The sequence below is a fragment of the Vanessa cardui genome, chromosome 16 (genome assembly GCF_905220365.1).
Source record: "Vanessa cardui chromosome 16, ilVanCard2.1, whole genome shotgun sequence".
NCBI classification, from domain to species: Eukaryota; Metazoa; Arthropoda; class Insecta; order Lepidoptera; family Nymphalidae; genus Vanessa; species Vanessa cardui.
The window spans coordinates 7,141,509-7,251,905 of NC_061138.1; the positions used below are offsets into that span (position 1 = coordinate 7,141,509).

The 110,397-nt window shown below is 31.3% G+C and overlaps 11 protein-coding genes across 12 annotated transcripts; 4 read left to right on the forward strand and 7 right to left on the reverse strand.

The window, feature by feature from the left end:
* Positions 1 to 32,534: 32,534 nt before the first annotated feature.
* Positions 32,535 to 39,935, reverse strand: LOC124536057 (gamma-glutamyl hydrolase A-like). 2 transcript variants are annotated; one of them, XM_047112476.1, is made up of 8 exons: positions 39,713 to 39,935; positions 39,412 to 39,483; positions 38,957 to 39,233; positions 38,093 to 38,143; positions 36,281 to 36,513; positions 34,888 to 34,994; positions 34,257 to 34,354; positions 32,535 to 33,175 (listed from the first exon to the last, which is right to left on the reverse strand). In XM_047112476.1, exons 2-8 carry the CDS (start codon positions 39,422 to 39,424, stop codon positions 32,896 to 32,898), a joined length of 1,059 nt encoding a protein of 352 aa, XP_046968432.1. In that variant the 5' UTR covers positions 39,425 to 39,483; positions 39,713 to 39,935; the 3' UTR covers positions 32,535 to 32,895. The 2 variants fall into 2 exon arrangements, with proteins under 2 accessions (XP_046968432.1, XP_046968433.1); XM_047112477.1 differs by lacking the exon at positions 39,713 to 39,935 and having other exon boundaries at positions 39,330 to 39,483.
* Positions 39,936 to 40,327: 392 nt separating this feature from the next.
* LOC124536056 (COP9 signalosome complex subunit 1) lies at positions 40,328 to 43,406 on the forward strand. The gene is made up of 4 exons (XM_047112474.1): positions 40,328 to 40,436; positions 40,565 to 40,643; positions 40,745 to 42,091; positions 42,892 to 43,406. The coding sequence occupies exons 2-4, from the start codon at positions 40,632 to 40,634 to the stop codon at positions 42,982 to 42,984; spliced, it is 1,452 nt and encodes a 483-aa protein (XP_046968430.1). The 5' UTR covers positions 40,328 to 40,436; positions 40,565 to 40,631; the 3' UTR covers positions 42,985 to 43,406.
* A 119-nt stretch (positions 43,407 to 43,525) lies between these two features.
* On the reverse strand, positions 43,526 to 45,607 carry LOC124536058 (E3 ubiquitin-protein ligase FANCL). The gene is made up of 4 exons (XM_047112478.1): positions 44,933 to 45,607; positions 44,703 to 44,861; positions 44,094 to 44,278; positions 43,526 to 43,694 (listed from the first exon to the last, which is right to left on the reverse strand). Exons 1-4 carry the CDS (start codon positions 45,381 to 45,383, stop codon positions 43,596 to 43,598), a joined length of 894 nt encoding a protein of 297 aa, XP_046968434.1. The 5' UTR covers positions 45,384 to 45,607; the 3' UTR covers positions 43,526 to 43,595.
* Positions 45,608 to 53,102: 7,495 nt separating this feature from the next.
* On the reverse strand, positions 53,103 to 57,586 carry LOC124536355 (DIS3-like exonuclease 2). The gene is made up of 3 exons (XM_047112884.1): positions 54,889 to 57,586; positions 54,543 to 54,801; positions 53,103 to 54,460 (listed from the first exon to the last, which is right to left on the reverse strand). The coding sequence occupies exons 1-3, from the start codon at positions 57,432 to 57,434 to the stop codon at positions 54,266 to 54,268; spliced, it is 3,000 nt and encodes a 999-aa protein (XP_046968840.1). The 5' UTR covers positions 57,435 to 57,586; the 3' UTR covers positions 53,103 to 54,265.
* Positions 57,587 to 57,935: 349 nt separating this feature from the next.
* Positions 57,936 to 58,833, forward strand: LOC124536357 (multifunctional methyltransferase subunit TRM112-like protein). Its single transcript, XM_047112886.1, has one exon. The coding sequence runs from the start codon at positions 58,089 to 58,091 to the stop codon at positions 58,464 to 58,466; it is 378 nt and encodes a 125-aa protein (XP_046968842.1). The 5' UTR covers positions 57,936 to 58,088; the 3' UTR covers positions 58,467 to 58,833.
* Positions 58,834 to 59,763: 930 nt separating this feature from the next.
* LOC124536356 (cytochrome b-c1 complex subunit 2, mitochondrial) lies at positions 59,764 to 68,233 on the reverse strand. The gene is made up of 10 exons (XM_047112885.1): positions 68,073 to 68,233; positions 67,778 to 67,911; positions 67,391 to 67,565; positions 67,131 to 67,262; positions 66,669 to 66,839; positions 61,290 to 61,381; positions 61,075 to 61,172; positions 60,788 to 60,951; positions 60,398 to 60,619; positions 59,764 to 59,989 (listed from the first exon to the last, which is right to left on the reverse strand). The coding sequence occupies exons 1-10, from the start codon at positions 68,115 to 68,117 to the stop codon at positions 59,906 to 59,908; spliced, it is 1,317 nt and encodes a 438-aa protein (XP_046968841.1). The 5' UTR covers positions 68,118 to 68,233; the 3' UTR covers positions 59,764 to 59,905.
* A 378-nt stretch (positions 68,234 to 68,611) lies between these two features.
* On the forward strand, positions 68,612 to 73,496 carry LOC124536185 (MATH and LRR domain-containing protein PFE0570w-like). The gene is made up of 3 exons (XM_047112665.1): positions 68,612 to 68,986; positions 69,084 to 72,671; positions 73,220 to 73,496. Exons 2-3 carry the CDS (start codon positions 69,091 to 69,093, stop codon positions 73,461 to 73,463), a joined length of 3,825 nt encoding a protein of 1,274 aa, XP_046968621.1. The 5' UTR covers positions 68,612 to 68,986; positions 69,084 to 69,090; the 3' UTR covers positions 73,464 to 73,496.
* Positions 73,497 to 74,784: 1,288 nt separating this feature from the next.
* On the reverse strand, positions 74,785 to 76,666 carry LOC124536334 (RNA exonuclease 4-like). The gene is made up of 2 exons (XM_047112862.1): positions 76,269 to 76,666; positions 74,785 to 74,993 (listed from the first exon to the last, which is right to left on the reverse strand). The coding sequence occupies exons 1-2, from the start codon at positions 76,602 to 76,604 to the stop codon at positions 74,841 to 74,843; spliced, it is 489 nt and encodes a 162-aa protein (XP_046968818.1). The 5' UTR covers positions 76,605 to 76,666; the 3' UTR covers positions 74,785 to 74,840.
* Positions 76,667 to 82,303: 5,637 nt separating this feature from the next.
* Positions 82,304 to 85,202, reverse strand: LOC124536490 (E3 SUMO-protein ligase ZBED1-like). The gene is made up of 5 exons (XM_047113044.1): positions 84,487 to 85,202; positions 84,190 to 84,277; positions 83,955 to 84,103; positions 83,659 to 83,874; positions 82,304 to 83,553 (listed from the first exon to the last, which is right to left on the reverse strand). Exons 1-5 carry the CDS (start codon positions 84,799 to 84,801, stop codon positions 82,324 to 82,326), a joined length of 1,998 nt encoding a protein of 665 aa, XP_046969000.1. The 5' UTR covers positions 84,802 to 85,202; the 3' UTR covers positions 82,304 to 82,323.
* Positions 85,203 to 85,275: 73 nt separating this feature from the next.
* LOC124536491 (RNA exonuclease 4-like) lies at positions 85,276 to 87,169 on the forward strand. The gene is made up of 2 exons (XM_047113045.1): positions 85,276 to 85,696; positions 86,971 to 87,169. The coding sequence occupies exons 1-2, from the start codon at positions 85,361 to 85,363 to the stop codon at positions 87,121 to 87,123; spliced, it is 489 nt and encodes a 162-aa protein (XP_046969001.1). The 5' UTR covers positions 85,276 to 85,360; the 3' UTR covers positions 87,124 to 87,169.
* A 1,298-nt stretch (positions 87,170 to 88,467) lies between these two features.
* On the reverse strand, positions 88,468 to 103,147 carry LOC124536382 (ATPase family AAA domain-containing protein 5-like). The gene is made up of 3 exons (XM_047112913.1): positions 103,083 to 103,147; positions 89,292 to 92,078; positions 88,468 to 88,744 (listed from the first exon to the last, which is right to left on the reverse strand). Exons 1-3 carry the CDS (start codon positions 103,145 to 103,147, stop codon positions 88,501 to 88,503), a joined length of 3,096 nt encoding a protein of 1,031 aa, XP_046968869.1. The 3' UTR covers positions 88,468 to 88,500.
* Positions 103,148 to 110,397: the final 7,250 nt, after the last annotated feature.

The window sequence follows — 110,397 nt, forward strand, 5'->3', positions numbered from 1 at the left end:
ATATAGGAGATGACGAATGTCAGGCAACAAAGGATTAAAATTCGATGATTCAATGGAGTTACACGCCTTGGAGGCTGAATAAAACTGTACTGTAACAGTAAATGTATGTAATAAATTTGTTATATGCTCAGTAGTATAACTAACAGGTTGTTGTATAAATTATTTGTTAAATCAAGCAAATATATCTCGTCGTCCATGGAACTTAATCATATACTGCAAAAACACTCATACCAGTCTTTCTAAGTCTCAACATCTCAATTCGTGACGATCAAATATGTCAATTAAAAATAAAAAACAAACAAGCTACGTCACACTCTTTCTAATATGGATTTAGTTCCGTTAAAACTTTACTGACAAGAACCAGACGGCAATATTAAATTTTACAATTTAACAGTCAAGGTCAAAAAATATTTTCTCCATCTTGTAGAAATCATAATTTTTAATAAGTGATAGAAGACCTTGAATGGCAGAAGGTTGCTAGAGAGTCTGCAAAGACATATAAATACAACACATACAGCTGTAACAACAAGCTTCACCGTAGGAATATCCATTGAAAACTCAAAACTCACTACACCCAAAGTTTTGCCTTCGTGTCCTTGTAGCACAAGGCTGAAGAGGAAGAGCTGTCCGTGAGGTTGTACATCTGCCTACGTCACTGTATTCCGTTTTGGGTTAGTAGGTCAGAAGAGGGGATGCAGCGGGGTTATGATTTTTAAACCTCAGTGACGTCATCCTGTAAGCCTTGGACCCCTTCCCGCTCTGCATGATGAATGAAAAGGTCGATAGATGCTAACTAACGTTAAGTGGGTCACACTGCAATATTAACAAGGAAATTGCAACACAGGCCTAACAGCCTTCATAATGATAGTATAAGTATATGATATTCAATGTTGACTTTTTAAAAGCCTTACATCTTGATATGATTTGTAAAAAAGTTTGCAAAATAATATTTAAGCTTGTGTATTAAACTAATAGTAACTATTACCGAAATTCTATATACATAGGTATTAGGTACTTAACGCTAAGCACTTTTTACAGACTTTTATTTAACTTGTAATGTTTGTTTGTTTAGGTCAAATCTTTGCAAGCTGACTTAGGCCTTTTCTTCTGATATTATGGAGTTGAAATTTTTCATATTAGTTTAGTTCCGACAATAATGTATTGTTATAGTGACCTTGATCTTTTCAAACACCCAGCTTCGGCTTAATATAATGGAACTTCTAAACAATAAATATCATAGACCTAAAATGTTGTACATCAGAGTATGATTCTAATAGTAATTATTTATTGAAATCAAGCATACGATATAATAATACTTACAGTTTCATGAAGCATGAAATAATAATGTTTACAGTTAATTTTTGATCAATCAAGTGAAGTGAAGGGTCAGGCTGTTAATTTTTGTTTGTTTAAATATCATGTAATAACTTAGGAAGTAATTGTTCGGGTGCTAAGTGTAAACGGTAAGGGTTTTCTCAACGTTTACATTGTCATATTAAAAATTAAAATAATCTGAAATTATCTCGCTACTGTGCTTCGGTCTCTGATTGAGGATGCGGTTCGAAGCTTATTCCACCGCGTTAATCCAATTATATCTCCGAAAATATGCAGCAGACATTCAATTTAATTACATCAATTAGTTGGTACTCATAACATTTATATGTCATATACGTCTTTTCAGAGTTTTAAACATTTTAACATGTCACATGAAGATTTTTGCTTCAACTTATACACGATTGACATTCGACACAAATTAGTATTTATTTTTTACTAATATAAACAAACTTTTTCATTGGTTCTCGAGCGGACTATTTATTATTGTATTTTTTTTTATGGTATAGATTGGCGGACGACCATATGGGCCACCTGATGGTAAGTGGTCACCATCACCCATGGACAATGACGCTGTAAGAAATATTAACTATTCCTTACATTGTCAATGTGTCACCAACCTTGGGAACTAAGATGTTACGTCCCTTGTGCCTGTAGTTACACTGGCTCGCTCACCCTTCAAACCGGAACACAACAATACTGAGTACTGTTATTTGGCGGTAGAATAACTGATGAGTGGGTGGTACCTACCCAGACGGGCTTGCACAAAGCCCTACCACCAAGAAACAAAGCCCTACCACCAAGGCAAAGCCCTACAACCAAGACAAAGCCCTACCACCAAGACAAAGCCCTACCACCAAGGAAATTGTAAAGATAAATCTGATAATATGCATTGCACGTAGTCTAAATATATTGACACTAATTACGAATGAAGTCTATGTGTGTCAAATGTCCTTATCGCACCTCTCTTCTTAAGGTTCCTCTGTTCTTATAAGGCTACAGCCTTAGTACGATTTATCATTTCACAAACCTTTTTCTTAACTTACAAACTCTTAAACTTTTTTAGTCAATGAATAAATTGGTGAAATAAAAATAAATGCGTATAATAAGCAAATAGTATCACATAAATCTGATAATATGCGTTGAACACAGTCTAAATATATTGACACTATAAGCTTAATTCGTTCTAATAATAGTTATCACGTATTGATGTATTTATTCTTTTTACCTATAATGCATAACCCACCATGGTATTAAGTTAACGTGTCCTTGTGCCTATCAGCTAATTAGGGCACACTTCTTTGAAATTTTAACAGAAATTCACAGTATTGTTGTTTGGTGGTAAGACAACTTTAAAGTTCCAAGTTTTAATAAATTTTCAATAAACTTTTATCATAAAATATTATAACAAACAAGTTAATTACTTCTGCACTACGTCAATTGTATCACGTTGCTTACAACGACATTTACAAATTGGAAATTTTTAGTCTAAGCAAATTGGTCGCATTTGTAAAACACGTTTTATTTCTTTTTATATCAATAAATGAATACTGTCTAAGATTGGAAAACATAAATGTAGTTCATAATTTTTAGAAAGGTCGAAACTTTTAGAACAAAGATAGTTTATCTAATAAATTAATCAAATAAAAGCATTGAATAACCATTCTTAAATTTGCCATTCACAGTCCTTTTAAAGGTACTTCCAAAGTGCACCAAACCTCCCTGTCCTCCGCCTTCGGCCGCCCTCGTGAGGTCATCGGTCTACATCTACAGGTACACTGCACTTGCGTTTGCCGATCCACTCAAGGACTAATCTGCTTTAGCAACCATTGATTCTTCGAAACATTTGCTTTGCCTCAATTAGTGCCGCAGTTAGTAATCTCGCGGATTTTATTATAAATAATATTATGTATTCTATTATTGGCCATACTTATTTTATGAGCATTTCTATTTTAAAATTTCAGTATTAATAAATTGAAAAACTTTTAAAGAAGGCCTAGTTCATAATTTAACAAATCATAAATAAAATATCGCATTTTATGCATAAATTATTTTATTATTTAACATATTATGTATTGCCAATGATAGATGATAACTGCACATAAATGGTTATGGTATTATTTTGAAGAAATCCAGCCGTAAATTTGGAGAAAAATAAAGAGGATTCTTGATTGTAATTTAAGAAATTGTTACAATTTAATAAAGAATTATTTTTAGAGAACGAAAAAAGTTACCGGCCTATTATAAAAAACTAATTTATTATTGTAACTAAAAAATATTGTTTTAATAACTTTCAGCTTTCAATGAAATGAAATCAAAACAAAGTCTGTAATAGGATTTGAAATAGCTCAAAAAACTTTTGAATAAAAGCAAAGTTTCGACTCACTAGTTTTTTTTATTTAATTATGATAAATTATTATGAGAAGTTGACTACTTCCGGAGACTCGTTAGCAACTTTCTTTCCATGACTGGGTCTTGCCAATAACTGACTTATGCAATAATAGTTATGTAGAAGGGACAATTAAGAAAAACTCATAATACAATCCGACAGTCCTTAATCGCATAATCTCGGCGGCCGTTTGACGTCACTGTGACGTGAAATAATGCGACCTCTGAACTTTTCATGCAAAACATTTAACGCGTGTGATATGTGTCGTGTTGCGCAGTCCGCTGTAACCACAAGACTCCCCATCGTTCGTCATCATTCTCCATTCTGTGCCAAAAATACCAAATAGACTAAATTAAGCTTTCACTCTCGGCTCAAGCATACATTTCCCGATCTCTATTGATTTTATAATATAAATTAAATAATGTATGGACAGTTTTATCAGCATGATTCACGAACAATAAAAAATATAAATAAACTGGAGTTTCTTGATTTTTCTATAATATTTATTACCTTCTAATTATTTTACAAGTGTCCCTTTCATCATATATGTGTTATATGCAGGTACGACCTACTTCTCAAAAAAACCCAATTTTGAAAAATGTATACCTAATGTGATCACAGCAAATTATATAAAGATGTAACCTTTTATTTAGTTTTAAAAAAATATTCCAATTTTGTATTTCCATGTGATTTAAGATATGGTTGGCTTGGCCCAAGCCGGCAGATACACGAGAATATGGAGTCCTGTTAGAAAGAAAAAACTGGCCTAATATAAGTCGAACTCATACTTTCAATAGTGGCGTGGTTAGGTGGATAAGCCTAAAGTAGCGTTGTATTGAGAAAAAAAATTAAGACACTGTTTATAATATATCAATGTTTTAATCTGATAATGAACTAATGTATCAAATTCTCGTTGCTTGGTAAACAACAAAATACCAAAAAATTGTATTTTTTTAATGTCTTTCTCAAAACATCACATACAGTGGCGCTATCATCTCGAGATATATAGCAATCAATTGTATTGATCAGTTTACTACCGCGACAGATTGACAATGCCAAAAGACTATCTTTTCCAATCTAAAATAGAAAAAAAATATGATGTAAACGAATATATTGAGGTATCGAGGCAGTCAGAATGGATTCCCGGGCCGGTAGAAGGTCAATTAAAGAATTCTAGAAGATAAACAAAAGCCGTAACGGCTTTGTTGATACAAGTATTATACTACTCGTAAAATACTGGGAGTGAGTGTACTCTGGCGTTGCCACAGTGAGTGTGTAAACAAAGTCCTTATAAAGGCTTATATCATCCTCCTTACGTATGTTATGATTTTACGTAACATTGTCCTTTAAGTTAGTTATTTCATTATAAAAAATCATTATCATATTCTTAGTAAAATTGTAAAATTACTAAAATCAAACTTTATCTATGTTATAAATATTATCTTAACTACTATATAATTTGAATGAATTTCAATGTAATCTAAATTATACAGACTCGTATAATACAACGTTAATTTTGTTTATTTGTCTACTTTCAACCGTATAGATTATCAAAAGACAACTTTGTGGTATTCTTCGCTTAAATATAATATGATACACGCCCTGCTGTGTTCGCGACCTACACAACACCAAGGTGATTGGAGCAAAAATATTACCTGAACTAGACTGATACCATGAATATGCTTTATTTAAATATTTACTCTATAAAATAAAACTAACACATTCACAACTAAAAATATTAATATTAAAAGTAAAGCCCATAAATAATATTGCATGATTATCGAAATATTTACTTATACATTTTATATTGCCTTAATTAATTTATAAAATTATACCTGTTGCACACTAACCCACAACCCCTCGGGATATGAATGAAAAAATAAGACATCATTTGCCTTTTTTAGAATACTATTTAAAGGCTATTTCACGTCGCACCAATCTTCCAAATTCCACTACAGATAGTAAACGGTGAAATTTTAATACAATTTCTGCCTTAATATAAGATTGCAACAAACACTCTCACGTATTTTTTTCTAAGGCCAGAAACGCACAAGTCGTGCCCTTAATCAATATATGTCATCTACCATTTTGTTTATGACCTATAAAAAACGTAAACTTTTTTTGGTAGAAAACCATATTATGCGGCCTTTTCAAACAAAAGATTAAACGCACAACATATATATTAAAAAAATAAAAAGCCATACGTATACAACATAAAACGTATACAACGTTCAATCACCCCTTATTTGTTATTATAATTCTGTTTATGTTCGCTTATATAAATAAAATCAAATATTCCAATAACCCTTGTGACTGACTAATCTGTATATTTTGATTAATTTATTTATTTAAATAGCAATTACTTGTTTAATCTTACAAAAGGTCTTGTTAGTCTTATTACTCCATATTCAGAAAAAAGTTTTTTTTATAATTATTCATGAATAACTGATAGATATTAATTTAAAATAAATTTGTCAAATTTGTAACATTGTGTAATATGACAAACCTTATCTACTTAATTATTAGTATTTTTTTATATTATAGTTCCTCTGATTCAATGGATATCATCCTGACCGATTTTACGGCCACGGCGAACAATCTTAAGGGTAAACAATCAGTCAACTACGTAGAACATAATTATTATATAACCCAAGTGTACTCTCCATTATTTCACTGTCATAATCTGAAGGGCAGACAAAACCAACACTATTTGAGAGAGTTCAGGGGCAGGAACAACGGGTGTACGTACTTTCCGTGGCATGGGACTGCATAGACATACAAGTATCTCCAGACTTTACTGAGAATTTTTCAATGGAACATCATTTGTCGCATTATATCAAGTCACTAAGTCAACATTACCAGTAAATTTCCTACTGCTGGTCTAAGGCCTCTTCTCCCTTTGAAGAAAAGGATACACATGTGACTAAATTTCGTTGAAAAAATAAAAAAATAAATTATTATAAACTACTTTGAATAGCCTTTGCTTGTTTTTTAAATGGTAGTTATTTATTTCGAATATAATATCTTTGTTCCCAGAAGGAAATGTAAATAGAGAAACAGACTAAAAGTCACATGGTAAACTGCACAACTGTACAACTGGTCCTATAATTATATTTGTAAGCCTAGGTTTATTTAATGGTTGTGCTAGAGTTACCATTAAATAAATAATAATACATCCAAAGTTGGACTTTGGTTTAGAAAAAATGTAAAGTATTCTAAGTATTTAAAAAAACGACCAAGTATATTTTAAAATTGCTCAATTATTACGCAACGTCTCAAATTAATCCTTCATTAGTAACGAGCACGTCAAAAGATCAAAGTTACAAATTATGCAAAGCAATTTTATACAAAATTAAACAGTGTAATTTGTAGTCGCAAATCTTCCTTAATAAGTTTGTTTACAACTTCGTAGCAAGACTACGCCGTAGTTGGTATCTGCGTAGAAGGTACGTGTAGGCGAGATCTTAAATTACGTTAGGCGTAGATGTTCATTGAAAGATTACAATAAGTATTTTGTTACATTATGCAATAAGTATCATATAATAAAAACTTTACTAACTAAGCTTGTAAACTAATTACATCTAACACAAAACAAATCATGGTACATAAACTTAAACAGTGTTAATATTACATTACTACTTTATACACAAACAAAACATTTTTTAATAATCACCTATTTTTTATTTTATTTATGAAAGCACGTTATTTATATTACGATCTACCTTTATTATTATATTATTACATTATATTTCCATTTACATAATAATTTATTAGAGCGTGAAAACGTGATTACCTCTTTCAGTTTAATTTATCCTGTGATTCTACCAAAATAAGTGGACTAATATCTTGGCTTATGAACCAATTATATCTTATAAAGCTTCATTATCTCATTAAGTACTACAAAAACCTTTGATATCGTCGCTAAACGAACCTAATTTAGATAAATGGTTGATATAAGAATGCGATGAATAATATGTTTTTAAATATATGTATAACGTATATTGAAGGTTAATTAATTAACTTATAAGAGCATTCTCTAATGAATGATATAACATACAGTATCATTTTTATTGATTGATTCAAATTTATATTTTAATTATGTTCATTTTTATGATTCTTAATAACATGAATATTATAAATGTGACATGATCTGGATCTGCCTGTCAAAACAAACAAATATATATGTTATTACCAGCTATAAAACAATTATAACTAAACTAGCATCGCACCTCGGCTTCGCACGGATGTAACAACAACAGCCTGTAAATTCCCACTGCTGGGCTAAAGGTCTTTCAACGCTGAGCACGAGATGAATTATAAAGACAAATTTAGCACATGAATCAGCGGTGCTTGCCTGGGTTTGAACCCGCAATCATTGGTTAAGATGCACGCGTTCTAACCACTGGGCCATCTCAGCTCGTACGGACGTCCGCGTGCATCTTAACGGATGTAATGTTGGTACTTAATATACTATAGAATATCTTTATACACAATGTTAACAGAATTTTGACAATACAAGTCGCATGTCCTGCGTTTGGAATCTAAAATATGTTAAATATTCATTTAAATTGCATGCTAAAAATCATGCATATCATATTGATCTACGTATATTAAAAGCACAATGTGTTTAAGGTATTTTATTGGATAAGTATTAATGCTGTATTGCTTAAAATCATTTCAGACACTAGAGTTCAGCCAGCATTTGCAATGTAAGAACAAAAAAAGTGTTTATCTTTGACAACTTATTAACTAACTATTAACTTATTAAATTAATAACTTATTAAACTTCTAAATTTCACCTCTTGAATCAATCTACTATTAAAAAAACGCATCAAAATCGATTTACGCAGTCGATTTTGATGCGTTTTTTTAAAAGTATCTTAAATATCTAAGCATACATAAAGACAGACAGATAGATAGCGGGACGCGACTTTGTTTTATACTGTGATTGATGCAGTATTTTTTTAATTACGATACTAACTTAAAATGAAAGTTGAGTAGTTTCCCAATTAAAAATACAACATCTGATACGTTTGGTATTGTGTCTGATAGGTTGTATATTTTTCCGAAACGTGCATTGTAAATATTTTCAATCAGTTCTCAGATTGCATGTTCAGTGAAGCAGGGAGACGGACGCCCGGTTATTTATAACAATGAGCCACGAGAGACTCAACGTGACATTCACATCCTTGCAGATACTAGTGTCTTTCCTCGTGCATATTTTACAATTATACCAATTTTAAGATAAAAAAGCCTATGGAATAATTTTCTATTAAAAGATACTTTAAAATCATTTTGTATTATTATATATATAGTAAAAAAGTAAAAAGTAAGAGTAAAATTTCCCACTGCTGGGCTAAAGCCTCCTCTTCCATTAAGGAGAGGGTTCGGAACATATTCCACTACGCTATCCAATGCGGGTTGTTGGAATGCACATGTGGCAGAATTTCGATGAAATTAGACACGTGCAGGTTTCCTCACGATGTTTTCTTTCACCGCCGAATACGAGATGAATTATAAACACAAATTAAACTCATACTTATATATATATATATATATATATATATATATATATATATATATATATATATATATATAGTGGTGCTTAAATGCCCGAAATCATCGGTTAAGATGCACGCGTTCTAACCATTGGACCACTCCGCTCTTATATATATATATATATATATATATATATATATAATTCAAAATGATTTTAAATTTCGGAAAAACCATTGCATTCAAATAATTTTCCGCCACATACAGCAATGGCCAAAAATACACTATTCTCAAAGCTCAATATTTAGGCAGTTTTTTTTATAATTTTATTCTTAAATACCTCTTTGGTTATAAAATACTTCAAAATTATAAAATGTTCAATTTATTTCATTTGGCGGTAACAACATGCAAGCCAGACCAGCAAATAAAATAGTTATACGAAAAAAATGCATTGGACATTTTTAACAGAAATTATTATTCTCTATTTGAATTTCTTTATTTAAACAATTATATAAGTTGTCCATGATAAGCGAGGACGCATCCTAAGCCTTAGCTTAGATATTCTTGAAGGTTTCACTAGTTTTACATAACTGTTAGCTTAAAAATAATATTCACTTCCAATCATCTATCTATTTTAAAATAATCCTCGATTCGTTAACCAATTTGCGTATTCATTTTTATTCACAATTTCTTAACCTACCTAATTAACAAGGTTAAAAACAAAACAACGAAAATATTCATAAAATACATTTATCAATCGATTTTTTAGAGACATTTTGTATCAGACACATACGAATATACGTAGGTATATGTATATTTCACTCAGCATCCAATGAGTAAAACGCTACACTAAGTATGTTGCAGAAATAGTGACTTCACGTCACCTCCAAAACAACTAGAACTAGGTCATGTCATAGCCTTACATGCTTTTAAATTAAATTATCAGACATTGAAGTCCATATGACCTAAAAACATATTTCACGATTCATAAAGATATCAGTTTCACTATACATGGAATAATTACAATATCATTGATAGTCCAGTAAGGAAGAAAGAAAAGAACTATTGTTTGTCATAAACACGTTGTAAATGGGATGATAACACTTTTCAAAATGATAATATGTTAAAATAACCAAAACGAAAGATGCGAGGAACATAGCTGGTTTAAAAATGAAGATATGTATTTTTTTAAATGAATATATAGCATATATATTCGCAACATATATACATGCACCTATTCAATCTTAAACAAAACTTCTATTTCATCAGGAAGTCTCAGACATATTGCTCGCTGTAAGACATATTTATAAATACTTAAAGACGTCAGACCTTGGGAAATAAGACATTAGGTCCCTTGTGCCTTAAGCTGTCCTGGCTAACGTACAATCCGGAACACAACAGTTACATGTTGCTATTTGGTGACCCACACGGGTTAGCACAAAATCCTACCATCATATAAAAATATTTTTATATATATATATATATATATATATATATATAATTCAAAATGATTTTAAATTTCGGAAAAACCATTGCATTCAAATAATTTTCCGCCACATACAGCAATGGCCAAAAATACACTATTCTCAAAGCTCAATATTTAGGCAGTTTTTTTTATAATTTTATTCTTAAATACCTCTTTGGTTATAAAATACTTCAAAATTATAAAATGTTCAGTTTATTTCATTTGGCGGTAACAACATGCAAGCCAGACCAGCAAATAAAATATTTATACGAAAAAAATGCATTGGACATTTTTAACAGAAATTATTATTCTCTATTTGAATTTCTTTATTTAAACAATTATATAAGTTGTCCATGATAAGCGAGGACGCATCCTAAGCCTTAGCTTAGATATTCTTGAAGGTTTCACTAGTTTTACATAACTGTTAGCTTAAAAATAATATTCACTTCCAATCATCTATCTATTTTAAAATAATCCTCGATTCGTTAACCAATTTGCGTATTCATTTTTATTCACAATTTCTTAACCTACCTAATTAACAAGGTTAAAAACAAAACAACGAAAATATTCATAAAATACATTTATCAATCGATTTTTTAGAGACATTTTGTATCAGACACATACGAATATACGTAGGTATATGTATATTTCACTCAGCATCCAATGAGTAAAACGCTACACTAAGTATGTTGCAGAAATAGTGACTTCATGTCACCTCCAAAACAACTAGAACTAGGTCATGTCATAGCCTTACATGCTTTTAAATTAAATTATCAGACATTGAAGTCCATATGACCTAAAAACATATTTCACGATTCATAAAGATATCAGTTTCACTATACATGGAATAATTACAATATCATTGATAGTCCAGTAAGGAAGAAAGAAAAGAACTATTGTTTGTCATAAACACGTTGTAAATGGGATGATTATTTTAGTAGATAACACTTTTCAAAATGATAATATGTTAAAATAACCAAAACGAAAGATGTGAGGAACATAGCTGGTTTAAAAATGAAGATATGTATTTTTTTAAATGAATATATAGCATATATATTCGCAACATACATGTTCGCTTATATACATGCACCTATTCAATCTTAAACAAAACTTCTATTTCATCAGGAAGTCTCAGACATATTGCTCGCTGTAAGACATATTTATAAATACTTAAAGACGTCAGACCTTGGGAAATAAGACATTAGGTCCCTTGTGCCTTAAGCTGTCCTGGCTAACGTACAATCCGGAACACAACAGTTACATGTTGCTATTTGGTGACCCACACGGGTTAGCACAAAATCCTACCATCATATAAAAATATTTTTATATATATATATATATATATATATATATATATATAATTCAAAATGATTTTAAATTTCGGAAAAACCATTGCATTCAAATAATTTTCCGCCACATACAGCAATGGCCAAAAATACACTATTCTCAAAGCTCAATATTTAGGCAGTTTTTTTTATAATTTTATTCTTAAATACCTCTTTGGTTATAAAATACTTCAAAATTATAAAATGTTCAGTTTATTTCATTTGGCGGTAACAACATGCAAGCCAGACCAGCAAATAAAATATTTATACGAAAAAAATGCATTGGACATTTTTAACAGAAATTATTATTCTCTATTTGAATTTCTTTATTTAAACAATTATATAAGTTGTCCATGATAAGCGAGGACGCATCCTAAGCCTTAGCTTAGATATTCTTGAAGGTTTCACTAGTTTTACATAACTGTTAGCTTAAAAATAATATTCACTTCCAATCATCTATCTATTTTAAAATAATCCTCGATTCGTTAACCAATTTGCGTATTCATTTTTATTCACAATTTCTTAACCTACCTAATTAACAAGGTTAAAAACAAAACAACGAAAATATTCATAAAATACATTTATCAATCGATTTTTTAGAGACATTTTGTATCAGACACATACGAATATACGTAGGTATATGTATATTTCACTCAGCATCCAATGAGTAAAACGCTACACTAAGTATGTTGCAGAAATAGTGACTTCATGTCACCTCCAAAACAACTAGAACTAGGTCATGTCATAGCCTTACATGCTTTTAAATTAAATTATCAGACATTGAAGTCCATATGACCTAAAAACATATTTCACGATTCATAAAGATATCAGTTTCACTATACATGGAATAATTACAATATCATTGATAGTCCAGTAAGGAAGAAAGAAAAGAACTATTGTTTGTCATAAACACGTTGTAAATGGGATGATTATTTTAGTAGATAACACTTTTCAAAATGATAATATGTTAAAATAACCAAAACGAAAGATGTGAGGAACATAGCTGGTTTAAAAATGAAGATATGTATTTTTTTAAATGAATATATAGCATATATATTCGCAACATACATGTTCGCTTATATACATGCACCTATTCAATCTTAAACAAAACTTCTATTTCATCAGGTAGTCTCAGACATATTGCTCGCTGTAAGAAATGTTTATAAATACGTAAAGACGTCAGACCTTGGGAAATAAGACATTAGGTCCCTTGTGCCTTAAGCTGTCCTGGCTAACGTACAAACCGGAACAGAACAGTTACATGTTGCTATTTGGTGACCCACACGGGTTAGCACAAAATCCTACCATCATATAAACATCTTTAAAATATCTTAGCCTAAAATTAGTATACAACAACAGCCTGTAAATTCCCAGTGCTGGGCTAAAGGCCTCCTCTCCCTTTGAGGAGAATGTTTGGAACATATTCCACCACGCTGTTCCAATGCGGGTTGGTGGAATACACATGTGCCAGAATTTCTATGAAATTTGTCACATGCAGGTTTCCTCACGATGTTTTCCTTCACCGCATAGTACGAGATGAATTATAAAGACATATTAAGCACATGAATCAGCGGTGCTTGCCTGGGTTTGAACCCGCAATCATCGGTTAAGGTGCACGCGTTCTAACCACTGGGCCATCTCGACTCCTTTCTTGAAAATTAGTATGATTACAATGAATTTTAATCATTCTTGTTACGTATTTTATTCACGTATTTCGTCATAAAAGGATATATTGCATGAATACGGTACCGTTTTATTCCGATATACACTTTTAATGTCATGTAAATGTCATGCATGCTTCAAAGGTGGATACGATTTAAACTTTATCGGGTGGGAGGGTATTATTCAATTTCTTTATCTAATGTAAGAATTTTCTCCATTGTAAGTGTTCTATTTACGATACAGTTAATATATCTTATTTATTTTTATTGACTGTAAAAAAAACTTTATTTAATTATTCAATGCAATTCATTATTAAAAAAATAAATTATCTACACATATAATAAAATTCGAGTGTCTGTTTGTAAAATTACAATAACTAGATTTTAGTAATTGCATAAATCCGCAAACTGAACAGTAACTTTTTTAAATTCAAACGCGCACGAAGATGCCGGTGCAGCCAGTATATAGTACAAAATAAAACAGTTAAAAAATAATCAATACTTAAACACCTTAAAAGTGATTCATATTATGAAGGTTTGTAAGTATCAATATTATTTAATGTAATGAAAATTAAAATAATTTTATTGGTAGTAGAAGCTTCTTTAATATATTTATAGTTGTGAAGGAGTAATTTTGTGTCCATTGCGGTTGTAAATACCTTTTAAAATGTTCTTTGTATAGAACCGTTAACGCTCCAGCCTCACATCACACTAAAGGTCATAACCCCGGCACTGTATTTGTGTCAAGGATGGACCTCAAATAGAAATTTTGTATTCGCTGCGAAATTATTTCACCCTCCAGTTAATACGGAAATTATTTTTGGCGTATTGTCGTTTAATACTTTATAGATTGTTTGACTTTACGGTTATGACGAAGTATTGGAAGTTAAACTATCAATTAACGTAACGGAAATTCGGATTAGTACTAGAAATTAACTGTCGCTATTTTAATCCATTTTGAAATTCAATTATTTTTTATTTATTTATTACAATGCTATTAAATATAACTTAGACTTTAAAACACTAACGCCGTTGATTGCGTCTTAGATTTTGTGTATACATTTATTTGTCGAATTTTAAAATTATTTTAATTCCATGGTAAAGTATATTCTTATTAGAATCATCCTATAATAACCTAGATACTCAATGTTTACCAACATTAAAAATATGAATTATAAATATTCAAAGGAATTGTAATGAATATAAATGTTTCAATATAAAAATTAATTAAAATATAATACAAACAATATTTATAGATTAATAATATAATAATAAAATTAGTAATAAAATATATTAAAGAAACTTATCTGTATTTTTAGATCTCAATATAAATAACATTAAAAACAAAATAAAACCTACTTGGCACGTTACATGCAATACAATAACATTACAATTTTTATTATGATCAGGAAGTTTGTGTAAAGTGACGAAAACCTATCGATATTTTGAATAAAATTTTGAAAATGTTAATTTCCTGTTACCTTTCGCAGTATAAATAGAGAAACGACCTCAAAACTATATTTATGTTTCTGCGACCTCGTGAAGTTACAGGTGAGGTATATGAGGGGTTGGTCCAGTTTTGAATGGAGAAGAGGAGGCTCGGCGTGACGTCATGGGGGCGTAGCTGTGACGTCAACGCTGAAAACTAGGTCGCACGGTCAACGATCTCTGCTGCGCTACAGAAGCGCATCTTTGTGTCCCTGAGCAGCCAGTACAATAGAACATATTTACAAAAATATTATATTATGAAATTTAAATCTAGGACTTTACTTTTTATCATGCTCATTTCCAAATTGTTATTGAAAAAAAAAGGTTATATATATAATTTTTGATAGATGTTATTAATATTTTTTTTATATTTTTAAATATGGAATGAGAAGATATTTCAACATAAAAAAAAAACAAATAAAATATATTGAAAATTTCATGAAACTACGGTTGCCTACGTTTGACTACAGATGAGACTACCTCATTTCATTGAACATGAGAATTGGGTCAAAGCTTGGTGCAGAGGGTCCCCGATCAATGAAGCCGCGTCAATGGGTACCAACTGTACCTTTCCCAGTAGCGAAATATAGCCTGACTATAAATAGATGGCCTATCGCTATTGTACTCAAGCTCAAAATATACTTTATTGAAACAGAATTTTACAAGTACTTTTGAAGTTAACACCGTTTCGGAATGAAGATTCCGCTGATAAAAATCGGTAAGAAACTCTTTTGCAACTTTTAAAATAAAAAGTTATGTAAATACAACACATATAATATTTTAATTCTTCTCATTCATCTATATAATCCTATGTTGAATAATATGGTTATAAAAACATACAAAACAATCAACAAAAAACATTAATACCTTCAATGATATCATGCAATAAATTACCAAAATGTTTTACATTAAACAAATGAATAATAGACGAACTTTTAATCCAAGTCTTTATCCAAGTCTTTATATAGAAAAGATAAAAGTATAATAATTAGATATTATAAATATATGCATATGGTCCCTTGTGTAAAGCATATGATTTTAAGCTTTTTTAAGCCAAACTGAGATGCATTGGTCTTTTACCAATCCTTTGATCCCTCAAAATTATTACGTAGGTACATCATTATAATGTTTTTAATTATTAGATTTCGACACCTTTTATTTATGTCTACTAAAACCACTTTGCAGATTCATGAAGTAAGCTTGAGGTCTTATCATATTAACTAGCGACCCGCCCCGGCTTCGCACGTGTGTAATACTAATACTAAATATACTACAGAATTTGTTTATTTACGACATCAACATTTCTTTACTATATTGCACATGTATTACATACAAAAACCTTCCTTTCAAATCACTCTATCTATTAAAAAAACCGCATCAAAATCCGTTGCGTAATTTTAAAGATCTATGCATACATAGGGACAGACAACGAAAAAAGACTTTGTTTTATGCTTTATTATAGTTCTGGTAGACACGTTTTCAAACACTGAAAAATGTTAAAAAATTAATCTTTCTTTTTTTTAGGTTGTTTTCTTCACCACCAATTACGAAATAATTCATATAATGCATATACATATAATTCATAACGACCTCTGTGGTCGAATACTCTGTACACCAGTTTCTCTGAGGTTCCGGGTTTAATTCCCGACCGATGTAGAAAAAGTTCATTAGTTTTCTATGTTGTCTTGGGTCTGGGTTTTTGTGGTACAGTTAATTCAAATTTTTCATAACATCACTTTAGCACTCTGATCTTAATTTAAGTCACATTGGGATCAATCAGATATATGGTGTTGTCGAATATTAATAAAATTAAAAAAAATAAAAATTAATAACATAAAAAATCAGTAATGAAACCACAATCTTCGGTTAAGAGTGAAGATATTTATTATCAAGGTCAATTTTTTACGTCCATAATGTGATTATTTTTATTTTTGTGTACTCGAGGGTAAAAATCCTCACGAAAACACCTTTATAAATTAGAATGTAGTTCAATGAACTTTACATTGAAAAAAAATTTCAATACTAAAGACTCATCTTTAGTCTTGAAAGATTTTCTTTAACTTCCCTTTAGAAACCCTTTCCTCAAAAGTCAATGACCGAAATATTCGATATCGAAAATAATGAAAAAACAAAATTGCCTATCAAATAGGATTTCCAATAATAAAACGTTATGTGTGCCTCGTGCTTACGATTGATGAATTCAAAACTCACAAAAGATTAAAGGACGTGTATACATTATTTAACAAACATAAATAAAAAATCACACATAAAAAACGTCCTTATTTTTGTCCCAAAATACCTACTATTTTTCTTTTATTTGCTGTCCAATATTTTTTTTAATATAATATAAACTTTTAGGATAAAAATATTACATAAGTTTGAACAGATTTTTTTTTTAATTATCTAATCTTTAAAATTAAAAAAAAAAATACTAAATATTGAAACATTTTTCTTAAGATAACTACTAATAACTTATTTAAATTTATATTATATATATTTTTCCTTTTAGTTAGTTAACCTCTTACTTTTTAATGATCTATGGATCCAAATAAAATTAACGACAAAATAACTAATCCATTATGATCGATGTCGTTGATTTACACTAATAGCAATCATTTCCTACTTGTACTATATACTTTGTATATCTGATTATGTACATTATATAGTTCTCATATCAACCAATAACCCATACGAACTGATTATAATGTCTTTATACATATTTACATACTTAATAAAATAAAGAAACATTTATGATATTAAATTGACATAAAACGTTTAGTCAAAACCGGCGAGTCTAACAAGATAATAGTTTTACATAGGAATTCCTTATGAAACTTAGTATTTGGAAGTATGTATAGATGTTCTACATTTTTGAAGTTAATAAGTACGAAAGTCAGTGTTTAGGCTCCCGTGTAAAAGTTAAAGACAAGTCGATATAGTGTTTTTGACGAGATATTGAATGGAAGTTTGTCTTTTTTGAAGTTCTTAAAAGAACTGACTTATATGTTGTTGTGGGTGTATAAATAAAAAATTAAATTAAAAATTTCAGAAACCCCAACCTTTAAAAAGTAAAAAATAATAAAAGAAAATTAATCCTAAAGTACCTATATGTATAGGTATGTATTAATATTAAAAAAAAAACTTCGCGTTGGGGGACCGAGCGCTATTGTACACTAAATTAATTGTAACATTTATATACGAACATCAAAGTCAAATAATGCAAACAAATGTTACGAACACAAAAATCGCTGAAAGAAAATGAAAAGAACATCGCCAGGCAGAAAATAATAATACGTACTATGAAAATATGACCTCAAACTGTAAAGACATTCAGTAGTTACACGCTCAATAATAGATGTGTCAGTTATACATGTGATCGCCAATAATTATTATTATCGTTAGAAATAATGTCAGTAATATTTTAATTTCAAATTTCCGCACATCTTGATTACTTTGCAATTATGTACAGTAATTATGTATATACTAGTAGTAGTCCGCGGCTACGCTTGCATTTTAGGAAATTGCCTGTCATGTGGTAAAATGTAGTCTATGTCCATTGTCGGAGTTCAAGTTTCCTTTGTACCAAATTTCATCAAATTCGGTGCAGCGGTTTGGTCGTGAAAGTTTGACATACAGACAGAAAGAGTTACTTTCACATTTATAATATAATTATGGGTACAATAATTTAAAAAAAACCCTGTTCTATACTAATTTTATTAACTCATGACAAGTATATAAATAAAATTTTAACAAAAAGAAAAACCGACTTCAAACAAAACACTATATTAAAACAAATGAATATGCACGAAAAAGTAATAAAAATAATTGCGTATTCAACATATTTTTTAGAGTCTTCCTAAGTTAAATGAAATGAAAAATATTAGACTACTTAAAAGTCGATTAACGATTATATCATGTAGTTATAGTTATTGGTATATTTGGAGCCGGTGTCAGCCACGGTGCCCTTGCCCCAACAATCAAAAGAAAGAAGCGATACGAGCCCCTTGATTGATCCAGTATATTATTGTGTAAAAGGTAATTTGTAAAAAACATATTTGTTAAAGTATTCTCGTATTGTTTTTTGATAGATATACTGTAGGGTTTTATTGGCTGACACCGACTCCAAATATAACAATAATTATAACTACATGATATAATCGTTAATCGACTTTTAAGTAGTCTAATATTTTTCATTTCATTTAACTTAGGAAGACTCTAAAAAATATGTTGAATACGCAATTATTTTTATTACTTTTTCGTGCATATTCATTTGTTTTAATATAGTGTTTTGTTTGAAGTCGGTTTTTCTTTTTGTTAAAATTTTATTTATTTTTTGATTTTAAGTGAAGCTGATGTTGACTAACTAATTTTTTTTAATATGGATAGATTAAGCGTTCCGTTTATATGAGTCAGAAACTACTTCGAGGACAATTTCAAAGGAAACTTGCGAATAAAGCAAAAATAGACTTTCGAAAATGCGGATTTAATACGTCACGCGGCGTAAACTACAAGGATCCCTCGAAAGAGCTGTAATCGAACTCAGCAAAAAAACTTTGAAAAAGACCAACTATATTTCGTACATCATATGACATCACATCACATACACAAAATTTGATTAAAGATAGTAAGAAATTCTGCCCCATATCGCACCCTAACTGCGAGCCGTATAGGAGTTCCATCACTACATAGTATAAAACAAAGTCGCTTTCTCTGTCCCTATATCTTTAAATCTTCGCAACGGATTTTGATGCGGTTTTTTTTAAAAGATAGAGTGATTCAAGGGGAAAGTTTGTGTATATAATACATGAACAATATAGTAAAGAAACACTGATAATTTTAGAAGTTTGCGATGTGATGTCGTATATAAACAAATTCTGTAGTATATTTAGTACCAGTATTGCACCCGTGCGAAGCCGGGGTGGGTAGCTAGTTGATTATAATATTCGACTATGATAATTACATAAACATAACCACATTACGGAAGGTGACTCAAATATCCAAATAACCTATAAATAAAAGATTCGACCGAGTATCGCTAACGTGCTCCTCAGAATTGTTCCGTTCCCTTCCGTTCCGTTACTTTGTCATGGATCCTGTGCTCAGAACCTCACCAAACTTTCACCAAATTACCCTTGAAGTATATATTTTATAATAAAAAAAGAATTATCAAAATAGGTTAACGTGATTTTCAGTTATTCAACTATTTGTCGCGCATATACATAATGCAAATTTAAGACTTATGTCGTTTTCACATGGATACCATCATCGGAAAAAAAAATAAAAAAAATGGGACCCCACGGGAAGCACTACCTTTCAAACAAAAAAAAATTATCAAAATCGGTCCACCCAGTGAAAAGTTATGAGGTAACAAACATAAAAAAAAAAAAAAAAAAAAAAAAAAAAAAAAAAAAAAATACAGACGAATTGATAACCTCCTCCTTTTGGAAGTCGGTTGAAAAAACAGAACCAGCGTAACCATCTCATTTATATACCTACAAAATACGAAATTTTAAATATTTTCAAAATACCAATATATTCATATTCATATTAATGCTCAGAGTATTCCTGCACACTATCCTGATATATTATCATCATTCGATTGCAATAAAATACATGCTATCCTCGTATCTGAGTCCTGGCTTAAACCCTGCTTACCTTCTACTTCCTACTCTCTTCCTGGATTTCATTTGATCCGTAACGACCGTGTAGGTCGGGCAGGTGGTGGAGTGGCGATCTATCTCCGTTCTCACATTCCATTTTCAATCATAAGTCAATCGACACCTCTGTCCGTTGAAGGAGCTGAACACCTTTTTATTGAGGTTATCTTTGGTCATATTAAGATGTTATTAGGTGTTTACTATAGTCCTAACCTCACGGTCGATTACTTTTCATCATTTGAAATCCTTCTAGAGCGATTTAAACCGTTGTATGCCCATACAATTCTTATGGGAGATTTTAATACATGTCTATTAAAAAATGACCATCGCTCTAATCTGTTAAAATCTGTACTGAATAGTGCAGATTTACAAATCCTACCCCTATCTGCTACTCATTCCTTCCCTAACTCTATCCCTTCTCTTCTCGACTTAATTTTGGTCTCTTCCGTTGATCATGTTGAAAAGCATGGGCAGTGCTCCGCCCTTGCTTTTTCATATCATGATCTTCTTTATCTCTCCTATAAAATCAAACTACCCAAAGCAAAATCGAGAATTCTTCTGCAGCGTAATTTTGGTGGAATGGATTTGAATAGTCTGCGGGAGGATGCTGCCAACATTGATTGGAGTGTTATTTTAAATGTTCATACAGTTAATGAGCAAGTTACAGTTTTTAATTCCTTATTAACTCAACTGTATGATTTACATGCACCAATTCGTCCTGTCCGGCTAAAACACCTTCCTGCACCTTGGCTCACCCCAGAAATAAAGAAGCTCCAAGTAAGAAAGAATGTTGCTAAGGCTAAGTACAGATGTAATCCAACTGACACAAATCGCGACAAGTATCTGAAGGTTCGCAATCGCTGCAACAGGCTATGTAGAGATAGTCAACGACGCCATATCCATAAATCTATAGCTGAGGAAGAGGAATCAGCAAGAGTCTGGAAATTTCTCAAGTCCTTAGGAGTTGGAAAATCGTCTAAAACAATAAATACTCATAATATTAATTTAAATGAATTAAATAATCATTTTTCGTCCTCTCAAACTTTCGACACTGCTGTGAAGTCTAATACTTTAAAAGAAATTTCTGCTAAATCAACTCCTGAAAATTCTCCTTTTTTCTTTAGTCAATTCACTGATAGTGATGTTAAGAAGAACATTTTAGCAATAAATTCTGATGCCATTGGTTCGGATTGCATTAGTCGTAAGATGATCCTCCCAATCCTAGATATCATAATTCCTGTAGTCACACATATTTTAAACCAATCCATTATCCTTTGTGAATTCCCTGAATCCTGGAAAGACGCACAAGTCATCCCCCTCCCCAAAAAAACAAATCCTTCATCTTACACTGATTATCGTCCTATATCCATTCTCCCTTTCCTGTCTAAAGTACTCGAGCGCCTTATCCACAATCAATTAAACCAATACCTTTCAAAAAATGTCCTATTGAATCCTTTACAATCTGGCTTTCGTCCTGGTCATAGTACGACTACGGCCCTGATCAAAATAACTGATGACATTAGATTAGGAATGGATAATCAACAGGTTACTGTGTTGACATTATTAGATTTTAGTAATGCTTTCAACACTGTAGACTTTGATATTCTTCTTGCTATTTTGTGTTCTCTCAACATATCTCCTAAAGTAATTGACTGGTTTCATTCTTACTTGTATGGGCGCCGGCAACGGATAAGAGTTCAAGATTCTTTCTCAGAATGGGCTCCTATAACTGCTGGCGTTCCACAAGGTGGCGTGTTGTCTCCCCTCTTGTTTTCGGTCTTTATAAGTACCATCACTTCTCATATATCTTCTCTCTATCACCTGTATGCAGATGATCTTCAGATCTATTCACAAAGTAAAATTGCGAACCTTCATGAAACTATACACTTAGTTAATAATGATTTATTAAATATTTCTAAGTGGTCTACTGCATTTGGATTACGAATAAACCCAAATAAAACATAGGTGCTGATTATTGGTAGTTCAAAATTAATTTCTCGTATATCTTTTTCGGATCTCCCGGTTGTACACTTTAATGGTGTTAACATACCATTCAGTGTTACAGCTAGAAATTTGGGAATTACCTTTGACCAGCACCTGTCTTGGGAACCACAGATAAGTGAGGTAAGTAAAAAAATTTTTGCAGCCTTTGGCTCCCTTCGAAGATTACGCAACTTTCTACCCATCCCTACCAAAATTATGTTAGCACAGTCACTCCTACTACCAATTCTCGATTATGCTGACGCATGTTATCTTGATCTAAAAGAGGAGCAACTTAACAAACTTGAGCGTCTCCAAAATCTTTGCATCCGATTCATATTTGGTCTTCGTAAATATGATCACGTTTCTGAATTTCGTAAAAAGCTCAAGTGGCTCCCAATCCGGCTTCGCAGGAATACTCACATCCTTCAACTTCTATACTGTATTCTGTTCAATCCGTCTTCTCCTTCATATCTAAAAGAACGTTTTCAATTTCTCAGTTCTTCACATAGCCATAATCTTCGTTCTGAAGAGAATTTGGTTTTAAAAATACCACCCCATACAACATCTTTTTATAGTAACTCATTTACAGTCCATTCAATTCGTCTTTGGAACTCTCTTCCACTAGAAGCAAGACGTGCACCAAACATTACTTCTTTTAAAAAAATGATAAAAGAGCACTATCTTGCTTCATGAAGAAATACTGTAATTAAATATTTTATTTATTATGTAAGTATCTATAGTATGTAAATGTATATATTTATAATGTGTATGTATATTATATTATTATATAATTATATATTTATGGAATTTTTATTTATGTATCGTATATATACATATATATATTGTATCTATTTTTTTTATGTATTAAATAATTTGTACACCCCTACCATCCTATCTCTCTCCTCTACCAAAGGTTGCCTGGAAGAGATCGCTGTTTTAGCGATAAGGCCGCCTATTGTACATTTTTCTATTCTTTGTTTTTGTAAAATTGTTCCTATTATTTTTGTCTATATTGGTGTGCAATAAAGAGTATATAAATTAAATAAATAAATAAAATACCAAAAAACTGTCAAGAGGAGTTCGAAAATGTCAATTTTTTATCACTTTTTGTTCTTAGAACTCAGTTGAGGCTAAATTTCAGCATATAATTTAGGTTTACTTGTATCTAATTTAGATAAAATTAGAAAACGTAATGAGATTTTTATAGTTTTTTAAAGCTGCATTAAAAAAATATAAAGACTGGACTTTATATTTGCTGAATTAAATCTATACTTAATATTATAAATGCGAAAGTAACTCTGTCCGTCTATCGCTCTTTCACGACCAAACCGTTGAACCGAATTTGATAAAATTTGGTGTGAAGCAAACTTTGTTTTTTTTATTTATTTTACAACATCCACAGGCTTGCAGATGCCCGTGCCTTTTTTTACATTCCATTTTTAAAAATTTTGACGTTTTATATTTTATACTAAACAGCAGCAGATCTTCGCTGGATTTCATTCGTCTTCTTGTGAGACGTGGCCCACAATGACGTTTTTTTTTTTTTTAAATATTTTATAATAATATATACATAATCTATAATAAATAATATATAATATAAAATAAAAATATGTGACAGTATATGCATGGGTCCTGGTCCGCGCTTGATCAGAGAGAGTACAGCCTCGGCGACTTTAATGTCGCGTTTATGTATAGATAGATGTCTTGAGGATGGTCCTTTCTGAAGCACCCGCCGCTCGGCCGATGAATCTGCCGATAGCGTCGTCGCCATCGTCCGTGTAGTACACACAGGTGTTATGTGAAGCAAACTTGAAATCCAAGAAAAGACGTAGGCTAGTTCTTTTGCCTGACACATAACAACCAAAACCCTAAAAATCGAGCGGAGCCCCGGGCGACTACTAGTATGTGATAAATACAAATTGAACTATGTAAATAAAACGAACAACATAAAAATTGGTTTATATTTTTTGTTGAAGTTTTATTTATATAGAATTATTTAGATATATATTATATGTATAAGGCACTAAATTATCATTAGAGTGTTTTTAAGTTAAATTAATCATGGTATAAAATCTTTTTAGCTTTGAATTGAAAGCAACTCCTTTTAACATCAACTAATAACCTCTGAGAATAAAACACTGAGTTCGATAACCTTATCTTCACAAGAATGCTTATCATTGCCTTATCACCAATTACTTTACATGAACAATCGATAAGATCTTATTACGAAAAGTAAAATGATATGCATCACAGATATAATTTAATCTAAGTAAAAGACGATAGGCCTTAAATTTAAAAGTGGGTCTACTATTACTAGTTTGCCCTTCATTTTTTAATCAGCATCCAATTTCAAATCAGATCATTGTATTATCTAATTGAATTCGTTTTTTTTTTTAAATGTATTTGTATTTAATATATAAATGTGAGTAAATGTGTTATTTATTTAATTGGAGAACATACAGCCGTTAATAAACAAAATAACAAATACTTAATAACCATTAAGCCAATAACAGTACTCACATTTAAAATTAAAGAGAGAATGAAAAAGAACCCAAAAATAATAACAACAGTACAGATAAAATTATCAGTAAAAAAAAAGTCAATGAGACCACATTTTAAAATATTTAATAAGAAAAAAAAGTTAAAAAAATATATATATAAGTATAGAGTGCGTGTATCATGTATTACAATTGTTTTGATGGAATACCACAAACCACATCATTTTGTCCCACATGCACAAGTGTAACGATCGACTTGATCGGGCAAATTTTTAAAAATACTTATTGAAAGTAGAATAATCTGCTAGTAGGAAGGGTTAATGGAGTCCTTTATGATAGGTGTTCACCATTTCTCATAGACTTCGACGCTGTAAGAAATACTAAGCATTCCTTTCAGCGCCAACACCCTGTGGGTGGTTGTTTCATACCTGGTAGGTGGGTTTTGCCTAACCAGAACTTGTAATCTGGACGATATTACTTTACGTAAAGTAATATCTACGGATATATATTGAAAAAAAAATACAAAAAATATTATCAGGGAAATCTAAATTTAATTTTTAAGCTGCTCATGTAAGTCATATAATTGATAAGCAACAATAAAGATATATCCCTCTGGGATCACGCCCAAGTCACTTTCCAATTAACTGCCTACATGTTTTGGTTCTACCAATAAGGAAAATATTGGAATATAATATTACCAAAGTCAATAAACTTCGTAAAATAAATCAGATTAAAATCATTTCATTTCACAAAGTTCGTAACCTGTAATCGTAAAACAGGATATAAACTTTTTAAATTAAAACATATAAAAAAGATGTCGACTGGAATTTGTAATCATTTCGAAAATCTTTAGAATACTAGACAACTTTTCAAAGTTCAGTGAAAACACACCAACGTTACCGGAAATTAATATTTACCGATAAAGTAGAAAGGGAATGTCATTGACCTTTAAGAAATATTCGACTGGAAGATAAATACAATAAAATCGTTCAATCGTATCATTGAATCTGAAGGTTTAATTATGCGCCAGATCCTAAGAACATTTTTTGAGAATAATAATCCGTAAAGAGGTTCTGGTTTTCATTCCACTCCATTTGTTTATTGAAGACATTACATTACAGAAACATGCAGTAATCGGTAAAAAATATTGTATATTTACACTTACACTAAAACTTACACTAACGTATAGATTTACAGGCTTGAATCGATGAAATGACTTATAAAATATAACGATAAAAACTATAATGTATGTTTTTCTCATATCGCCTTCAGAGTTACTTTATATATACAGAGTTATTACCCTTAATATTGTAATGGGTAGGAAAAAAAAGCTACAGTCAAACTTTTTTTAAACATTACAATACTAATAATATACAGGGTTATTGGTAATTCGACGTATGTATATCCATTAGGAGGTGATAGGGGTAACTATTTGCAATCATTTTAACCCCCATATGCATAATCTAATAGTGAACAATTTTTGAGTTATCACATTTTTTAGCTTTTTTCAAAATTTGTAAAAATAGCAACTTCAAAAATTTATTTAAAAAAAAAGTATCAATTAAAATCAATTTTTTTCTTTTGTTTTATAAAAAAACTACACAGTTCTACAGTGAATAATGCAGGTTTCTATCCTTACTATTATCCTCACGAAGAAGTCCCTTAAAGGAAAATGAAATGAAATCCCTTTTTTCAAAAGAAAAAAAAATATTTTAATTGATACTTTTTATGGCCGTATGCATTTTCGCCAAATTACTCACCTCGTAAAGAACCTTCCTTGTTACTGGAGTAGAGGCTCATGTATTATCTACGAGTGCCGCATAATTCAGGGCCCACGCTTATCTTGTGTCGTTATAATTAAAGTTGTCCTCGGGAAACAATAACACATTGTCTGCTTTGTTCACTTCACAGTATATTCCGGTTGTTCAACTTGACTTTTTGACTTTTGACGTAATGAAAACATGATCTTTTATATTTAGCCCTTTTAACCATAATTTATAGGTATATGCCCATTTTCTATGAAAGTGTAGATGGTATAAATTATTAGTCATTACTACTTATATCCAAATAAAAGCACGTGGTTTTTAAATATTACTCTAAAAAAAATCGTATCTTTCCAACCACGTGTCGTATTTTTTCACGCGTTTTGTCCACGATTTTGTCGTACTTCGACAAAACGCGTGTTTCATAACGTCTTTACTTTGGACTTATAACGCACATCCTCTGACCATTTCTGCAGATGACAGGCGATTTGCACGTTTTCCTCGCACAATATTTTTTTTCAAACTTATCAAAATTTATTATATTATTTACTGATAAAAACTTAAAGAAACTAATTGACCAGAAGAAAAAAAGTGGAAACCCGTAAATGACCCACTGCTGAGCGAGGGCCTCATCTCGTAATTAAAATACTATAATCTTCATGCTGCTCTTCTTATATTTTGTGGATAGGCATGAGTCAAAGCTTCATCTGACACACAGATTTCCTCACAAATTTGGAACTAGAAACGAAAGGGTCCTTGATTTGTAGTGTCTTTAAAATGCGATCTTCGGAATTATCTGAAATAGCGGATTAACAGTTACTGAACATTTACTGTTAAGTAAAATAAAACACAACTCACGCTCAGGGTTGTATTTTTTTTCAAATAACGACAACATATTAGTTGATGATATTTATTAGGTAATCAATATAAATCTACACAACATTAAAGAGTTATATTTCTTCGTGTCACCGGCGATTAATAAGTGGGGTAATATCGATCTTTTATTTTGACAGTGTATTGGCGATGCAAGAAATGCTTAATATTTTTTACCAACTGGCTGTGCTTTCTAGCGTTCTTATAATTTAAGTATAACGCAGTAGATTAAGTTACATCCCAGGAAGAGACAACTAAATTATCATGTACTTAGTTTTAGTTTATGTTTATAACTCATCTCTTGCTCGAAGGCGAAGTAAAACATCATGAGGATATCTGCCAGTGTCTATTTTTAATGAAATCCTACTACGTGTCTATGTCTACGTGTGATTACAGTCTCGTACTGGAGCAATAAATTCCAAAATTTCTACTCAAAGGGAGAGGGAAGGAGAATATACAGTAGACATTATAGATAGATATATACAGATAGATTATAAAACAAACGGCAAAATAAATTAAATTATTAATTACTTACGTGTTTACAACAAGACATCTCGTTTCGCACTTCCGGGAATTTGCAATCGATTTTGTTACACTGTAATGTTCGGTGCACTCCTCTTTTCTGTTATTATCTTATTTCATTGAACTAACTGAAGGCTCAAATTGTAAAAAGATCATTGAATTGATACAACAAACTAGGGTCACAAATACTATGAACTTATAATCTCTCATGGGTATACAATCAGGTACACAAACAAGGGATCAATGCCCGCATCTCCTACTTAATTATATAACTTTGTTTTACACTATACTATTAAACTTTTCCCATCATAAACAGTCCTTTAGTGTAAATTGCTATCTAAACGACATATGACCCCAATGGAATTCTCATCAGACGTATTTCCGTATTCAACTTTTAACGGTTATATCTTTGATATATATTTGCCTGTCTGTAAAATTCCATACGAAACAATATTTTAATGTGAATCATCTATTGGCGCACCTTAACGGTAAGACCAGTATAGGAGTACCTGTCGTGACGCCTCAAAAACGGCCCATAAAATCATGAGATTTGTTGCGCGAGATAGTAGACAAGACTTTTTCTGTAGGAATTGGAATATTATTGTAATTTGTACCAAGCTCTAAGCAATTTAGTCATTTTTTCATTGTAAAACAGAACATGAATATAAGCAAGTTTTCGAGGGAGAGATAGAACTTTAAAAAAATCGCTCATTATGTTATTTTTAATCAAAATAAAGAATATGAAGATAGCCAAACAGAATATATTGTCAACTATTATGATTGGTCATTTGATCTTAACCCTTTTAGTATATTTATGCTTTGAGATAAAATAACTAGTATCTATAAAAATATATATATTTTAGAAGTTACAAAAAGTGTTTACATTGATTATCACTATTATGGCAACTTAAACACAACTACGGTTGTATAAGTTTTAAACCTAAACTATCAATAAGTTTAAAGACCTCAACTCGACAAAGCAACACTAGATCATGCAATTCAGCCGCGAGCTATTGACTTAGAAATTCGTAATAATAATCATAAATATGAGTGTTCAGTGGCTTGGAAATGTACTTACTGAACTTACTGAATTATATTACAATAAAAAATATTCTAAGATATAACCTTACTTGAACTCTTGTCCTATATATCGACACATAGATGTATAATTGTTTTTACTGGACCTGCAATACATGTTACAATGGATGGATTTTTTTAATAAGAGTGATTTTGATAATCTGCAAATTGGTTGTAATTCTTACGGCTCACTTTAATTGTTACCATTTTCATTTTAATGAAGTATCATATTTAAGAGAGGTTATTCCTATTGCCTGTCCTCAATTTTTAAACTTGTGTGCGTATTACTGTCTGAATGGCAAAACTATAGACAAGCCAAACGATATAAAACATCGTGATGTTATTATTTATTCGGTATACCTGTTAGCTTTAAGGGTTTTAATTTTTTATATTTAAAAAACAATTGAAGTGATATGATTGTTCTGAGCTGAGATGGCCCAGTGGTTAGAAGGCGTGCATTTTAACCGATGATTTCGGGTTCAAACCCAGGCAAGCACCACTATATATATGTGCTTAATTTGTGTTTATAAATCATCTCGTGCTCGGCGGTGAAGGAAAACATCTTGAGGAAACCTGCATGTGTCTAATTTCATCGAAATTCTGCCACACGCGCATTCCACCAACCCGCATTGAAACAGCGTGGTGGAATATGTTCCAAACCCTCTCCTTAATGGGAGAGGAGGCCTTAGCCCAGCAGTGGGAAATTTACCAGGCTGTTACTTTACTTACTTTACTTTAATGATTGTTCGAGAGCTTCATTTATCTACGATATTCATTACGGTAAATGTAACTTACCACTTTAATTTTACTTCCAAAATTCCAATAACAGTTTTTGTCGACGTTCAAACTTGAAAAACTTGCCATAATAAAAAAAAATTGTCATCTATCATCAGCCTTTTGCTGTCCACTGCTGAACATAGGCCTAACAATGTATAGCTAATACAATTTGTCTGAGTGGTGCAAATTAATCGCAGTGGATGGTGCTGCTTTGTAGTGCTTTTATTGTTTAACGTTTAACTTTGCGCGATAGTAAGCCAAAAATAACTGCGTGGCTCAAAAGTCTATGAAGATACAGAATTTCTACTTAAGAGCCTTGTGTTCATTGGATATCTACTCACATATCACACACACACGCACACATGCACAAACACACACACACGCGTGTGTGCGCGATATGTTAGTTCGCGCACGCGCACACACATATCGTGCATATCCATACACATGAAAATATACCGCACACACCACACGCTTGTAAAAAAATTATTCTCTGTTTATTGTAATTTGTATTTCCGTCAGGCTGATTGCTTAGTCTTTAAGAAGTGTCAGTAGTTTGTATTTAAGTATGAGAGAGTTAAGGAAGAGTGACTTCTCCTGGCACGGGAGCATACTGAACTCAAAAGGAGAAGTCAACCTTTGTAAAGTTAAGAGGTGTTTTCTTACTGATGAAGTAAATTATTTTATTTATTTATTTATATATTGTGGCAGAAGATCGTGCAAGCTATGACTGGGGCTCCAGTGATTCGTTAAGGTGTAAATTGAAAAAAAATAAAATAAGGACTGTCGATTCTCAATTTGTTTTTGATGATGTTATGTACCTATGTACTCAAAACATAAATGATTTTTCCAGAAATTGTGACGTAGATTCTATTAATTCTATGAGTAAAAATAAACTTGTTATCCCAAGTAACCGATTACTACTACGACTTAAGAGAATCGTTAAAAAGTGTTTGTGTGCTAAAAGATATGCACTAATGACTTTTTAGTTGATTGCATTGGGAATGAGATGATCGCTTCCAGACTGTTTCAAATAACAAAATGTATATTGTACATGAAATATATACTTGTAAAAATGTAGTTTAAAGAAAAACCCCGCCGAGTTTCTTTCACTTTTAGAGTTTAAGGTCCGAGGTGCTAATTTCCGAACCGATGGTAGACTTTTGACTTTCAATAAGCAAGTTTTACTGTATAACCATAGATTAATGAGTGGTCTAAATGGTGGATCTAAACTTTACTAAAATTTCCAGTTCGGTAAGTTAGAATTAAATTTATTTCTGGATATTTTTTTTTTATATTACAAGACACTTTTTTTGTACGTGTAAAAACGTATAAGAAAAACTTGATTAAAGAATTCCAACGGTGTTACATCACCCCTTTGCTTTTGAAAATAAATATAAATAGTTGCAACGCAGATGATTTTATGTTTATACCCCGGTACCTTATCATTCCCAAAAACTTTGAATTTACTTTTAAGTTAGTCCAGTGCACACGGCTAGCTCTCTGTGACTCTTTCGCGTGTTTGCAATTGGTAAAAATCTATGCTTTAATCCCCGAATATGTGATATATCTACATAACGCAGTTAGACAAATACATCATAACTTTTTAACATGACAAGATTAGATTAGAAATTTAAAACATTCGGTTGTTCGCAGTTTGTCTTTTATCGATGGCCATCCATTTTGGAACAAGCATGCTACTTAGACGAAAATACACTCATATTTATTAACTATTAAAAACCCTTACTTATGAGGCCTTAAGTCACACAAACGGAGTCTCAGGTCGCAGTCATAATATAACATAAATATTGTAATTTCAGTAGTTCGGGATGGCCAAAATAATATTATCGTTTTACAATTATGCTTCAATGTCTCTATCTTTTGCTAGAATGCCCCACGCTATAGTCCAATTGTTTTATAATGACAGCTCAATAATATTTAAAATAAGAAATAGTAACACTATTACATGCCAGTACTAAATGCTATGCCATATAAAATAATATTAATTAAAGTTTCTCGTAACAATATATTCAATAAAAGAAGCCAACTTTTTCTGTCCTATGCTGAGGCTGATGTTAAATTTGTTTATCGTATTAACAATTTTTCCCAATCATCTGACACAATTTCTACCCTAGTTTCTCAAAATACTTTTACGATCCTTTTGATATTCCGATCCGAAAATACCATCCGGCTCGAAGGACCACCAGTAGATAACGAATAAAACGAAATACTGATCCAGGAAACTCAATTTTATTTTGAATAACGGTTTAACTAAAATAATATCTATAAACAATTATAGTTTGAATTAAAGAATGAATAACGCCATCTTTTAACAACATAAGTAAATACTACGAGTAATGAACATACTCTCATTCGTTACCAATAAAGAAATTTCAAATAAAATTCATAATATTATGTTCTAAGCTCTTAAAGATATGGAAGACTTTTTATTAAATTATTATGATAATTTCAAATATCACAAATAACTTATTCAACTATGTAATGTGGTATACTAAAACATAAATTAAATAACAAAGATTGATTTCTAGTTATAACTAATTTATATACAATTGATCATAGTATATCATATGATTATTTACATGAAACTGTTCCTTTGGGTTCGAAGAAATAGCATTGATGGTACGCACTGCCGAGCACGCCCGTAAAGCGTGGCTCGTAATTATAAATCAAGTAACGATTTTCTTCGGAGGCGCTGGCGAAAGAATGTTGATTCTTTCTACATTCCTGAACGAAGAAGTCCATAAAATAACGGTTGGCTTTCACAGCCTCATACGAATGCGGATATTTCTTCGAGAGTTTCCATTCAAACGCGCTCTTCTCCGGGTGAAACTGCACCCCGTAAAATGGATATCTATAAGAAAAAAATCTTTTTTGATTGTATGTTTATTTAGTTCCATGAGTCGAAATGGCCCAGTGGTTAGAACGCGTGCATCTTAACCGATAATTGCGGGTTCAAACCCAGGCAAGCACCGCTGATTCATGTGCTTAATTTGTCTTTATAATTCATCTCGTGCTCAGCGGTGATGGAAAACATCGTGAGGAAGCCTGCATGAGACAAATTTCATAGAAATTCTGCCACATGTGTATTCCACCAACCCGCATTAGAACAGCGTGATGGAATGTGTTCCAAACCTTCTCCTCAAAGGGAGAGGAGGCCTTTAGCCCAGCTGTGGGAATTTACAAGCTGTTGTTGTAGTTCCATGTGTAAGTCGTGTTATAGTGACTGGTCACCTTCGTCCTTAAACAATAGGACTGTAAAGCCTAGTTTAGACAAAAGATTTAAGCTAGTATTTTAGTCGAGTGACGAGAGAGTATGTGAGTAATTTAGTATCTAAAATTGTCTGTACACTTTGTTGAATCGATTCCGTCCAATGGCAAAACATGTCTGATCATGAAAGGTTCAGATATCATATCATATATAACAAAGAAAAATCATGAGACATGTTACGTCCATTCGAGAAATTGAGACATATTTTACTCATTGATTTTGGGCTGAACAGGTTTAGAAGAATTACGAAAATTTATATTTAAAATCACTATTATCCATTGCTTACCTAACGATAATTATTTTCATTGATAACTCTTAGACGCAATTTGTTCAAAAAATCATATGTTCTGTCTGCAGATCATCATGCGATCGAAAGCATTGCCTTGTTTTTTTATAATTTTCATCAGTATTGTAAAAGGAAGGCGTCATAAGCTAAGCTAAATTCAAAACTTTAATTATTGAACAATCTTGTTGTGCCATATGTGTACATCTTGGAAAATATACTGATAAACCATAAACGTAAATCATAAAAAAAAATATTTGTGCAAGATTGTCTGGATAGGTAGGGTACTAATCAATCATCCCTACCATTTTATTCCACCCACTGGAACACAACAATACTTTGAATTGTTTTTATACCACATATTATAAATTATAATTATACCTTCTATGTTCGATGCTCGCTATGAACTCGACATTGTAGTCGTCGTTGCTGTGAGCAGTCACCCGCCAATCATCGGTAAGATTGTGAGATTTTAAGTTCTGAGGAAGAAAATATTCTATATCAATTAAGTTACTACAAAATACTGACCGCTACACTTGACTTGTTTCAAAGTTACAAAAAAAATATTTAATAGTATTGACGAACAATATCGCTTTCTATGACTCGAGTAATACAATTACATACGCCGCAACTATTGATTTTAGAAAAAAAAAGGTTATGACAAAAACTGTAGGAAATTTTCTCTACTATTACTTTGTATGAATATGTTTTTCTTGTAAAATGCGTCGGAAAGGAGTTATTATCAAAAAACTACTTTTAGGCGCCATTTTTGCAATATCGCGATGCGAGCGGCAAAGATACGAGGTGGCAAAGTTAAAATTCGGAATGAGCAAGTCAAAATCTACAAAATTACCAATTTTCAAAACTCTCGGAAAACTTTCGAGATAACCTCTATTTTTTCGACCAAATGACTGTACTATAATATGAGTACAAGAAAAAAAAAATCAGAATTGATAATCCTCCTCCTTTTTGAAGTCGGTTGAAAAATTAACCTACTTATTCACTAACTTACTTCATCGACTATGCAAAACTGATGAGCATTCACGGTGACATCTTTGGTTTTCAATATACTAATAATATCTAGTGGAGTTTCCTTGAACATTTTGCTACTTCGATAATCTGAAAAATAAAAACATATCTTATAAATTTACTATCGAATCTATTAGGTACAAATATTCATGAATAATCAAATAAAAGTATTGCATTAGTATCAATCGTCACTTTGGTAATAATTGTGGTAATAATGCAGTCAGTATTTTTTGGTTACGTAACGTTACAAACTGTTACGTTTGTGCAAAGATCACTTTCGCATTAGAAATAAATAAAGATATGCTCGGTTTTACGAATTTTGGCGATGCTACGTGGAAGTAGTGTCGTAAATTTAATGTGTCGTATTGTTTGCAACGGCCGTAGTGACAATTTAGAGAAAGATTAAACATTAGAGGACCAAACTTATGCGAGTAAAATTAAATCCATAGTAACTTGCCCCAACTTTTTTAAGTAATAGGCTGGTGGACGGGCGGAAGTAGTGGTAAGTGATCACTGCCATTGGCGCTGCAAGAAATATAAACTATTTCTTACATAGCTTAATTGTCAATTAAGAGTTCTTAATCTTGGCACTATTCATACAATATACTTATTATAACCACTAAGTCCTCCGGCATCCCCTACTCTAACATAGATAACGTACGATCTAATCAGCAACAAACAATTATATGCTCTTTACTCATATGTAATATACCTAACAGTAACCTAGGACCTTTTGCATGAGTTACCTTTGACCTCACGATGCCAAGGATACGAGAAAGCTTCAAGGAAGTATCGTAAAGAGTATCGTAAAAAGTTTTGACTCATATCAGATGAATAATAGGGACCCAAAGAATATGAAAAAATGCGTAATGTTATGCATAATGTACTGGTAAGCCGTAGTTTCATCGCACAAGTGAATAAGATTCTATGTAAAACGCGTATAAAACAATTAGGTATAATGATATCTATTGTGGGCAGAAACCTTCTAGTGCGGACGTATAACAAGTTTACCAATTTCAATATAATCGGACGACGTGTTAGTTGTATGTAAGGAACGCATAGAAGAACCATTTAAAATTTTAAACATTATTTGTTTATTTATAGATATATGATCTGTTAAAAGGCACATTAAAACACTCGAACAGATAACAATCAAATCTGATTACCTATCTCTAAATACGTACTTTATTACCAGCTTATAATTACGACGATTGAACTGAGTACCTGATGAGTAAATATATAGCAGTCGAAACAGATATCGTCTCTTCAATTCATTCTCATCACAAGAACACGATACAAATTAAAAAAAAAACTGCCCTTAAATTTCCCAAAACTGGGATAAGGCCTCCTCTTCCATTTAGTAAAAATAAACTTACCCTGGGTAAAATTAAGTGGGAGATTACTATAAGAATAACATCTTATTCTATTTTCGATTTCACCACGCCCTGAAGCTAGAATAATAAGCAACTCGAAGCCCAAACATGTTCCGAATATCGGAAAATAATCTCCATTATCGTTCAATTCCTTTGCGATTTCGTAAATATGCTGACCAGCATCAGCGAAACCGTTTGATTGATTGAAGAATGTTGCTCCACCTGGCAAGAATACCCTGAAAGAAATTAATATGCTTAATTAAGATTTGTACGATCCAAATATATATTTTGACCATACGATGTTTTACATTTTAAGTCTTTAAGTAGGAGAAATATTTAGTTAATTTTTTTAACCCTAACAAATAAATATTTGACCTGCTTAGGGCCCACTACACCAAGCCCCAGTTGCCTATACTGGCTGATAAACCGGTCAACTATAATAACCTAATTATGTAAAATATATACGTAAAAAAAAATCAACAAACACATAAAAATGTGACCTTGGAAATCGCAGAACGTGTCAGATTATTTTCTACAAATAGATAGATAAGTTATTTAAACAGTCATTTATCATTATTATAGATCAAATAACGCTGTAGGTAATGGATCAATAAAAAAATGGAAAAATCAATCGTACTTTATCAAGATTTTCACGATAAGATCGAACGATGTGATGGGCTACCGATGGTAAGTGTTGACCAACTCCCCGAGACCCTCATTAATTTATTTGCTTATTTATTAAAATAGTTACACCATCAACATAAGACTATACACTTAAAATTGACAACTGATATAGATAACATTCGAAGTGATATGTGTTTAAAGGTGTAAACAACAATATAACATCTTTCAAGGTCATAAGCAAACAGGAGCAGGTAGATTCATAAAGTATCCTCCAAGTTTTGATCAACCATATTAGATAGACCTTGATATATATGTATATCATGAATTGAAAACTTGACTATATAAGAATCGAATAAATACAATAAAATGACGCGGTAAACTGTTTATCTCGTATTCATATTATATTAAAAGTACGTTGCTCATTTGTAGGCACCCCAGGCATACTAAGTCAGTAGATTCACAGTTTATTGCAGCATACACGGATTTAGAAACAAAAATAGATCTTCAGTTGTTTTATCGCAGAGGAAGACCGACTCGGACCAAGGCGTATTACTTTTATACTAATAATAATAAGTACTTATTTTTACAGAACTCTGTTTTTATATATAATATTATATTTATCGCTTTAATGGTATATATTGATTCGATATCCCTCAGTTAAGATGTCACTGGTGCCGAAATCATGTTACTACCCCACTTTTTCAATCAAATTGAATTGTTTCATACATTGACGACCTCCATGGTCGAGTGGTGTGTATACCGGTTTTCATGGGTACCCCACTCTGAGGTCCCGGGTTCGATTCCCGGCCGAGTCGATGTAGATTACCATTAGTTTTCTATGTTGTCTTGGGTCTGGGTGTTTGTGGTACCGTCGTTACTTCTGATTTCCATAACACAAGTGCTTCAGCTACTTACATTGGGATCAGAGTAATGTATGTGATGTTGTCTCATTTTTATATTTTTTATATTTTATCTGTAATATCCCGCGACTACGTGCCTTTCAATTTTTTTTTTCGTAAATTTTATTATTAATGTACATTAATACCAAAAATTACGGTTCCTTTAATATTTTCAACAGTACTGTCTTAGTACAGACAAACATACTGTTTTTCGCGTTTATAATATATACATAGGTATTCTAACACATACGATCAAAAGTATTTTAATTAGAGTTAAAAATATTAGTATTACCCGTTAATCTTGTTCATAAGTTCTTCATAGTAGCCACGATCTTTACCGATCCTGAAATTAAATTGCTGTTTAATAAAAACAATCAGCGTTTACTCGATATAATATAACGATATGTAACATTACGACACATGCATAGGTCCTTTGTGCTTTCCTTTTAAAAATACCTGTCCATATTGCTAATAATTGATTTTTGATTTAGATCGTAATCATTATAGTATATAAAGCCATCGCAGATATGAGATTATAAAAGAAGTCTTGCTAATCCGGATTTCGTTAGTCCAGACAATCCGACATGCTTTCATTTAGATCAGAATAAATGATACTGAGCAAATACCAATATACAGTTTTTTTGTACCTTTGATTTGTTTTTATAATAATATCTCGGTTCATGGGTCAAATAATTGGGTAACTTATGTAGATAAGTATTATCGCATTTATTAGATTCAAGTCATTAGTGTACTTAATGTAAATAATAAATATACATACTTAACAGTTTATATAAAACGTATTTAAAAAATAACGTATGCAATCGGAAGTGTAAATATGGGCAACTTAATAGTAAGTGCACACCACTGCCCATAGACACTTGTGCTTCTGTTACACTGGCTAGTGAGCAGGGTGAGTACACCCTACACGGTATAATTACACCAGTAACCATTGTTTGGAGACCTATTTCAGTAAATTATAATTATATTTTATTATTATTAATTAATATTTACAAAAGTAATCACACTTGCCGTTGTTTAACTTAAATAGTACATACTAAGGTCCCCATTCATTTCGGACGAGTCCGGAATCGACTACATTGTGTTAACGAGATTAGGTTCTGTACATAAAAAAATAATATAAATTATATTCACTTACAAGATTGGCACAACTCTAGCACCCGCTGATTCAATATCCTTAACATAAGAAGATGCTATGTAGCTCGTATAATTTTCCTCAGGATATTTCGAGTGCAAGTAAAACGATTGCTCTTGGGATAATACACCAATAATGGGTCGATCGTTAAGCACATAGCTTTTCACGTGAAAGGTGCGGCTGGCACCTTTGCAATAATATAAGAAATACGCTGCGAGGATGACTATTACCCATTTCATGGTTATCGATTGATACCAAATATTCAATGAAAAACAGCAATCTACGAAATTTATACAAATTATTATCTTAACTTATCAGCTCTACAACTACGAGTTATCGAAAGAAGTTATTTTCGTGACTTTTTTTGAATACCTACCTACACTTTTCTTTTCAGTTCATTTTACGTGTTATGTCAACATTACTTAAAAAGTTTAACATAAAATTTATAAAACACTAACCATAATAACTCATTTACAGATTAGTCTATTTTAGTGTTGCTCGTGTTGTACAGCATTCAGCTTATTCAGTGGCTAAAAATAAAAATATTGTGAAGTTGGTTAGTCGAATGTTGCATAATTTAATGAATATTTGGGTGAATGTATATTTAATTAGATGAAATATAATTTAATTGTTTGATATTTATTCTTAATGAGGGTAATAATGTTTTTATATGCAATATATATTCAAATAACACTTAAATCTTTTGTAATAATCCGAGGCCCTACAACTGCTATACTTAAAAATAATATTTTGACATACCTTTAATGTTTTGCATTATAACACTGCAATATTTTCACAACAGTTCAATGTTTTATATAAAATAGGTTATAAATTAATAGTGCAATGATAGAAAATATATTATTTTTAAATCCTGAGCTGCACAAATGCCACATTTCAGTAATATATTTCAATAATATTGTATAGGATGGAGTGCGCATGCGTATTTCTTTTTGAACAAACGAAGCATAATAGCAAAAATGTAAATTATCATCATAATTTTCATTATTATTAATTAACAACATTCAAAAAAGCAGAAACGATATCATAATCCCATATTCATATATTTTCAATAATGTTTAAGAATTATTTATCTGATTTATTTAAACAGGCAATATTTTACCTCGCTATATTTAAATAAATATATCATCTAATGATAATCATAAAAGTGAATATACCGTTTCCATTAATATCAACGTATATATGTTTGTTATATATTTTTATACAGTAGAAACAGAAATGAAAAGAAAAATTTTTGGGTTGATATGTTATTATGTTTCTTTCAGTTGTAATAATATGTATGTGATAGTAAATTAAATTACATAAACAATCAACTCAAAATTGAAGAATTTTATATCTTTGAACTTTTTAAGTTATTGGAATATTTAGATTATCTACATATTTGACAAATTTACAGAGGGTAACCCTGTAGATTTCTCGTCAAAAAAGAAAAATGCCGCTGCAAAAAAGAAACGTAATGATAAAGGTATTTTGATAATAATTGTTCTCGTTACATCTGTTTCTACAGATGTTTGAATAAAGTGCCAATCATTAAAATAATCAATCTTCATTGTGTAAAAACCAAGGAAGTTAAAAAATACCTTCGTGTTCTAGGTTGGTTTCCTGCGTTGACAAGGGAATTCGCGTATTTTATATTTTAGTTCAAGTTTATACTAATAAAATGTTCGAAATGGTAAGTTAACCGTATTTGCTTATATATAAAAACGTTTATTATCAGATGACGGTGTTAATAAAGGTGTATAATACTATACTTCGATTACTTTGTTCTTTCAGAATACGGCGGAACCGATGCAAGTGGATGTTCCACTTGAAGATAATGAAAACAATGAGACAGAATGTTATGTGGTTGAAAATCCTACTTTAGATTTGGAGACATATGCTGCGTCATACACAGGTTTTGCTAAGTTGTACAGATTGATGTTTGTAGCAGACCATTGTCCATCTCTAAGACTAGAAGCTCTTAAAATGGCTATAGCGTATGTCATGACCACCTATAATGTAAGTCTTTATCAAACACTCCACAAGAAACTTGCTGAAGCTATAGCAACTGCGGGATTACCGGATGTAGCTGTACAGATGGGTTCACAAGATATCCCTGTTCTTGACTCAATGTGGGTGGAATCAAAAACTAAGAAAGCTGCTATAAAGTTGGAAAAATTAGATACAGATCTTAAAAATTACAAAACTAATTCTATAAAAGAAAGCATAAGAAGAGGACATGATGACTTAGGTGATCACTACCTTGACTGTGGTGACCTAACTAGTGCTCTAAAATGTTATTCTAGAGCTAGAGATTACTGCACAAGTGGCAAACATATAATAATGATGTGCCTCAATGTAGTAAAGGTTTCAGTATATTTGCAGAACTGGGCACATGTTTTAAATTATGTTTCTAAAGCAGAAGGAACACCAGATTTTAACGAAGTTCCTGGAAAAGATTCCAATCAAGCTATACTTACTCGCTTAAAGTGTGCTGCAGGCTTAGCTGAGTTAGCAACTAAGAAATACAAGTCAGCTGCAAAGCATTTTCTAGCTGCCAGTATCGATCACTGTGATTATCCAGAACTTCTTAGTAGCAATAATGTAGCAGTATATGGAGGTCTTTGTGCATTGGCTACTTTTGATCGATCTGAGCTTCAAAAACAAGTAATAGTTAGCAGTTCTTTTAAATTATTTTTAGAACTAGAACCACAGTTACGAGACATAATTTTTAAATTTTATGAATCTAAATATGCATCCTGCTTAAGGTTACTTGATGAGATACGTGACAATCTTCTTCTAGATATGTATTTAGCACCACACTTAAATTCTTTATACATGCAGATACGCAACAGAGCCTTAATTCAATACTTTAGTCCCTATTTGTCAGCTGACATGCGACTAATGGCTGCTGCTTTTAATCGTACAGTAAATGCTTTAGAAGATGAATTAATGCAATTAATACTTGATGGACAAATACAAGCACGCATTGATTCACATAACAAAATACTCTATGCTAAAGATGTGGACCAGAGGAGCACTACTTTTGAAAGAAGTCTTGCTATGGGGAAAGAATATCAGCGACGGACATCCATGTTAATTCTACGTGCTGCCATGCTCAAAAATCAAATACATGTTAAGGTATATATATTTATTTTATTTTACCAGCATGCCTCTAATATATTCTATAAAAGTTTTGTATTACTATTAAATATTATTCAACTGGGATTTTATTCATATTGTATAACTACTTTTAGATTCTGTACTGGAATTTTAGCCTTTTATAAAATTTATAAAATAAAATAGATTATACAAAAAATTTAAATAGCTTGATTATAAAAACTCAGTGCTAATATTGTATGTAAAAATGGTATGGAAAATACTGAACCTATTTTGGTGCAATTTGAAATGAAGTAACCTGGAGCCCCAAGTTTATTTTTATTATTACCTTTTTTAAGTAAAAAATTGATGATAGCAAAAATTTAAATGAATTTCATTTTTACTTGGAGCCAGAACCATAGTCTACATATTATGAAATATTTGTTTATTTCAATTACTAATATTTTTAGATTAATGTTCTTTCTCTCCTAATAATGATAATGCTTTATTATCTATTTTAACCATAATTTTATTTCAATTATAGGATCTTTTTTACTCTAAAGGAAAACATATTATTTTCAAAAGCTTAAATATACAGTACCATAGTCAACAATGCACCAAAAATTTGCTTCTAAAATTCTTAAACTTTAACTGTCATAAATAATCAAATAGCTTGCTAGTTGCAAGATCTTTGGCTTTTTATGTTAATTAAAATTCATCATCCATTACATTTATAATGTATTTATGTTTATATTGCTGCTTATTATATTTTAAATAACAAATATATAGAATATTGAACTATGAGATAATACTTATAGAACAGTAATTTTTTACTCTTACAGAATGTTGGCCGAGAAACTGGCCCACAATGTGGTGAGGCTCCTGGCTCCAGTACCAGTCACACACCGCGCACCTTTGAGACCGTGCCCTTGTGATAAAGTATCTCACTAAATAGTCAACATCTAACACTTTTACATGGCAATTTCAATAATTTGTACATCAGACACAAATTGTATCATGCAATTTAATTTTTTAGGCGAAGCCTTTAATTAAGAAATACATTTTACTTTGTCATGTTAAATCTTCTCTTTTTCATTTTGAGTAAACACTTTAAGTACCATTAAATACCCGCTTTGGTTTTTTATTGTAAAAATACAGAAGTAGGTCTGTGTGGTTTCAGCAATATTGCCTTTGCAAATGCTGGTGTTGATTTTAAGTAAAATGTTTTGTCAGCTCTCACGGACTTTGGAATGCTGATGCAAGCATTATTTGCAACATTGTTTATACAGAATTATTCTATGTAACCACAAAATATTATGTCTACGTAATTTTTAATAATATTAAAAAAGTAAAAATATATTGACTTTTAATTTTCAACAAAGTATGTATCTAAATAGCAGTTAATCCTGCAACAAATATCTTTTCCCAATGTTTACATTAGTTATGCTTATTATGAGTTTGGAAAACATCTCTCAATGAAGTAGTATAAAACTTTATTAAAAAAATTAAAATTACACAACAGTATATGCTATGTAATGTAAGTTAGTTATTTTTCACTGCATGTTATAGATTGAAGACATGTTGGACAACTGCCATTTGCAACACCAAATGCTAGAAGGCGACCTCCGTCACAAGCAACAAGCCACTAAAACAAACATATTTAGTATATATATTTTACATTCATATGATAATAACTTATGGTAAAAAAATGCAATAATGATATAATTCAATTTATTTTAATTTTATTACTGTACTGTGAAAAATCTAACATCTTTATATTCATAGATGATACTAATAATTGTAAAGAAAAATGCTAAAATAATAATTGATTAAAGTTGTATAAGCTGAGGATAATATTTAATTATTGATTAATTGGTAGTCTGAACTAAGGTTGCAGTATCATTCTAGTTTTACATAGACCAATTTTATTACATACATACTTGAACTACTGTAAAGCAACCACAGAAGATTTGAATTTTGACAAAAAACATTCTATACAGCTTTGATAGGACAAATAGGTGAAATATATAATTAGTATTGTTACCTGAAATAAACAACTTTTATGGAAATAAACTCCACAATTAGGATTCTGACACACAGGTTGTGGTACTCCTGGGTTGTCTGGTAACTCAACACAAAAGCATATGGCGCAAGAGGGAATGTCAACTTTATCATTTGATGCATCTACATTTTCTAATTGTTTGACAAAAGATGAAGATTTCATCAAATCTATAAAAAAAAAGTTTTATATAATTAATGAAAAACATGTGATTTTTTTTTCTCTGATTATCTTTTTAATCCTGGGTTTTTCTCAAAAACTATCTGTAAACATATCACAAGCCGTTTAATGGGATTAAGGTATTTTGTTTACAGTAGGGTGAACTGAAATTGTTATCGAAGGACTTCTTCCTTGTTATGACATTTGTCCAGAATAAACCATTCCCTCACTTTCCCTTTCTTTTTACATGGTTTTATATAAATTAAGTATATGACTCTTTATTATTGTTTTAATTCACACCAAAGTAATTTAAAAAAAATCCTTATCATTTGAATTATTCTCAGACCTTTTTAATTAGTACTAATGTTTCGGTTTTGTAAAGAGTGAAAGCAACTTTGTTCATACAATGTACATATGATAAATGTTATTATTTACCAAATATGTCTGTAATGTTATTCACTATGTCTTTGTCATGATCCCAAGCTAAAAGGCCAGCTTGTAGTTTATCGTGCCAGTGTTCTGACTGACCAACAAGATGAATATTTGTCGCTGAACCATTACTGGTCACTTCAATATGCAACCATGTTCTTTCATCTGTAAGAATTATAAATTTATATTTTTTGAATACAAAAAAATTTACAACAAAAATATAATGAACAGCAAACCAAGTAATATTCTCCTATAATCATCTTTAAAGGTAGGTTTGACTGGTTCCATCACAGTAAAAGATGTGTCTATATTTTCTAGTTCATGAAAATATAAACTTAAGCTATTAATGTATTGACGAAAAGCAAGTACAACCTCTTCAATTGAGGAATATTCACATTCTTGCAACTGTGAGTGAGGAAGATTAACTCTAGAAACACTCAGTTTATGAAGACCATTATATTTCAAAAATATATCATGAACTCTTTGACTTTCATATTCCTCTACAGTACATTTAAATTCTCGAAGACTTCTACCAAACGACAGAGATACATCCTCGGGCAAATTTCTAATTTCTTCAATAAATTCTTTATCAATTATATCCAAACTGACTGTATCAATAACTTTTACATCATTTTCTAAGAAAAGGCCAAGTAAGCTATCTATTTTAGGTTCATACATGTTATTCATGTTCTATAACAATTGTAGCATATTAAATCAAATGTTTTTGCATAAAATTAATAACACCGGTTTAATGGAAATTGTATACTACAGATATCAATTACACTTAATAATAAGATCGTAATTTACTACTTAAAAAAATATTGTATTGTGAAAATTGTATTGAAGTTTAAATGATAACATCATTCGTATTTTGTATAGGTATACAGTCCGTTCACAGTTATTGTTGACTGTTGTACCTCTGAGTTCTGTTCTGATCCTCTGACATGTGTCACATGTGTCATCTATCAAAAATGCTGCGCATTAGATTAAATTCAATTCTTGGTTTAATGGCTCTACGCCTTTTAGTTATGCCGACAGGGCACAGATTATTTCGCCATGTTACGTAGGATGGAAGAGGAGAAGACACGAAAGAGATTGATTGGTGCAGTAGAGGAAACAAACTCAATTAAATTTTGAAGACTAGCATAGTACTAGTGATTTCCTTGTTAATCCTTAACCTAGAACAACACAAACATTAAGGGTTAATAATAAGGCACAATAAAAATAATTGTTAGTACTCTAAACTATATATACTAAAAAATAAGACTCAATTGGACTATCAGAACTTAATTTTATTATATTTAATATATTTACATAGAAAAGAACAAAATGGACTACACACAACGTCAACAAACATTCAACATTTATAGGGCGAGGGACTTTAGGGGGGAGAACGTCGTAAATGGGATGAAGAAGTTTAGGACAAAGGAATGGGTTGCAGAACCTTCGTCTAGGCCACATTTACACAACGAGTGATCTCGAACTCTTATCTTTGCTAGCGTAGGTGTACATGAATGGCCGAGGCGTAATCGACAGATAATGGAAATGACCCAACGATCAGCGTGCCTGAGAAATGAAAACCAAGGACGGCACGGAATTTCAGGTTGTAACTCCGAATAATACTTACCCGTAACCGATTTTGATGAAATCCAAAAAGAGTTCCAGGATTTAAACATTTGAACTTTCGCAAGAGTGAACAAGTCTCTCGCGGAATTGACAAAATTTTGAGATAAACCAGACCGTGTAGCAACTTTGCTTACGAGTCAGCCATCTTATTTCCAATAATACCGTAATGACTTCGAATGTAAGGGGGCGCAAACTACATCTTAGCGCTCCAAGCCAACCTCACCTGCCCGTGGTGCATCTTGCCGACTAGCAAACGAGGCTGTGGCGACCGGCTGATGGCGGTATAACCATCACAATAAACGTAGCTAAATACCACAGGCCGATGACGGGCAACAGCGTCACCGGTGCGAGAAGCTACGTTCTGCAATCGCCAACCCGCCTGCCCAGCGTGTCGTTTACGGGCATTCCCTTCAATGAACAAAACACGTAAGCCACGGCCCCCAGTTCCCGGCAGCCCCACTATTCCTCGTCATGGCGGCGACGATGGTAACGGCGGGACGGGGGGGGGGGGATGCTAAGAATCACCGGGCTACGGGAGGCCACCACAACCGACTGACCCTGGTGGTGATCTGATCCCAAGGTGGCGTTGGCTTTCTGGTTAATAAATCCCTAGCAGACAACATTGTGGAAATTTCCAGTGTGTCGAACAGGGTAGCGTACCTTATTATAAAGCTCACCGAGAGGTACAGCCTCAAAGTGGTGAAAGCGTACGCGTACGAAAGTGGAGAATATGTTCGATGACATATCGAGAGTCCTCCACTTCACCACGAAAACTCACACCCACAACGTTGAGATGGGGGAATTTAACGCTAAAGTAGGAGTACAGAATTGCAGCGAATCGGTAGTAGGACCCCATGGATTTGGAAGCAGGAATCATAGGAGGCAAATGCTTGTCAACTTCCCCGAACGGGAGGGGCTCTTCTTGAAGAACTCCTTTAAGAAGCAGCCCCAAAGGAAGTGGACGTGGCAAAGAGCCGACACTATGGCCAAAAATGAGATAGTCTTCATCATGACGGATAAGAGGCACATATTCAGAGACGTCTCAGTGATCAACAGGTTCAATACCGGTAGTGATCACCGACTTGTCCGAGGCTCTCTGAATATCGATTTAAGGGCCGAGCGCGTCCGTCTGATGAAGTCCACGCTCCGACCAAAGCTGCTCCAAACCATTGCGGGATCTGAAACGTTCCAGTCAAACCTGGAGAACCGATTCGCTGCCGTAAAAACTACAACATACGTAAACCAGATCCTATTAAATGTAGTTCGAATTCTCAGGGAAGAAGGTACAAGATTTTGTGGCATGCAGCATAAGGGCAGGAAGTCCAAACATTCGAGAGAGACTTTAGGGCTAATGAAGAAACGACGTGAAAATCCACCTGTCACTTCGTCAGAGAAGCGGCAACTAAACCATCGAGATCAGCAAGCGCGTACGCCCCGACCTCCAGTGCTCCAATACTCTTACGATTGAAAGAGCAATCGAGCATAACGTTCGAGGAGCAGCGTTGGTCTGAGGTGTTTCGGAAGTAAAGGATTTCTGCGGTCGGTTATACGCATATGCGATACACATCTCGATCTGAAGATTCTCAGAACCTGCCTGTTGGCGAAATCGAGATTGCTCTTAAACAGCTTAAAAATTGAAAAGCCCCTGGAGAGAATAGTATTACTATAGAGTTATTAAAAGCAGGTAATCCGGTACTCAAGGAACTCCAGAAGCTTTTTAACTATGCCCTCTTCGAAGGGAGAAGTCCGGAGGCGTGGAATAGGAGACAAAACCCCGCTGAAGAACTATCGTCCCATATCCCTATTGAGTCACGTCTATAAGATGTTTTCAAGAGTTATGACGAACCGTGTTGCGCGAAGATTCGACGAATTCCAACCCCCAGAACAGGCCGGGCCTCTCACTTGAGATTTGCAGATGACATCGTCATCATGGCAGAAACGCTGCAGGACCTACAACAGATGCTGAACCAGGTGGCTGATTCTTCTGTGCGCATCGGCCTACAGATGAACATGGATAAAACCAAGGTCATGTTCAATGAACATGTTCTACCGGAACCGATTGCGATACACGGTATCTTCCTCGAAGTTGTTCAAAAATATGTTTACCTTGGGCAGACTTTGCGATTAGATAGAAACATCCTTGAGGACGAGGTGAATAGAAGAATTCAGCTAGGTTGGGTTAGGTTAGGAAATTACTTCGAATCTTTACATCGTCGATCCAACAGTGCCTTAAGAGGAAAATCTCTAACCTGTGCGTCCTACCCGTCATGACATACGGAGCTGAAACGTGGACACTCACGGCAAGGCTTTAAGGCTTCTCGTTGTTTCCCTGCAGGATCGCATCAGAAATAAGGCGATCCGCCAGAGAACCAAAGTCATCGTCATAGCCCACCGGATTAGTAAGCTGAAGTGGCAGTGGGCTGGCCACATTTGCCGCAGAACCGATAACCGTTGGGGAAAACGTGTTCTAGAGTGGAGATCGCGTCTCGGCTAACGTAGTGTAGGACGTCCGCGGGCACGATGGAGTGACGACTTATGCAAGATGGCTGGCAGGAGCTGGATGCGAGTAGCCAAGAACGATTTCAGTGGCGTGCAATTGGAGAGGCCTATGTCCAGCAGTGGACGGAAATGGGCTGATTGGTTAATTGATTAATTGACTTGGAATCCAGACGAGCAGAACTTGTACACCCTGTTGATGACAGGACAACAGGGCCTCTCTGATCTTAAAAACGATAGAAAGTCTTAATTTGCTACGAAAAGGATTTTCTTTAATGGCCAACAGACAGCTTAATGAGTCTCATAAAATAATTAACTGATGTATGTTGTATGATTGGACATACATAATAGCTTCCAATAAAGCAATGTCTTCACCGGAAAAATATGGAATTTTCTGGGGGTATTTAAATAGAAGGGCTATTTTATATTTTGGTATACAACAAGCTGCGCCAACGCATCCGTTGAGTGAGACTTTAGAGGCATCAGTATATACAGGGTTATTGGTTATTCAACGTACATCCGCTTGGAGGTGATAGACTATTTGCAATCATTTTAACGCCCATATGCATAATCCAACCATTTTTTTTTTTCAATTTGTCAAAAATGCAACTTCAAAATTTATTTAAAAAAAAATATCAATTTAAATCTATTTTTTTCCTCTAATTTATAAAAACGAATAAACACTGCATATTTGTCAATATTTAAACAATCATTACCAGACCAAATTTAAAAATGGGAGACGGTAAACGATATGATTTCAAATTTTTTTTTAACTTTTCTTTCTCAAGAATGCCTTAAACACTAAAAAAATCATTATGAAACTTGTTCTGCAGATTATCTAAAAAACATAACCGTTTTCTTAGCTTTCCAAAAACTCTATAACAGTGCACATACACACAGCATGTTCTACAGGGCCTCATGCTGGATTCTATCCTTATCATTATCCTCACGAAGAGATCCCTGAAAGGAGAGTTATTTTTTTAAATCGTGCTTAATGCAGATTCAGGAATCGCGTCGTGTTTGGAAAAAATGTCTGTAGTATCGGGGCAATAGAGGATGGGAAGATAACTGTAACAATTTGATGACAAAGCGGTCACATAAATATTGTCTCCGTATTTGTAAAGGACACATAACATACTCAACCGTCGAGCAATAGTAGGGGGTGGATTTCATCGCACCCAAGATTATGCGCAATCATTTAAACTGAATTTTATTAAATTTTTCTGAAGCTGATTTATTGAAAGGATCTAAAAAAAAAACAGTCCATAGTCCAAATTACTACGAACTATTTCCTTATAGATCAGTTTCAATGCACTCCCCACCAAATTCCAGATACTGCTCTAAGGGCATTAATTGATTTTTCACATTTCATGGGTAAATGATCAGAGTGTAAAATTCTGTTCAGTCGGATAGTTCGAGAATATACGGGAGGGGTAAACATCTCCTTTGCAATCTCTGCATAGGATCTGCGTACAAGAGGGAACCGAGATGATGCTTCAATATAAGATATGTTATCCTGAGATATAACAATTTTAATCGATTGTTGACGGAAAAACTCAGGACAGTCCTTGTCTATTGTGAAATGATTACCTGAGCAGTGTAAGAAAGTGGTGTTATCCTTACTTACACTACAAGACTCACCTGTGTGGGATTGGGAGCACTTGTAACATGTGTGTTATAAGTGCTCCCAATCAAGAGATTGAGATCAGCACTGTGTTTTAATTGGACTGGACGAATCGTAAACGAATATCTCAGTCATTCGCAATTATACAGATGTCAATTTGTCCTTAAGAAAGGCACATCACACCACAAGACCGATTTTCAGCCCAATTCTGTTTTCCCGGAATGAGAATGCTTTCCTACTCGGTGAGCCTTTCGAATGTCGCTTGTAGTGGTTTAAAGCGAGTTCGAGCTTAAATCTGAATTAGAGGGTCCATGATAAAAATAGAGACTATTTTATTTCACGGTTTACCTTAATTAATGACTTTCCAGAGAACGGTCAATAAAAGAAGAATTATTTAATTCTGGATTCTACGATTATAGTACGGTATCGTGGATGGTCGTGACAATTCGCGTGAACGAACTCCAGACAGAGATATTTGCGAGTGTATTTATTGTCAGGGCGGCTGGCGACTGATCAGGTTTCTTGGATGTGGAGCTAGTTTAGCGAGCCCTGATCCACAAAAGGCCTGACGACTGAAGAGACGATTTGAACCCACTTGGCAAACTGACGCAGGTGTTTACTAGTCATGTTTCATTCGGTAAATACCAACACAGAATAGCCACATCCTTTGGGACATGGTACGCCAAACTCTGATATCTCTATCAGAGTTTGGCGTGCAGCTTAGGTGTTTGTGCCCAGTAATACATATGTATGTGCCCAGCTTACGATTCCTAGCGAAGGTTTTTGCAGGGGGAGAGGGAACGTATGGCAACAGACAACGTTGATTAATCAGGCGTAATCTTTAGTACCTAGTATTACCCCACAACCACACGATCTCTCTTTTCGCCACTGCCCCAGTGAAAACAGCTAGTCTTACTAACCCTACTGCAGGAGGAAAATATCGTAATTTTATAGGAATTTTAATTTAACGAATTTTATGATTCAATCATTGGATTTTACGTTTTCGATACGAATGAAATTGAATTGAAATGTATTGTTAATAAATAAGATGAAACTCTTTTTATTCCATCCATTCTATTTTTTTATAAAATCCTTATTTTAAAATAAAAATTGTGGACGCCCCGTTCAATTTTTTTCATTGTTTTTCCAACAGTAGTAGTACACTTATCAATAAAAGAGAAAAAAACGACAAAAAATAATAAAACACATGACTCTATTAATTGGCCGTTCATACATCTAAATACTTGTCCAGAAAACGAATATTTAGTAACCTCAAACCTATTCCACTTGTTTAGAGCAAGATGTTTAGTGATGTTTGGGAACTATCTCTTCGTTTTTGTATCTTTCAACGACGGTAAGCCAACTACAACATCCCTCCATATTTCCTACTAAATTAGTCCCCGAATTCTCGCGCGTTAGTACGTTCCTTCTGGACGCTACGATCGAGAGTCGTACGCACGTGGTTTAGAATTCTATCACAATTATAACCAAAACAGGCAAACATACACGTCTACAAAATACTATTTACAAATACATATATAGTTTAACTATTTTATTGCGGTTCTTCTAAGATGCTGACGAGCTTAGATAATCAGCATATTTTATCTAATTGGTATGGTTGCTCAATAATAAATCTCCTTTGTATTTGTAACATAAATGATATATAGGTAAACCGCTGAAAGCTTGGCCCTCCTGATAGTCTGTGGCGTTTTATTATTACGTTTTATTATTAATAAAATATATGTGAAATGCGAATATGTAATATATGCTTACATAAGTATTTTTATTTAGTTAATTTTACATGTATGAATGGAATATATGTATTTTTATAGCGTCAGTGAAAAAAATAACACATTTAATACATATTAATGTATTTATTTGTCTGATAATGAATGAATGAATTGCGTACAAACTGAAAGAAGAATGAACTAATTTAATTTGTTGATTCCAATGACGAATCTGGCTATAATCCAATGAAAAGCGGCCTATACGTATTCTAAGAGTTAAATTTCTTTTCGATTATCTTTTTGTACATATTTTCATGAACACATTGGGTCCATTGAGCTTACCTATAAATAAAAAAAATATTTGCGCAAATTGTTGCCACTTTCTTTGTCCGTGGGGGTTACGATCTTGTATCAGCAAAAAAATCTTCCCATCCGAGTCGGATCGACTTCTGATTCTCATACTCGACTCGCGAGAAGAGAAAACACAATATCCTGCTGCGTCTAAAATTATAATGTTGTCACTTGTCATTCCTCGCCATACACCTCTTGTTAATGGTTTACATCAAATTCAAAGTCACGTTTTGAGTCTACGATACGGAGAAAAGTTTACTACGTTTTTTTTTTTAATTCGAAGTCTTTCTAAATAAGTTGCTATTTATTATATTAATTGATTATAATTTGGTACTTTTTATCTTTTAATTTCAAAAAATATTATTTTCTTAACAAAAGTTACCCACCCCTTTTAAAAATAAAATGGCAATTAACTCACAAGTAGCAATAAGAGAGTAGAGAATAAGGGCAATTTATATTTTGATTTTTAGACTACCAGTGACAACTATTCCAAGTTTATAGCGGTTTCTCTATAATTATTCGTCTAAGTGGTCGGAAGGTTGGGTTTAGACGTAAAGAAATTTTAAAATGAAAAAAAAAAACTAATGAGTTCAATGCATCAACTTAATCTAATGTCTATATTATAACAATTCATTGTACTACATATGTCCTAAGTATTATTCTCACAAAATGCTGAGAGGTAGTAAGAAAATAGTAATTTTGAATAAATTACTGATTCTACTCTTAAATATAAGTAATAACTAAAAATTACACAATCATTTTTATAAAAAATATAAACTACCAGTTACACTATAGTATTTAATTTTATATTTAAGTTTTAATACTGCTTTACAATAGATTTCATAAATATTAAATTTTTAATATCATAAAAGCTATATTGTGCAAATATGTATAATCCTTTTTGCAATTTAATTAAACATTCATATCATCCAATTAAAGTTTCAAGTTAAAATTGAGATATTCATATAAATAATTTACAAATAGGATATGTATTTTAAAAATTTTCCAAAAGATACTTCAAGATATACAAGACTCAAATTATTAAAAATTTATCCAATAATTGATTAAAATATACGTAATTTTAGCATAAACAAGTTAAAATCTTTATGCATATATTCTACAAAAACATGTATTTATAAATTCATTCATTTTATGTGGTATTAGGCAAGAATTATTGCTGTTTTCTTTATAAATTACATCATACTACTTACTTTTTTATTACTAGATATATTTTTAAGCTTTTTACTTTTTGTAAAATTTGTACAAAAATGCATCAATGTAAATTGAAAAACAATTCAATTGTCAACAAGTCAATTGAAAAAAAATCCTACAGATAAATGTAAGATGTAAAAGTATCAAAATAGTTGTCAGATTAAAAAAAAGAAGTACATCAAACAAAATTACCACAGGGTTTGAATGAATAAACATTAAAAAATAAAAATTATAACATGCAGTTTGTCAACCAATTAGATATTATAAACCCCATTCATATACTACACATTATTTTATTAAAATAATTTTATTGTAATTTTTTTAATCAATTTTACTTTATTTTTACAAATAATTGTCATCATAATTGTATTTGTGCGCAATAAAGTGCAAGTACCTGAACATTTGTACAAAAATAATGAATTTAAAAACTTACAACCTGAAATGTGTACTTTCATTTGTCAAATAATTAAAATAATATAAATTCATAAAAAAATCTTGTAAAAGTGTACATATGTAGAATTAATTAAAATAAACTATTCCGGCCTCACAAGCTTTGTCTCTACTTTCACCATATCATCACCTTTGTGCATTTCAACTTGTAGTATTGAGAAAACTTCAATAACCTGTGTTATTGGCGGTAAATCATTTACGGCATTCCATGTTAGTTCCATTTTCGACAATTTTATGCCTGCATCGTTTTTTATACACTTATAATCACCAGGAAAATCCTGAAAGAGAAATTACGGTAACTTTAAGTCCAGATCTTAATTAAATAAAACATTAGTAGTAATAAATAAAGTTATAGCTCACATTGTTGAAAAATATTCTTCTATTTAAACCCATTGCCACTATTATTACATCTATGTATTTTTCTTTTACTTCTACAACAACAGCTTCAGTAACAAGAGGTGAGTTCAATTCAATGTACTTTAGAGTGTATAGTTCTGTTGATAATTCCCCTGCCTTCTTAGCATTATACTTTTGCTTATTGCATTGTGCAGTAACCATGCTAACTTTATCCACATCCCATTTAGGTACATCTCTATAATTTAAGCTAGCAGCTAATAATCTGAAAAAGTATTTCGTTTCATATAATCTGTAAAAGTAGGTGATTTTGAATGACAAAATAAGATATATATTATTGGATTAAGTTTACCTGTGGACCATTATATCTGCATATCGCCGTATTGGACTAGTGAAATGAGTATACAGAGGGACATTTAAGGCATAATGGTGGAAATCTTCTTCGCTTTGTCCACCCGCACAAAAATATTTTGCTCTCGTCATTGGCTTAGCACATAGCATGTTCAGGACCATACTTTTCCCCCTATCTTCTGAATCAGGTCCAGTATAGGACAAAAGTGATCTGTGTAAATCACCAGCAGATGAAATTTCTAGATCAATACCCATTGGTTTCAAGGACTTAGCAAGCTGTCTTAACATAAAAATACTAGGTGTGGGATGGCATCTCAAGACAGCTAATTTTGGATGGTCATCATATATTCTCTTAGCAACAGTCATGTTAGCAAGAAGCATGAACTCTTCAATTAGCTGATGACTTTCTTTACTTTGATAAATGCAAAAAGAATCTGGCAATCCATTTATAGGGCTTAAATGGAATGACACTTTAGGCTGATCGATTCGCAATGCACCACCCTCAAATCTATTTTTTCTAAATATAGCCGACAGCTTACCTAATGTTTTAATTGTTTGGTACACATCTTGATAGCTAAATCCATTATATATTTCAGGAAAATTTTCTTCAGCATTTTCTCTGCATTCAAGTACCGCTTGAGCATGTTCATAGGCTAATTGACAACAAGAGTGTATAATTGTCTTTGCAAACCTATGACTTATAACTATACCACTTTCTGTAACTTCCCAAAATATGGAGAATGCAAGTTTATCTACTCCTGGAAATAAAGAACACAGCATGCACATGTCATCTGGTAGCATGTGGTATGCTTTCTCAACTAAATAGATTGTTGTAGCTTTTTCAGCTACTTTTTCATCCAAAATTGTATTCTCAGTCAAAAAGTGAGCAACATCCGATATATGGACTCCAATTTCATAGTTCCCATTATCAAGTTTTTTACATGAAACAGCATCATCTATATCACGACAATTAGCTGGATCTATACTAAAAATGCATAACTTTCTACAATCTTCCCTTATATTCTTCTCTTCTTCAGGAATTGTGTAATCTAGACGAGGGTATAAATGCCTTACTTCTGGGCCAAATGGTGTTATGTCCAAATCAGTTTGAGCAAGAATTGCTTTAGTTTCTGTTTGCATATCACCTGATTCTCCTATATTACAGTCTATTTTACCCAAAGCAAATCGTACATCAAACCAGTCAATGATTTTAGCCGAAAACAATGTGTTTTCATAGCTTTTTGAATCCTGATAGAAATTATCAGGCCAATTCGTAAATGGTATGTTTAACCTTGGTATTCTGTGATCCCTGGGTACAAATAATGCTCTTTGTCTATTCTTATCAGGCATCAGTTTTAATTTTCCTATGCATGATCTTGTGTGAACCTTTTCTTTTATAAACACTACTTTGCCTCTTTTTTGCTTATTATCTTCATTAGAATCAGTATTTTCTTCACTCTCACTGTCAATATATTGCACAATTACAACATCACCTTCCAGGGCACGATTTCTATTCTTAATACCATCTATAAGAACATCTTGCTCACTTCTATCAGTACTTGAAACATACGAATGCTGAAATTGTTTAGGATTTATTCTTAATACTCCTTCTAGTAATGTATTATTTTGTAAACCTAATTCTACCTCTTCTAAAGAGATGTAAGGAGTAAACTTTTTGTCATCATTGTCTTTATTATCTTGTTTCTTCTGCTTTCTTTGTCTTCTTGGAGAATTATTAGTCTTAGTCTCTTGTGAATTAGAAAAACTATTACTTTTTGTCATTGGGTGAAAACTGGAAGATTGATGCATATTACAATGATTAGCATTTACAAAAGTTTTACTAAGTAAAGGATGCTGCATTGCATTTTGAAAATATTTTGGCGGATGTTGATATGCAAATGCTGAATTCACAAAGTTGTGAGAATTTGAACCATGGGCTTGTTGTTGCGGAGTATTTGGTGCACTTGATGCAAACTGATAATGTAAAAACATTTCTCTTAATTGCATACTTTGCATTAAATGTAGTTGTGGATGATGTGCGAGATTTTCTAAATAACTTGAACTAGTATTAGCGTACAATGGAGCAACTTGTTTTAGGAAAAAATTTTGCAACGAATTTATACCATTTTGCGTTGGAATTGGAGGCGCCGTTTGAATTGCTTCAGGCTTAACGTCCTGGTTCCTCTCGTTTTGTGATTGTATCTGCAATTTTTTCAATCGTTCCTTTTTTCTAGCATTCCTTTTTTTTGATCCACTCGAAGAATTATTTTGTATAGAGTTTTCTTCACTATTGATATTTATGTTTTGATTTCCCTCCGACCTATCGCTAACGCTGAGTGTATGAATATCGGAGGATATCTTCTCAATCTGCTCCTCTTGTGTAGATGCAGAAGGCGACGGCGTTGACATTTCTTTCGAATCCATTCGAATATCATTTATAGTATGTGAACTTCCTGACGGTATAGTTTGCAAGTTTGTTGATTGTGACGTGGATGGGTTACTCTGCTCCTGATTTTTTGCCAAGTGATTTTCTAGTAAATCAGACATCTCCACCAATAATTTTTTAACCTTTTCTTTAAAAATTATAATTCTAAACAATTTGCGTAATATTGAGTAAATAATTAGTTATCAACATGTTATCTGCATTCTGCATAATTAATATTGCTATTTGCTAAATGGGTGATATTGACCTACATATAATGTTGCCAAGTTAAGAGTTTTGAGTAAAGAAGAACTTTTATAATGGTTTTCTTTTTCCACATTATTTTAAATATTAAACAATTTTTCTGAGACCTGACGAAAAACATAACAATAAAAATTGTGCGTTTGTATCAAAATTTTGTTGTTAAAAATGGCATAAGACCATATACACGGAAATACGTTCGACAAAAACGATTAGGCTTGGATCTCAAAAGTTACAGTATAAAATATAGTTCTTCTTCAAAAAATTAACAAGTAGAACACCTCTCAATCTTAACTATGTAGATACTATTATAACTACGCTATAATTGCAAATAATATCAGGTCACACTGAAATAATATGTCAATTAAATGTTAAATGTCAATGTAGACTGTAAAGAAAAAAAAACCTAAAAATTGTAAGGCGGTATAAATAAACATTAAAAATTAAAAATTGTTGGATGTAATTTAGTGAAGACATTATTTTTTTAATCATAAGTGGCATATCTAACTACACACATTATGAAGCTTATTACTCACAACATGCTCACATCAAAATGCTTAAAAGGAGTCCTTACAGGTTATCCACTTGCCATTAATGCTACGAATATTAAAGTAAATGAAGTTGATTTTAATCCCGACTTCATTTCTAGAATTATTCCTAAATTAGATTGGGAAGTATTGTGGAAAGCAGCAGACAGTATAGGTCATAGTGAAGGCTTACCACAAACTATTGAACAAAACTATGATGAAGACAAGGAATTCTTGAAAAAAGCCCACCGAGTTCTATTAGAAGTTGAAGTGGAAGAGGGTTATTTGACTTGTCCTGAATCGGGTCGACAATTTCCTATAACCAAAGGCATCCCTAATATGTTATTAACAGAAGCAGAAGTACAATAAATAAATGTTATATTAATATTATCTGAATCTGATACTGTTAAAACTTTGCAACCCTAAAATTAGTTAGATTTTCAAGTAACGCATTTATTCAACAAAACTCATAATTAATGGATTAAATACTCCAAACAATTACATAATTACTTTTTTAAGGTTATGAAATATAATCATTAAGTAGAGGAATTGCTCGCAATTAGATCTAAATATTAGAACTAATGTTTAGTATATCTTGGCTGTATTAATTTTGTAATTATTGACATTCCTGTGAATTCTTTGAATGCTGTCTAGATAAAATTGTTTTTTTTTTAATAATCTGTTTTCTTTAATAGGAACACAATATTTATAATACAACAGTATATAATTCAGTGTTTTGAAGTCCCTCTGCACTATTTTATTGTAAATTAAATTAAAGATTTATTTGTAGTTTTACATATGTAAAAACTTTTAATTAGTAGCTTTGATAAATTTATATGTATGTAAGGAGTTTATAATTAAATATCCATTTCAAATGTTATTTTCAAAAATTGTAAAGAAATGTGTTTTGTCTCTGGGCGATTGAATTGTAAAATAATTTAATTTTTGTTTTGCATTTCAACTCTATATTTGCAAATTGTACAATGAATATGCAATGAATAGACAGGCTTTATTCATTGGTCAAAAAAATAAATAATTATATATCTTCAAATAGCAGTTTTATTGACTAATATATGTAGTTGTTATACTTTATTGTGTAAGAGACTTTATATTTTTATGTGGAATTAGTATCTCTATTCCAGTGGGTAAGTTTTAGGTAGCGAATTATATTAATCTTATTAACAATTGACCATGTCTGAGAAAAGCAATAAAACTATTGAGAGAAAGTTTCGCAAGAAAATAAAAATCTTGATTAGGTGGATTATTATAAAGTTATATAAAAAAACCTTATTGTGTCTATTTTGGTACTTAAAGGAAATTGAATTAAACTTGCTAACCATATTATATTTTATATACATGTTAGACACCAAAACATTGCACTTAAGAATTTATTTAAGACTAATAATGTCTCTTTAAATCTTCACTATTCCAACTATTGTTTCCTTAGGATTGTAAAGAGTACTGAATTAGTAACTTACATGCTTGTGGATTCTTATATCTTATTGAAAAAATCATACATTATGAGCTTTACACTTATGTAATTCACTTCTTAATTTAGTGACCTAAAGTGCATTTCTGTTATATACTACAAAAATATGATTTTTTCATGTAAACATTAAAATTAAATTGTTAAAGTGAAATGGTGTTCAGTTGAAAAAATAAGCCATTGAAATAAACAGCTTGTTTATTTAATACAACAATAAATTATATTAAACAATGATCTATATTAAATTGGTATTTTTATTTTGTGGTTGTTAATAGTCATGACCTGATTTTTGATTTTCTACTAATAATGACTTTAACAGGCTTTATAGCTCATCAACATATGGAACAAGGGTTAGATTTCCAGCTGCACCCATGGAAATCTTGTTCTTTGCTGCATTTGAAAGAGCCTGAAAAAATAATTTCAATTTTATTGAGAGGCACACTTAAGCATAAAAATAATTGTCCTTGTCCTTGTGACAAGGAGAATTAATTTTATGGTCATCTCATCATATTTTTACAATCAGAGTAAGAAAACCTTCGTCAGTTTTCAAATTCATTCCTTAAAACTCTTAGTACCTTTTGAATCTAAACATCAAATCATTGCGACACAATATGTCATTCTTTATTGGTAAAGCAGACCATCGCTCATACTGAGCATACAAAAATATATCTCAAGGATACAAACCTTTTCTTAACTGTACATTCTAGATTTCAAAAGCTTGACATTTATTTTTAATAATACTTATAAATAATTTGATCTATTAAGCATTACAACCCTAAGTTATCATTTCACTGTAAATTATTTCTAAAGCTACCTGAGAAATATCGCTGTTTGATAGTTGATCAATTGCTGCTGCAATTTCAGCTGGTGATTTCACAACACCAGTGTATAAGCCCTGAGAGGCAATAGACTCAGCAAGTGTGGTTCCTTCTTCAGCTTCAGTCAATACTTGCAGTTTCAACTGGTTTTTGCCAGCCTTGACAGCATCAGCGCTCAAGTTCGGGTTCTTTAAGAGTTTACCAGCTGCTTTCACGGCCTTAAAATTGTAAAAAAAAATATATAGTAGATATTACAATTAATATGTTCAGAATAATAATAGTCATAAACTTTATTTATTTTTTATGATAAAGAACTTGTGATTCCTACATTCATTCTATAATTTCTAATAACAAACAACTATTTTCTAATAACATTTTTTACTTACAGTAGTAGCTTCATCCTTAGGGACAGAGAGCACCAACCCAAACAGACCATTGTCAGAGTATGAAACGTTAAAACCAGCAGCAGCAAACGGACCAATGTTGCCAATAGCCTTAGCAAGAGGTGTGTTGTCAGCTCCCCATTTGGTGACAGGACCATTGCCAAGAGCTTTAAAAATGAAGAATCTTGATAAGGGACACAGAATTCTAACTTAACCCAAATGTAACAATGATGTGTAAAAGACAAACTTTTTATTTTAATTTGTATTATAGACTTTCATAAGTTACATACCTTTAGCAGCAACTGCAAGTGCAAGGCTCTGTGGCGAGCCTGCAGGGGCACCCTGTACAGCCAAAGCTACATGAGCTAAATCACCGCCCATTTCTTTTCTGTAAAACACAATATTTACTTATAATTTATTTTTATTAATTGTACATTGCCCCTAATCAGCTTATCATGTTCCAAATATAAACACATTTTACTTAAAAGTATGGATAAATGAATACCTTAACTCTCCACCGTGATAAGTAGAGGGATTGCTCTGTGCCTCACTGGCAGTTGGCAGCTGAAGGGCTTGAGCAACCAAAGTAGCATTTTCCTACAAATAAATCAAAAAATCAAAATCAAAATATATTTATTGTTCTCATATCAAGTACATATCTCACAGAGGCCCTGTACCCCTAAACTAGGAAAACCCGTATCTTAGGGGCCAGTGACTTCCCAATCAGTATTTTAGTTTAACAGTATTTAAATTTAATGCCAAAATAAATAGTATACAAATAAAAACAGAAGAAAAAGGAACACAAAATAAAAAAATAAAAAAATATGTTTAACTAATGAGGTAAAGTAAATTTTACTACCTATAATTAATATATGCATGCATGAGCGCGTGTGTATGTGTGTGTTTGTGTGTGTGTGTGTGTGTGTGTGTGTGTGTGTGTGTTTGTCATGTACGAAGATAGTTTTCTGTTTCTTGATAGCTTAGGCCACTTAGCAAATTCCGTAGATACATCTTAAGTTTATTTCGATTTAACCGAGTAATGTCTCTTTTTTTATTTATTCTTTTGTAAAGATAAGCTCCTAAATATATATTCTGATGCTGGGCAAATTTAGTTCTTGTTTTAGTAATTTTAATGTCTGGTCGTCGACGTTGTGTGTTCATAGGTGGGATGGGAAAACATTTATGAAAGCGTATGACGGTATTTTGTATAAATAGTTGACGGACAGTAAGTACCTTGGCTATTTTATAAATCTCATTTGTTGGGAATCTTCTCGGTTTTTTAAAGATAACTTTAATGATCGTTCTCTGTGCTCTTTCTAATTTTATCATGTGGGAGGAAGCTGCACCTCCCCATATTGTTATGCAGTACAGTAGTAGAGATTGACAAAGTGTTTTATATACTTGTATGAGTAACTCTTTTTCAGCGATTTCTCGTAGGTTTTTAAACACTGGAATTAGCCTCCGAATTTTGTTTGTTAATGTTATTATTTGTTGCTTCCAATTTAAGTTTTCGTCAATGATTATTCCCAAGTACTTCATTGTTTGCACCCTGTCCAGGGTTTCGCAGGAGCAAAGACCGCCCGTACATCGGTAAGTGTGAAGTTTTATCATATATTGAGGAGGTGGTTCATTTGCTTTTCTTATTTTAAGGCACATATATTTAGTTTTTAGAGTATTTATTGTTAGTAAATTATTTTCTAGGGTTTCCGTAAATTTCTTCAATCCTTCCTCTGCAAATACTTTTACTTGTTCCCATGAGGATGCATGAAATATAATAGCCGTGTCATCAGCGAATGATGATATATATCCATTCTGTAGATTCAAGTTACATAAATTGTTAATGTATATTAAGAATAGGGTTGGCCCTAGTGTACTTCCTTGTGGAATTCCGTGTGTGGTGTATTGATAGGTACTAGTGAAATCACTAACCTTAACGCTTTGCTTTCTATCCTTCAGGTAGTCCTTAAACCACTCGAGCGGAATACCTCGAATTCCCATATCCTCTAACTTTCGCAGGAGCAGAGGAATTGACACGGTATCAAATGCTTTTTTTAAGTCAAGGAATACACCTATACATTTTTCACCATTGTCCAAATAATTTGTAATCAAATTAACTAATGAATGAATCGCGTCTTCAGTAGACTTATGGGCTCGGAATCCAAATTGATTGTGAGCTAATATTTTATGCTCCTCTAAGAACTTGATTAGCCTAGTATTAACAAGTTTTTCAATAATCTTACTTAATGTTGGTAGTAGTGACACTGGTCTGTAGTTTGACATTGTTCTTTTGTCCCCATTCTTATATATAGGAATAACAACTGCTTTCTTAAAACACGTAGGAAAAATGCCGTTCGATAAACTTAGGTTACTAGCATGTTCTATAGGATAACATAATACATCTTGGCCCATTTTTAATAGTTTTGTTGATATGTTGTCTTCTCCGGGGGCACAATTGTTTTTTAGATTATTTATTATATTTTTAATTTCAATGTGACTTGTAGGATACAGAACCATTGTTTTATTATTTTGGACTTTGGTTATCGAATGAATTAATTGGTCTTCAGTCTTATTTATTCTCCTTAGGATGTCTCTTGCTAGCGTAGGTCCTATGTTAGTGAAAAAAGTATTAACGTTATTTAAGGAAACTATTGGTGTCGGTGTTACGTTTAGTAACTCGTTTGCCGGTGATTTTTGCTTTGACAAATTACATATTTCCTTAATGACATCCCAGGTCGCTTTTTTGTTGTCCCATTGACAGCTGAGTTTATTTTTGTAATAAGTAATTTTTAATTTCTTTGTTATTTCTTTACATGTGTTTCGGTAAGTAACATATTTAAGTTTAAGTTGATGGTCTTCCGGAAATTTTTTAGTAAGCAAATGAAGACGATCTCTCTTTTTAATACATTTTATGATTCCAGCGGTAATCCAAGGTTTCAGTGGCCTTTTTTTACGACTTAGAATTATTATTTCTGTATTTTCAATTACACTGTCATTGATAATTTTGGTTAGGACGTTTGCTGCTTTATTCACATCAGCAATATTGAAAAAATCTGACCAATCATGTGCCTGTAACGATTTTATAATGTCTTCATATTTAACTTTAGTAATTTTATATGAACCTGTCGTAACTTTCCTTTGGACTGGTGAACCTGCTATTGACAAAAATATGGGTAGATGATCTGTAATATCTGCATTGATGACATAGCACTTTGATTTTGCTAGTAATTTGCACATAAAATGGTCGAGGCATGTCTTGTTATGTGTTGGAACTTCTATTGCCGTCACTAGTCCGTGTGATGCCAGAATATTTAGATACTCCGATGCTATACTATTGTTAAGATTAAGGGTATTAATATTAATATCTCCCGTTAAAACTATATTTCTAGTGCGCACTGTGGTAAGAATATTATCTAATGATTCTAGAAAGGGTGTTATATTTTTAAAGCAGTATGGTCTATACATACCTAAGACAGTCATATTACCGATTTTCGCGGCCAATCCATTGGCTTCTTTTAGATCTAACTCGTGAACATGTGATTTTATATCTGATTTTATATACATAACAACACCATCGTTTTGGTTAAAGCTGTGTTTAGTAAAGAACATGTCATAACCATCTATAAGTGGGGGTACGGAAAATTCATTGCACCAACATTCCGATAACACTATGACATCTGGATGTATCTTAAGTTGGGAGATATGTATAAGCAGGTCATCTATATTTTTATTTAAGCTTCTAATGTTAAAGGATAATATATTGAAACTTTTTGTGTCCGCATACTCAATCTCTGTTAATTTATTTATCACTTGACAAGGGATTTTACAGGATTCCTCTATTTCATCATGCAAAGACTGAGGGTTGAATGGTTGCTTGTAAAAATGGTAGGTATCTCTCTTGATTGGCAATTTTATAAATTGATAATATTTCATGTAGGTAGTTAGTGTCAATAGTGACTACGTCTGGATACATTTTAGAGCTTAAGATGTTAATAACAGGGTGATAAAGATAAATATTCTTACATTGTATGTGAAATTTTGCAGATTTATTTTTATAGATAGAGGTACGTGCTATGGAAGTCAGCCTAAGAGTCTGGAATTTTATATACGTGTATGATTGTGAGTTAATGTTAATTTGTGTGCAGGTGGTGTAACTAGTAGTAAAATAGAATAAAGTTGTAATATAATTTGTATTTTCATTCTTATAGAAGCATGCATATATTTTTAAACTAATTATTAATATACACTTTAAATATTTCGTTTTTTTACCTATTGATAGTCATTGTTTTTCAATATGATTTATATCCTCTTCACAGGTTATTTGAATTGCCGGTTCGTTATCTTTTTTACGTATAAATATCTTTCCATTCGATATCCAACAATATTTGTAGTTGTTGTCGTGTGAAAAAGTACGAGCACAGTAGTAAAGTCTCCTAGCTTTTGGTGTGAGATTTTCAGAAATATATATCGGCATCGAGGATCCCTTTATTTGTATATCTGTGGTATTAATATTTTTATTTCCTTTTTTATATTTTTTTACCGAGTTCAGTAAACATTCCTTTTTAATAATAGTTGTAAACTCGGCAATAATCGGTTTATTTGCACTTTTGGACTTTGTTCGAAATACATCTTTTATGTCTGAGTGTGTTATTGGTGAGTTTAAAACCGATCCGATATTTTTAACAATATTCACTAGGTCTTCCTTTGTCTCCTGGGGCTTTTGGGGAATATTTCTTATTTCTATACTGGCAGCACGGGAGTTCTTTTCCAGCCGTTCTAGCTTGTTCTCCAGGTCTTTTATATGCGTGTTATTTAATTTCTTCTCTGCTTCCATTTTTTCTAGCTTCGATTTAATTTCATCATATTTTGTTGACATAAATTCTATGGACTTCCGTAAGTCATCGTTTTGTCTTTCGATTGTTTCAAGACTTCTTTGTAGGGCGCTGTATTTTTGTTCATGTATAGCAGCCGTTTTAGATATTAACAATTTTATTTCTTCCATAAATAGACTTAAATCCTCATCCTTTGATTCATCCCTCTTTCTTTTAGTTCGTGCTGCTACATACGACATCAACTCGCTTTCGCGCTCGCTACATGTGGGTAGATTGGAATCCGAGCCATACGCTTTGTTCGGCGGCGAGCGATCTATCGGCATAGTTGCAGATACGTTATCGAAACTACCAGGAGCGCATAAGTCGTGGTACTTGTTATAATAAATTCTTTTATTAAACACAATGAAGGTGCAAGAGAGACAGTAATTGTTTAGTTTGAAGACGACAGTGGATACATATGTTTGTCTCTTTTTGGAGTTGAATATTCTTGTCTTTAATCTACCATATCACACTTTTACTCATTTTGTACTGTTGCGGTTTTATGCACTCCTATTATTTTGAAGAGTAATTTTGATATTAAATTTTAAAAAGTCTTTTTTTTTTTTTGGTTTTTTTTTTAATTACTAATTTTACACACGTCTACTTAAGTCAGTGGTTCGGAGGGAAGGATAAAAAAATCATATCCATAGAATGTTAACAATTTATGTACATATTTTTGAATAGCTTACTTTAACAGACATATCCAATGAATTTGTATAAAGAATAGCTGATTTAAAAATTTATAATAATGAATAATTTCTGATGAAGTGTATTTTTTTCGGCATTAACTTTGTTGCAAACATATAAATGTGAATGGAAAACCTTTTAAACATTAAAGCAATTCTTAAGCAAATTCCTAGTCAACTACTGAACAAAACTATAACTTAAGGATGTCCCTCAAGCTTCAAGTTGTCAGTTTGTATGAATGAATTTTATATGCAGTAGTTGACTAGGAACTAAGCAAGTATAGACACCATTTTTTAATGAATTTAGTACCAACTAAATACCATGTTTACCTGGCTATTTCCAATAATGGTGACTGCACAACGACCTGGTGTTAAAGTGCTTGCTGCAAAATGCTGCAGGGACTCAGAGCTGATGCCACCAATCTTTTTCGGAGCAATGAAAAGGGAATTACCAAGTCCACGGCGGTATGCAGCTTTGTGCAGCAAATCAACAGCACGAACCTATTCATAGGAAAATTGTATTACAGTAACATATATATAAAATATATATGTAATAAATTTGCTTCATCGGTTGAGATTTTAAATCTCTCTAACTCTAATAACTTAAGATTTCAAACTCTAATAACTTAACACATTAGTCCATTAAGGTAAAAAGGAAAACAATCATAACAGTATTATTTTAAACATTTTCCTTCTTTATTATAAAATGCTTATGATGTAAAGCTCTTTCTTAAATAGTTCCTATAACAACATTAGTACATTTGATATTTTTTATGCTTAGGTGACACATACCTGAGGAGGTAAAGTCGCAAGGTCATACTGAAGACGGGGAATGTTGTCACTTAGTTCCCATGGTCTGAATTCCTGGTTTGAAACAATGTTGTTCAGGTATTCCAAAGCCTGCTGCAGGTTGTTTTGAGTAGCCTATAATAAACATAATATAAGTATAGAATAGAATAAACTTTATTAGTCATTATCAATATTAATAAATGTTTAAGTAGAAGAATAAAATTATAATTTCATAACTTATGAAATATTATGTGACAACTTACTTCAACTGTGTAGTAAATGAACTCACGATCACCGGATGCACTGAATGATGCACCAATTTGGGCGAGTTTTCGGGAAATTATGAAAGCAGAGGCATTTTTGGTGGTGAGACCAGCTGCAGAACGGAGTAAGTGAGCTACACCCAATTCAGATTGTGGCTCATAGCGAGAACCAGCTCTGGAGAAAAAAAAAAAATAGATTAGCATTATTAAAGTGTCTCTTTCATTTTTTTTAAATTCTAAGTGCAAATAATTATTGATAAAAAAGTCTTGACAAAACATGACAATATTCTGTTCTTAGTTTTAAAATATAATTCTTCTACCTAAATTAGGAAGTGTTACATTTTTAGTCTTAAAAAGTATTGGTTCATTACTTATTTCTTTACTTACTTGAAAGCAATAGTGACTCGAGCTACAGGAGAACCATTATCTAAAGCGGCGACAAATGTTTTATTGGGCAAAACACTGGACTGGATCCTTGCATCTCTCTTAAGGGCTGGAGCCGCTTGGGCGTAACCCCTAGTCTAGAATTTATAATTTTTCACTATTTTTTAAATAGAATAAAAAGAAAAGTCATTTGTTTAACGGAGTCGTCCTATCATATGGTTTTACATAACAGGGTTTTGACATATAATTATTTTATTTTGATTAACCTACATTGAATTAAAAAACGTAGTATAATTACCGTAACATGACGAATAAGAGGTGTCGCAAGAGTTTTTGACGACATTTTAAAGATATTTTTATAAATGATTATATTCTCCACTAAATCCAGCCGTCTATTAGGACTTCACCTACTTGTCGCAAAATCGAATTCGTTTATTAATGTAGGCAACACTATATTATTAACAGATTACAAATCCAAATATATATTAAAATATTAATGACAAATTTATATATATTTTAAGTATCTAATAATATGATAATATAAGTTTATTTATTTAATTAATAAATCTAACTTGCAGTTATTTATTTTTTAATTTGTTGTACAAATAAATCAATATTTTAAAAAAGGTTTAGTTAGACTTATTTTATATTAATAATTAAGTAAATACTTTCGTTATATACACATTTCCACAATGAAAAAAAGAATAATATATACTGTTTATAATTCCTTGGCATGTGAAGACTTATCATATGATTATATTAAATATTATTATAATTAAATGGAATTCTTAACACCTGCACAAGATAAAAAATAAAAGTAGTTAATTTTGCAAAATACCTAAAACGATTTCTGGTAAATTGCTTTATTAGTAGAATCAATGGTTGGATTGCGGAACCCTTTTGCTTAACATTAAAATATCAAAGCTTTTGACTTACAACCTTTGCATTACATATCCGAACAATTAAGAAAAACCTATAAATGTCAACTTTTAGACTTCGTTATTTGACATAAGAATAATATGTCATAAATATTGCTAGGCGCCAATTTTGCATACATTGTGTTTCGTTTTGTTTTATGGATTATTGTGATTTTGGTGATTTTTTGGTGTCATGCCCATGATGTCATATCTTTAAGGCGTCTAAATAAATACATTTACGTATAGTTTATATAAATATAGCTAACTGCTTGGATTTAATTCAGAAGTATGCAAGGTTTGTACACATGTAATGAATTCTATTATATATACATTATTTTTAATCATATATGTCACTAAAAGATTTGGCCATAACTTTTATCTATATATTACAGGATAGTAATGTCTGATTTGTTAGAAACAGTATCTTTTGCTGATGACTTAAAGAACTCTACACGATCTCCCGATATCAATTCCAATAACAATCAAAAGCGCATTTTGAGGTCGAAAGAAAACTTATTTAAACCAAAATGCAATAAGGAATTAAAAAAGAAATTAAGGAAATATAAATTGAGGCGAGATGGCGACGAAGATCCAGATGTATTAGATGTTTCCCAAATTTTAGTAACTTCATTAAGAATTAAGTCTCCTAATAATCCAGACAATATATATAATAAGAATATTAAAGTAGAAGAACAAAAGCCAAATAACTATCTATTTAAAATGGTCAGAAAAAGAAAAAATTGTACACAAAAGGAAACTAACAATGTAAATATTGAACAAAATGTTGATGTTTCTCCTACTTTATTAGATGAAGAATCCCAAACTAGTAAACAAATGGATGCATTTAAATTGTTAATGGATTCAAGGAATAAAAGTATTGGCAGTAATTCTCCAGGTAAAGAAAAAAGCATAGATGAAAATAATTCACAAGAAATTGAAGATAAAAAAGCTTTGAAGGCTAAAAGAGTTTTGTCACTCCAAAAAATGGCTGAGAATAAAGGAGTTTTAAAGAAAAAAGAAATTGAAGAGTACAGAGAAAATAGTATTAAAAATAAAATGTTAAAAAGAGCAGAATTATTCAAAGATATGCTAACCAAAAACGATAAAAAAGAACAGTCTACACAGGCTAAAATCTTGGTCAAATCCAAAAAAGAATCCACAAAAAATGCAGCAATTACACAAAATAATAAGACACTTAAACTATGTGATATATTTAGTGACACAAATACTATAATAGATGAAGGCAAACAACTTGAGACAGTTTCAGATGAAGATATTGAGTTCTTAAAAAAATTGTCTCCATCCATTAGAAAAAAAGAAAACATGCTTTGTTATTTTAAAAAAGTTTCTAAGGAAACAGAATTAACTTCTGACCAATCTGAAGTTAATTGTCCTGATGAAAATACTCAATCTATCATTAAAGTAAAATTTACACCTAAACGAAAGAAGAAAACAAAAGCATCCAAGTCTGTTTACAATGATTCATGTAGTATTTCTTCCAGTATGAGCGCTCAAACAGAACAATTACCAATCATTGATTCCAATATCTTGGATAATATTGAACCAATAGAAAATAAAGAAATAAGGAAACGAAAACGCAATAAAAAAAATGAACTCAATACACTTGTAACGACTGAAACAGTTAACAATAATGACAGTCGACCAAAAAGAAATACCAAAAAGCCTGTAAAGTACACGGAAGATGTACATTGTTTCAGCTCTGATGAAGAACTACACATTTTTACACCTAAGAAAAAAAGGAATAGTGAAAGTTGTTCAAAAAGCAAAGAAATTAAATATATTCAAGTTTGTGATACAACTAATAAAAAGATTGAACTGCCTGTAAGTGATGAAGAAAAAAAATTAACATTAAAGTTAGCCAATAAATTAAAAGAATCAAACAATCAGCTTAAAAATCCAAATATTAAAATAAAATCTGAAGTGAAGAAAGAATTAAAATCTACAAAAAATATTAATGGAAGTAAAAATTTAAGTAATGTTAAGGTGAAAAATGACAAAAAGACATCAAAGTTGGCTCCAATATTTGTAACAAAACCACAACTTTCACAAGAAGCTATTGAGGCTAAACAGAGGTTTCTAAAAAGTGGTGTTCCAGAAAAGTTAAAAAAAAGCATTGTACCACAAATAAACAATAAGACATTTCTGGAATACTTCCATCCTGTTTCACATATTCAACAGAATGATTGCAATTTTAATAATTTTCAAGGAAAAGATTGGTACAAACTTACAAGTAACAATATTGAGGACATAGATATAAAACATAATTATTCTTTCAGATCATTTCTAACAACAGATTCCACTGAAATTCTTAATGTTTCTACTTTAAAACATAAGCCAGAGAAAATTTTAAAATATATAAAGAGTGCATATCCCAAATTTCCTGTTTATCGTACATATCATAAACTTAGAAGTAAGTGTAAAGAGGATTTTGAAAACTTTAATTATATAGATCTAGACAATAGTATAGAAATAATTGAAAATTGTGCAGAGATTAATAATGACAATCCAGATAAACTCAATTGGTGTGACAAATATAAACCCACATCATCCAAACAAATAATTGGTAATTTTGAAAGTGTCAAAGAATTGAAGAGATGGCTAGAGACTTGGAGTGAAAAGTTAATTAAAGATAAAACTAATGGTAGTGATGTTTCTGATATGTCTGATTTCTACTGTTCCGACATAGATAGTAGAGATGCAATGCGGTCTACAAATAACATCCTTATAGTAACAGGAAAAACAGGATCTGGAAAAACTAGTAGTGTTTATGCTGTTGCTTCAGAACTAGCTATAAAAGTCATAGAAGTAAATGCTAGTAGTAAGAGAAACGGTAAAATAATGTTACAAGATCTCCAAGAAGCTACACAGTCTCATAAGGTGAATAGAGCTAAAACTGGTACGGAAAACTCTCAAAAATCATCACAAGAAGTACCAACCATATTGAATGCCAAAAAACGTGGTAGGCCTAAACGAGCAGTAGATAGTAATGCAAAAAAGAATACTTCAACACCAATATGTGAAACCATAACACAAACACCTTCAAGTCAGGACTGTGTAAGAACAGCCATGTCACTTATTTTAATAGATGATGCTGACATCATTTTTGATCAAGATGATGGATTTTGTTCAGCTATTTCTCAATTAATTCAATCTTCTAAAAGACCTGTTATTTTGGTGACATCATCACCGTCATGTCCACATTTACAGAAATTCTTACAAAATGGAAAAATTATTCATATGCGTCCCTTATTGCCCAGAATGCTAGGAACATGGTTGGATATTATGTGTTTAGCTGATGTAGGAAAGTGTTTTCTGGGACTAGGAGAAAAAGTGTTGGATTATTTTAAAGGGGATATAAGAAAAACGATAAATTGCTTACAGTTTTATATGAATTCATTTAAAAATACTAGCCAAGTTGATGAAGGTACTAATTCACAAATTATGTGTAATATTGACGATGAAAGCTCAAGTATGTCTTGGGCTGATACAGAGAGCTTGGAAAGTATACCCACTAATGAATTTCAATCATTGGTTAATGTGGACAAACAATCACAATTGTTTTCGTATAGTTCACCAAATGTTTTTGATGTTTGGTGGAATTTAACCAATCATTTCAGTCTTAGTAAAAATGAAGACCAATTGGGAGCACATTTTAATAAATTAGAAAATAACTGTAAAATACAACTGGTTGTAGATCTTTTAGACACATTATCTACAGTAGATTATATTGATAGTATTAGGCCTGATACTAGATCCAACATAACTTCAACACCGTGGCATTGCAATGAAACCGCTAGTCTATTGGAAAGTGAGGACTTCACTGGTTATAACGAAACTATTTGTATTGGTGAAGAAATATCAAACATACTCATGAAGAGTACAATTTCAAAAGTTGGAAAAGTATTTAAGACTGAAAGAAGTAACAATTACCAAGCTCCTCCTACTATGAGCTTTCACAGGTAAAAATTTTTTTGTAAATGGTGATTTAATTGCTATGTATTATTATTAACACAAATATTTTTTTTTATTTTTTATAATAAATTTCCAATTAGACAAATAAGTGACACATTTTTTCTTAATTGACAAACATCTTAATAATATTGACTAATTTACTAAAAACATTCATAAATATTATTTATTACATAAGCTTTCTAAATGAAAATCCCGACAGTGATTTCTGAGATTAGTATGAACATTACCTTTTTATATATTTATTTATTATATTTTATAAAAAAGGGAGATAAAGGTACTATTTTGATAATCATAATATAATAATAATTTTAAATATAAATATTATCCTACTACTTATTTTATGACAATCAATCATCAACAGTAGCTGTATGGAATTTATATTAAAACCTCTGAAACATGCAGCATTTTCTGGCATTAATTTTATGTACATTGATTAATAGTTTTTTGGTTAGGGAACACAAGGGCACACCTTCTCATTTATTAATATAGATTACAAAAATATAAACTGTCCTAAAATAATTATTTTTTGTTCCAGGGAGAGAGACAGGATAGTGTCTCGACACATTACATTATCAAGTTACTTAAATCCTTCTGCAATATTAGATCGAAGAGCGACCGCCATGGATTACTGGCCGTTTTGCAGAACGATATGTAAATTAGAAAAGAACAAAACTGATTTAAACATGAAAAGAAACAATCGGTTTTGTCATTATCTGAAATCACTAAATATTCTTTGTAAAAATGATTTCTTTGATAACCTTGCTGAAAGTCTAACATAACCAATTATTTTTAATTACAATTAATTATACACATTTCGTTTATAACTTAAGCACCTAATGGATTCTGTCCAGTTTAAGACAAAAAATATCTTAAATATAGACAATGAATGTGAAGGAGAAATCAGTTTTAGTTATTTATTTGTAATATTAAATTGATTACATATATTCTTAAGACTCCTTCGTTAGTTTAATTATTTAATGTATTACGCTATGACTTCGTCAGGTATATGTTATATCTTTGTAATATTGTCGAACTAATAAATGCTAATGTCCGTTGTTTATTAAATAATATTTAAAGGTAAAAATAACATGCTACTTCGCGAAAGCATACTTAGTACATTTAACATTATTTTGCTATATTCGTACTAGTTGTAAATTGAAATAATGGTTCGGTAATGGTTATTATGACTTATATTTATTTAATAGTAATAACAAACATAAAAAATATAATGTTTTAGTAATAAAATAATATAATATTTGATACTTGTTTTTATTAAAATATTCAGGGACATGTAGTTTTCGTCAAAAGCTCAAAATTCCAAAATGATGAATAATTTTATGTTATGGGTATTATAGTAAATTGCATTTAATTGACAAGGTTCGTTTCATAATAAAGAAACGTTTTGTAATTTCCAGTTTCCTGTCGTAACTGAAGATAAGATTAATAGAATAGAGACTGTATTTGGGGCTGAGCAAACAATTTCTCTAAAATATATATGAGCTTTTTGGCTACCTTCTTAAGACCATTCTCAATGGTCGAAAATCGGCTAGAACTAGTGTTGCAAATCGATAGTCCATTATCTATCTATCGATAGTTAAGGTTTTAGCTATTGTATCGATAATATTGACACGTGACAATACTGTCGATAGTTGCCCGTGAGGAGTACTCTTGATACTATCGATAGTTTCGCAACGGCCATGATTATTATATTACAACATAATCGTAATGATTAATATACTAATTACCCGTCCGAGCTTTACAAAGGTTTCAACAAAAAAATGTTTATATGGCATTATTTAAATAAAAGTATTAATCAGTATCAACCATCAGTCTTTCTGTCATTCAGTCATTGATGAGCTATATGAAAATCTAGTTTATCGCGGTCTAGTCAAAGACGCTAATTGTTATCTCAGACTATGTTGATGCGAGTAATAATTAACTTTTATTTGTGTTGGGAAAAAAATAATAACTAAACATTGTTTTTAAATTTTAATCAAAAAGGGTAATTTGAACAAAAATAATATCTTATTGTAATTATATGATAGTACTTTTATTATTTATTTATTAATTATATGCATTTCGAATGCAATTAATAACAAAATAATTATAATTTTATAGGAAAAAATGAACGCTTTTAAAGCATCAAGAACAAGTGCTTAAAAATTATATTCCCATTCATGGGCAAGTTTTAGATAGATATCCATGCATGCCTTTGCATCTTCCACGGAGTCATGTTCAGCGGATTCTTGTATATCTCTTCCTAAATAATTTTTGGCAAGCGTCTTGAGAGCCACTGGCTGGCCATTTTTCTGAAAATAAAAATCGCATTAAAACAAGATTTGCTATTGCCTAGTAAACAAAGCTAACAGAGGTGTTTCGTATTTTTGGATACCAGATTTTTATTAACAAATGGATCAATGAGTTGAGCACTTCACAGCAAACAATTCTAGTCTCTAGGGAAGGTTACACACACACCCTACACATTATTGGCAAAAAACGATTAAAGGATTGAAATTTTTCAGACATCACGGATAATTATCCGCCTGAATAATCTAGAAAGCAACGTCTGGTATGAATGCAGATAGTTTAATAATTATTTAATTACGACACTGTTTATTCAGTACTCAATTACAAATAAGTTACTCGACTCGACTCAAGTAAGAGATCTCTTGAAAACAGAATAATAAAAAAAATATATTTAGAATAGCTCATCTGGTACACAAGTAGCTAACTAATAAACAATTGTAAAATTTTACATGTGAAATGAATGTGTAAATGCAATATTAATGGTATATTCACGTAACGGGAACAGTGTTTGATTATAAAGTAATTATGAACAGATAAGATAACGCTGGAGCTTACGAGTTCTCGAGATCATATTGCTTACGTTAACAAAAACCGTAGGAGTTGCTCGATTACGGCAATGTAAATCTTGATTAACAACTATTTGTTAATTCTTTACACGACTATTTCCTCGTATCAAAAATAACAAAGACATTTGATAAATAATTTAAAACTAAAAATTTTTACGCAAATCAAATAACATCAATGAGTAATGAGTATCGCGATTTATTTGCTAAAGTTAAATTCTATGAAAATGAAATAGTATTAAAATGACTGCTGATCTAAGAATATATTTTTAAACTATTATAAGCCATTATTTTTAAATCAATAAATTAAAATCAAATAGATTTGGATGTCGAAGCAACACCTCTACTTCAAGAAATACTACTAAGTAGGTACTTGGTTTTTGAATTTTATTATTAATTGTACTACTTGGTGGTTGAGCCTTGTGCCAGCCCATCTGGGTCTGGCTTTATCAACCCACTAATCACAAACTCCATTCACCCTGGTCATAACAGCTTAGTTTCAAAGGTTGGAGACGTGAGGGATAATTAAACCTTTTTATAGCGTCAATACCAATCGTGGTGTTCAATTATCCTCAGGTCATTCGTTCATTTACCTGTCCGTCTACACAAACAAACTTACTGGTCATGGAACAGTTCATTTTAAATAACCATATTGTATCATTAAGATGTTAATTTATAAAGCAAATGAAATTTTATAATTGTTACTGTTCTTACCTGGAGACGGTTGTATTTCGCCAAATCCCTTCGTTTGCTCTCAGGATGAGACAATTGTAAGACTTCAAGGTCGAAATGTATTGAATGCCCTACTAGAATACGTCCCTGTAGAAGATTGGCCACTTTGTTTTTGACATAGGAGAAATCTTGGCCATTGTCTATGTTCCACTTCTTGTTTACTAAAAACCTATAATCGGTGACTGTTGATGAAGGTTTCACATATTCGTCAAGAATAGTACTTCCATGCTGGTTGACAATGGATACACGCGCTAACAAGCTTTTATTATAACTTTCAACCATCTCACAATCAATAGCAAGCGCGTTAGTAACGGACATTTTGTAATTGGGACTATGAGCTGTTAAGAGGGGCTAACCACCGATATAGTTGCAAACTCGTTTAATGTGTTGAACTGTTGAAAGATGAAACGACTGTTGATATTTATATGACTTGAACTAAGCTACGATAACATCCGGTAATAATACTATAACAGTAGCAAAGTTTCAACTTTCAGGGATTCCTTTACCAGAGACTATATCACAGTGTTACCAACTACAAATTTGCCACAAAGAATATAAATAACCAAAGTTGTTAATTTTTATCAATTCTATTTTGAAAATTCTATCATCTATTTTTTTAGGTTTTTAATAATAATAATTTCGAAAAAGTATGTGTTATTCATTAAAACACTTTTCATCATACATCGCATGAAATACGTAAATTAACGTTTATCTTTCTTTACAATTTCCATTGGAATAGGCCTTATATAAAACTTACGCCTCTTGCCGTCTTTAAGTATAAAGTTTATTAGTATGCAACCAATTTTAATGCGGTTTTCATAAATATATAGAGTGTTTCGAGAGGAATGTTTACATGTATAAAACAAGTTTTTTATAGTAAATTAAAGACGATGATTTCAACTTATCCATTCGGACGTTTTTTTTTTAAATTATGTTCTTTTATTTAAAAATTGTAAATAGACCCTTATTGTAGCCGTATCGGTTTGGGATAGGCAGCTAGTACAATAAAATCGCCACAGGGTAAACAGGAAATACATTTAATAAAAAAAGCTAAAGACGTTAATATTATTATCAAAGACATACAATAATACAAATTCGGGTTTTATCTGTATATAAAATTTTCTGTGGAACTGGTTATTTTAAATGAAGTTCTGTGTAGTTAGCTGATAAATTTAACAATTATTATTTTTATTGTTGTTATATTTAGACAATTTATTATAATTTATGACATTATATTTTGTTAATAACAAATGAAAATAGGTTCAGTGTATAGTTAGCAGAAAATTATTGGAAATTTAGTTTTTTTTTTGCCCAAATCAACGGGGAAATCATTTGAGAAAAGCTTATCCAAGGTTAAAATAATTTGCGAAATAACAATTTTTCTGTGTAGTGTGTAGCACCTGCATTATAGTATACGACGAGATACGTAACGGTAGTCGGTAAATCCTCCAAGAACCACTTTGCGATTACGGGCAATAGCTATCTATATCAATAGATTAAATAGGAGACGTGACTCATAATAATATGTTAAAAAAATTACAGATTCTTATAATTGAAAGTTAATTAATATTTTGTATTCATTTTTTTTATATTTTAGTTATTTTGATTGTCATTTTTTATATTTATTTTTAGTTAATTTTGTGTGGAATTAAATAGAGAAATTAAATAATATAGGAAGGAATAGGAAATTATAAAGGAATTATATAATAATAATAGTAATAATTCATTTATTTAGTAAAATATTGAATAATTCGTTCACTGGTTATTTTGCTTATGTTGTCTCGAGTAAAAAGGGAAGTTGCAATGATATTTTTACTACAACATCATTGGGAAGATGTTAGTAATAAATTTAATTATTTATTATTACTTTTGGTATAGCACAAATGTTGTGCCATGTTTAATTCTAAAAAATACATAAAACTTAGAAAAAAACTGTTGAGTACAATTAAGTATTTAAACAAATAACTAATGTTTTTATTACTTGCTACTTACGAATTGTTCTTTTGTTAATAGATTAAGATGAAATATTTTTTTTAAATCGAAAAAAATGTATGAATAATACATTCTTATAATTGAAAACCTTAAAAAAGTAGATGGTAGAATAATCTAATTTTCAATATAGGATTGGTAAAAACTACTAACGTTAGAAATTATATCTTCCAAGGAAAATTTTTAATTGGTAATACTGTGATATTGTCTCTGGTAAAGTAATCCAATCCAACATCAAGAGGAATTTAGAAAATGGCAGAGATTTCTCCAAAACACAAAGCGGTCAATCTTATACAGGGAAATATTCTAGCAGGGCATCCATTTTTATTTATTTATTTAAAAAAAAAACTTATGTCTAACATTACAGTAAACCAATGCACTAGTGGATTTAGCTATCAAAAAATATTGCAATAATTCCTCAGTATACAGTATACAAGTAAATATGACAATATAAATCAATTTATAAAATCCCATAAACAATTAAAATAATATAGACAATTCAGTGTCCAAATAATACAACAACAACATACCTGCTTAATTTTACATATTACAATAAATAACTATGACGAACACAATTTGTAACAAATTCTAGGGAACTCGTGTCCAGTGTGCAACCTATTCAGAGGTCTATTCAGCAAGCCGCCGCGTTCAGCACCCGCTTTGCTTGAGTGAGCGGCGCGTCTCGCTACCAGGGTTACCGATGCCTATTCACCTAATTGAAAAGAAATGTCCCAATTCCCCACACAGAAATAAAGGAAAAAATATCATATTTTTGTATGTTTGTTTTTCATTTCCTAGATCCAATTTTCGAGGTAAATTTCGTTAAATCGGACTAGTTATGGTTACTGACCACCTTTTTTTTTCGTTGAATCAGACTAGTCGTGGTTAATGTCTGTATATAGTGTGGTTTTGTTACTATGCTAACTAATAATCAGTTTTTGATAACTGTGTGCCTTCGAAGCTTCATAAAGTGAATAATTCTAGTTATATTGCCGGAGTTTACCAAAACCTCGGCTTCATACTGAGTCGACGGCTGCAGCCCCTGCTGACGCTGCCGCCCGCGCACACCAACCTGCTGGTGTAGCGAGCAGCGTTGCCAATGTGTGGGGAATTCCCTAAATTGCGGGGAATCGTAAGTCGATCGGGGATTAGTGTGGGGATTGTCACATGTGGGGAAAATGAGGGGAATTTATACTTAAGCGTTTTATAAAAAAACGATCAGTAATTGATTGTTTACCCGTCTTTTAGTTAGTACAAAAATTGTATTGTAGTCGATTATTAGTTAGCATATTAACAAAAACACACTATATACAGACATTAACCACGACTAGTCTGATTCAACGAAAAAAAAAGGTGGTCAGTAACCATAACTAGTCCGATTTAACGAAATTTACCTCGAAAATTGGATCTAGGAAATGAAAAACAAACATACAAAAATATGATATTTTTTCCTTTATTTCTGTGTGGGGAATTGGGACATTTCTTTTCAATTAGGTGAATAGGCATCGGTAACCCTGGTAGCGAGACGCGCCGCTCACTCAAGCAAAGCGGGTGCTGAACGCGGCGGCTTGCTGAATAGACCTCTGAATAGGTTGCACACTGGACACGAGTTCCCTAGAATTTGTTACAAATTGTGTTCGTCATAGTTATTTATTGTAATATGTAAAATTAAGCAGGTATGTTGTTGTTGTATTATTTGGACACTGAATTGTCTATATTATTTTAATTGTTTATGGGATTTTATAAATTGATTTATATTGTCATATTTACTTGTATACTGTATACTGAGGAATTATTGCAATATTTTTTGATAGCTAAATCCACTAGTGCATTGGTTTACTGTAATGTTAGACATAAGTTTTTTTTTTAAATAATTAAATAAAAATGGATGCCCTGCTAGAATATTTCCCTGTATAAGATTGACCGCTTTGTGTTTTGGAGAAATCTCTGCCATTTTCTAAATTCCTCTTGATGTTGGATTGGATTACTTTACCAGAGACAATATCACAGTATTACCAATTAAAAATTTTCCTTGGAAGATATAATTTCTAACGTTAGTAGTTTTTACCAATCCTATATTGAAAATTAGATTATTCTACCATCTACTTTTTTAAGGTTTTCAATTATAAGAATGTATTATTCATACATTTTTTTCGATTTAAAAATAATATTTCATCTTAATCTATTAACAAAAGAACAATTCGTAAGTAGCAAGTAATAAAAACATTAGTTATTTGTTTAAATACTTAATTGTACTCAACAGTTTTTTTCTAAGTTTTATGTATTTTTTAGAATTAAACATGGCACAACATTTGTGCTATACCAAAAGTAATAATAAATAATTAAATTTATTACTAACATCTTCCCAATGATGTTGTAGTAAAAATATCATTGCAACTTCCCTTTTTACTCGAGACAACATAAGCAAAATAACCAGTGAACGAATTATTCAATATTTTACTAAATAAATGAATTATTACTATTATTATTATATAATTCCTTTATAATTTCCTATTCCTTCCTATATTATTTAATTTCTCTATTTAATTCCACACAAAATTAACTAAAAATAAATATAAAAAATGACAATCAAAATAACTAAAATATAAAAAAAATGAATACAAAATATTAATTAACTTTCAATTATAAGAATCTGTAATTTTTTTAACATATTATTATGAGTCACGTCTCCTATTTAATCTATTGATATAGATAGCTATTGCCCGTAATCGCAAAGTGGTTCTTGGAGGATTTACCGACTACCGTTACGTATCTCGTCGTATACTATAATGCAGGTGCTACACACTACACAGAAAAATTGTTATTTCGCAAATTATTTTAACCTTGGATAAGCTTTTCTCAAATGATTTCCCCGTTGATTTGGGCAAAAAAAAAACTAAATTTCCAATAATTTTCTGCTAACTATACACTGAACCTATTTTCATTTGTTATTAACAAAATATAATGTCATAAATTATAATAAATTGTCTAAATATAACAACAATAAAAATAATAATTGTTAAATTTATCAGCTAACTACACAGAACTTCATTTAAAATAACCAGTTCCACAGAAAATTTTATATACAGATAAAACCCGAATTTGTATTATTGTATGTCTTTGATAATAATATTAACGTCTTTAGCTTTTTTTATTAAATGTATTTCCTGTTTACCCTGTGGCGATTTTATTGTACTAGCTGCCTATCCCAAACCGATACGGCTACAATAAGGGTCTATTTACAATTTTTAAATAAAAGAACATAATTTAAAAAAAAAACGTCCGAATGGATAAGTTGAAATCATCGTCTTTAATTTACTATAAAAAACTTGTTTTATACATGTAAACATTCCTCTCGAAACACTCTATATATTTATGAAAACCGCATTAAAATTGGTTGCATACTAATAAACTTTATACTTAAAGACGGCAAGAGGCGTAAGTTTTATATAAGGCCTATTCCAATGGAAATTGTAAAGAAAGATAAACGTTAATTTACGTATTTCATGCGATGTATGATGAAAAGTGTTTTAATGAATAACACATACTTTTTCGAAATTATTATTATTAAAAACCTAAAAAAATAGATGATAGAATTTTCAAAATAGAATTGATAAAAATTAACAACTTTGGTTATTTATATTCTTTGTGGCAAATTTGTAGTTGGTAACACTGTGATATAGTCTCTGGTAAAGGAATCCCTGAAAGTTGAAACTTTGCTACTGTTATAGTATTATTACCGGATGTTATCGTAGCTTAGTTCAAGTCATATAAATATCAACAGTCGTTTCATCTTTCAACTAGGGATGTCGGAAATGCAATAAAGTATCGATATATATTGTATCGATAATTTTTGAATATATCAATATCGATATTGATATTTTTATTTAAAAATATCGATATATCGATATATCGGTGTGATAGGAAAAAAAAATTATTTGGCCTAATCTACTTCAATCATCTTACATTACTAGATAAATACTAATCAATAGACATCATTTTTAAATTTTTTAAATCAAGGACAACAATAAAAAATATTAATTATTTATTAATCAAACCAATATTTATCTGATACAGACATAAGAAAAACTCTTTGATTTACATGCTCGGCTGTAAGCCGACTTCTGTTATTGGGTACTGCGAGATTTACAGCAGATGCCACTCTCTCTGAGGAAACCGAGGACGCAGGCGATATCAAATACTTTAGAGCTATGTCGGAAAGGACTGGAGTAAAATGACGACAATCAAACCAGAATTTTGTAGGATTCTCTTTTCTGGGTATTATAGGCTGATCTAGATATTGCTTTAGTTCGCTAGGCATACCATCACAGGTTGAAAGTAAACTGGAGGTTGCTGCAGCAATATCTATCATAATTTTTTCATGTCCGGACCACAACGACGGCGAAGAATTTTCTGAATTTGGAATTATGGTAGTGGTTGTGGGTCTGAGTTCAGGCGAAAGTTGTCCTCTACGTCTATGTTCTAAACGTATTTCTTTTGACAATGCGGTTATTGCAGTGGAAACAGCTAGTGCTGAATTAAAATGAATACGCTTAAAGCGAGGGTCTAAAATTGTTGCTATAGCAAGATGTAAATGTCGCTCTAGTGGTTCTAGTTTGGCAATAACTAAGTTGAGCAAACTCTTCTGAACAGCAACACCAAATTCAGTGAAAGGTTTTACTTCTTCAAGTCCTTTCTGAAGTAAGTTTGCAATGGGAATCGCCAAACTAGAAGTCACGTACTGATCGCCGCTAATTTCTTCAGTAGCTTGCTTAAATGGGGTAAGCAATATTATCAGATCTCGTATGACACTTAACTCTGAAGAAGTTATCATATCAGGTGCATTCCGCCTAGTTGCTAAAATCTTAGCCACAATAGCTGATAATGTATTGAATCTTTCCAACATATCAAGACAAGAATTCCACCTTGTGCTTACTGATTGTATAAGTGTTAATACTTCTCCCTCTTTCTTTTGTCCCTCTTGTTCTGCTCGCAAATCGTCCATTGCGTTCACAGATTGTTTAAAATATGTAACAATGGCTTTGACACGATTGGCAATTTCAAGAACTGGTGCATTATCTCTTGTTGCGCCATCCACTATTAAATTCAGCAAATGCGCCATGCAAGGAATTCTTTTTCCATCTTCCAAAAATTTCTTCACTGCAGCAACCATGTTAGCACCACCATCAGTGGTAATTGATAAGATGCAATCCTTTTCTATTGTAAACTCGTCGGTAATATTTTCAAAGCATTCTTTTATATAATCAGCTGTGTGCGCCTGCAGGAAAGAAGACCAATATTAGTCCACTTTATTAAATTTATTATAATTAACTATTTATTTTATTTTTTATAATTTGATGCATTTATTTTATACTTTACTTACCTGATACATTCTTCGTGCTGTCAATGTCACCATCTCATGCTCAGGAGTGCAGTTATTAGCTGTGTTAAGAAAATGTGCTGTCACTACGATGAAACTTCGTGTCGAGTTAGTAAGAGTTAATATATCACTTGTTAAAGCAATATTATTTATCTCACTTAATTTTTGTTTTAAAATGGCTTTGGTAGTGGCGTATCGTTGTTCCATGAGGCCAGTTATCTGGAATGAGAAATGAATAATAAAATAACATTTAAAAATAAAAAGGATAAGATAATAATTTAATATTATAGTTCGCTTACAGTAGTTCGTGATGGAATTTTATAGCGTGGACAAATGACGCTCATAAATCTTTTCAATCCTGATTTTTCTACACAAGATAGAGGCATGTTGTCTTTGCAAATCATGTAGATCAAAGCTTGATTTATTTGGCTAGTTTTATGACCCCCTGCTAAATTGAGAAAAATAATAAAATTAGAACATCCTCATAGAACTAAAATGTAAACAATACAGTAATCTAATATAAAAAAAAAATACCTTCATAGCTTGAACTTCTTTCAAACATATCTATGAGTGTAGTCTGTTTCCACAAGTCTTTACTCTGACCATCTTTGGAGGATTCAGTCTGAAAAAAATTATTGAATATTTTGTATATATTTCATTACACTTGTCGTCATAAATAGTATTAAGGTTAAGTGAAAACACCAAAATTTTAATTTATCGATATCGATACTTTTAGTAATTACACATCATTAGTTGACTGGTTATTGGTTATGAACAATTGATATTTAGATTCTAAAGCTACGTTTGATCTTTCACAAATAAAATACTTACACCAGTATCATCGTAAATCGCAATTTCAGACAATTCCATGAAGTTATTTTCTATCTCAGCAGGTTTATTAGTATTGGTAATAGTTGAATTAGTAGACGAAACAGGTGAACTAGTTCTTGTTCTTGGTGTAATATTCACTTCACTTGACCTTGAGTTTTTATTTTTAAGTTGCAAAAACGCATGGTGATGCTTATTTTTAAGATGTGTAGATAAATTCGTCGTATTGCCACTGGTTTTATATATTTTCCCACACACATTACATGAAACGTTTTGTCTGTCTATTTTTTTGAAAAAGTTCCATACAACACTAGACATGACTGGAATGCTCGAATTATTTTGTTCACATACGTGAATTAATTATTGATTTAATTAGTTAGATTGTTTGAGAACTATAATCAACTCAAATGCAGGCAGAAATACGCTCGCGTTGAGGTTATAATACGGATAACAGACGGACGGATAGTTGAAGCACAGACACTGACACCGAAATGACATTGACAGACAGAGTTGCCAACTTAAAAGCCAACTTAAGTACCAAATTAAAACGCAGTAAATCAAGTCGACCAAAGACAAAAAAAATGTAATTTGTTAAAAAATGTTAGTATAAAAAAAGTATTCTTTTTTAGGATTTTTTAATTATAAAAAATATCGATTTTTATACCTTTTCAATACTCGTAATTTTATATCGATATCTCGATACATCGAAACATTAAATATCGCTCAAAAATATCGATACATTGAAAAAATAATATCGATATATCGATGTATCGATATTTTTTCGACGAGCCTACTTTCAACAGTTCAACACATTAAACGAGTTTGCAACCATATCGGTGGTTAGCCCCTCTTAACAGCTCATAGTCCCAATTACAAAATGTCCGTTACTAACGCGCTTGCTATTGATTGTGAGATGGTTGAAAGTTATAATAAAAGCTTGTTAGCGCGTGTATCCATTGTCAACCAGCATGGAAGTACTATTCTTGACGAATATGTGAAACCTTCATCAACAGTCACCGATTATAGGTTTTTAGTAAACAAGAAGTGGAACATAGACAATGGCCAAGATTTCTCCTATGTCAAAAACAAAGTGGCCAATCTTCTACAGGGACGTATTCTAGTAGGGCATTCAATACATTTCGACCTTGAAGTCTTACAATTGTCTCATCCTGAGAGCAAACGAAGGGATTTGGCGAAATACAACCGTCTCCAGGTAAGAACAGTAACAATTATAAAATTTCATTTGCTTTATAAATTAACATCTTAATGATACAATATGGTTATTTAAAATGAACTGTTCCATGACCAGTAAGTTTGTTTGTGTAGACGGACAGGTAAATGAACGAATGACCTGAGGATAATTGAACACCACGATTGGTATTGACGCTATAAAAAGGTTTAATTATCCCTCACGTCTCCAACCTTTGAAACTAAGCTGTTATGACCAGGGTGAATGGAGTTTGTGATTAGTGGGTTGATAAAGCCAGACCCAGATGGGCTGGCACAAGGCTCAACCACCAAGTAGTACAATTAATAATAAAATTCAAAAACTAAGTACCTACTTAGTAGTATTACTTGAAGTAGAGGTGTTGCTTCGACATCCAAATCTATTTGATTTTAATTTATTGATTTAAAAATAATGGCTTATAATAGTTTAAAAATATATTCTTAGATCAGCAGTCATTTTAATACTATTTCATTTTCATAGAACTTAACTTTAGCAAATAAATCGCGATACTCATTACTCATTGATGTTATTTGATTTGCGTAAAAATTTTTAGTTTTAAATTATTTATCAAATGTCTTTGTTATTTTTGATACGAGGAAATAGTCTTGTAAAGAATTAACAAATAGTTGTTAATCAAGATTTACATTGCCGTAATCGAGCAACTCCTACGGTTTTTGTTAACGTAAGCAATATGATCTCGAGAACTCGTAAGCTCCAGCGTTATCTTATCTGTTCATAATTACTTTATAATCAAACACTGTTCCCGTTACGTGAATATACCATTAATATTGCATTTACACATTCATTTCACATGTAAAATTTTACAATTGTTTATTAGTTAGCTACTTGTGTACCAGATGAGCTATTCTAAATATTTTTTTTTATTATTCTGTTTTCAAGAGATCTCTTACTTGAGTCGAGTCGAGTAACTAATTTGTAATTGAATACTGAATAAGCAGTGTCGTAATTAAATAATTATTAAACTATCTGCATTCATACCAGACGTTGCTTTCTAGATTATTCAGGCGGATAATTATCCGTGATGTCTGAAAAATTTCAATCCTTTAATCGTTTCTTGCCAATAATGTGTAGGGTGTAAGTGTAACCTTCCCTAGAGACGAGAATTGTTTGCTGTGAAGTGCTCAACTCATTGATCCATTTGTTAATAAAAATCTGGTATCCAAAAATACGAAACACCTCTGTTAGCTTTGTTTACTAGGCAATAGCAAATCTTGTTTTAATGCGATTTTTATTTTCAGAAAAATGGCCAGCCAGTGGCTCTCAAGACGCTTGCCAAAAATTATTTAGGAAGAGATATACAAGAATCCGCTGAACATGACTCCGTGGAAGATGCAAAGGCATGCATGGATATCTATCTAAAACTTGCCCATGAATGGGAATATAATTTTTAAGCACTTGTTCTTGATGCTTTAAAAGCGTTAATTTTTTCCTATAAAATTATAATTATTTTGTTATTAATTGCATTCGAAATGCATATAATTAATAAATAAATAATAAAAGTATTATCATATAATTACAATAAGATATTATTTTTGTTCAAATTACCCTTTTTGATTAAAGTTTAAAAACAATGTTTAGTTATTATTTTTTTCCCAACACAAATAAAAGTTAATTATTACTCGCATCAACATAGTCTGAGATAACAATTAGCGTCTTTGACTAGACCGCGATAAACTAGATTTTCATATAGCTCATCAATGACTGAATGACAGAAAGACTGATGGTTGATACTGATTAATACTTTTATTTAAATAATGCCATATAAAATTTTTTTTGTTGAAACCTGTGTAAAGCTCGGACGGGTAATTAGTATATTAATCACTACGATTATGTTGTAATATAATAATCATGGCCGTTGCAAAACTATCGATAGTATCAAGAGTACTCCTCACGGGCAACTATCGACAGTATTGTCACGTGTCAATATTATCGATACAATAGCTAAAACCTTAACTATCGATAGATAGATAATGGATTATCGATTTGCAACACTAGTTGTAGCCGATTTTCGACCATTGAGAATGGTCTTAAGAAGGTAGCCAAAAAGCTCATATATATTTTAGAGAAATTGTTTGCTCAGCCCCAAATACAGTCTCTATTCTATTAATCTTATCTTCAGTTACGACAGGAAACTGGAAATTACAAAACGTTTCTTTATTATGAAACGAACCTTGTCAATTAAATGCAATTTACTATAATACCCATAACATAAAATTATTCATCATTTTGGAATTTTGAGCTTTTGACGAAAACTACATGTCCCTGAATATTTTAATAAAAACAAGTATCAAATATTATATTATTTTATTACTAAAACATTATATTTTTTATGTTTGTTATTACTATTAAATAAATATAAGTCATAATAACCATTACCGAACCATTATTTCAATTTACAACTAGTACGAATATAGCAAAATAATGTTAAATGTACTAAGTATGCTTTCGCGAAGTAGCATGTTATTTTTACCTTTAAATATTATTTAATAAACAACGGACATTAGCATTTATTAGTTCGACAATATTACAAAGATATAACATATACCTGACGAAGTCATAGCGTAATACATTAAATAATTAAACTAACGAAGGAGTCTTAAGAAAATATGTAATCAATTTAATATTACAAATAAATAACTAAAACTGATTTCTCCTTCACATTCATTGTCTATATTTAAGATATTTTTTGTCTTAAACTGGACAGAATCCATTAGGTGCTTAAGTTATAAACGAAATGTGTATAATTAATTGTAATTAAAAATAATTGGTTATGTTAGACTTTCAGCAAGGTTATCAAAGAAATCATTTTTACAAAGAATATTTAGTGATTTCAGATAATGACAAAACCGATTGTTTCTTTTCATGTTTAAATCAGTTTTGTTCTTTTCTAATTTACATATCGTTCTGCAAAACGGCCAGTAATCCATGGCGGTCGCTCTTCGATCTAATATTGCAGAAGGATTTAAGTAACTTGATAATGTAATGTGTCGAGACACTATCCTGTCTCTCTCCCTGGAACAAAAAATAATTATTTTAGGACAGTTTATATTTATGTAATCTATATTAATAAATGAGAAGGTGTGCCCTTGTGTTCCCTAACCAAAAAACTATTAATCAATGTACATAAAATTAATGCCAGAAAATGCTGCATGTTTCAGAGGTTTTAATATAAATTCCATACAGCTACTGTTGATGATTGATTGTCATAAAATAAGTAGTAGGATAATATTTATATTTAAAATTATTATTATATTATGTTTATCAAAATAGTACCTTTATCTCTCTTTTTTATAAAATATAATAAATAAATATATAAAAAGGTAATGTTCATACTAATCTCAGAAATCACTGTCGGTATTTACATTTAGAAAGCTTATGTAATAAATAATATTTATGAATGATTTTAGTAAATTAGTCAATATTATTATGATGTTTGTTCATTAACAAAAATGTGTCACTTATATGTCTAATTGGAAATTTACTATAAATAATAAAAAAAAATATTTGTGTTAATAATAATACAAAGCAATTAAATTACCATGTACAGAAAAAATTTTACCTGTGAAAGCTCATAGTAGGAGGAGCTTGGTAATTGTTACTTCTTTCAGTCTTAAATACTTTTCCAACTTTTGAAATTGTACTCTTCATGAGTATGTTTGATATTTCTTCACCAATACAAATAGTTTCGTTATAACCAGTGAAGTCCTCACTTTCCAATAGACTAGCGGTTTCATTGCAATGCCACGGTGTTGAAGTTATGTTGGATCTAGTATCAGGCCTAATACTATCAATATAATCTACTGTAGATAATGTGTCTAAAAGATCTACAACCAGTTGTATTTTACAGTTATTTTCTAATTTATTAAAATGTGCTCCCAATTGGTCTTCATTTTTACTAAGACTGAAATGATTGGTTAAATTCCACCAAACATCAAAAACATTTGGTGAACTATACGAAAACAATTGTGATTGTTTGTCCACATTAACCAATGATTGAAATTCATTAGTGGGTATACTTTCCAAGCTCTCTGTATCAGCCCAAGACATACTTGAGCTTTCATCGTCAATATTACACATAATTTGTGAATTAGTACCTTCATCAACTTGGCTAGTATTTTTAAATGAATTCATATAAAACTGTAAGCAATTTATCGTTTTTCTTATATCCCCTTTAAAATAATCCAACACTTTTTCTCCTAGTCCCAGAAAACACTTTCCTACATCAGCTAAACACATAATATCCAACCATGTTCCTAGCATTCTGGGCAATAAGGGACGCATATGAATAATTTTTCCATTTTGTAAAAATTTCTGTAAATGTGGACATGACGGGGATGATGTCACCAAAATAACAGGTCTTTTAGAAGATTGAATTAATTGAGAAATAGCTGAACAAAATCCATCGTCTTGATCAAAAATGATGTCAGCATCATCTATTAAAATAAGTGACATGGCTGTTCTTACACAGTCCTGACTTGAAGGTGTTTGTGTTATGGTTTCACATATTGGTGTTGAAGTATTCTTTTTTGCATTACTATCTACTGCTCGTTTAGGCCTACCACGTTTTTTGGCATTCAATATGGTTGGTACTTCTTGTGATGATTTTTGAGAGTTTTCCGTACCAGTTTTAGCTCTATTCACCTTATGAGACTGTGTAGCTTCTTGGAGATCTTGTAACATTATTTTACCGTTTCTCTTACTACTAGCATTTACTTCTATGACTTTTATAGCTAGTTCTGAAGCAACAGCATAAACACTACTAGTTTTTCCAGATCCTGTTTTTCCTGTTACTATAAGGATGTTATTTGTAGACCGCATTGCATCTCTACTATCTATGTCAGAACAGTAGAAATCAGACATATCAGAAACATCACTACCATTAGTTTTATCTTTAATTAACTTTTCACTCCAAGTCTCTAGCCATCTCTTCAATTCTTTGACACTTTCAAAATTACCAATTATTTGTTTGGATGATGTGGGTTTATATTTGTCACACCAATTAAGTTTATCTGGATTGTCATTATTAATATCTGCACAATTTTCAATTATTTCTATACTATTGTCTAGATCTATATAATTAAAGTTTTCAAAATCCTCTTTACACTTACTTCTAAGTTTATGATATGTACGATAAACAGGAAATTTGGGATATGCACTCTTTATATATTTTAAAATTTTCTCTGGCTTATGTTTTAAAGTAGAAACATTAAGAATTTCAGCTGAATCTGTTGTTAGAAATGATCTGAAAGAATAATTATGTTTTATATCTATGTCCTCAATATTGTTACTTGTAAGTTTGTACCAATCTTTTCCTTGAAAATTATTAAAATTGCAATCATTCTGTTGAATGTGTGAAACAGGATGGAAGTATTCCAGAAATGTTGTATTGTTTATTTGTGGTACAATGCTTTTTTTTAACTTTTCTGGAACACCACTTTTTAGGAACCTCTGTTTAGCCTCAATAGCTTCTTGTGAAAGTTGTGGTTTTGTTACAAATATTGGAGCCAACTTTGATGTCTTTTTGTCATTTTTCACCTTAACATTACTTAAATTTTTACTTCCATTAATATTTTTTGTAGATTTTAATTCTTTCTTCACTTCAGATTTTATTTTAATATTTGGATTTTTAAGCTGATTGTTTGATTCTTTTAATTTATTGGCTAGCTTTAATGTTAATTTTTTTTCTTCATCACTTACAGGCAGTTCAATCTTTTTATTACTTGTATCACAAACTTGAATATATTTAATTTCTTTGCTTTTTGAACAACTTTCACTATTCCTTTTTTTCTTAGGTGTAAAAATATGTAGTTCTTCATCAGAGCTGAAACAATGTACATCTTCCGTGTACTTTACAGGCTTTTTGGTATTTCTTTTTGGTCGACTGTCATTATTGTTAACTGTTTCAGTCGTTACAAGTGTATTGAGTTCATTTTTTTTATTGCGTTTTCGTTTCCTTATTTCTTTATTTTCTATTGGTTCAATATTATCCAAGATATTGGAATCAATGATTGGTAATTGTTCTGTTTGAGCGCTCATACTGGAAGAAATACTACATGAATCATTGTAAACAGACTTGGATGCTTTTGTTTTCTTCTTTCGTTTAGGTGTAAATTTTACTTTAATGATAGATTGAGTATTTTCATCAGGACAATTAACTTCAGATTGGTCAGAAGTTAATTCTGTTTCCTTAGAAACTTTTTTAAAATAACAAAGCATGTTTTCTTTTTTTCTAATGGATGGAGACAATTTTTTTAAGAACTCAATATCTTCATCTGAAACTGTCTCAAGTTGTTTGCCTTCATCTATTATAGTATTTGTGTCACTAAATATATCACATAGTTTAAAGCTTCGAAGGCACACAGTTATCAAAAACTAAAAAACTAGCGACCCGCCCGGCTTCGCACGGGTGCAATACTGATACTAAACATACTACAGAATTTGTTTATTAACGACATCACATTGCAAACTTTTAAAATTATCTGTGTTTCTTTACTATATTGTTCATGTATTACACATACACAAACCTTCCCCTTAAATCACACTATCTATTAAAAAAACCAAAGAAATTTAAACCAAAAAAATTCAGCCAAGAAAAGCATAGTATATCTATCAAAAAACAATACAATATATGTATTTTAAGATATATGTCTTTTACAAATTACCTTCTATAGGATAATATACTGGGGCTCAATCAAGGGACTCGTATAGCTTCCTTCTTTTGACTACTGAGGCGCATGCCCGTGGCTAACACCGGCTCCAAATATAGCAATAACTATAACTACAGTATATAATCGTAGATCGACTTTTAAGTAGTCTTATATTTTTCATTTCATTTTACTTAGGAGGACTCTAAAAATATATGTTGAATACGCAATTATTTTTATTACATTTTAGTACATATTTTTGTTTGAAATCTCTTTTTCTTTTTGTTGAAACTTTTATTTATTTATTGAGTATTGTTATTTCCCTTGCTAGAGAGCTCCGATAATAACAGCGTCCGATTCATGTATTAAATTCAAAGTGCTACGAAAATTAGCCAATACCGTAGTTTTAAAGATTTAAGTGTACAAAGGGACAAAAAAAGTGACTTTGTTTTATACTATGTAAAGAAGTTTACCGCTAAGTCAGTACCTCCGTCCAGTCAATTTTTAAAATAAAATATATAATAAAGGAATAAAATAATGTATTGAAGACCGCTTTATTAAAAAGTAGCTATCCGCGTTTATTGCGGCGCGGGTGTTGGCAGAGACGGTGACTGCGAGCAGCGGGTGGTACTCTTCCACCGGCCGCAATGTCTTGTCGGTCGCTCCACCTCCGTCCCAGCACCGCCTCTGCACCAGCTATTGTTATCAGTCTCTTCAACTCTTCAATACGGTGAAGTATTACACTGAAGGAGTTCACAGAAGGACATTTTTAATTTACAAAATAAGCGGAAATAAGCTCAATTTAATGCTCAGCTTAATATATATATATATAATCGTAAGCAGACTACGAGTGAGTGCCGAATTTCTTTTAAGTATAACTCTCATGAAATTATTCGTAATATTGCATAATAAAATTATATCAAATGTCTATAAATAGCTTAATCTTTATCTTTTAGCGTAATGTTTCTGCTTTGACTACAAAAATATTTTACTCAATTCTTTATCATAGTAGGTATTTACTGCGACTTGGAGACATTAAAATAACATAGGAACAACGATTCTATTTTTAAAATTATCAGTATTTTTTTTGTATAATTAGATATTTATTTAACAATCTTAGTTGTCGTCATTGAATTCCGCATGGAAACAGCGATTTCTTTTTTACTTAGTAAATAGGGAAGATGCTGTATTTTTATTTTTGTGTTTATTTTAAAGAACTTCATATAGGATAGACCACAATTATATTAAAATCTAAAATACTATAGTTTACTGCAAAAAATGCGGTTTCAAAATGTCAATTTCGATTTTAGCGCGAAAACGGATGTGTATTTCGTATGACGTCACTTCTGTTTGCCCCTCTGATCGTACTTATCCTCGCTGGTTTTCATACTTATGCATTTTATCTCGACCTTTGAGATATTTTTTTTTTGTAAAAATTTAAAACGGACTATGAATACTCGGAAAAAAAGCTTTATTAGATAAAGTTTTCAAATAAATGGTTTTTAACTGAACCTTCGTACACAAAACTGAGATTAAAGTGGTTTCAAGCTGAAAATAGGAATCTGGAGTCTGCTTTGACAAACCTAACTTCTATTTTAATTTGAAAAACGCAATTTTGTTTTTGTTTCAATGTTCAATTTTTTTATAACTCTAACCTCAAATAAGTAGTCATAACTGGAGTGACGTTACTGAACGCTATATTCGTGTTTTGAAATACGTTTCGTTTCACGTTACTTTAATTCTTAACTATTGTTAAAAAACATAATTATATCAAATAGATCTTGCAGTGGCCCTTCTTTTAATTTTTTTAACATTTTAATAGCAAATTTTTCATAAATATTATATTTGCATGTTCTCTATTGTGTACTGGTTTGTATGGTGAACAAGTCAGGCGTAATTACTGGGACAATGCACAAGTTACATAAGGCTTCTGCTGCTAGCGGTGCTTTATGTGGACGACCCTCGGCTACTGACGTGGCATATATTTCTTAAAGCAAAGATGACCATTTACCAAAAGAAGATTAATTTGTTACAAAATAGTAAAATTATCGCAAGAAATGCAGCATTATTATTAGTTTTCTCGTTTTGATTATAATTCAAACAGTATCTGCACAAAATTATCTTTATGTTGTACTTTAAGTTGAACTCATAATACCTTAATAAAGTGCTACCCGTGGAACACCAGATTGGTATAGAACAGTCCGATAGTCGCCTCGTACAACATTGGCACGAGCCACCCAAGGTTAGTAACGTTTCCTCTGCAACACACGTCACCGCTACTGCATTTGCAGACACATCTGCAAGGCACAGAGTACGGACAGTACCTTTACGAAAAGCGTTGAAGAAAAGTAGTCCAGATATTGTTCGGCCAGCTATTCCAAATAAAAGTTATGAGAGATATCTTGATCAATAAATTTGAGTATTGATTGAAAACTAATCAAGTACATAAAACATTATTCTATTTTTTCGATTTTTTTTATTCTACATAGGAAAACTAGCGTTGGAAATAAAAATATATATTAGAAACATGATAAAACTAAGAAAATATCGTCAAATACTGTCGAAGTTTCTACTAATTTCATCATCAAAACACAATTGTTTCCACGTTTATGTTATTACCTATTTGCAATAATAAAGCGTTGCGAAAGCTGTCTGTCATGTACAATGTATAATACGACACAAATTAGATGTAGCATCGGGAAATGCAATGGAATGAAAATAAAACCGATTACTGCCGATTTACATAACCAACAGAAATAGCTCCCTATCGTGCCATTCGACGCTGTTCGTCGCTATAGATTCACGCGTCAGAGAAAGCAAGTGCATGTAAATCGACGCGTCAAATTGACGAATATATTAGGTCATATGATATTACAAGTTATTACGTTTGTGTAAAGATCATATTCGCATGAGAAACAAATATTGATAATTTGGGATAGCGTACTTAATTCGGATGTGATCGGTTTTACGAATTTAGCCGATGCGACATCTAAGTTGTGTCGTACTATACCACAAATCACAATTGTATTTTCGCTTCGAAAATTCGGAACAACCTGTAGGTGCATTGATACACATCAACGAGGTTTTTGTTACTTTCGGTGGTAGGGCTTTGTGCAAGCCTCTCTGGGTGGGTTAACACCCACTCATCAGATATTCCGCCGCCAAACAACAGTACTCGGTATTGCTGTGTTCCGTTTTGTAGGGCGAGTGAGCCAGTGTAACGACATGCACATAATATCTCAATTCCTAAGGTTGGTTTATTACTGATTTTTGAAATGCAAACGATATGCGATTTGAAGTCAGTTTGTGGGACAGGGTATAGTAAGGCGATGGGCCTTTGCCAACGAGTTAGTGTAATTAGAAGATATTTTCGATTTTTCGCTAATTATGTACACCAATTATTTATTTTCATTGATTAATATTGTGTACATATTATATAATACCTACAGTCTCTTAATGGTCTCCACCTGGGCCTTTTTTGCTTTTGAAAATAAGGTTGTAGCCGGATTTTTTTATTACATAATATATCATCATATTGTGTGAGGTGATTTATTGCTGACTATTTTATTAATAAAAAATAAAGGATCAACTTAATAATTAATTTATTTAAATTGTGCTATATATGTATGTCTATACTTGAACATAAAAAATATATAAAATCATACGTACACCTACGTTATAAGATGAAAAATAGTACGCCAAGTTCTTGTAAAGTTAACAATATATGTTAATGTTGTTAATAATAGTTATATATGTTCGATTTTATAAACCGGAACGAAGCCGTGACATTTAAGAGAAAGTTAAATGACCGCTTATCATCGTTGAATAAATAAAAAAAATAATAAAAACAAAAACCGACTTTAAAGTTCAAACAAAACACTATTCAACAAAGTAATATGCACTAAAAAGTAAAAAAAATATTACATATTTATAATATTTTTAGAGTATTCCTAAGTAAAATGAAATTAAAAATATTAGACTACTTAAAAGTTGATTTACGATTGTATAGTATAGTTACAATTATTGCTACATTTGCCACAATATATCTAGCAAAAAATAATACGAGAATACTTTAAGGAATACGTTTTGTACAAATTACCTTTTATACGACTATATACTGTGTCAATCAAGGGACTGGTATCGCTTCTTCCTTTTGATTGTTGAGGAGCGTAACCGTGGTTTTTTTAATAAATTTATTTCTTATTTACCCAGTGGCGATTATATTGAACTAGCTACCAGTCCCGACTCCACGCAGCTAGAATAAGGGTTTATATACAATATTCAGATTGAAGAATATGCAATGCAATGGGGTCGGTGACGTCACTTTGCTGTATTTTAATCTGTGGTACATATAGTAGAAAAGCAAGGTTTACAACAAAGTGACTTCATCATAAGCCCGGCCAAACAGGAGCGTTTTGTGTCACGTGACAAACGTTTGAAAAAATGCTTTTTTATTTATTGATTTTTGAAGAAATTAAGTATTATTTTCAACTTTCGTTAGTAAATAACCATTTTTAAACTCATAATATACACTGATTACAATAATTCACAATTTATTTTTCGCATTGTCAAATAGCCTATTGTCTCATCCTGAGAGCAAACGAAGGGATTTGGCGAAATACAACCGTCTCCAGGTAAGATCAGTAACAATTATAAAATGTATTTGCTTCATAAAGCAAACTTTGTATACTATAATATTAACATCTTAATGATACAATATGGTTATTTAAAATGAACTGTTCCATGACCAGTAAGTTTGTTTGTGTAGACGGACCGGTAAATGAACGAATGACCTGAGGATAAGTGGTCAACCACGATTGACATTGACGCTATAATACTAAGCTGTTATGACCATGGTGAAATTTTATCAAAACACAAAAATATCTAACTCAGCTGCTTGGCGGAATTTATGATTAGTGGCTTACTCTACCACCAAGTAATACAATAAATTATAAAATTCAAAAACCAAGTACTTAGTAGTATTACTTGAAACAGAGGTGATGCTTCGACGTCCAAATCTATTTGATTTTGATCTATTGATTTAAAATAATCTCTTATAATAATAAAACTATTAAACTTTTTTAAAAATATATTCTTAGACCAGCTATTTCTAGAATTTAACTTTAGCAAATAAGTTTGGATACTCATTACTATTTGATTTGCGTAAATTTTTTAGTTTTAAATCAGCGTTGCATAGCTATCGATAGTTTGACAATCAATAGTTGACCTCGAAAACTATTCAGGATATCGATAGTATCGTTTTCATCAATACTATGGATAGTATCGATAGCTCTCCGTAAGCAATAATATTGATAGCGGCGATACTTTCGATAGTATCGCTAGCTCTCTGTAGACAATACTATTGGTAGTTGCAATACTATTGCTACTATCGATACCATCGATAGTTTTGGACTATCGGTACCCAGCGATTTCTGGATAGTATTGCTTTTTAAATATAAGTACTATTGTTGTTGCATTTTTATTACCAGTTGTTCTTGTTTTTTGTCAAGTTTGTGGTTACTTTTCAAGCAGTTACGTGTAGTACGTAGGTGTTTACTTCTCAAAATGGATAAGTTTATTTGTTGAATGTATTAATTAATTATAAGTGAATGAAATTTCAAGACTACGCTAATTCTGTATTTTTTGTGATTTAGAAAACTTTGTCTTTGTTATTGTTGATTTTGATAATATAATATAATTAGGAGATTCCTTTAACTATATAACTGGCTGGAAAGAATAAAATAAAAAAAAAAACAAAAGCGCGAGAAACCGCATCAAGCCGTCATTATTCCGTCTTTTTGGACGCGAACAGTAAGGTCAATATTGGCGCGACTTGTAATTTGTTATAAGTGTTATTTGTGTCTTATTTGGATTTGTAAGCTCAACTTAGTAAATAATTTACCTCAATATGTATGATTTGGTGATTTATTTATGTTAAGATATTTTCGAAGTTAGAACTATTTTTGATTTATTAGTAAATGATTGAAGTTGTTTATACTCTGATTAAGGTTATTTATGTCCTTGACTTTTTTAATCTATTTCACTTCTGTGTACTAAATATAATATATATATATATATATATATATATATATATATATATATATATATATATATATATATATATATAATAAATTCTTTTGAAAATGATCCGAGAAATTAGTGTTTTTTTCTATTACATGAAAAATTAAAATACATTCAACCATGTATGCGGACACGCGCTATCTAAAATATTAAATTTTATCTATATTATTATAAATGGAAAAACAAATAATATTTACATTAGTAACATTATTTACATTAAAATTATTCGTTATTCCTTATTCTGTATAAAATGTTTTAATGATAAAATCAAATATTAGGGTAAAATTAATTTCATTTATTGAAATAAACAATATACTTGACCTACTAAACAATTTATCTTGAGAAAGTAATACTATCGGAAATTATTGACTATCGATAGCGCAAAACTATCGATACTATAGATATTTTAAGTTAAAATTAATGGTTTTTGCAAAACTATCGATAGTAGCAATAGTATTTGCTCATGGGGAGCTTTTAGTATAAGATAGTAGCGATACATTTGTACCAGGCTAATTTTGCCATAGCTAATCATCGTCGAGTAGCCATTCACTAGCAACTAGTCTATAATAAATATCTTAGAATATTCAAAATCATCTACAACAACAACAACAACAGCCTGTAAATTCCCACTGCTGGGCCAAAGGCCTCCTCTCCCTTAGAGGAGAAGGTTTGGAACATATTCCACCACGCTGTTCCAATGCGGGTTGGTGGAATTCACAGGTGGCAGAATTTCTATGAAATTTGTCACATGCAGGTTTCCTCACGATGTTTTCCTTCACCGCTGAGCACGAGATAAATTATAAAGACAAATTAAGTACACGAATTAGCGATGCTTGCCTGGGTTTGAACCCGCAATCATCGGTTAAGAATTAAGATGCACGCGTTTTAACCACTAACCACTGGGCCATCTCGACTCATCATCAACGAACTCAATGTCAAATTATGTTTATTTGTTTCTTGTCCTCTTGTGGTTGAACGGACTAAAGTTATATGTATATGCCACAAAAAAGCTATCAATAGTTTCTAAATATTTACAATTGCGCGAGATAGATTCAAATCTAACGCTATTTAAAATTGTAGGTCACACATATACCTACATACGTTTCATTACGTAATTCAATGATTTTTTGTAGAGGTTTTTGTAAGAAAATACGAAAAAACAATCAGAAATAACAAGAGGTATTCCGGGGAAAATCGTGTTAGTTGAATCATTGCAGACAATCTTTTGATAACAGAGTTACATAGATAGCGCCCTGAAAGCGTGTAGTTTCCGAAACTCATCAGCTAGTAATTGCATCAAGAAAATCTGTGATTACCGCCTGTTAGAACAAACTAAGACAACAATTGGCAAATCGTCATTAATTTTATGATTGTATCAATAGTGTAAGTAACGCTGTCTTAAATAAATATTAAGTTTTCCATAGCATAAAATTTATTAATTAATTATGTCACAAACTCCCAAAAGCAATTTTAAAATTATCAAAGCTTAATTGATTGACTTAACGATAATATATGTCGGTGCGAAACCACGAATTTAAGAAAAACACGTGTCCAGAAATGATTATTTTCAGAGAAGAATATTCCCTGAGTTTAATTTCATACCACCGAGAATGGTTAAAGATCGAAACCCACTCTGACACTCGTGACGTCAGCTATGCTGACGTCATGTTTTTTTGAAAACGGGCTCGGACATGCTTCTCCGTTAAAATTTTTTTAATTGAGCGAATATTAATTCGCAAGTTCTGAAAAAAAACTGACAGTTGGCTTTTAAAATTGTTTCTCTTTTTGGCGGGAGGTAGCGCGAAATACGGTCAGGCGTATCATTGTTTTACTGTTTTTGTGATAATATTAGAAAACCAGAAATTGATTGAATTATTTTGTTGTTAATGATTATTATTTTATATCCTTGCAATAAATTTGTTACAAAAGTAATTTTGTTTTGTTAATAATATTTTATTTTGGGAATTGAATGATAAAATCTGTCATGTCAAAAGTGTCAATAGCTAAGTTAAGGACAAACATCTGGCAGGGTTTTATAAATAGCATTGACTTGTTTGTGCCTTGTCGACCGATTGATAACAACATCTTCTGAATAGTACCAGAACGTACTCTTTCCAGAATTGTCTGTGGGATATTTTACTTATGTGTAATTTAGTAACACATATAAAATACCTAATAGGTATGTACACACATGTACCGTTAAGCATTTTTTACATTATCAATAAGGTACCCAATCATAGTAAAAGTTAACATAATATGCTTATACTTCTAGTTAAAGTGCCGAGTTGGCCCCGTGCTTAGCATTCGCGAATTTTAACCGAGGATTGCGGGTTCATAATATGAGAAGTACCACTTAATTTCTTGTGCTTTTTATATGTTAATTACAGCTCGTGCTCAGCAAATACGGAATATAATATTGACAATATGCATCCACCAATCCGAAAGAAAGTATTGTGGTGAATAAGAAACAAACCTTCTTCTTAAAAGGAGAAGATGCCCTTGTGCAGAAGTGGGATATACAGGCTTAACTAGGTTAAATAATAGTTTATGTATATGTATAAACGCTTGCACCTATTCAAATCACACAACACACACACACACACACAAACGCACAAATGCACGCACGCACGCACGCACGCATGCACGCACGCAAGCACACACATACACACACGCACACAAATTTCAACGCAATATTTTAAATAACATAACATAACTTATCATACATATCATCAGAATCACACGGAAAAAATATTCATTTCTGTATTACAATTCCAAAATATTCTTCCTCTAATCATAAATAAGTTTTGTTAAAAATACATTCGTTAAAAATTGTATATAAAATTTGGTTTGGTATGCTGGTGCAGTCGTTGAGACAGATATATACCTGGGGGTATATTGGTTTTCAGGGAAAAAAGGATGATGTTCCTTGTTATTAATTGTAGTTTGACTTAGCTTTGTTTTTAAAACTTTGGAATAGAGTATCTATTGGAGGAACCTTGCTGGTTATCTCATTACATAGTGTAAAACAAAGCCACTTACCGCTGTCTGTCCTTATATATGCTTAGATCATTAAAATTACGTAACAGATTTTGATGAGGTTATTTTAATAGATAGAGTAATTCAAGAGAAAGATTTTTGTATATTTTACATGGACATTATAGTAAAAAAACACTCATAATTTTAGGAGTTTCTATGTGATGTCGTAAATAAACAAATTCTGTAAAAGCAGGGGCGGGGCGCCAGTTCTGAATGTAATTTTCTTTCTAACGAGTGGTTGCATATAAATTTTAATTAATTCTTTAATATAACCATTAGGAAGTCATCAAGTCATAATTCGATGTTTATATATTAATATTATTGTGACGAAAACACATAAAAGATGTTGAAAAAATATAGGTATGAGCTTAATTAATTAACCTAAATACTTTATAATTACACGCAAACGGAATTAGCTTGTGTATGAATCAACACTGACAAAGTTATCTATTAAGTTTTAATTAAAAATAGAGAACACTTCAATTCTTGTACTCGTAAATAGGTCCAAGCTGGTATTTAAGAATTAAATTTAGTAATAATCTACCTAAAATCTATCTTATTTATCATAGGATTTCGATAATTGAGTCTACATTAGTTTAAGAAAATAGTTAATTAGGTACCTAGGCATTAATATTAATGAGCTGAGTGATAATTAAAAGATAACGTAAATGTTCACGTTTTAATTAAGTACCTACATCAAAATAAAAATAAAAATCTCGGGCATGTGTGGCAAAATAATATCAATTTATTTTTATTTGTATTGTTAATATTTTGTGTAAGAAATATTTTATTCGGTTGGTTAAATTCGTTGGCACAATAAAGATATGTTTTTGCTTCATTAAAATTATAAAATTAAAATAGTTTTACGTAATTGATTGTAGTTTGTTTTGTAGTTATCATTAAATATAAATTCATAAAATATAATAGTATACAGACGTACTACGCGATTAAATATTGTCCATATAAGGAAAATACGCAGATTTATTATTGTCTTTACATTTACAAGTATTTTATGTTGTAACACAAAAATGCAATAACCAAGTAACCAGGAATGAATTCCGCAAAAAGTATGCATTGTAGTTTTATATCTACGTGGGAATATGCACATGTTATGCATTTACTCAATGTATTTGCATCGTATAATGAGGTTGACTATCTGGTAATTACTAGTAAGGATCTAGAACAGTATTGACGTTATCGGGAATAAAATACAGAAGCTGACATCTGCTAGTTAGACAAGCGAAACTAAACTTGTTCGTTTTGAAAGGCGTCCATAGATAATATTTACTATGCTTCGTAAAATCAATGACCAATAATTACCAGCCCTGATATACAACACTACAGTAAATTATTAATATATTGTTTCGTTTAAAATTTCTTATAATGTTTAAAGATTACAGTGTCACATAAATTATTTATAAAGAAGTAAATGATTGTTATTAACAATTAAATATTCTATTAAATATAACCTATTGCTCTTAGAGATTTATTACAGTGTTTAATAAGGCGATAAAAATAATAATACGAAAGTAGGTGGGTATCCAGAAAGCATATAATTTTTCTAAGGCCATAGCTAAGCGGTCGCTTACACTGGCGCCGGGCCGGGGTTATCGGCGGGCGCGTGCGGTACGCCTGTCGGCGTCGCGACGCGCATAAATATAACGTAGGGAAAAGACACATTCTAGTCTATTAAGTGCGTTAAAGCTCAGCAGTCAAAATGGTGAGAAGTGTTCTACGTGGCGATATTTGCGGATACTGCAACGCCTGTGTTCGTATAAGATTGTGCGCAGCGAGAGGGCGCAGTCCAGAGCCACTGGAATGCGCTTACAAGCATATTTTAGAGTCGTATGCCGGCAATGCTAGTGGAACTGAAAAATTACTAGACACGCCAAAACCAGCCTGTGCATCGTGTCGTTGGACATCAGACGCCCAATTTCCGGAAACACCTCCGTCTTCAAGCGATCTCAGTTTAGAATGGAGTTCCCAGTCATCACATAGACCTCGAACGAGACGACGCAAGAGGTAGAATTATCGATCGATGGCGAAAAAGCCTGGAAACAACTCATCGCAGTTGAAGTGAAAGCAGATGGCGTCGTCTCTTGATGAACGATAGAGCCTTATCCTTTGCTAGTCAATACGCTGTATATTGCTTATAATTTACAGAGATGATGATATTGTAATAATTATATTTAATAAATTATTTCGCTTGAAATTTATGTGTTTGTTTTTATTGTACTTGTTTTAATCTTCAATTTCACATTGATATAAAAATAAAGGATTTAAATTATTTTAATACATAAAGAGTCTAGTAAATTATTAATTGTCTTTTAACCTTTACTCTCATATTTATGTAAAACATCTATGTAAAATATCTGAACTCAGATATATATTACATAAATATATATTCAGGAATAGAATAAATTTTAATATTTAAATTACTTTTATAGTTACATATATATATATGTATCAATAAATTTAATTATAACAATCAATTAATTTCAAATCATATTTGTAACTATGAGTAAAAAAACAAGTATATCCCAGTAATTCCAAATTCCCCCAAAGTCGAAAGAAATAAGTAACAATGAAACAGCCCAAACTTTTAAAAATATTCATAAAATATAAATAAGACTGCATGTATCTGTTGTGTGATTATAATTAGCAATATAATTGCATATTGCTATCTATATATAAATAGCCAAAGACTAAACAGTTCTGTATCTTTTTTCTTCTGTTTGTCAACATTTTTTTATTGTTTGGTAGTTAATATAAATTTAAATTGTGTAATGTGTGTCCATGAGTGCTAATCCCAAAAAATTACCTGCAGATAAAAAAGGTATTAATTATTTAATACAAACTTAGATTAAATATAAATCTGATAAATTCCACTATTACAGGATAGCATATAATTAGTTGAATTGAATTCTACAGTTTTAATTTTCTAGTCTTTTCCACTGCTCAAGGTGAGCGATTAACGAGAAAACCCTAGAAAAACAAAGCAACATAAATTACTTATACAAAATTAATATTAGAAATTATATAATTTGTGTCATCCTAATGTTTTGTTTATTGTGTAAGGTTTACGAATAACCGTAAATTATTTTTTAAATTATAATTTTGTACTGAAATTGAAATGGAGTCTTAGTTCACCTGTATCTACACATATTATTTGTGTATGTGTGTTTACTTGTTAGCATAATTAGTAGTGCAAATTTAGCGTCACATAATTGTAATCACTTTTGGCCCGACTGGCTTAACAGTGACACTGGATGGGGGCCAAGTATAAAGCCTAGAAATTTGAGCCAACTCGGCCTCAGAATAAAGATCAGCCTGAGGGTTTTGTTATTTAGTACAGAAGTAACTTTAGGAAAATATATAAAATAACTTGTAATTATAATATAGTATTTTATTTTCTCGTCCAATTTTATATTAACCCTATACATTCAAATCGTGAACGCACGATAATATTACTTATAAAAAGTAAAGTTGATGACTGTCACACGTATGGGCATAGTAATTTTACTATATACGTATACGTCATAATTATATGACGTATGTCTTTGTGTACCGTATTTTTTAAAAGATAATTATAAATAGGTATTCGTTTGTACGAATCAGATAGGAACTAAGCAACATGAATTGAACTCGTGTTAACAATTAACTTAATATTGTTGAAAGTAATGTCTTATCTTAGGGTCACCCATTAACTTTATTTACAGCAACAACAAAAATACATCAATGTGTTATAAGATACTATTATTACAAAGAAATCTTTAGCATAACAAAATTATGTTCTTCTTTTTCAAATCCGTTTTATTGATAAAAGTAATGTCCTCAATTGTTTAATGTGATAGTCGCAAGTTCGATGCCTGACCCTTGAATTATTCTCAAATTCTCTTCTTCTATAAATTTGTTGCTAATCGACATTAATAAAAATGGATTTTTATTCTGTTCGTCTTTTTCAAGATAAGTCAAGCAATTTTCTTGTAAATGCTTTAACATAGAAATTCAAATATTATATATTTTCGTTATGAAATTTAATTGTATATTTTTTATTTTGTTTTTAAATATGTTTAAAGATTAATGTCGTAAACTTAAATCACTTCGAATTCTACCTAACAGATGTTAATTTTAAATGCTATTATTATAATATTGGACATACATTACTCTGATCCCAATTAAGAAAAGTAGCTAAAGCACATGTGCTATGGAACGTAAAGTGGTAACCACAAACACCCAGACCCAACGCCACATAGAAAAAAAATTAATGTTTCTAAATCGTACCCATGAAAACCCATGAAAACTACTTCACGGAGTTCATCATGTTGAGTGATAATTTGATGGTGTAACTATTTCAAAATAACTCTTTTAATGTGCTATACTATTACGGATTATTTTTCTGATTTGAACAAGTATTTTTCTTCATAAGAACCTAATGATTTAAATATTAATAAAGTATTAAATGAATATAATAAGAATTAAGTTCTACAATATTAATTAATAAAGCTGATTTCGTATTGTTATTATTATTCATTGCTTGATTCCTATCTACATAAGTCGCTCTTAACAGTCTACATGTCTAGCGTTTCCGGTTAAGTTACTGCTAAAATGTCTTTGATAACAATGTAACGTAACCTCATTATGAGAAAAATAATATACATTAATATAATATATCTCATGTGCATAAACTTTTAATACTTTTATTTTAACGATATATTAAGACATATTAAGCTCCAAACAGCTAAATATTTGTAACTACCTATACTATATTTCAATTGAAATTAGGGGTAAAAATAAATAACCAAAAAGGAAAATTCTTGTTTTTTCCGTCTATGATAATTCAAATTTTCGGCCTTTGTATGCTATAATCTATGTATTAAACAAATAAATCATCCTCTTGAATCATTCAGTTTTGTGATGAAAGTCGCATTAAAATTCGTTCTGTAGTTTAAAAGGTAACAGCGCATAGGCGGCAGATAGCGAATTTGTTTTACACTATGATGTGATTTTAATTACATGACTTTGCTTGACAAATGGTCACCTGATAATGAATGCCTATAGCTCACTGAGCCTTCAAAGTGAAAAACAACGTAACTAAATGTCGCTGGAGGTAGGTCATGATAAGAGGGTACCCAGACGCGCTTGCGCAGTCCAACCACCAAGTATTTACTATAAATATTTCTATAATAGTAAATAAATACTAATTGGAAGTGTTATCTCAAGATCAAATTAGTTTATTCATATTTATTTACATAAAATCAAGATAGATTCATGAATAAAAATCGTATTTTATTAAATGAAATTGATATATGTATATACTTATCAATTGAATGGTGCAATTTTATATTCCATTAATCAAACGCTGTACTCGTGTTATATACAAATAGTTCTATGAGAAATGTTTGGAAGCGCTTGTCTCTGAACAATGTGAATGAAACACGTGTGAACTTAGGTCAGTCGAAGAGCACTAACAATTGCGTTTTAACAAGTCATATCAATTTATTATATAACATAATCAAGCAGACATATTTTACTTTCTCTCATACATTTGTGTTTGTTTTGTTTTAGAATAGTGAAATAACATATAACTAAATTATATATATGAGTAGCCAGGATACATCAACTGAGTGAAATTTTATTTGCGACGAAAATTCTTGAAAAGTTTACATACAATCCGATAGCGTGATTTTAAGGCTTTTGTCGGAGGTTTTTCAGAATTGATACGACGGAAACGTACAAGAAAAATGGCATATTCTTTTCTTAAATGTCCGCACTTACAAGACCCTATCATAAAAAAATAACCGCTTATATGTTGTAAATAAGAGGTTACTTTTTAATGGCATATAAATTATTCAATCAATGAATTATTGAATAAAGCATATGTCCACCTTTGGGCTTAATCCTCGCTTCATGTCCAATTTTATTAACATTGGTTTAGTGGAGTTACTTTCGCGTTTACAATTACATTTAAAAATGTTAATCATGTCATAAACATATTGATTGATTAATTAAAATTCAATATACATACTTTGTAGAAATAGGTATACATGCAATGTGTCGAAAGTAACATCTATAACTCTTGTGGTTTTATTATATATCTAATAATAACTTATGTTATTTATGAATGACAATATAGTTAGTTGCTTGACGGCGTAAACGAGGTAACGATATCTCTATTCTGTGTTATATTTATAGTCGCGTAATAAATACATTTGTATAACTGACTATAAATATTCCTAAATGTCATTTAGAGTAAAGATAATATTATTCTGATACAATTAAGATCGTAAATGTAATAAAATTACTCGGGACATACAGTTCACAAAGTACTAGTAGTGTAATTTGAAATTATCTCATTCAAATGCGACGTCTTAATATTCACTGTTTAATTATATTTAAGGTGTTAATAAACCTTTAGAAAAAATATATGATTAAAGTGTTATTAACCCTCAGGCAATATTTTTTTCTATGAATAACAATACAGCATAAATCTATTATGTTCAACACATCGTAATATTGTACACATATTAATTCTACAAACATACACACTTTCATAAAACATTTCGATTTTTAAAATTAATTTTAATAAAAGACGATAAGATTCATAACATGCTTCGTCTGTCTTCTTTTGTTTTGTTTTAAATAAAGTATTTTTTAATGTTATCTTTCAAAACTGCAAAGACGTGTCTTTGATATACTTTTTCTATTATTATTATGCGATCAAGTTCAGTAGTCACAGGATTCAGTAGTCAGGATCACAATCGAAATTTCGGTATTACAGTTGCATTCCAAGGGTTTTTTTCGTGTCGCATATATACTACCTTATTAAAATTTACTTAATTGCACAACAAAATTAAACATAAGGTGGGTTGGGTTTAACGTTTCTGATTCGACCAGCCAAACCAAAATTTCTTTATAATGTAATAAATTATTCTAATATAATTCTACGTACATTTTCATAATAAATTATCGTTGATAAAGACGATGCAAAAACGCTTAAAGTATTTTGCAATAAACATGATTGCAGCAGATAATGTAGGTAAATTGCCAAATCTTATATATAATATTATACAGTTTTGTTTCATTTTACTGATAATATTTGAGTTTTTAAAGCATCAAAGTTTAAAATGCGCACATTTGACCCACATGACTCTACCTGTAATAAAAATTTTTATTTCAGGAAAAATATTTAAAAGTGATAAGCATATAATTTATAAAATGAAATATTTATTCTAATATATGTAATTGTACAGTTGTATAACGTTATAATATTAAACATACTGAATTATTTTCAATACTATTAATTATCTTTTAATACAAGATAGTGAAATTAAGCAATTAGTATATTTTGCAAACAGTTTATATTGATAATATTGTTACCAAAATGTTTCTTTATCAGCGCAATTATAAATCCGATGGTATATGTGTTTTCCATTTATATAATGAATGATATAAAACTTCTTGATACGTAACTACAATAACTAAGTTGAAAATTGGATACTGGAAGTAGTCTTCGAATTATTGAAACAATTATTGATTATGTGGTCTAAGAGAGTTTACATACTTTTTAACCCAGTTAAAAAAAAGGAGTGTTCTCAATTCGAGCGTACATATATTTTTTTTAATGTTTGTTCGCCGATTACTTCACCATATACAGGGTTATTGGTAACTCGACGTATATCCGATGAGTGGTGGTATCCTTTTTGAGGTATCAAAATTTAAAAAATATTGAAATAAATTCGTTTTCCGTCTCCCATTTCTAAATTTGGGCTGATAATGATTGTTTAAATATTCACAAATATCCAGTGTTTATTCGTTTTTTTAATCAGAAGAAAAAAATAGTGTTTTATTGATATTTTTTGGAAATAAATTTTTGAAGCTACATTTTTGACAAATATTGAAAAAAGCTAAAAAACGTGATAACTCAAAAATGGTTCACTTTTGGAAAATGCATATAGGGGTTAAAATTATTGGAAATAGTCACCCCTATCACCTCCTAACGGATATACGTCGAATTACCAATAACCCTGTGTAAACTGATTTTGATGTTTTTTTTAGCTCGAAAGAAGATTCTCCTGGAATGGTACCATGAAGAGGATATCAGGGTCTGATGACGGGACCCTGAAGAAATCGATGGGAACTCTCAAATTTTATAGGCACATGTACTGCGTTTTATATACTTTCTGAAGTTATATTGGCATTTGCTTCTGACAATTATGCTGCTGAGCTGATAATGGAAGGTGTAAGTAGTCAATTACTAGGAGTTATTAAATAGTTATTTCAACATGAATATAAAACAATAACTATAACTACGTTATATAATCGTAAATCGACTTTTAAGTAGTCTAATATTTTTCATTTCGTTTTACTCAGGAGGACTCTAAAATATATGTTGAATGTGCAATTATTTTGTTACTTTTTAGTGCATATTTATTAGTTTTAAATTAGTGTTTTGTTTGAAGTTGGTTTCTATTTTTGTAATTTTTTTTATTTAATACGATTAAAGTTTTGCTATAAAATTAAACTGTCAGTGTTTTGGTACACGATCACAAGTTGTTAAAATTTTATGTACTTAGATAAGAGTAGAAATAAATCTTAATTTAATGTTTTTAACTTTTGTGTGTTCTTGGTAAGATGGTGGGTGCTTTGATCGTGAGTGTCTGATTAGATACTACTTACTTAACAGATATTCAACAGCCAATCAGCAGTACTCAGTATAACCGTGTTCCGGTTTAAAGGGTGAGTGAGCAATGTAAATATAGGCACAAGAGACACTTCTTAGTTCCCAAGATTGATGGCGCATTAGCGCTGTAAGGAATGGTTGATAATTCTTACGGCTTTGTCAATGAGCGGTGGTGACCGCTTAACATCATGTGGCCTATTTTTTTTATGTGTGAAGTACTG

Bases quoted from the DNA above. Each gene is read 5' to 3' on its own strand.
- LOC124536057 (XM_047112476.1), bottom strand. The intron at 36,514-38,092 runs GTAATACTAATA...AATTTCTTTCAG, and splicing joins CTTATGAACAAGATTAACGG to GGTATTCTTGCCAGGTGGAG. The intron at 33,176-34,256 runs GTATAATTATAA...TTTTTCTTATAG, and splicing joins GCGAGCATCGAACATAGAAG to ATATCCATTTTACGGGGTGC.
- LOC124536056 (XM_047112474.1), top strand. The intron at 42,092-42,891 runs GTATATATATTT...TTACTCTTACAG, and splicing joins AAAATCAAATACATGTTAAG to AATGTTGGCCGAGAAACTGG.
- LOC124536058 (XM_047112478.1), bottom strand. From the start codon at position 45,383: ATGAATAACATGTATGAACCTAAAATAGATAGCTTACTTGGCCTTTTC. The intron at 44,862-44,932 runs GTTTGCTGTTCA...TAATTCTTACAG, and splicing joins TTATAGGAGAATATTACTTG to ATGAAAGAACATGGTTGCAT. The intron at 43,695-44,093 runs GTAACAATACTA...TGTTTGTTTTAG, and splicing joins ATAAAAGTTGTTTATTTCAG to TGGCTTGTTGCTTGTGACGG.
- LOC124536355 (XM_047112884.1), bottom strand. From the start codon at position 57,434: ATGTCTGATTTACTAGAAAATCACTTGGCAAAAAATCAGGAGCAGAGT. The intron at 54,802-54,888 runs GTAAACTTAATC...ATACTTTTTCAG, and splicing joins GCAGATATAATGGTCCACAG to ATTATTAGCTGCTAGCTTAA. The intron at 54,461-54,542 runs GTGAGCTATAAC...TTTCTCTTTCAG, and splicing joins GAAGAATATTTTTCAACAAT to GATTTTCCTGGTGATTATAA.
- LOC124536357 (XM_047112886.1), top strand. From the start codon at position 58,089: ATGAAGCTTATTACTCACAACATGCTCACATCAAAATGCTTAAAAGGA.
- LOC124536356 (XM_047112885.1), bottom strand. From the start codon at position 68,117: ATGTCGTCAAAAACTCTTGCGACACCTCTTATTCGTCATGTTACG. The intron at 67,912-68,072 runs GTAATTATACTA...TATAAATTCTAG, and splicing joins CTCTTATTCGTCATGTTACG to ACTAGGGGTTACGCCCAAGC. The intron at 66,840-67,130 runs GTATGTGTCACC...TCCTATGAATAG, and splicing joins TTGCGACTTTACCTCCTCAG to GTTCGTGCTGTTGATTTGCT.
- LOC124536185 (XM_047112665.1), top strand. From the start codon at position 69,091: ATGTCTGATTTGTTAGAAACAGTATCTTTTGCTGATGACTTAAAGAAC. The intron at 72,672-73,219 runs GTAAAAATTTTT...TTTTTGTTCCAG, and splicing joins CCTACTATGAGCTTTCACAG to GGAGAGAGACAGGATAGTGT.
- LOC124536334 (XM_047112862.1), bottom strand. From the start codon at position 76,604: ATGTCCGTTACTAACGCGCTTGCTATTGATTGTGAGATGGTTGAAAGT. The intron at 74,994-76,268 runs GTAAGAACAGTA...TTTTATTTTCAG, and splicing joins CGAAATACAACCGTCTCCAG to AAAAATGGCCAGCCAGTGGC.
- LOC124536490 (XM_047113044.1), bottom strand. From the start codon at position 84,801: ATGTCTAGTGTTGTATGGAACTTTTTCAAAAAAATAGACAGACAAAAC. The intron at 84,278-84,486 runs GTAAGTATTTTA...AATTTTTTTCAG, and splicing joins CGATTTACGATGATACTGGT to ACTGAATCCTCCAAAGATGG. The intron at 83,875-83,954 runs GTAAGCGAACTA...TTCTCATTCCAG, and splicing joins AAATTCCATCACGAACTACT to ATAACTGGCCTCATGGAACA.
- LOC124536491 (XM_047113045.1), top strand. From the start codon at position 85,361: ATGTCCGTTACTAACGCGCTTGCTATTGATTGTGAGATGGTTGAAAGT. The intron at 85,697-86,970 runs GTAAGAACAGTA...TTTTATTTTCAG, and splicing joins CGAAATACAACCGTCTCCAG to AAAAATGGCCAGCCAGTGGC.
- LOC124536382 (XM_047112913.1), bottom strand. From the start codon at position 103,147: ATGCGCGTCGCGACGCCGACAGGCGTACCGCACGCGCCCGCCGATAAC. The intron at 92,079-103,082 runs GTAAGCGACCGC...GTGCCTTCGAAG, and splicing joins AACCCCGGCCCGGCGCCAGT to CTTTAAACTATGTGATATAT. The intron at 88,745-89,291 runs GTAAAATTTTTT...TTTTTGTTCCAG, and splicing joins CCTACTATGAGCTTTCACAG to GGAGAGAGACAGGATAGTGT.